The sequence below is a fragment of the Centropristis striata genome, chromosome 11 (genome assembly GCF_030273125.1).
Source record: "Centropristis striata isolate RG_2023a ecotype Rhode Island chromosome 11, C.striata_1.0, whole genome shotgun sequence".
NCBI lineage: Eukaryota > Metazoa > Chordata > Actinopteri > Perciformes > Serranidae > Centropristis > Centropristis striata.
In genome coordinates, this window is record NC_081527.1 from 34,492,637 (window position 1) to 34,636,815 (window position 144,179).

Here is a 144,179-nt window from a genome sequence, read left to right on the forward strand (position 1 = left end):
TCAACACAACAACGCTTAAGCAACAAACAGTGACTCAGTTACACACAAACAGTATTCATAGAGAAATGTAGTTTTAATGAGACTAGATTTGTAAAAAAAAAAGTTTTATTATTATTGTAATGTATTGTATACTATTATTGTCAATAAATGTTAATAAAAGCAGAACAATTGTTTTTTTTATACTAAGCAACTAAGATTATTTTCAACATCCCTTGTTCTGCTAATTTTCTCAATCAAATAATTTAATAAGTACATGGTAAGGCATATATACACATGTTTGTGTTTGTAAAAAATAGTATAGTATTGTGGAATGTATATATGTATATGTTGATTTTTTAATTATTTATTAATATATTAAACATTCGTAGAATTCAATTTGTAGGCTGGCAACTGCACTTCATGATACTTAATTCAGATTAGTATTTTGGCAAACATTTTGCTTTTTTATAAATATTGTGCCTCCCTTGATTTTGATATTGGACAAGTACTTATTTCAAATAAAAATCTATGTACTTGTGTCAAGATTATTATAAGAGAGCACAACTTTTGAGCAGAAAATACAAAGCAGTTATTAATCTTAATTTTTTTAAAGCATCAACTGTGATATTTTTGCAATTCTGCAAAAAAAAAAACCCACAAAAAACGAATGGAACTATGATTCATCAAATATTATTATTCCACTCCTTAATACATACTCCTTCTAGCATAGCATTTCTGTATCCTCGGCATCACACTGTACTATAACAAATAATAACCTGGTTCATTACATACTGTCTATGCACTTTGTGTTTTTTTATGCACACTGTTCATTGCACCTTCTTTGTTTCATAGCACCAACATTTTTATACTGTATATTCATATTTATTCTGCACTGGAATTCTATTCTACTCCTTCTTTAGACACTTTATTTTTATTGTATTTTATTGTATTTTTATATTTTATTGCTTGAAGTATGCCTAGGTTGTTCTTTCTATTTAATTGTTTGTTATTGTCTCTGTGTGTAATGCTGCTGCTACGCTGTAATTTCCCAGCTTGGGATAAATAAAGTATATCTATCCATCTATCTATCTATCTATATTACGTCATTTTCGATTTTGATAAAGCACGGGTCGATATTCTTGATTAAATTCCGATTAATTGTCCAGCCCTGGTTAATGTTTTGCTTTTTAAACGCGTTAGGAGCAGTTAGTTGTGTAATCCAATAAGCTCCAGTCCGTGTTTCCCCTGGAGCCCGTCCTGAGTCTGGCTCACTGGCAGGTTTGTTTACTGGCGGAGAGGCTGGGAGAAGGGAGAAGCGGATCCTCCAGGACCTGGATACTGTACAATCTACCTCTGTTTGTGGACGCAGAAAAGGACAAAAAACAACTCCAAAAACTTTGTCACACACTTTTCTCTCTTTCAGACAGACGCTTAGTTGTGTTGGCAGGAGCGCGAACACAATTTGGAGCATTATATATATTTTTTTATTTCTTTTTTTTCCTATTCCTAAACAAAAAAAAAAAAGAAGCGCTGCGGAGCCACGACGGAGTCCCAGAGAGTGGAGCCCTCACTGAAATCTCTGCACACACCGAACAGGAGTTGTCGCTTTTGGAGATAACCAGCTGCCCGACACAAAAAAACACATTATTTCACAAGCGAAATAAGTCATCCGAGGTGTTTTGTGCTCGCTGGAGGACTTGAAGCGGATTTTTACCAAAGACACGTTAACGTTACGCCACGCATGCCACAACCATCGAGTCAGCAGCAAACGGCTCCAAAAATCCTCTAAATTAAATTCACGGCCGCTTTTACTCAGATTTCCCTGCATGCAACTTGTGTTTTGAGATAAATAATATGCGCTGCAGCTGTGTGGTATGCAGGGGTGATTCTTAAACTTAAAATTAATTGAAGAGTTGCTGGAAAAAGCATCGCAAACTTCACTTGTGGCCTGGGCTCGAGTGGCGGAGCCAGGCAAGCTAAGGCAGCTAGCTAAGCTAAGCTAAGCTAGCCTAACGGGCGCTTGCTACTTTAGCTTTTTCTCGGGACAACAAAGTCTGTTTTTGCTTCATTTTTTGGAAACGGAGAAAGTCAACTAGGTCACCTTAACCAACCAATGCATTTAACGACCCACTAAGAGCACGCGTGTCCCGTGGTGGTGTGTGTTAAGTGCTTTTCCATGAGGTGGCTAACTTTAGCAGCAGCGCTAGCTTGTGTTTGACTGAACACGTTGGACTCGTGCCTCCGCCCATCTTCCGGGATGTCTTTTATTTATTTTTGTTTACCTGTTGGCCCACGCCGCAAAACAAAACCAATTTCCTGAAGGCATTTCTCCCCCAGTCTGAACTGTCCTCGCCAAAGGATTATTCTGCATTTGAGCCGGAATAGTGCTGGATGGGGCTTTATTCCGAGTCAGTGATGTGGCTCCGGACTGTGTGTTTTGTTTTGACCGCTGTCTGCATTGTGATGAGCTGTCATCGAGCGAGTGGAGAGGGTAAGTTACACTCATTATCACATTTTTAACATGCTTAATATTAGGCATTTTAATTATGTTAAATTGTCTGAGTACGTGGCTGGTTCACCTGCTTGTGTGTACATTTGAGAAAAAAATATATTATGCAATATAGATAGATAGATAGATAGACTTTATTTATCCCAAGCTGGGAAATTACAGTGTAGCAGCAGCATTACACACAGAGACAATAACAACACAATTAAATAAAAGAACAACCTAGGCATACTTCAAGCAATAAAATATAAAAATACAATAAAAATACAATAAAATATAAAGTGTCTAAAGAAGGAGTAGAATAGAATTCCAGTGCAGAATAAATATGAATATACAGTATAAAAATGTTGGTGCTATGAAACAAATAAGGTGCAATGAACAGTGTGCATAAAAACACATAAAGTGCATAGACAGTATGTAATGAACCAGGTTATTATTTGTTATTGTAGAGTGTGATGCCGAGGATACAGAAATGCTAAACTACAGACACTCGCATTTGTTTAAGAAATGTCACAATCTGTCACATATTACGCAATTTTCTATTAAACGCATGTTAGAAGTTTAACGCTGACATCTAAAATGCATTTCACAATCAACACTTGCAACATTTGTGCCTAGATATTGGGGGAAATGTAAATAAAAAAATATTTTTTTAAATTTTAAATAGAAAGCCATAGACCCATGTAGGCTGGAAGCCAAATATGTTGACATGTCTTATCAATAAGCTGCATACAAGTTATAAACTAAATTCACTAGATGCGATTACATGAAATACTCAGAATTACTTACTATAAACATACAAGTGACTTACAGGGTGGTAAGTCCCAAGATGCAATATTTTCATCCAGATTTTGTTGTTAGTGATGGTGATTTGGTAAAAGCATGTAGGCGGCAACAGTGATGTTGTAGACAGTCACTACATTGGAGGGACAAAGGTTAACATTTATCAGTCTGCAGGAACTGTAAACAAATGTTTTGTCCCAAGTAAGTCTGAGAATTTAGAATAATTAATTGGTTGTTATTGTAAAAGGGTAAGCTTTGGCTTGTTGCTGTGGGCAGTGCAGGAATGTAACAATAAGCCCTCTTTACAGCTCCTGACAATCCCTTTTATATTCACCAGCCAACAAGCACTGGGTGATAACAATGAATGGACAACATCTACAATCACCCTTAGACATTTTCACATTTCTCAAACACCACAATGACTGCCTGCATTCAGTGTTTTCACGCTGTTGTAATCTGTCCCTTTCTGCAAATATTGCTTAAACGTTTGAGGAAATGTGTAGTAAACCTGTGGGACCAGTTGCTGGTGTAAACTTTAGCCTAAATATGACAACTGCAGACACAAGTCTTGTAAACGTGACGCTCCACATATCTGTCACTGTCCCATATACTAGGGAATGTTGTTATTTTTATCAGGGCACATACTTTAGCGGAGTGACTAGTGATTTATAGAGGAGAAGAACAATTTAAGGCTGCCTTCTCTTAGTTGACAAGTAGTTTTGGTCTTAGTCGACTAAGAGTTCTTTGGTCTATTTGTTTAGTACATTTTTTTTAATGCTTTTGTCATGCTGAATGACTGGTTTCCAAGAAAGTTCTGAGCAAATCTCTGGTAAACAAGATTTCAAGTGATAATTGGATCATTTTTTTGTGGAGAAACTCAGTTTTACAGATCTTAAATCAACTGTAATTAGTAGCATTAAAGTATCCCACTAAAAATGTGTAGTCCATGACAACTCTCGACTTTAAACTTTTATTCGGTTCAGTGTGCTCTTCATGTGGTTTTTCTACAGTTCAGAAATAAATAAAGCTGTTCTTCTGGCCCTTCAGCTTTGCATAGTTGGACGAGACGCTGGCTTGTGTTTTGTCCACGTGTCATACTATTGTTTTGAGTTGTGAAATTAACCCACAAAATGTAGCTAAAATAGATGGCAGATGTTTAAACAAAATGTATTAAAATCTGAATGATGCGTAAAAGCTCCACTGCAGGTAATTAAAACGAATTTATCAATTAAAGATTGAATACTCTCAATCATTTCTTTCAAATATTAAAAAAGAAATTGCATGTCAAAAATACATTGCATTAGTTTTAGTGCACATTTGCAAAACATCTTAAGCAGGTGCTTTTATTAAGATTATAACTCAGTAAATACTACTAAATTGATGTGTTAACCCATTCATAGTTTTTTCTTTTCTGCTCTTTGTCAAAAAAAAATGCTTCAAGAATTGTGCTATCTTGCAACAATCTTGACACAAGCACATACACAGCCACACAAAATCCTCCTTTGTTTAGTGTAAGAAGTTTGTCCGCTGTATGTATACACAGTAAGCAGCCCCCAGGTAGCTTTAAACCTCTGCTGCTGCAGGACTGCATGCGGCTGCAGTTGGATTTAAGAGGCGCTCTGAAGGAAAGAAAAGCAAAGACTCTCTCACCTTTCATCAGATTTTAGTGAGGGGCGAAAGGAGCGATGTCATCAAACCAGTTTGAGCAAGAATTTTAAGACATAAATCAAAAGCAAGTTGTGTAATTGCGCTACAGCCCCTTCCCCCCTCTACCCCCTTGTGCTCCGCTCAGACTTGAGAGCGAACCACAGAAGGGAAGAGTGGAACCTGGGCCTCACACTGGCTGATTTCATAAGCCCGGCTGACCAGTGTCGAAGTCAGGAAACCCTCTGAGCTCCTTCTTGGTCACAGTCCAACTCAGCTTGATGGAAAAATTCACTTAATAATGAAGGCTTATAATTTAGTGGCAGTGTGAATTGATTCCATTTATTTATCATCAGCTGGCAGTTGAAGAGTTTACTGTCAGTTTGTTTGTGTAACTGCATATGTGGCTTACGTTTTGTCGCATATTGCATTAGTCGTACATTCAGCCAGCCCCAGTGTGGGCCTCTTCACAGCCACAGAGCTAAGCATCCGTTTTTCACAAAGATAAATATACATTGATCTTTGAAAAACCCATTAGTGAGTTTAACATTCCTCACTACTGTTCTGAAGGTATTTCCAAAAATCTCCGTTTTAACAATCTGTACGAATTAACACTGCTGTTTCCTAACAAAGACGTTAGATGGAAATGACGTTTGTCTTTGCTTAATTTGTGAAAAAAAATGTAAAAGGCCTTTATTCCCCTATATTTAGGTTTTAGAATTAGAAACAGGATACTTTGGGGTGTACTTAAAAAAAAAAAAATCAAGATGGCTAGAAAAGTCTTTGAGGTCTCTGGAAAACCCTTCAGAATGGCTGTAAGTGTTTAATGACCTTTTTGGTTTTTCAAACATCACCACTTAACTTATGTGTTTATTTTTCCAAAAAACAGATGCTTACCAGATGAACATAGTGGCAACAGATAAGAGGCACAGACAGCGGGTTACTTCCAGCTGGTTGTGTGAAGGTCTCAGGTGGTTTGGTTGTCAGACTGCAGCATATTGTTGGGCCATTTTAACAAAACACTTGGTCCAAAGTGTCAAACAGCAGGGGATCACAATGAAGCCACCTGTTGTTGAGAACCCCTCTGGTCAGAGCAGGTCTCATCAGCCTGCAGCAATCCAGCAACCTGGTGCTCTTAACCCATTGACGCCTAAAACTTCCTGTAAAACCTCTGGCTGATTTTAAAATAAGCCCCTAAAACCTGAAGTTTTTCTGGAAATTCAACAGAAGTGTCAACGCTTCTACTAAATAATAGATTTTTCAGCCTCTGTAGCAGATAGGAATGAAATTCAAAAAGTATTTGAGAGCTTATACAAATACTACAAAACGACGTATCCGCTTTCCAGGCTTCAATGGGTTAATTTACGCCTCTCGACAAGGAGAGCTATTGTAAGGTGATGGAGGTGAAGCTCTTCCAGGGTGACAAAATACAGGCATGTTGCCGGGTCGGATCAGCCCCACTCGTTTCGTTTTGTTGTTTTGCTTTGTAATAACTTGATCTAAGAGACTTTCATCGGCAACTAATCTGTTTGATGCACAGCCATTTTCGAAGAAACTTTCTTCACTACATTTCAGTACTTCTGTCCATCTACAAATGTTGAGCTTTTTCATTTCTTCGAGCATAAAAATTGTTTTTTGATTGCTCAAAAAATGCGTTCTCCCACTGCTGCTCACCATGTTATAAACCACAGAACTGCATCCACTCACGTTTAAAAACATCCGGTTTCGTTTACGTTGTACACGTGTAGATGTAAAAGAACGAAAGACACCCGATTAGCGGTATACATGCCCCGAAGAAAGCGCAATATTGGGCAAAGAGCTAGCTGTGTTAGCTGTCGGATTTCTCATAATCAAATAACGACTTTTATCTGGTAAAGAATATCTGTTCATGTTGTTTACACGAACACCTGAAATATCTAGTAACTCCAGAAATCAGATGATAATTGGTTTATTAGTGGCTCAATGAGCACATTAACATGCACACTAATATGTGTCTAATCCTGAAAATTATATTCCGCTTGAAAATAGAGTAAACTGGCACACCTGCACGCTTTCACTCCAACCACTCCGGTATCTAACAAGGAAGCCTGGCTGTGTCACATCTTTATCCTTGACACCGTGTCCCGTCAAAGAGGAAATGTGCTTGTTATTGTGCTCTCACACTTAAGAGGTAATAATTACCTCACTGCCAACATTTGCAGAGAGAATAATGTGCATATGAGAGCAGCTGGTGGGCAACTGAGTCACCAAATGATCTTTGGTCCGGAGCCATCCATACAGGATCCACTTCAAACCACCCCAAGAGGGAACTTTGTGGTTTTATAGGCTCTCTCTTTCACTTCATTTCACTCTATTTAAAGACCGAGGCCTGCATTACTCTGGTTTAAATTTATTCCCTGGACTGTTGTAATGTATTGTACTGTCAATGTGCTGCACTTGCCATGTCTCCTCTACCTAACAGCTGGAACATTTGATAACTCGCTCTGCCACCAGCCCAGCTCAGAAGACATTCATAAGAGATTATGTACTGTTGAGAAATTTCCCAAGAAGGTTATATATCTAAGGGGAAAAACCCCTTCTGAACTGCTGTAATATCTGATCCTGTGCCCAGTTTAGGGCTTCAAATTTTACATGTTAAATATGTTTAATGCTTTTATACATACAAGTCATACAAGTCTTTAAAGTTTGGAAAATGTTTAATTCTAACAATTATGTTCTCGAGGTTTGGAATGTGCTTGAATTCAGATATACTTCTTAAAAATTATTGTAGTTTTTTTTCAACATATCTGGTGTTTTGATCGGCACAATCACTTACATTATACAATCAAAGTTGATATGAACAATTGGTTAAATAAACAAATTGTCAAACATATTTTTTTGCAGTTGCATTTGTGGTAGAATTTTTTGGTTATGGTGGTCAAGGTCCTTGAAAGTGCTTGAATTTTACAATTAAAAAGCTGTATGAATTCTGTTTTCTGAAGTCGACGTATTCAAATTTGACACATATCACCTGGACTAATTCTGTGCAGTTGAAGAGATGACAAACCTCTCTTAATTAATTATAACTGCAGCCTTTAAAGATTATTGTTTGTATGTTATACTTATTGAAAATAGCCTCAAGCTGAAAGAGTTGTCAGAATGTAAGCCTGTCTTTTTTTATTTTTGTATAATATGTCATTATTTACCACAGAAGAGGTAATAAATGATTAGTTGTTTTCTGTGTTTACGGTGCACCTTTAAATCTGACGGGTGATTAGGTTTTACAACCCGTCTTTAAGTGGATTACATCACATGTCAGTTTGGGAACGTGTATCTCGGTGACCTATGCATTTTTAGCCCCTGTTAGAAAACAACAGAACAGCGAAACCTTGAAAAGGGAAGTGTTGCAATCACTGAGTGTTTGTGTTCCTGCATGCGTATGAGGCCTCAGAGGCTCAGCGATAATATACACCATCAGTCTAACAACCTGTAGCTCCCCCTTCTCTATCCACCTCCTTCACAAGATCACAAGCTTCGGTGCCTGTTGATGCTTGCAGCTGCAGTGAAAGGATTGTTGGTTTGTACATTGTGCCACTGAGCACACAGTGGACAGATCCATCAAGCTCAGATTCCCTTTAGTATAGATATGTACAGCATTTGTGTTCACACTCTAGAGTTATAGCACAGTACGTGTTGATTTAAATTTAGGGCCATCATGTGACTTAGACGTGATTTACATCAGGCGTTCACATTGTATGTGGATTTATTATGACATGCTCTCATTGGCATTGTTTTCATACTTGGCATTCATTTTCTGCTCATGTGTGCAACTTATCTTGTTGGCTTGGCTTGTTATGAAATAATAACAAAGACTGAACTTAATTGTTGCTCATGTTGTGGAGATGTTTTTCAGGAACTTGGTGTGCCAAACTTGCAGCAAACACATGTTGTCACAATACTCAAGTTTTTTTACACAGATGCAGTACCTTTTTTCTAACACTGAGGGCATAACATTTTAGATTTGTATTAAAATGTAAATATATCAAGGCCATAACACAAGAAGAACAGGATGATTAGTTTAGTAGATATGTACAGTTAACTTAATTAAAAGTAATGGCACCTTTTTGTAAGCTGTATGAACAAGAACTTGAAATATGAATTCCTAGTATATTTAGTTGTAAAGGGAATTTAGTTTATACTCCAATGGCAGAAACATCCTCAGTCTTTGTTGGGGTCGAATGTGGCTAATATCACTATTAATTAGACAGGTATTTGTCCTCATTTTAGTTTGGTTGGTTTGTTTGTCTTGTTTTGTTTTAATGGGGAGATTTATAGTGGGACGACTGGTACCTGGTGATTAAAATATATATTTAGCAGGCACTGTTGTCTGTTATTTTAATATGAACAGATGTAAAAATGAAAAAAAGACTTATTTTAAGTTGCAATGTGCAGCACAAAAATAAGTAAAGTATGCAAACTGATGTCTCTCATGCAGAGTCTTATGCTTCTAGCCATACAGCACCATTTAGGAAGGGCGGAAAACAGAACCTGCAAATTATTAGGCGTGGGTGAAGAGAGAGCAGAAAGAGCAGCAGGTATCTGTGTATAGATATAGCAGAAACTTTTTACCATTTACCCAATGGAAGGATTATTTGCCCCACATGGCGTTTTACTTGCTCCAGGCCGTTCTGATTGTTCAGCCCTGTTAGGTGTCAAAAGTATGTTAAATGATACAATATTTACATTTGACGGTATTGAATAGAAGAAGCTATAAAAAAAACAAATCTACAATCAGAATTTCAACTAAAGGCTGCACAGATCAAAACAACTGGAAAGAAAATAAACTTTATGTTCAGTGGCTTTTTCGGTACAAACGTGTGCAAGTTTGTGCAAATTTTTACAATATTATCCTATTTCGTGTTCTAGGGACGTTTTTGCCTTGGTAAGATGTATCAAGTATATATATTTTTGAATACTAGTATCGTATCAAAATAAAAGGGATCCCACCCTTAATCATTTTCCTAGCATTTTTCTTGCAGTATGTGTTGTAAATATCCAAAATGCCATTTTTAACGCTTTTTTGTGCCCAGGGAAAGGCACTTTGATTTTCTGTGTTTGGAAAGTGCTACAGATCAGCCATTTCTAAATTTAGGATAATTCATTGTTGATTGTGGTCTTTTCTTTGGATTAATGGTTAACCATTACACTGCTCCTTTTTTAATTACCCTTAAAAGTTCATCCATCCCAGAGATGCATCCTGTGAGACTCGGTCAATAAAAATCTGCCACTCTAATGACTCTGATTGTCAATTCGGAGCACAGCGTCTATGTTTTCAGTCTTGTCTGGCTCAGATTAGGTGATGTATGGAGAGCTGGGGCTAGCCTCATCACCACAGTAACCTTTGTGATAACAACACAGGGAGCATTCAAATTCTGGATGCATCTGGTTTGTTTTGCTTGAGATTCGTCTTGAGATTCCTCACAGACCGAATTTCAGTTCTCAGTGTTTTTGTGTGTCAAATACCTGCTTGCTTTTTTTTTATATACATACATATATATGTATATATATATATATATATGTGTATATATATATATGTATGTGTGTATATATATGTATGTGTGTATATATATGTATGTGTATATATGTATGTGTGTATATATATATATATGTGTATATATATATATGTGTATATGTATATATATATATATGTATATGTGTGTGTGTGTATATATGTATATGTGTGTGTATGTGTATATATATATGTGTAAATGTACATGTTTATATGTATATGTTTATATATATGTATATGTGTATTTATATGTTTATATATATGTATATGTTTATATATGTATATGTGTGTATATATATATATATATATATGTGTGTATATGTATATATGTATATATGTATAAATGTGTATATATGTGTATATTTGTGTGTATATATATATATATATGTGTGTGTGTGTAACTACCACATCACTATCTCTGCCCAGGACTGCGATCATGACTGGTTTAGTGTATTGCTTTTCTTTTTTTTAAGCGTCTTTTTCTGCCAAAGTTTTGTTTCTAAACTAAGTGTTCAGAGAAGTGAGCTCGTCCAGTTCTTTTTCTTCTGCCGCTCTAAAATTCCTCACTTACACACCAGGGCTGCCATGTTCCAGTTTCCAATGTGAGCCACTATCATTGCGGCCGGAGTGTATTAGATTCTCTATTGGGAATGTGGTGCTAAAAATACTGGCCTGGCTGAAAGTGTACACTGATAGGATCCTGGACTCGCCGCCCTGTGATGATTCGACTTCTCCACAGGGTCACTCAGTACTCTGCCACTCCAAAACACTGTCCCCTAATATTGTACGGTCTTTATCTATACATTCGTTTTGTTTCAGTGTGTGTGTGGTCCTTTTATGAGAAAGATGGAGTCTCTTTGTAGATGTAAATGTGCTCTTTGATGGATGCACAGCAGGCTACATTTGCTGAAGACTCCTCTGGCAGTTACCGTCAGTTTGATCGGAAATGTTTCATTTGGAGGTGGATGTGTTGAAATCACCGGTCTGCGGTGTGCCATTCATGCCTACAATCTGGCTGTACTTCCAAGACCGCAAAAGAGCTACAGATCTAAATGTAGTTTTAAAAAGAGAAATGTACTTTCTACCAAGCCAAGTTGCTTTTAATAGCTTGCAGTTTAAACCCCATGTTAGGACATTTTGGGTGTATTTTAAACAAGCCTCAAAGTTTTAGGCTGCACTTTATAGATAACGGCTGCAGAGTGAGCGGGCTAGGTAAGGTCATGGGGGGAAAAAAGCCTGTTGTTTGGACACTCAGTGATTGGACACGCTGTGTGTGTGTGCCGGTTGTCTTGTACTGTTATGCAACAGAAGGTGTAAAACGAGCCGCTGCCATAAAGAGGTGCATGCCTCGCTTTTTTACCTCTTCCCCACATGACTGACCAGTTGGCCTGGTGCACCCAGCTCATCGCCGGGCCGGTTGGTAAACAAATACAGTCCGCGCACCAGGCAGCACACTTCCAGCTGCAGCCATAACTTGTGAACTGTAAAATCGGAAAGCAAAGGAAAACCGCAAAGGAAAGCATCTTTATGACCATCATTACATGTGTTATGTCACACAAAGCAAGAGTTTGGCTGATTTCCAGAGCAGAGAGTTGAGGATATCCTCATTACTGTCAGCTCTCTTCATGCAGAACCCCCTGAGTGTAATAGTGCTTTAATGAATTTTGCAGGAGGTTAAGATCACTCCACTATGTTATCTGAAGTTGTAGTACTGTTGATATTCAATTAGAGCGGGAACAATCAGCTGATTAAGCAATACGTTGGTTGAAAGAAAACATCTTCAACTCTTTTGTTCATTGAGTAATGCAACCATTCACCCCAAACTCAAAATACAGCCTTTTTTCTTTTAACTGTAGTGCTTAGAGATTGTTTTGGTTTGAGTTGCTGAGTGTTGAGCAGCAGCAGTTGAGATGTCAAACTCAACAGAAATGTCTCTTTCCAGGAATCATGACTCTGGTTTCTACTTACAAGATAATCCACAACCACAACCTTTTTCTGAGCAGTTTTCATGTAGAAAGAATAAATAAAGAGACATTGTTCCATTAAATTCAAGAGAAAGCAGACATCTCTACAGCTGATATCTCCAACACTCTGCAACTCAAACCAAAATAATCTAGATTAATAAATAGCACGAGTCAGAGAAAAATTATGTATTTATGATTTTGGGGTGAATGGTCCCTTCAGTAAATTTTTTAATGAGAAGACAAAATTGTGCAAAGTTTAGTTCAAACCAGTCTGATACACAACAATAGATAAACTTAGGTCTGGAAAATATATTGATATGATAACAATTGTAAGAGACTAGAATCATTTTTATGTCTTCTTCGTCGTCTTTTCCTGGTTTGAATGGCTGCATTACAGTAAAGTGATGTAAGTTTCTGAACAAACCAGGCTGTTCTTGCTGCTCTATTATTTGTCTTTACCCACTGAGTCAATACATTTACATTACTGATTTTTTATTTCAAAAGAATATCATTGTGTAAAAGCACCTATAATCAACCCTTCAATATTGCTGCAATACCGATGATCAAAATAGTTGGTTTAACATAAGTACATTTTAATTTCACCATATTGCCAGCACTAATTTGTCAGAATAATAATAGTTTGTTGCAGCCCCATATTTTTTTCTTGTGATTGACTAGAATGTAAAATGAGACAGTTAAAATGTAACCTGCCTGCACGATAGCAAAGTTTAGGAGTTTCTCATCCAACAGGATCATGTATCTGGTTGAGGACTGACAAAACCACAAATCTACTTCTGGTGTAATATGTGCCCATTAGTGCTCAATCCCCATCCTAGACAAATATTTTTGGAGCATTAGCCAGTGTTTTTTATGGTCATCAGTTACAGAAGCAACTCCACAAATCAACTCTGCGTAACCAAGGATGAGCACAGCCTCCCTCTGGTGACAGCATGCCTCTGACAGTAGCTCGCAGCCAGATATGTGGTTGCTTAACAAAATGTCAGCAAAGATGGTCTGGTCTTCATCAAAGCCAGAGACACAACCACATTTTTTTCAGCAAAATATCCCCTCTAATTACCAAGAGATCTATTTTCTTCCTCCTTGAGACTGTGTCTGACTTCTTCAACCCTGTTTTTCCAATTTACAGTGCAGACATCTTGCTTAACATATCAGGCACGTTTTGCAGTTGGAATCTGCCATCAACAGCACAAGATAAATAGTCTTTGTTTAGTTAGACTTTACTGGACATCTTAGCCTTTCCACATTATGTTATTTGAGTTGTGTTTTTGCTTGTCTTGTGAGTAATACATGAAGATATCTAGTTTCTAAAGAACTTGTCTTTTCTTTTTTGTGTTTTCAGTATGTCCAAGCAAGGACATCCGCAACAATGTGACCAACCTACATTCGCTCGAGAACTGCACTGTGATCGAAGGCCACCTGAAGATCTTACTCATGTTCAGGACCAAGCCCGAGGATTTCCGAGGCCTCAGTTTCCCCAAACTCACAGTGGTCACCGACTACCTGTTGCTCTTTAGAGTGTACGGTCTGGAGACCCTCAGTGATCTCTTCCCCAACCTAACCGTCATCAGAGGCAACAACCTGTTCTTCAACTACGCCCTCGTGATGTTCGAGATGCTCCAGCTGCGAGAGATCGGCCTCCATAGCTTGATGAACATCACCCGAGGAGCCGTGAGAATCGAGAAGAACCCCGATCTCTGCTATCTCTCCACTCTGGACTGGTCCAAGATCCTGGACACCGTGGAAGACAACTACATCATGGCGAACAAGAACAACAGAGAGTGTGGAGATGTGTGCCCCGGGGCGGCCATCGGAAAGACCACCTGCCAGACCACCACCATCAACGACAACTTCAGTGAGCGATGCTGGACCCAGAACCACTGCCAAAGAAGTAAGCAGTCTTTAGTTATAATGCGCATGTAGTATATTGGTTCTCTGTGATTCTTTACAGTGAAAATGGAACAATACCACCTAACTCTGATCCAAGACCTAGTCCTTAGTCAGTGGAAGGGTGTAACAAGGATCCAAACCTGGGTGTAGATACAGATTGTTTTTCACTTTCGTTCACATTTCCTTGGCGGATGTCTGCCTAGCCCTTCTAGTTCAATCTTGCTTTTTGTTTCCTTGTCTGACATTATTTTTTATCGCCTTTTAAGATACTGGTCAGATTTCCCTCCATCGAGCTAAATATTACTAAGTCCTAAAACATTGAATCGCTAACAGTTTTGATAACTGATTAATTGTTTAAGCCAAAACTTTTTGCAGGTTTAGCTTTCAACATCATTGTCAAATGTAAGCACTTGCTTTTATGGTGTACATTTTTATAAAAATGTAAATTCACCATCTTTGAAATGCTTTTCGGACCGATCGAGCTATTTGGCAACTTCATCTTTGGTTCTGAGAATTTTCTAGAGATTTATTCAATATAGTAGTTCAACAAATTTGTCTGGTGGGAAATTTTTTTTTAAATTAATAAGGAAAATAATTGTTTGTTACAGTCATAACATTGCCAAGATTATGAGACTAATGAAACTCACCCCAATTAAATAAATCTTTTTTTGTGAAATAATAAGCTTATATAAATCTTAGGTCAAGGTCCTCTCACTAGTTGTTACCAAAGCTTCCAACATGTTGTGGTCTTATGGATGGAGCTTGCTCAATTTTGTCTCATAGTTTGGTGACTGTATTAAGTTGTAGTTGAGCTTGTAATGTTGTTGCATCTAAAGCATTTGCTCTACACTTGTTTTAAATAAGAAGTTCTTATCAAACACTTGTGATTCAGTTCACTTCATTATTGTCATATAAATGTTTTCCAGGGACCAGTATCAGCTCCTCGTGTTGTTCTTCTCAGCTACTTTCCGTCAACACAACATTATTTTCACTCCGCTTTGCTTTGGCCACATGTCCAACCGGTCTAACACTTACAGGATCCAACTCTCCATTTGGACCAAATAAAAGCACATGAGGGTCAGTGTTTGAAACAAAAATAGTTCTTTGTTCGTGTCAGAATTAATGACGACTCAAAGCCTAAAAGGTGTTTTGCCAAAAGTTATTTTTGTGTCCCATTTTTAGTGTTGAAATGTCAGAGCTGTGTCATGTGCTCAGGTTTAGTAAAGTAGGCCAAGTTCTGTGTCAATGCAGCCTGAACTGTACTCTAATGTGACGCAACACCTTGTCAGTTAGTCTTTGAATGTTTACTCTCAGTATAGACTGTAGTTTTCTCATTACTCCTGATGTGTGGAGGAGGTAAAGGAGATATTAAACATCATGGCACATTTCTTATTGTCCTCTGTAAGCACAGCTCTTATGACATCAGCCGTTCCCTCTGTGTTCTGCCTTTTACTGTAAAACGACAAGCCCACCCATTTCACACTGCCAAAGAGTTCAAGTTCAAGTGCTGAGAAGAATTTTACGCTTGGGTGCTGTCTGAACACCTTGGCTCGCACCATTATGAAACACTGTGCGCCTTAGTTTAACGGCTCTTTTGAACCAGTTTGCCTGCACATGTCTGCTTATTAAAGCTCTTAGTAATGTTTGGAAGGTGTGCACGCAGTTTTCATTACGATGCTCCTCAGTCGCTTTGACACTCAGGAGTGTTTTTTTAAATATAGTTTGTTCTCTAATTACTTTGTTCTTGAGGTTTTCATCACAAATCCTTGAAGACATTTGCAGAACAGTCCCAGAAGACCCATTGCTAAATTCTGGTGAATGTTGAGGCAGGAGTGTTGTATAAAAAGCCCCACAGCGGTGATGATTCTCTTATGATGAATCCAGCCCAATCGCTGACTGGCGAGCTCTGATCTCCAGTCATGGGCCTGCATTCGACACGGGCAGGGCCTGTGGTCTTGTGGTCTGGGACTTGCGGTTTTGTGCCTACTTTCACTAAAGCATGAAAGGATCTGTTAAGCCCCAGCTAGAACCACAGGGCAGAGAGCAAGGCATTCGATGTCCTCTTCAGATACTGCTTTTTATAGACCTTGTGTAGTTCCTAAAATAAGTTTTCGCCACAAACTTTTTAATTCTTTAATTCTTCTGGTCTCAGGTCGTTATGACTCGGATAAATTTTTTTTACACAACAATGTGCATGTGTTAACATGGATGCTGGGAATGAGCAATTTAGAAATCAAACTAGAGTAACTTTAACCCTTTTTAAGCACAATATATGTCACTCAAATAGATAATTGTGATTGCCACATGACTTGTGCCTCCCAATATGTGTCTTTCAACTCTCTTAACCCTCTGGAGTCCATGAAACCACCTGCACATTACTTTGTCATGACATGAAAACATAAAAATCACTTTGAGCAAAAGCACTTTGAGTTGCATTTATATGTAGGAAAAGCGCTATATAAATAAAGTTTGATTGATTGATTGATTGATTGATTGATAAAAATGAAGCAACGTCGAGCCTTGCCATCAGCTTCCCTCTAAAGTTCTGGCTTGAAACTCCATACTAGATTATTTTTGATGATATTCGGCCAAGTAAAACCGGCGATAATGTTAATACATAAGTTTAAAAATGTATAACTAGTGATTATCCTCATTTTACCTGTTATATGTTATATTTGCAACCTGTGTCCATATCTGTAACATGTACATTTCTGTGTGTGAAACATCATTTTCAAGATCAGATTTTATGTTTTTCTTCGTTTCTTTTGGGTTCGAAATTTTTATCAAGTACGTCAAAGTTAAAAATTAATTATCAGGACAAATAGGTGAGGTTGCGCTGAAAAAACTGATGCCAACATGGCATGGTGAAGATTTTCTAACAGATTGTTTAACCCATTGGAGCCTGACTAGCGGATATGTCGTTTTGTAGTATTTGTATAAGCTCTCAAATACTTACTGAATTTCATTTCTATCTGCTACAGAGACTGAAAAATGCATTATTTAGTAGAAGCGTTGACACTTCTGTTGAATTTCCAGAAAAACTTCAGGTTTTAGGGGCTGATTTTAAAATCGCCTAGAGGTTTTACAGGCGTTTCAGGCCTCAATGGGTTAACTGACATAATAGCCCAAGATTTCAGAGGGTTAATATAAAAGAGGAACTGAATTTTGTAATGCAAAGTGTAAGCAGTAGTTACGTGCTGGAAGTGCCAGACGTGACTGCGTGTCACACACACTCTCTGTACTCGTCCGTATGCCAACACAAAACAAAGCTGCAAAACCACGAGGCTTGGCTTAGCGCCCGTGTTTGGAGTCACAACTCATTTCCCTTCCCTGCATCTATAACTGGTAATTTGAGCTTCTCTCCTAATTTCCCCCTCCTTTTTACATCAAATTGGGTGCGTCCGTTAAGCAAAGTGGCAAAGCAAGGTTGCAGGAGAAGCTCATTACCAAAGCTGATTAGATTTGGCTACAGGAACATACACAAACACACGCCATGTCAGCAGCTGTAATCGTGGCAAATACAAGACATCATCCTGTGAAGCATCTCTCTCATGTTTGCAATTAACTAATTAATTTTTCTTCAAATTATGTTTGACATGTTGTGGAGTTTTAGATGACAAACACACTGACACATCAGACTGATGCAAAAAAAACCCTAAGCTTACAGAGCTTGAACACTTCCTTTTCACTATGCATTATATGGGTTGCTTCTGTTGTTTCGGGCATATTACAAATTACTTATTGGATAGTTTAAACTATTCAGATATGGTATGCATTTTGACTACTGAAACCACTCAACGCTGTGTGCATTCCTCAACTGGTTGGATGAGTTGTCCCTCTGGGTGTTTGCAGACATCCGTATACAGCCCAAAATGTATGTGGCCTGTACTGAATGCGTAGACCATACATGCCAGCTGCACATTTCCGCATATGCAAACACCAACTGTAGCATAAACAGAACCATGTGCACTTCATTGTCCATCCTATTGTCTGGAGCTTTATTCATTTTGAAGTGTATCTGGGCCTTTCAGTGTTAATCCAAAGCATTTTGAAAAACCCTGTTACTGGTAATAATCATTTATTGTGAAACCCCTAGTTTTGTGTTTCTAGTTTTTAATGTCTCAAAGCTGTAAGAAACAGGTTCATTAAATATGTTGGGAAAACAAAGCAGGCCTTTATTTCCTCTTAAGAATGGAGGTGAAATTATAAGTTGATGTGAAGGGAAATATTCGTGAGTCTATTTACTTCTGCCAACACATTTGAAGGTAATGGGCATTTGATTAGTTTTTTGGTAATGGTCGTTATGTGGCACAGCTTGTTTGGCAGACAGGATGTCAGCTTAGCCTGAGCCCTGAAAGGAGCTGGCAGCTGGAAATGTTGGCTGCGACTCAATAAGAAATCAGGGGCTTCCCATTGGGATATTATCTTTTTCCAGTGCTTAACTGCACTGACAGAATGTCCATCTGTCCATCAACATTTCTTTTTTATATTTAATTATTTTCTTATTTTGGGGGCATGTTATATCTTTATTTAAGTTGACAGTAGAGAGATGGTGGGAGATGAGACGAGAGAGAGAGAGATGGGGAATGACACGATGGTAGAACTTTGTTCATGGTCGCACTATGAAATCCCTTTAAGGGTTTCCCTAAAGATTTATAATAAACAGGCTTGTTATTAATTATTTATTAATTAATATTAATTAATTAATATCAATTTGGGGGAAATGCCTGTTTAAGTTGCTTCTTTCTCATTACAGTGCATATCATTAGGATTATTGTGAAATAGGGCCAGTTTAAAAAAAATCTAACTGGTTTGATATAATTATAATACATTTTATTTATAGAGCGCTTTTCAGGATACACAAAGACGCTTTACAGTTAAAACAGTTAAAATGCATTTAAAGATAAAACAAACGATTAAAATCAACAACAATGGTCACACATTAAAAGCAGTTCTGAACAGGTGAGTTTTGAGGAGTTTTTTGAAGGTGGATGGATCTGAGCAGTCTCTGATGATTTTGGGGAGAGAGTTCCAGAGGGAGGGGGCGACGATAGAAAAGGCTCTGTCGCCCCAGGTTCGCTGCTTGGTCCTGATGGGAGGGGCAATGAGATTGTCTGAGATTATCTCTTAGCTGGTTTGCCAACCAACAATTAATAGAAGAAGCAGTGAGTTGCTTCTTTGTCCATGATGTTTCCATATTGGCACAGTTTTTGGTTTTCTTTGAAACATGCCATGTCTTAGCTGGTCACCCCAAAAAAAAAACCATACAAACTTCCTAGTAAACAAGAACAATAATATAATAATATAATGTATCTTATCCTCTCCCACCTCTACTTATCTCCTTCATGTTAACGGCCTTGGCTTGACAGTAAATTGTGCAGAATCTGTCAGAGACTTTGTTAGTCAGTTTATAAGCAAACATAATATCGTGTTAATCATATATATTTTACTGTCTGTCTCTTGTAACGTTATGCCAGTCAACGTCTCTGCAGAGACACGTATGGCGGCATTCTCCAGAACAGATGGAAGAATAAAAGTAAGAAACGCTAATATGTGTCACCAGATACACTTTGGCCCACCTAGGTAAAGTCTGTGTGTGGGAAACACTGTAAATTTAATTTGTGACACTGTTGGAACAGATTGCTGACGTAGGCTGCTTTTAAAAAAATTGTCAGGACATGTCATAATGACAAATGCTGGTTCAGCTGATTTGCAGAAAACTGGTTTATTCTCGTACATCCAGCTTCACTGTGACATAGAATAAAATGTACATGTATAAGAAATTCTGAGTACACAACATTTTTCAACTTTGCAAGAAAAGTCTTCTCTAAAACGGACCTCTCGATATCCTTGTTTGTTTCTTTTGTAATCATATGCAGCTTGTGTTTGTTCTCTTTTCGAAGCAGCTTCTGTTGTAGGTCTTTCACCAAGCACTGAGAGATATAAATGAGCCTGTATTTCCCAAGTGGCCCGTATTTTACACACATGATTAAAAGAGATCTTAATTATCTACCCTCTGCCAGAGATGAGACACCCAGGGGGGGCTGTCATCCCCCTCCTCCTCAACCACTGCAGCAGCTTTGGCTAGTGTTTGGCTTTCCAAGATTTCATACATATTTAATAAGCTCCCATAAGGTGGAGAACAGCTCTTAACAGACGCCCCAACCTCTGATTGGTTTGGCATGTCCAACGATTGTAGCATGTGTGCAGCCTGTTGGCAGAGGGAGACCGCTGTTGGTTTCATACAGACTGCTCATATAATTGTGTTATTCTGATCAATCACATCCAGCCAGGTCAGGTCAGGTCTTGATGCCGGAACTTTCTTCTATGTAAGGATGTTCCAAATTTACTCTTGGCTCACATCATACGTCTGTCCACCAATCACAAGATGGATTTGGATATTTGCCTGTGTGTGTGTGTGTGTGTGTGTGATGGCAACACAAACACAGATTATAAATCACAGGGGTACATAACCTCTGTGTGTGTAGACAGAGTGGACGGCTATTGTTTAGTCTTGCTGCTAGGAAACAGGAGAGTAACACTGTGGTGTAATCATGGATATGAACACATCAGTCATTCACCCAGACTGTATCAGAAGGAAAAGCGAGGTCACCAGTCACTATGGGGGTTAGGAAGGTGAGGAGGGGTGAGTGGGTTTGGCCGATGGGCCCCGCGTCACAGTTGACCCTCAGCTCTCCTTTCTGCCGACCTTGTCGCAGATCCCACACGAAACGGTCAGCGCTGGCGCCACAATCCTTTTCCACCCTGAACAATGGTGGTCGTGGAAGTTCACGGAAAGTTCTTCCCAATTGTTTCCTGTCTTTGTTGGTCTGCTTCCTCTATGAGGTTATGAATGGACACAGGGGCCTAGGGTGTCACCTCGCTAGCGGCAGACACTTTTATGAGACCAAAATACTGATGGTGACCCGTGGGAGGTCAGCAAGGCAGGAAAAAGGGACAAATTTGGCTGCTAGTAAATCCGTCTGTGGGGGAAAAAGGAGGATATTGTTATGAGGCGTTGTTATTTTGAGATGGAAGTGACCCCCCCTGGTGTGACAGAGCACCGAGAAACTTTATTAAATTGTCTTGACTCTTGACTTTTCTGTCACTTTATATCTGCCAACGGAGTGAGTGCTCTTGTCTCTCTGACAGGATGAGGACTGGAGTGGCTTCTGTATTCACTGCCTGTGGCATTGCCTTAAAAACATGAACTATGTCTGAAAGCCAAGCCGGCCTGGTCCTGCTCCCATCACATGAATCATTCCTTCTGTTTCTATTTTTGTCATGGTTTGTCATTCATTCTTCTATATAATACTAAACCTTAAAGCCGAAATCTGTAGCTTTCTGCATGTTGTTTTTCTCGCTGCAGTGAGAAGTAAATTCAATTGTTTTAAAACTAAAACAAAGGTGATAGAAAATCAAGACCTGTGCTTGTGCTGTCACAGCTCCTCAATCAGGACGGCTGTGATTTTATTACAGGACTGCAACCTCCGTTCAGAGATTTCACATGTTGTTAGTTTAAATGTCATCTAAATGTAATATATACTGTAAACCACATATGGTGGGCGAGTTTGCCAGGAAAGGGCCTTAGATTTTCTTATTGACTAGTAGATTACCTGTCCAAAAGAAGCATTACAACTCTAACATCATGTTTGAACTCCTTTCCTTTCTGTGTTTATTTCCACTGTACAAAAGCTTCTCAACAAATATTCATCTCGTCTGTGAGCTATTTGTATTTTTTCTTTGGTTTCTTTGCATGCCTCAGATAATTGCTTATTCCTTTTTTATGTCTGATGCAGAAGGTTACTGGTAAAACTGAACAAAGGTGAGCAAAAAATGTAAATTTAAATAACAATTTTTTTAAATCACAGCAAGAAAGCACTGATAAAAAGGTCTTGAGATGAGATTTTCAAACATGTAGAGAACATACTGTGGCCTTTACACCTTAATGTGATAATATGACAGTCTCTTTATAGAGCTAGTTATTGGTTTGCTAATTCTAAAGTTGACAATCGATCCTTTGATACTTTTTTTTAATCCAGCGTGTTAAAAAAGATATTATTCACACTAAAGTTATTGAGAGAGCAGCAGAGAAGGCTGCACATGTAAAACAATGGGTTTCAAAATCAAGTGTCTTTTTGACCTTGGTCTGTTCTGGGATACTGTAGAAGCTCAGATATGAAGAACTTATTCTAAGATAACACAAACACAATCAAAGTATCTTTGCTTCAGGTGATTATATACCATTGAAACATAATTATGAATTTTATGTTCCATTTCTGCCAAAATAAAAAAAAACCTTTATCCGACACACTGCTTCTTTAAAACACTCAACAGATAAAGAAACTGAAGCTGCCGTGCTGAGTTACAAAGGTAGATTAAATTGAGAGAAAAACAACTGGATCTTCTGTATAGGGTCCAATGAGTAAAGTTTTTTGCGGCATACATTGTGGCCTGTTCGGTCCTAATTTCTATCGCAAAACTTCAGTTTGAAATCTACCATGAAAAGTAAAAAAAAAAAAGGAATCAGACAAGATCAGACAGATTCGTCTAAGTCCAGCCTTGGCAGTCTATTCTGTTCATGGTCCAGTGTGCAGAGTGCTATTCTACTAGCCTAAATCCAGAATGCTCTGCGACCCCCCTCCTACACACACACACACACACACACACACACACACACACACACACACACACACACACACACCATGAGTCCTTTTCCTTTGAGCTGACTTAACTGCTCTGGCACTCAGTCTTGTGGAGCTGCACCCTGCGAACCCTCGCCGTTCAGCTCCTGGAGCCATTCCCATGGAATCCCAGACATTTCAGGCATTTGGTAAAGCTGGGCCGACAGGCGTTTCTTCACCGCTGTACGCGCGCACACTCACCGCAGCCATTCGAATTTACACCAGCTCACTGCTGTTTTACTGCTCGTTTAATCAGACCCACAGGGAAACGTTTCTTTTTATCTACTCTCACAAGCTACGCGATCCTTTGATCCAGATGTTTTATTCGTTTATTTTGTAATTTATTCTATTAAATAAGGTTTGTATTATTTGTCATTTTTGTGTTGTCATGGCAGTCTGTTATACCTTCACCCAACTTCTCTATCTTGTGTATGCACTGTGGCAAAATATCACTCTTGTTTAATATCATAACAGTTCACTCCATAAAATGGCACTGATGCAGTATAGCAAACTCGTAATATTCATTTTGTTTGGGCTCAAGACTGCAAATGAATGAAGAAATGAAAAACATCACGTAATGGTGCTCTTGAAAATGAGTTGAGTGTGATTGATTTTGCCATCTTGGATTTTTAAAGGACGTGATTGAGTGTTTTTACCACAGTCCAAGGAGAGCGACATAGAAAAATCAATAGTGAAACGTTGAAGTAGAAAATTGCAATAGATTTGTACATCCAAAAACAAAATATTATAGCAGAAATGTAATGACTTCCACTGTTTGTTTCCTTCCATAGGGATATTTTGATATCACAAACATAAAATCAAGTTTATTTATACAGCACTTTTAAAGGCATTGATCAAAGTGCTGTACAAGTTAATGTTAATGGTACAAGTAAAATAACAACAATAAATGCCATTCAATATAATAACAATGTAATAACAATATACAACAAAAAAACAAAATGTGTGCACAATGTTACAACAGGTAATACCTGTAAGATCAAATTAAAAAAGCAAAAGTAAGAAAATATATAATACATGTATATAAATAATATTTTGTTCTCAAGGAGGCTTTCTCTCAGCCTGTTTACTTTCCAGATTTCCAACATACATTAAAAAGGCACTTTAATGCTTCATGAATAAAGACCATTTTTATCCAAAGAGAAGCAGTGCTGGCATTGTATTGACTTGGATTTAATGCTTGTATGCATCTTCAAACAAAGGCATCCTTTTAAATTAAAATATGAAAATACTGGTAATATTTCTAATTTATTTCTGCTGCTACGCGCCGAGTAAGAAGATTAATTCCTTGCGTCAAATTCGGATTTGAAAAAGACAAATTGTTGTGACGTTGCATTAATGTCTGTGTTTTGTGGTTTTGATGTCATAACAGGCAGTCAACGTCAACCACAGAGGTAGTCATTATTTCAGCCTGACACCGAGACCTGGAAGGAAATGAAGATTCAAGGCTGTGGCGTGCGTCATTTGCCTGTAAAGCAGGCATTGTAATTGCCCATCAATGAGTGCACAGTGTTTATCATTTCTAATCCAGTCACGGACAAACTGGATATCCTGTCTCCCGATGACAGCAGCGACAGGGCGACGTTAAAAACAAAAAGTGCTTTTTCATGTTGTTTGTGTGTTTTTGTTCTATTAACAGAGGCCGGGGCCAGTTAATGAAATTGTTTACGTTTCCTGTTGCTTCTCGAGTCGTCTCAACCGAGCCCAGCTGCTGCTGAGTCAGACCAGCTGACAAGTGGGTACCAAGAAAAAATGAGACAAATAAACCCAGGTCATCACCCATTGCTTTTAATAATGTTATGTTCAGGCAACAATTTTAATCTTTTTCTGTAAAGTACTGAATTTGGCTTTAATACGATTTAGATTGAACACAATTTGTTTCTGTGTCTTCAGAAATGGAGTCATTAATCAATTAAATTAGATTAAACTTATTTATGACATTGTTATGATCATAAATCGTAAAAACAATAATTAAGATAAGTGCTCAGACTAGAAGAACCTCAGCTCCTGCTAATCTGTTATCTTATTTTCAAATGCTGCAATTTTAAAATATTTTCATTATCAGTTAATCCGTCAAGCATGGTTTTCTATAGTAGATTACTTGTTTAGGTTCTAAAATGTTGGTAAACAAGTAATAAAAACTCATCATAACAGTCCAAAACCCAAAGATATACAATGTATTTTACATTTTTTCAAAACTGAATTCATCATTTTGTCAATAAAATGTCAGAAAGTACTAATACATTCTTGTTTTGTCAGACCAACAATCCAAAACAGGAAGATTGTTTAAAAAAAAGGAGCAAGTAGTCACATTTCAGCAGCTGGCATGTGCAAATATTTTGCATGAAAAGCTATTGAAGCAATTTATTAAAATAGCGGCAGATTTAATTTTCTTGATTAATCAACCAAACATTTCTAAACCAATCTCTACTGTGATCTATGACAAAGAGAGGGAGTAAATCTTAACATTTAGATACTGGAAACCGAGAATATTTTGTGGTTTTGGTTGATAAATGACTTAATTGATTTATCAGTCGAAATTATTAAATTTGCACTATTGAAGATCAGCTTCTAAGGCAGAGATCGAAACAGTCTACCAGTTTGTAATAATTTATCACCATTGTCTTTCCTCATTTGGCGATAAATAGCGTCTTAACAGACATTTATTTAAATGACAGTCCTCAAGATTATTAATTGAGGTGTCATCCAACTAATAGGCTACTCGTTTCAGCACCACTTCATGGTCAGCTGTTCATTTTAATTAATGTGTTTTCTTTTTTTCCAGTTGGAAACTGGAAACTTTCTTACATCATCAGCAAAGTTTAGTTATTTTCACTGATAAATATTTCATTATAAGTAATTACCCTAAACTTGAATAAAGCCTGAACTCATTAATCCGGATTGTCTTTAGTCAACAAAGCCTGTGGAAAGGAATTAATTAACTGTCTAATTAAATCAATGACTTGATTTTATGGAGAAATTAACATTGTAGCATTCGCCCACTGTCCCTTTCTATACAGGCCTCTTGTCAAAGTCAACATCTGGACTCAAATGTCATGCACTCGATGAATTGATTCATTGTTGATTTTCTGTCCCCCCATCCATCCATCTTCATTCGCCGCCATCTCATTCTTATTAAAGGTATAGACGGAGCGATGTTTGGAAAACGGCGTGGGGACTACATAACATCTGTTCCTCACTAGCCCAGAGGAAACCAGTCAGCTCTGTATTAATGACAGACATTATCAGGGCAGATACCAGGGATCACTCAGGGCACCGCGAGAGCTGTTGATTCTGTTAGAGAACTAGAAATGTTGAAGATGGTCTACACTGATGTTATTTATTATCTTGAAATTGGACAGAGGAAAAGAGCCTCAGATGTCTGGCTCATATTTGCATCCTTTAGGACATTTTGTGCTCTTGCAATCTGTTTTCTTCTGACATGTTACGGTTATAACTGCAAGATGGGCATGTTAGGTTATGGACACGGCGTTACTCAACAAACAACTCTGTCATATATAAATGGACGAAAATAACCTGTTATATACCAGCCGGGTGAAGGCGAGATACTGAAAGATGTTGGCCTTTTGATGGTCTTCTGTCATATAACATGCAATCAGAGACAACACTGCGCACCATTTCCTTACCATGGTTATCTACAAAGATTTACACGTAGAAATAACACCCATTAACACCTTTGCTCTCTCTTCATGGCGCACACATTATGTCCTGTTATAAAATAGGCTTACTTGGTACTATATCTTCCAGGTATTCTAGCAAGCAGATTAAAGTATAGATAGTTATATTCAGGTGTACATGTTGTGCACATGTTTTTTAAACGATTTCAAGGCTGTCTGTTCTTTGACACCATTACAGTTTCAAAGTTAAAGTTAATAAGTTAATTTCTTGTGTTAACTTGTCATTTATAACTGGATATCCTCTGAACAGCTGCTAAAATTAGTAAGGTGTCAATATTCAATGAATGCTGTGGAAATGAATGTACTGTGTCAACTTTATCTTTCGTAATTGCATTTATAGTAACAATCTAGATGCAATTATAAAGGTTTTAATAGTCTCACCAGTTCTGGTTTAGGTTGAATATGCTTGAAATGTGCTTAATTTTTACTCTTAAAGCACTACAAAAACCTGTATATTGTACATGTAATGATTTTGCTTTTATGACATTTTAAAGACTGAAATAATGATATATCCAAAATGAATAGACATTAATGACTACAAGCCTTTACTATACCAGCAGGTCAGCTAGCTTTTTGCCTTTTTCTTTTGCCTTTTCCATATTTAATGCATGACCTCATCATCCCTAAATATCTAAATGTCAGCTGTTGTGCTGTACAAGCAACGAGTGCCAAGCAATGCATGTCACATTTGAAACATGAATCAACCTTCAAAGTTCAATTTTGGCATTTAACCTAGTGCTCAAGTTGCTCCTCTTTTATTCTGCCAGTTTATTTTAAATTGTGGAAAGTGTGGAAACTTTGATAGTTTCAAAAAAGAACCTTATTTGTTCTTCTTTAGATTCTTCTCTTCTGGGCCTTCAGCAAAAACTCTCTTTCATAAGAAACTAAATACTACCCTTGTCATGGCCGTGGAATTTTAATTACCCAGCAGCGCACCACCGCTTTCCCGTTTGGCATTTTCTCGGGTCTAATATGATCTCAACGCAGAAAGCCTGATTATGCTGTTTCATCACTGCCAAAGACAGAAACCTGGAAAAACTCACCACAAAATGATTTGAGGGCGTATTGTGGTTAATGACAAGTACGTAGGCTCTTTATTCTAGGCAGAAATCTCTGAGTTTAGGGTAAAGTGAAGTGTGGTCCTCCTTGCCTGTATAAATCCATTAGTAATGGCTTTCTGGTTTGCATTTTGATGTTGGTAGAAACAAGAAACATAGAAATAGATAACTCAGTGTGTGTGCGTTGGCTGCAGACAGCAGACAAGGAACCGTTTATGAACTGTATGAGTCATTCCTTGCAAGCGATGTGAATTCTTTCTGCCTTTTCGACACCCCACGTTGATGAAACTCGCCGTCGGCTGGCACGCTGCGCAAATCTGTTTCTTCACCTCCCATTTCCAAGTTGGCAGCGCCCTGACAGGGTGCATTATTCTCTGTCACACAGGGGCTTGGAGTTGTGTTGGTTTTCTTGTTGATGTTTGTTTCGGGGGTTTTAGGGGATTGAGCATCTCATTGTGTGCCTCCGCTCCGCTCTCATGCAACTGCTGATGAGATAAAGAGCGAAGCATTTGTGCAGCATTATTCCCCGGCCTTCATGTGATCCCGCTGCACTTTGCACAAACCGCATGACAAGAGATCACACAGGCCCCTGACCAGTGGGCTAGAGGAACCAGAGTAATACGGATAAGGAGTTCAGACACACATTCAGCCTACATGTAGCCAAGTCGTAAACAGACCTAAGTCCAACTGCCAACCCAGCACTTGTCTACCAAAAATCCCATTGATTTATTGTTGTCAGGTGATTATACACTGTCCAAATGGAAGATAAGTCGTTGTGATGCTGACAAGAGCAAACTCAAGCTGAGCATAACTAATTGACACACTGAGAAAAGACCTCTGCTCTTTATGAATGCTGCTTACTGAAGGGGCTGTAATGATAATAAAGAAGCTGGGCCTGTATTTAGAGATTTGCATGTTTTAAGGAAAGAATGACATACTCCTCCAAACAGTCTCCTCAGCGTCCTTCTCGCTCCGGGAGATCAAAGATGGCGTGGGGTGGCCCCTATCTCAAAGGTCCTCAGGGTCTCGACCTTGAAAACCTTTCTGACAAGCACACAAGAAACAAGTCAATCTCCTCCAGTGTGGTCACTGTCATTGATATTATGAAAGCCTCTGTGATGTCTGATTGTGAATAAAACCACCGCTAATTTAGGACCAACGATCAGCATTGATTTTAACTCGGCAGACACAGCCAAGTCAGCTGCTGGCGAAGTGAACTGTACAAATCTTTTTGGACAATGAGTGGTTTGTTTTGGTGCTTCATTAAAGTGGCAGGCTGCTTTTCTCTCAGGTGGCTCAAAACATTGCTGAAGCTCGATATCAGCAACTGAAATTGAGTGACCCATATTAACCCTTGTTTGTCTTTTTTCTTTTTTGAAAGTCCGCATCAACTGGAGTCACTGTTAAAAAACAAATGTATAACATTTACCTTACAGCAACTGACAAGTATTTTTTATCTTCTTTTATTATCTAGTCAGACTGAAATGTCAAAAAAATTGCCCATTATAAGTTCGGTAAGATGGATGTGACTTTTCAATGGCAATTTTTTTTGTTCAACCAGCAGTTCAAAATCGAAACATTGAATTTAAATTGAAATACTGTTCTCATGGGAGAAGCTGGAGCCAGATACATTTTGGGGCATTCAAACTTGAAAAACAATTATTATGATTATGAAAAGAGTTTCCTAATGTCTGAGAGAATTCTGTCTTTTCACTAATCTATAAATAGACAAGTTGTTTAAACTTTAATTGTAACCTAAATGAGATGCAATGTAGGTCTAAAACTAGCAGTTGTTTTTAAAGATGCACGCCATTTCTGATTTTCAGTTTCTAAAGTCTGACCTGCTGATTCTGATTTTATGCCAATACTGATTTTTTTCTCTCTAACTGAAATAACTGACAGCATACATAAACATTTTGTAACTTTCCTTTGTGGAAAACTGTTTACATTGGTCTTTCAAAGTGAAACCTCTGTCCCACTGCAGCACGGTCAGTATCTATTGATCTGTTTTTCTTTTGTCGTTATTTTTGATGAATCGGTAAAATTGTCCACCAAATGTAAAAAAAAACAACCCTCAAAAGTTCTGAAGCATATATTTAAACTAGGTTTGCAATAAGCTGGAACCAGTCAATATTAGGGGATTTATGCTTGGTTTTACACCCGAAATGCTTAACTGGTTATCAATTGTTGCTGGTTAATTTGTATGTTGATTGACAAATAGTTTAATGGCTAATTGTTAAAGCTTTAATAAAGTTTTTCAAATCAAAACAGGCCTTTGTGGTTTCCCGTCACCAGAAGTTGGCCAAATTGTATTCACCATCATAATATAAGGCCTAAGGCACCTCATCATAAATGCATACAGTAATTCCCCTCCCTTTAGAACGACAACATTTTCACCCAACGTCATAAAAAATAAACATGACAATGGGGGAGAAGAAAGATAAACAAAGTCTCTGAAATACTTGTTTTTAATCTTTAACCGATCAGTCAGTTAGTAGAAGGCGGCATCAATTGTTCAAACAGATATTTGGATCTACGTGGGAATCTTTCAGTTGTTTCTAGGCCGTTGAAGTCTGTAAAAACTGCTAATGAGTTGTGGACATGATGAGACACGATTCATCACCCGAGGCACCGAGCTGTTCAGCACAATGCTAACAAAACATGATTGTCTCAGCACGAGTTTGAACCCATTTACTACTGATTGCACCATGTATCTTTCAACAAGGACTTCTGAATAAAAAGACTTTCCAGAGACGCTGTGTTCCTTACTTCTAAAGAGTTACGTCCATGCCAGGACTAATCAAAAGTATTACTTTTGTTACTACTTGTGCTCTAAATTAATAGTAGATTCACAGTACTGAGGGAACGGAAAGAGGGGAGTAGCTCCAGACTGTTACTACGTGCCTCTTGTGCCGTAGTTTTTTTTTTTTTTCTCTCTCTCTCTCTCTCTGCATACCTCCCATTGCTGCTGTTACTGCTGCTGTGTGACTGGCTAGGAGAGAAGAGAGAGGCACACAAAGGGTTAAACTGTGCGGCTGTCTTCCTTGGAGATGGGAGAGACCATTTGAATGGCTAGCTTCTACAGCTAGCCAACACATTGGCTAAGGCTGAGGGTGGATCTGCTGCTGGGCCTGTGCTCTGACATGGAGCCCGGCTGGAGGATCAGGAGTCAGTGTGAGCAGACAGCAAAGCGTGTGCGTGTGTGTGTGTGTGTGTGTGCGTACATGCATTGGAGGAAAAGTTGAAGGGCAGCTCTTGAAACACACTTAGGACACAGAAAGAAAACAGTATCAAGAGCACATTTTGGTTTTTCATCTTGGAAATCATCTCTTTGTAAATCCGAACGCGGGGTAGGCTATTTAGACTAGCAGGCTGGCGCAGATAAAAGGTGGTTATATCATTTGTTTTTCTAGCACCATGCCCCCTTTAGCCCCCTCACCCCCCCCCCCCCCCCCCCCCCCCCCCACCATTGCCATTCTCATGTTGCTGCGGCCCACCCCAAACACACGCTCTTCATGAGCTTCAAGAGCTTAACTCTGTGAATGTAAGGGGACACGGAGGTCCATGTTGTTTTGTTCATTTAAGGGCTGACCTCATGACACTAATGAAACCAAGCAGTTTTAAACAGATGCAACTATAGAAAGCAAGCGAAAGAAGAACAGAGATTAATTGTCTCCCGTGATGGGAAGTGCGGCTCCCAAATTCCCTTTTCTTGGTTTTGGTTTATGTGGCTGATTATTAGTTCAGACCCGTAAAAGACGCACATAATCACAACTTTACAGGCTGACCTGTAACCTGCCCCTCACCTTGGCGACTCATTATCTCCCCTGCTGTCAGACTCACTTAATGTGGCTCTCGTGGATGACAAACTAATCTCTGCAGACATGGCCAGTCGACTGTATTTACCTCTGAGAAGCCTGCATCCATCCTTGCACACTTGTTCTCACACCTACACTGAGACTCTGGTGCACCTACACACACACACACACACACACACACACACACACACACACACCTGCCAATCCTGAGAGTCTAATGTTATGCAACGGGCTGATTTACAGAACGGGCACACACATGCCGACGTATGCACAAACAGCCAACCTACAGACTTGTCTCTGTCCTTAGCTGATCGTGTTTACGCCCCCAGAAACATCGCTGAACTTCAGTGTGTGTGTGTTTGTTGACCGTCAGGACACTGTATCTCTCTGTCAGTTTAGTGTGTTTAGTTCTTCTGCCTGCTCACAAAGACCTTGTGTAGGTCATGTTGCTAGAAAGAGGTGCATTTGTTTTGTGCAGCAACTTTAGATTTGGGTTTGTTTTTATGACAGCAACTGCAGCTACAGGCTTGCAATGCCGAGATATTTATAATGTGTCATTGTAATCATCATGTGAGGTCATTTGGATATTGTTAATTGTGACTCAGTGTTGTACAGCTGCAGGGCTTCAACTAAGGATTATTAGTGGGTTTTTTTAGATTATTTTTTAATGATTTAATCTTTGAACGTCAGAAAAAATTGAAAAACATCCATCAAAATTTTCCAGAACACAAAGGGAGACCTTAAATGTCCATGTTTTGTCCAGCTTTGTCCAGGTAACTCACCTGGTAGCGTGTGCACCCCATGTACAAAGGCTGACTCCTTGCCCTGAGGCCATTTGCTGCATGTTGTTAAGTAACAGTTCCACACACACACCTCTGCGTTTATCACAGCAGTTCCCAATTTGATGCGAATGCCGTCCAGGATCCAAAAGTATTTCATTTTCAATTACATAAAACCGAAAACTGCAGAAAAACTGCACATTTCAGAAGCTGAAAAGGAGAAAACCTGTCATTTCCACAAAAGTCATTTTTGCCTGAAAATGATACGTCTTTTAGCACTTTAATTGTCTATCAAGTCTGTTGATTGGTTGAATAATTGTTCTGGAACTAATCAACCAGACACTATGATTTGTGTGGCCACCTTTAGGACAGTCCAAGGTTTCTGGAACATTTTTTTTATTTTTCTTTAAGAATAACCCCTCACTACAGAAAAAGTGACATTGACATTAACTACATTTTTAATTAGTTTAGTCACTCCTGAAATGTTTGTGAAAGGCTGTAATATTAAGAAAAAAAGCCAAGCTAAGACATCTTGCACATGTCTCCCTTACAAAATAGTGTATGCTTCGATCGGCAGGTTTCCCCCTCCGTCTCAATTTCACCAAGCCTACTGGATAAGTGTCTGTCTTTTGTCAACTAGTATTGGATCCTCACTGTTTGTATTCAACATGCTTGTTGGCCAGTGACAGATGGGCTCCTGTGCTGCTGGCTAATGCAGTGAGGAGGGATTTTCCTCCTGCTGACTGAGAGATCTGACCACATGAAATTTCTGTGGAGTAGGATATATACGGATATATCATCACTGGAGATTAAAACACCTGTGTCACTGAAACTGAAATATTATGGTGGTGTTTTTTTTTTAACTTTCTTTTTATTGATTTTTCAGTGAAAAACAAAACGCAAACACATAATTATACACACAGAACAGGTACATCAGACAGGGTCATCCATGGCAAAATACAATGGCAGGTTTTATTCTAAACAAAGGGCTGGCAGAACTCAAAACACAAAATACCTTCGTTTGTGCTGTCCACAAGGTCACCGGTACAAAAAATAAAATAAAAAAGAACCCCATAACAACCGGAAATGGAATATATTTTTACATATTTATACTGGGGGAGAAACGCTCCTGACCCAGGGGAAAAATACAATAATATAAAATAAAAAGATTTTCCCACACAGAATATGCGATCACCTCTCATACATGTAGTCCCTCCATTTCTTCCAGTATTGGTCACCTTTTTCAGTACTGTATCTCAGGGAAAATGTTAACCTTTCCCATGTTATAAATTTCTTTAACTTATGGTGGTGTTTGAATGCTGATAAGCATTTCTAGATCACGTTCAGTCCTTAATACCTTTTCTTGAACTTGTCTCACTGTCCCTTCACTAAGTTTGTTGTCCCTCTTTTACCTCCAGTGTGCCCAGCTCAGTGTAAACATCGCGCCTGCACCAGGGACGACCAGTGCTGCCACGACCAGTGCCTGGGCGGCTGCCTGAAGCCCCACTCAGCCAATCACTGCGTGGCATGTCGCGGCCTCCAGCACGAGGAAAACTGCGTGGATCGCTGCCCCGAAAACCACTTCACCTACAAGGGCTGGCGCTGCGTCTCCTTCGCCTTCTGCCAGGATCTCCACAACAGATGCACGAGGGAGAAGGAGCACAGCAAGAGGGCCGACTGCCACGAATACGTCATTCACAACGGTGCCTGCATCCAAGAGTGTCCCTCCGGCTACACCACCGTCAACTCCTCCTCGTAAGTGGACACTCACGCCGGTCTGATGGTCTGATGGAATGATGTGTGATCAGTGGAGAAGGCTTGATATTCTGCACGCATACACACACATACACGTCAATATTTAATCATCTGCCTTTACATAGAAAAACTGCTGATTCAGTTTGGAAGCCTCATTTATTTAGTGAGATTTTAACTTTTTTTTTTTCTTCTCTTTTTCCCTGTCTATTTATTTTGTTTAACCTGGTATTTATGCACAGTTGCAGATAAAGATTGGACTAATATTCTTAGTATTAGGATTTCAACATTTCCAATAGTGCCATAGCGTCAAAATGTATTGAAAAAGAATAGATGGAATAATATATAAAATGCACAACATGTTTTTATCTGATGAGATATTCTGATCCAATCTATATTTGTTGTTGTTTAACCTTTCAAAAGCAACCTTTTCACTGTGGTCAAAAACAGTTTCATCTCTCGCTCGTCGCACCCAAAAGGAGGCGCACACCGATATTAACAGAGAGGTCTTGCAGCAATTTAACAGCGTCATAAATTACATTTAGAAACTGTAATAACAAAAATACAAAAATTGGCTCTATTATTATAGGTATAATGATTTTTCTCACATTTGCTTTCTTCAAATTGGCTTTAATTCACCGGCTCACCATCTGTGTAACCCATTGCTCTGACTCCATGATGTCCATAATTTTTGAAATACCAATTTAGGCTTAGAAAGTGGTGTATGTACACATCTGTTTAAAAAAAGGTCCCTGATCTGTGAAAAATGTTGAAATCTTGCAGCATTTCCTGCCATAGTTTGGCTCTAGTCACTGTGATAGTAGCACATGGTGACAATGCAGAAATGGAGCTCAGACAGCACCCTGCACACACACACATTCTTTTTTTTTTTTTTCTGTGTGAGACCGCAGACAGCTAGGTCAAAGTGGTGCAGCATAGTAGGAAGCCTGGAAAATCTAGGTTTCTGATTTTGACTATATCCATCTGCTACATTTTCTTTTTTAGCTCATGTACTGCACAAAATTGATGGTTGTTTACCAGCCGTCGGTGTCTGCATTGCAGTGTGTGAGCTGTACACACAGACAGACGACGTGTAGTGTTTTTTCTATTTTCTCTACATCTGTAATTTACAACCTGCTGTGCGTGTATCTTTGTAAGCTGCATCCGAGCAGACTTCCCTCTCTAAAGAAGGGCGTTGTACTTGTGCTGACCTGCCCGTGACCTTTATCACCTCTTTCTTTGACACCTTCATTGACCGTGACAGGACCGCTGATTAGTGTGGGCGTGCCTGCGAGACACTCTAGACAGCTGTAGGCATTCTGCTCGGGCAGAGGTTGAAAACGCAGCTGGATCCTTCAAGACTTGTTGTCTTCTGTTACAACACGAGTGGGTAGCAGTTAAAACACCAGGGGAGTCAGAGAGGCATTCAGGGCAGTCTGTCAGTGCCCCGGGGTGTAGGGCCTCGAATCCTTGGCTGGCTGCTAACAGATAGTCTGTCTGGCAAGTGACTGCAGCAGTGTAGTCCTGGCAGTCTGTCACTGACACAGCGATGACAAGGAAAAGTCATGTGAGTTTAACCTTTATTTATCCACAGGGGGGTCGCCAAGCACCTAATGTCTGCAGCCCCACATTCAGGGAGTTACACACTGTACTTTCACATCTTAGAGGTTTCTAGTGGGACTCTCTGATCCAGATCCACTGGAGCAGATGAGGGTGAAGTGCACTGAGCCATTGCTGTTCAAAGAAAAGAGTGCCACCGATTCTTTTCCACAAAGGAAGGTGTTTTTATGAAAAATAACAATCTGACACAAAACAATTTTGCCTTTTGTCATCCTGTCTCCAGTAAATCGATATTAAACTGGAAGTATCTGCTACGGATAGTGTATTTTACACGAGCACAAGTAAAATATCTCAATATCCGTACCTGGCTGAAGGGGAATCCTCATTCAGTAGCTTTGTTCTGTAAATAGTTCTCCTATTCTTGTGATCACAAAAATTAATCTGAACATTTATTCTGAGTCTGTTCTGTCATCATTTTTCTAATAAATAATAAATCTAGCAACTTCCGATCAACCATTATCAATTTTAGGCTTATATTCAACTTCCGATTAGGTCTATGACCAAAATCTTCTATTATGGTAACTGCATATATATATATATAACTTTTTTTTTTTAAACTTAAATTTTTATTGAACATTTTCAGCTCCATATGCAAACATCAAAGTATACATATAGATCCATGTATTACATCCTATGGGTGAAGCGGAAGAAAAAATCAGATACAACTGAGAAGAGAACAACAAAAAGAAAGAAAGTACAACAGTCATGGCTACACGCGTCCATTATTAAATTACACTGTATACAGATATAAGAGGAAAGAATTTGAATAAAATACATTTCAAGTATTCCCAACTGTTTCCCATCCCGTCCACTTCTCCCATTTAGTCAAAAAGACATTTTCCTTCATTCTAAGTCTATATGTCATATTCTCCATGTTATGGATTTTTCTAATAATTTCTAACCATTCATTCACAGCTGGTGGCTCGACCTTATACCATCTTCTTGTTATTGTTTTTTTACATGTGACCAGTAGTATTTTTATTAAATATCTGTCTTTGACCAGGACATAATGATTCAAATTCCCAAGGTACATATATATATATATATATGTATATATAAACTTAATGATGAAATGTTTTAAAATATCCACACTGTTCCAATTTTTTATTAATTTCTAAATTGGAGCTTATAGGCTACAAACAGCTGCCTCACCTGAGACAACACTTATGTTAAAGACTAAAGATTCCAAACAATAAAATAAAATACAATTCTTACAAAATGGAAACTTCAAGGCTCCTGAGAACAATTATTTCAAGCATTTAGAGCTAACAGGATGCCTCCTCCTGCTCTACATTTAAAACTGTCACAACTGTAACATAAAGTTACTTAAAGGGAATTGGATTTGTGACAACGAGACAACCGGAAAATATCTACTAAGGTAGAAACAGTATTGTGTGTCGTGGTTAACACACCTGTCTCACGGCAAGAGTGTCACAGGTTTGAATCCGGCTTGTGGCTCTTCTGTGTGGAGTATTCCTGTTCTCCCCGTGTCAGCGTGGGTTCTCTCCAGGTTCTCCGGCTTCTTCCCACAGTTCGAAAACATGCAGCTTAGGTTTAAATGGTCACTCTAAGTTGCCCGTAGGAGTGAATGAGAGCATGAACTGACAACCTGTCCAGGTGGACCCCACTGCTCGCCCAAAATCATCTGGGATCGACTCCCCGTGACCCGGGTTTGGATAAGGGTCTAAGGATAATGAATGAATGAATGAATTACACAGCATTTTTATATTTCATCAGAATTTGCTGCCAGTTCCCGTTCTAAACTGAATGCTTGAGGTATGATAATACATTTTTTATGATGGTATAATTTCCTTTTGACTACATTGCAGAGCAGTAGCTTAAGTGGAAGCAGCTCACATCTTTGGAATATTGCCTGAACAAATTTCATTAAAAGCAGGCTCTCGGTGTGCAGATTCGATCGCTTCTTGCCAGGTGTTGGGATCAACAAGCTCATCGAAACCTTTAGGCTGCTGTCGACCTGTGGTGAACCCTGCCTCGCTCATATCTCAGCCTTTTGTTTTTCTGTTAAACTTCCACTCTCTCTCTGTTCCCCTTATGGCCTATCTCTTCTCCTTGGCATCACATCTTCCGTCGCTGGCTTCAAACTAAGCTGTGGAAATGAAAGTGCTTTGTGGATAAGCGGTGCACTCTGAGGCGTTATGAGTGTCTAGCCTGAAAGTGCAGATGTGGCACTAGAGAGGGAAAAAGGTCACGGTAGATCAGGAGAGTTATGAGACAGATAAAGAGATGATGCCCACAATCTCCTTTTATTTGTAAGATACAGGCACACTATTAGCTGTTTTATCTCATGTGTCATATGGATGGTTTGTTTTGTTGATGAAAGCTGTCATTAATCTAATTTACAAGTGCTTGACCTCAAGTCAATATCACGATTAATTGAACATTTTATCTCGATTACGGTTAAGGAACGAATATTTTGTTTTTTGCTCTTGCTTTTTGAAATTGAGGAAACACACACACATGAACTATTTTGTGTTTATTTATTGAATATTTTGAACTGAAATAAAAACATCTCTTGAAATGAAAACGTCACATTTTAGTTTTAAAGTAGAAATCAATTTCTCTAAAATAGTAGACAATAAATAACTTGCGTTTCTTACAGTTTTACTGCAGTGTTTCATTTGACTTCTTTTTGATCGGTATCGTCTTCCCTAAAGCCAAAATGTGTTCAAATGACAGAAATGCCATTTTTCTTGTATACAAGCTGATGAAGTTGCTCAGCTGGCTCTGTCTTTCTTCTCCATGTTGCTTCCCTGTCACATATTTAAGGGAAGTAATCAAAATAATCGCCATCGACAGGTTTTGAATGTCGATTAATTCTCAATTAATTGCCCAGCCCTACTTCTGTCACCTGTGTTTTGTAGATTAGATGAGAGGTGCCATCAAATACCAGTCGTGAAATGTAACTAAGTACATTTAATCAAGTACTATACTTAAGAACAATTTTGAGGCACTTATAATTTACTCTATATAGCTCATATTATATTTCCATTTTATGTAACTTTATACTTCTACTCCATAATATATTTGATATACATAAAACAATCAGAGTGGGTTCATTCTCCATGAGTTCTTTTACTTTTGATACTTTAAGAACATTTTGATGCTGATCCTTTTGTACTTTTTCTTAAGTTTTGAATGCAGGACTTTTACTTGCAGTGGAGTCATTTCACAGTGTGGTATTAGTACTTTTACTTAAGTAATGGATCTGAATTCTTCTTCCACCGCTGTCAAATACATTAGCAGCCATTATCTCACATTCACAAAAGTAGTACCACATTCTTCTGTAATTGTCCTACTGAACAAAGGCGTCCTCACCTCATAAACCAGCCAGCAGCAAAAAATACTTTAAACACAATCAGGAAAATGGCCCGGAGCAAACAGCCCATCATGTTCTAATCCTACTTTAACTCCTCAATATGAAACCTTGCTCCTGTCTCTGCTAACAGATCTGAACTGTCCGCTCCGCTGCGGGAGGCTGCAGAGGCCGATGTGTACTTTGGAGTTTTACAGCATCAAAGTTTGCACTCGCCGCGTTATGAGAGTGGGGATTGTACAGATGGCACTTCAGGAAATAGGTTAATAAGGTTGCCACACAAAAGGCCACGGTCATATATCTGTTATGAGAAGGAACTTGTTATGAAAACATTATGTAAGCCAAGTTGCTTAACTCGGTTGCTAAGGTGAAGGGTTAGGATCAGTTCATTTTCACTTAATTCAAAACAAAAGTCGAGCTTTATTCTTTTTGTTGGTGTTTTTTTCACCTGACTAGTTCCTCAGCGTTACGGAGCTTTTTGTAGCATCTTATTGTTTTGCTGTCTGGCCTGCAACAAGAATGGCTTTCAAACACATGTACAAGCAGTAATTTGTAACACAAACATGCATTGTAATCACACACTTTCTTGAAATATTTTACAAATTATTGTTTTGTTTTTTTGCTTTTGTTCTATAGGCTCAACTGCACTCCCTGCGCAGGGCTCTGTCCCAAGGTATGTAAGGGTCTGAAGACTGTGGACTCTGTCACGGCTGCCCAGGATCTGAGAGGCTGCACCGTCCTCAACGGGAGTCTGGTCATCAACCTGCGCGGAGGAAGTGAGTGAAAACGGAACAACAGAGAAAGAGGCTTCATTACACAAAACTAGGAAATTGCATCAGAAGAATGCACAATCAAGAAACCACAACATGAACTTAAAATAAAATAAATATTCTCTGGTCTGGTTCCCCCAGACAATTAGTTAATCTCAAGTAGTTTATTGTGTTTTAGAATAAAGTTAGCGGTTTAAACAACCAAACATCAATATACATCATGTGTGTTGAGAGGATAATAGAGGTTTTTTTATCTTTGTGTGTTAGAAATTTTGGTAAAGAAATTCTCAGTCGACTAACATTCCTACTAGGATTTTGCAGATTAAGACATTAGTTAATTTAATCAACAGATCTTTAAAACTGAGTTTCTCCACAAAGAATAATACAAAAGCACCACTTTGAATCATGTTTTTAACAGATATTTGATCATGTATTTCTTAGAAATTAGACATTCAGCTTGAAAAAAGCTTGAAAAAATGACAAATCTACTAAATATATCTTAGTAGAATAACACCAAATCAACGGAATAATCGACTGAAGGGAGGACAGCCCTAAATAAACTTGCCATTTTTATATGAACAGACAGCCGACTGGGTGTAGATTTACAGAATTTAAAATTGTAGATTGTTAAAAAAAAAGATTTTTAACACATTTAGCACATCTTCCTGGGTGAAGAAAAACAAAATAGCATTGCATATTTAAATTCAGCCACAATTTAAAAATTGGTGGACTGCAAACTATTATTTCTGAATAGGGGAAATGTAATATTTATATATTGCAAATAAAAGAAGATTGTGATTTTAAAAGGAGAAAAAAAAGATGAAACCAAAATTAAAAACACAGCAGAGAATAGTTTGTTGACAAAAACTACCAGCTGCCTCTGAGCTTTTGTACTGTAGAATGAGGAGTGACTTCTGTGTCTTCTGGTTTTCTGTAGACAACATAGCAGCTGAACTGGAGGCCAGCCTGGGCCAGCTGGAAGAGATCACTGGCTACCTGACAGTGCGACGTTCCTACGCCCTCGTATCCCTCTCTTTTTTCCGCAAACTCCGTGTTATTCGTGGAGAGGAACAGGAAATCGGGTGAGACTCCGTCTTCTGAGCCATGTCAGAGCCTCCTCCTGTAATTATGAGTTAAAAGCGGAAGGACTGACCTTTTCAAAATGTCTTCCTGTGGTAACTGTTTCTGGTCAGACGTTCCTAAATCATACATGAGGCTTCATTCAGACGAGGTAGAAGACGCTTGTAGCACAATTGGCTACACTTACAACAGGAATGGCAAAGGATAGGCATACGAAGCAAATTGTAGGCTGAAAATCTCTTCTATTGATGTTAGTCTTTAATAATATCCTCGGCTAAATGTCATACGTATCATGAAAAATATGTTTCATGCAATCTCGTGTGCACTTTTCCAGGAATTACTCATTCTACGCCCTGGATAACCAGAACCTGCGGCAGCTCTGGGATTGGTCCAAACACAAGCTGAACATCCAGCAGGGACGCATGTTTTTCCACTACAACTCCAAACTCTGCATGGCTGAGATACGCAAGATGGAGGAGGTGACGGGGACCAAAGACCGGCAACTCAAGAACGACATCGCCTCCAAGACCAACGGAGACCAGGCCTCATGTAAGAACCCTCCACCCTGAAGGCATGGTGGTTGTTGCAGGAGTTACTATGGCTGCAGAAAACAGCAGAGTCGGCCCTGGTACAGATGCAAACATAGTCATAATTATTGCTATGGCGGTCATTTCCTGTCCCTCTATGTTTGCAAATGTTTTCTGGCAGATCTTTTACTGACAGAGATTAACTTGGAACAACCAACAGTGCAAAGCACCAATAACTGTTAACATGGTAACACATTGTTGATAAGGAGTAGTCAGGGTCAGTTTGTCTTGAAGGTTTGGAAAATGCTGCATTTTAGACGTCTATATTTTAAAGGTTGGGAATTATCATGGCTTCAAAAATATTCTCCTTGAAAAATGCTTTTATTTTCAAAATGATCTAGTGTTTCATGTACACAATCACACAAAAACATTCAATGCAAATTAATAAGCATTGAATAATTTATTAAAAATATAATCTAAACAGCTGGTAATATAAAAAAATGACAGTATACATCAATTGTTGTGGGTATAAATTAATTCTGTTTACTTGTTTTCACCAGTTGTATTTATAGTAACAGTTCAGATGTGAGGATAAAGGCTTTGAGAGGCAGGACATTTTGTCATTTAAGTACTTTGAAAGTGTTTGAATTGTACTGTATTGTAATATTTCTTTTTTTTGTTTGATTTGTTTCATCATAAACTTTGTGTTCGATCCACATAACCCTCTGAATCCCAGTTTCAGGGCTTTTTTGCTCCTTTTTCCTTCCCTTTTCCTCACTGTGGCCTAGTTTTTCACTACAATATGAAAGTTCTGCTCCTCTATGTAAACAGCACAATCATAGCTAGAAGTAGGGAGAACTGTGAACGTCTTCTGTGCAGTATAACACAGTTATAATGCCATTAATTGGAAAAAAGAACGAAAAGGAACTTGTATTTCTTTGATAATTTATTTGACAAAAATATGAATAAAATGAAATCTATAATTTCAACAGTTTTCCAAATTCCCACAAGTGTTTTGTAAAAAAGATTCTGGATATGATAAATGGTGTAATATTGGTTGTTATTGTTATTGTTTGTTTTTTTAAAACATGCCTTTCAAGCTGGCTGGTGGGTTGTGGGCTCCAGAGGGTGAAGATTAGGGGATAATTTATTTTTTTCCCCTTTTATTAGTTTGACAAAGACAGAGGCAGTCAAGAGAAGAGGACAGATGGGAGGTTCAGGTGCTTCAGAGTTTGGGATTCGTCAGTTTCTAGTAACCCAGATTGGGAGAACAAGATTTGGTGGAGTTGTCTCAATTTTGTCTTGAGGGAGGCCCCACAGTGTCAGACTTTAAGAACCTAGTCTTGTCTCTTCTTAATCGCCTTAAAATGCTTGAGTAGGCGGAGGTGGGCGGCTGCACGATATTTCATACTAAATCAACAAAAGCAGATGTTACTTCACTGTCGTCTCTCTCTGACCGAGATTAAAAATTTACATCATTCCTCACTTTACTTTGAACTTTTTCTGCCCTTTTGTTGCTTTTAACTGAGTGATGTTCTCTCTCAGGTGAGAACCATGTGTTGAAGTTTACCATGATCCGAACCATGAGCGATAAAATAATGGTGAAGTGGGCACCCTTCTGGCCTCCAGACTTCAGAGACCTGCTTGGCTTCATGGTGCTCTACAAAGAAGCGTGAGTAAATCTTCGGCCATCACTAACAATCAGACTTGAATCTCTGCCAGACAAATATTGTTTCAGCTGCTTAAGTACTTTATAGAAAGGACAAAGATGAATAGAGACATATATATCAGTTAGATCTTTTGGATAGTGGTAATGTAATTTGCTTGCAGATAAATTATATAATGTATCATACATATATAACTTGTCATGATCTCCAAAAATGTGGATTTAACACCATTTATGGAAAATTCGGACATTAAGATCAGGCAGTTTGCTGCCTTTTAAAAATAGCAGTAAAGTTGCCATGATGGCAAATATAAAGCCACCGGTTGGCTTCAAAGAGGCTCCTTGAATAAATCAAACATCCTGCAATATGTTTCACAAATTAGGTTATGTGCTTTTACATATATTTGAAGACCTTTCTTATTAAGTTTTATTTGTTTAAGGCTGACTTTTTAAAATGTGACCGCCCTACAAAGTACTGAAATCAGGAAAGTGTCCTCCCTTTGAACCAGCATCATTTTAGTCTCTCCATCCTCACTGATGTGGTGTTTTTTTTTTTTAGACAGATGCCGATATTGATTTTAGATGGGGGTAAATTCATCAGCGATATGGTGGCAGATAGAGTAATTTTTTGAGCTGCTTTATGAAAATGTTTGTAGATGCATTAAAATGTTTAGGGATTAAATAAAAAGCTAAATAAACATTGATGTACATTTTTAGTCAATTGCTATTAAATAAAAATAAAGAGCTAACACCATTTTTAAATCATGACAGACACCTTTTTCTGCTTTATATCCTTTTATTTCCTTTACTCACTAGTCAGATAAATTTAGTGATGAATTGCTATGAAACATCAAACTGAAACTCAATGTCCTCACTCGACTGGAATACAATTTAGGCCAACATATAGCACATTTTTCTTTCATATGTTGTTATTGTTTTTCCCCCCACAATAGACCTTTCCGGAACGTAACCGAGTTTGACGGGCAGGACGCCTGCGGCTCCAACAGCTGGGTGATTGCTGACGTGGACCCTCCCCGTCGAGCCACAGAAGGGGAAAAGGACCAGGTTGAGCCGGGTCATCTCATCCTGCCACTGAAGCCCTGGACGCAATACGCCATAATGGTGAAAACCCAGCTGTCAGCCTCAGACGAGCATCAAGTCCACGGAGCCAAGAGCGAGATCATCTACGTCCGCACCAACGCCACCAGTAAGACTGATTCAGATTTATGTTGTTTACTTGTTCTTAAGTTAAAAGAAGCAAAAATGTATTTATTTTAAATCTCAATAAATGAAAAGATATAAAAACTTCTCTGAAAGAAAGAGGATAAGTATCAAAATGTTGATCTATCACATAAAGATACATTTTCAACAGATAATAAATGTAACCATCATAATAACTATATAACATAAAACATGAATTTAACACTACAACTTTTTGCGAATTTATTCAGGACCCACTCAGTTTCCACCTGTGGCCTACGCTGTAAAACCCTCAGACGCAAATTTGGGACTTGGGAGGGGCGGCCCACATGCTATATATTCATTCATTATCCTTAACCGATTATCGATTATATTGATTATCGATTATTGTGGGAGAACGTGCAAACTCCACCCAGAAGAGCCGCAGGCCGGAGTCAAACCGCTGACCCTCTCTCTGTGAGGCAAGAGTGCTAACCACTGCACCACCGTGCAGCCCCATGCTATACATATTGAACTATTTTTACATTTTTACAGCCTCTACTTACGGCCTCACCTGTCCTGTCCCCTCCTCTCTGCTCTGTGTAAAAAGCCTGCAGTTCTGTCCAATTTTCAGTGAATGTTTGTCACAAGATTGTTGTTTTTTTTTCAACAGTTTGTTTTTGGTTATTTCTAAAGAGACATGTAGAATTACATGATTTTTTAAAATGAAATATCACTATTTAAGATTCTTTTTAGCTACTTTTCTAACTGAAACATTCGTAATGCCTGTTTTCACATTTTCTTTCTATGATAAAGAAAATATACTTTTCAAATCCACCGGCGGGTTTGGAGTTCAAAGGGCTAATTACCAACAAAAGTATTTTGAGATCAATTATTTGACAGACATGAAGACAGTGTAAAGACCTCAGAAGAGGAGTGATCCACTGTCTTGTTCTTACTGAGGACTTGAGCTGCAGCGTCCTAAATCAGATGCAGCTGTCCGGCATGAATAAAACTGAATTGAATTGAATATTAGACTTACTACATTGAAAACCTGTCAACATCATTGTACAGGTGATATTCTTTTTTTCTTTCTTTTTTTTTTTTTTTTTATTATATTTTTTATCACACACAGTCAACAGGTTACAGAGGATATGCACAAAACTCCAACCCCCACAGCTCATATTTCCTCACATAGGGTAAATCAAAATAGCTCTAATAATATGAACAGAAACACAAGCTTGCCAAAGTCAAAAACTTATTACAGAAAGTGAGACACCTTCCAATCTTAAGCGGGGGGCTGGTCCCTTTCACACCACTCAGAAAACCAAAATAATATCCAAACCTATACCCTCAACACACAACAGTACAGGTGATATTCTGATATTTTACAGTAATGTTAGGTTTGTGTAGGTATGCATCGTGTATATCTTTGTACAATTATCAAAGAAACAGCCACCTGGTGAAGATGATGTGTCCTTGTCTTTTCGTTGACAAATATCAATAACGTAACAGTAGAAACACTCAAATCTTACAGGTTGTTAAAAGTTCAGCTTATGTTAAGTTGCAGGTTATTCATTCATTCATTCATTCATTATCCTGAACAGCTCATCTGAACCGAGGTCAGTAAACCCCATGTCTGGTGAAAGGCGTTTTCCGTCTCCACTGCTAACTATTTTTAGGGTTGTCTTGAATCCACATTTCTCATGGTGTTACTATCATTGACTGGTGGACTCAGTGTTGTGTGTTTCATTCTGGCAGCTGCCAAAGTGTCCTTGGCACAAGAACAGGGAAGAGGAAGACAGATGGCACGATCCGCCCGGGGTGCCACCAACCAACAGGGTTCCACCTCGTGCAAGGTGTCTGCATCGGGCGGTCACGCAGCGATCATAAATCTCATCCCCACTACTTAATTATACTCTGCCACCCACAGCGAGCGTCGTGTGCAGTTTGAGTTCGCCGTAGTCATGATTGCCTGTCTAACTGGCTTCCTTTTACACAATGCGCTCTTCCTTCCTGATAAACCGCATCAAACACAACAACCCACGCTCACGCGGCTTCCAGCGAAGACGCGTCAGTCTGGCAGCCGCTCCAGGTTCCCGGTCTGTGTCATGTCTACCCAGCATACCTCGTCGCAGGGCAGAGCTGTCATTACAAATAAGCTGTTTGCTGCTGAAACTTAGTCTGACAATGCGGTCGGACCAGTGTGTTGCATTATCATGAAATGGGGACAACACGATGACACTAATGAGACGTTCGGCTCTTTGTGTCTGCTTCGGGTTCATTCTTTCTTTTTTTTATGAGTTACAAATGTCAACACTTTGTTTATTAACATATTTATTGTCTCAGAACTCTTCTTGCACTTCAGGCCAGGCCACTTTCTTTATGATTGTTTTTCCTCCCACTGGAAAATCTGATTCATACGTCTACTCAAGAGATGGCTCAGATGTACAGCGATGCCAGTCAGTGTTGCTGCCAGTGTTACATGTACCCGCTGACCTCTTTTTGTACTGGCAGTACAGAAGACACACCTTATCAGCTGCCCACATTTAATGCAAATCAAGTGTAACAAACCACACTTAGATGTTTGAAAGGATAAAACGAACAATGTGTTCTGTAACAATGATTATGTAGCTGCCAGAGACAGTTCAGCCGCATTTAATTCTCGGCAACAACAACAAGCCCTCGGTGCCAGACGCCCCAATCTTGCTTCTGCAAATCACACACTGACTCATGTTTATTATGCCTCCTGCATTAGTGCTGCTAATCTCTGTTCACTAAGTCGGATCGAATTAAGAATAGAAAAATAAACGTCACACGTCTTGCAAGAAATGACGCTGAAATTTCACCCGTGCTCCAAATTCTATGCGGGATGCATATCATGTTAAATGTGATAATTTAAAGTTATTACAGTAAACAGAACTGAAACAGAAACTACATGTTGCATAAACATAACTGGCAAGTTACATCTGTTGTAAAAACAAAAAGATGATTTTTTTAAAGGCATAAATATCAACTAAAATTAAAAGTAATAAAGTTAAAATTAAAAGTAAATTGAAGCAATTCCAAATCAGTCATCCAAAAAGTCTAAAAAAATAAAGGTAAGCAAATAAGGCATAACTATTTTCTTTGAGAATGTAAAATTGAGAATTATAAAAGAATGAAGACATGTTTTAAAAAATGAGCTTTATTTCAAATGAGTTTTCTCAAAAGCAACATTTTATTCAAAACACCACAGCTGCCAAAACTACTGCAAACTAGAACTGAAACTAAACATGTAAACCACAGCTTCACACTTAGCAGAAAAAGTAAAATGAAACTATTAAAGTCACACTGGACACCACAGACAAAAATAGTGTTAAAGTATCTTCCAACAATGTACAAAGTATTACAAACAAAATAAGGTTCCTGTGCTGCCTTGAGTGCAGAACTACTACTGAAACTGAATATTGTTTGTTTATTTGCTATTGATTAACTTGGACATCCAGCATTCATTTAAATCACTCGGGTGTAAAAGAGCAAACTATCCAAATGGTGTAATAAAGAAGAACTGCAGAGACACGGAGCAGGCAGCTGGTGGTCACTGAGCCAACACCCTGCCAGTAAGTGTGTTTCATCATGAAATGTAAATTAGATCAAAATAGCACTTCCCCTTCCCTCCTATCTTTATAATTCACAAGTATTCATTTTTAGAAATCAACCACTTGTGACACCAATTTATCAGGATTTTTTTAAGATCTTGCTTTTTTAGTTAATTAAAACATTTTTTTACTGAAAATAAAACTTATTATGAGAATCCCTTTTCGGTATAACAGAAAACATACCTTTTAAATAAAAAAAACAGACAGTACTTAATGGCACTATCATGATCAGTCATATTAAATATGATATTCTCAATGTACTCTACTTTGCATGGTTTGAGATACTGGCAGTATTTTCAACAAAATGGCCAAGAAACATTTTAAACATTTTGTTACTGAAAATCAACATTTTCAGGCTGTAGTTTGGACCCTTAACCGCTCAGTGTTGTTGTAGGTCATTTTAGTGAATCAGCTAAAATTATGATGAGCGGATTTATGTGACATTATCCCAAAATTCTAATATTTTAGATTTTTATTAGGGACAGGACTCGATTAAAAAAAAAAAAATCAGATTAATTAGAGGCTTTGTAATTAATTAATCGAAATTAATCGCATTTTAATCTAATATAAATATTTGACCTGAGAACAGTGAAAAGTAATTTTATTCACATGGATTTTTAGTATACCATTGAATAATGACTGAATACATAAGCTTAAGCAACAAAAATATTGTTTATTTTTGTTCAAGTCCAACAGACCAGTGCAATTTTTGCCATTAAGTGTAGCAATAGCATATTTAGAAATATAGTACATTTCATAAATCCAGGTAGCCTATAGGTAGGTAGGCCTTCTGTAAACTAGAATACTTTGGTTTTTTAAGTAAAAACACAATCCACGCTAGCTACCACACTAGCCGCTAGCTGCAATATGTTTAGCATTGAGGTGATACTTGAGGCTGGATGTGCTGCTATGGTGATATGTGAATTCCTTGTTGCATAGCAACACAACCATGTACTTATCGACGCTTCCATCCGTTGTTTTTTTTGTAACTAAATGTCCCATCATCCACGGGGCCAACCAAAGGTCTCATCAGCTTCTTCCTTCATGTTCACTGTGGTTTGTTGTTGTCTGAACTCATCAACGCTAGTTGGTGCTCCAGTATAATCGGTCCGCCTGAAACTCATCCAGTGAGAAACGTTCCGCGGGGCAAAAATAAGTGCAATTAAAATGCGTCATTTTTTTAACACGTTCATTTTTGTGTAATTAATTCATCTTAATTAATGCGTTAAAGTCCCGGCCCTAAAAAAAACGCTACCAATGTACTCTGCCAATTGCCGATAGTCGATATATTCGCCCAGTTGCCCAACCCTAACATGCTAAGTGTTTTATGTTTTTATTGTCACTGTTAATCAACCAGCTGCCCTTTATAGAACCAGTCCTACTTATTAAACAACATTGTCTGTATGTCTGTGATGTCTCCACAGAACCCTCAGTACCGCTGGACCCAATTTCTTCGTCCAACTCTTCCTCCCAGATCATCCTCAAGTGGAAACCTCCCAATGACCCCAACGGCAACATCACTCACTACCTGGTGTTCTGCCAGCGCCAGCCTGAAGCCAGCGAGCTCTACAAGTTTGACTACTGTCAGAAGGGTGAGCCACATTGTTTGTGGTTGTCTTCATGTTGTTGTTGTGACTGTTTCTGTGTTTGTGGTTTTCTGTGTCTGACTGTCTGAGAGCGAAAGAAGGAAAGAAAGGGAATGTCATTTCACATCTTCACATCAGTAGAAGAGCTGCTGACTACTTCAAGTTGCTCCAGTTCACTGGCAGGACACTCTGTGATGACTTTCTGATTCTCCTCATTGGGTGATTTATATTAAGTTCAATAAAGTTTAATAGAGGGTTGGGCCATGTCCTCTGAATTGGCATGTGACACCTAAATCACCACCTATCATGATGTCACTGAGACATCATGATAGGTGTTGATGTAGTCTGAATGGGATCATCCAAACTGATCAAATCTATGTAGCTATATTCACCATTATAAATAAAAGGATGTCTGTCATCCTATTAATTGTGACTTTGCTTTGTCAGAAATTAGTTCCATAAACTGTAAAAGTGCCTTAGAATTAGTTCAAACAAATACTTTTTTATTTTCCTTCAAATGTGATTTTAGTAAAAAAGTGACGGCCCCCAGATTTTGTTATTTACCCATGACATGGATACTCCCCTCATTGTTGTTGTTGTTTTTACTTTAAGTTATAGTCTTGATCTTAATATTGACCAAAATAATTATTTATGAGCTTTGCTGTAATTGGGCTGTCCTAACAAAGAGTGACATGCATATTTGTATTACATATTTGACAAGCAAAAATCTGTTAAAACATTCAAATCACCAAATATTAGAAAAGAAAGTGTACAAAATGAAAACAGCAACACAGTCATGGGAAAAAAATGATCAGAGCATTGTTTTCTTCAATTTCTTGTTCATTTTAATGCCTGGTACAACTAAAGGTACATTTGTTTGGACAAATATAATGATAACAACAAAAAATAGCTCATAAGAATTTAATTCAAGAGCTGATATCTAGACATTTTTTGTACCAGGCATTAAATGAACAAGAAATCAAGGAGAAAGCAAGAATGGTGTTATTTTTTTCCATGACTGTGTGTCCAGGACAATGTGTGTGTTGCTGGAGCCTCAGCAGGTTGGACCGCATAGTGCAACAGAAATGTGTTAAATCTTTGAGTGCATTTCAAACACAGTGACCCCTTTGTGAATTGAACTCTTGTTCTTTTTACCCACTGAGCAAGAAAATCCAGTGCAGTTAAGGTGAACTTTTTGTTTTTTGTTTGGGTAGTATTATGTAGCTTAAACTACATGAAACCTGGCACGGTTCCTCTCGGTCCGGCTCGGGTTCAGGAAAAGTTCACACATTTATCCTTGTTGAGTTATTCCTGTCGCAGCCTGACCTCCGTGGGTGCTCTGCCATCAGTGTCCTTCCGTGTTAGCACACAACCAAGCCCAAACTTTTCTCCTTTGAACTCCCATAACTCCCACACATCCGGAGAGATGGTAGTCTGCGGGGAGGTCGTGTCACTTGTAATTTATCTCCACTGGAGAGGTTGAGGACCTCCGGATGTGAATGACAGACATGCCCCTCAGGCGTGTGTTTGTGTGTGTGGGAGGAGTGTGTTCATGAAGATTTGTGCATAAAACTGAGTTATGCGTCTGTGTTTATAGCACCAATCATCCCATTCTGTCTGACTCTCTGGTTGCCGTGTCTGGCTTTATTTCACCAGGGATGAAGTTGCCGTCTCGAGTGCCGACTCAGGTGGACAATGACGAGGAGCAGAAGTGGAACCAGACAGAGGAGCAGGGCCCAGGGACTCGGTGCTGCGCCTGCCCCAAAACTGACAAGGAGCTCAAAAAGGAGAAAGAGGACTCAGAGTACCGCAAAACCTTTGAGAATTACCTCCACAATGAAGTCTTTGAGATCAAGTAAGGCAACTGACAACAGGATTGTCTTTTTAAGAATTAAATGTAAGAGAACTGAAGTGTTTCTTAACTTATTCATGAACGTTGTCCTCGAGAGAACCGTTTTTAAAAGTTTGAGTCAAGTTGGATTAAATTAGAAAGGCTTTCCTTTGTCTTTTTGTTGTCAAACTCAATCTAGATAAACGTCGCTTTAAGTTTAGCTCCACATCACCTCCCACACAAAAACCTTTTCCATTGTAGTTTGATTAAAGTGTCACTGTAGCATCAAGGATTCAGGTAAATTTTCCTTCCGACCCATTCACTTATCAGTTGCATGGACAAACAGTTGGTGGGATAAAAGCGTGGCCGTCATAGAGAAGGGAAAATGTGATATAATTTAGATATGAAGCTAACAGAGCATCAGGGACGCTCTCTGCTGCAGGACATTCATAGTGTTGCACTTAGTTATGAACTCTAGAAGTGACCAAAATAAACAGTCATGCCGCAAATGAAAAGAGAGAACTAGAAAAGAAGAAGTTCAACCTCTGGTTTTCTCACCATAATACAGCCGGCCAATCATATTGTGAAGTGGGTATGTAAGTTACAGGGAAGTAACAGACACATATCTCCCCTAAATCCAACATCAGAAAGGTGTTAGAGAAGGTTTTCCAAAGCTATTCAACCATCTCAAAGAAAATACGGCCCGTTTAACCCTTTTATATACCAACTCCTGCTCCCTGCAGTCTCTCTTATCTAATTCTGTTTTCATCTTTTTCATTTCTTTTCTTTTTTTGCTTCTCGCCTCTAAATGTGTCTTCCTGGTTTTGAAATTAAATATCTTAGGTTCATCGTGTAAATCACTTTAACTTTGCCTTGTTCAGACGCTCGAGGCAGCGACGTGCTGTGGTGGGCATCGCCAACCGAACGCACCCCTTCCTCACCACCGCCCCCAGCCCGCCCCACGGCACGGAGATCCCTGAGGACGAGGAAACCTTTGAAAGCACGAAGACGGTGGTCACCGTCCCCGCCAAGGAGTCCACCGTCATCTCCAACCTGCGCCACTTCACCAGCTACCAGATCGAGGTCCACGCCTGCAACCACCCCACCGACGCGGCCCGCTGCAGCATGGCGGCGTATGTCAGCGCCCGCACAATGCCTGAAGGTTAGGAAGCACTGAGAGCTCTCTTTAGTTACGTCAAGGAGCTCTAAGCTGTAAATTACTGTAGCTTTATGAGCAGCAGGGTCTGTTGATTTTCAGGATCGAACAGGTTATTTTGGCAGCACCTTCAGTTTTAAAGCGCTGATTACTGAGATGTTTTTTTGCACTGTGGGTTGCAATTCCTCAAAGCATTTGTTGAAAAACTAGTGAAATGGGCTTTTGAACTTTGAACTGTAAAACAGTTACATTTTGGAAAACTGCATCTTCAGAGGCAGTTTCATGCTGCGGCATAACCAAAAAGTCCAGTGTATTGAAAATGTTTACTTCTCATCCCATCAAATCAAACATTCTTTCTTCCATATAAATAACCGATAGTCCACCGGTTTACACTAGCGATCAAAAGTTTCGGGTCAACTAGAAAATGTCTGTTTTTTAACATGGAAAACAAACTGTTTTACTCATGAACTATTGTTACAAAATGAATCAAAAAACCTAGTAAAGACATTAACAATGGTAAAATTAATCTTTTTATCCTGTAAAAATCTCCAACTTTACCTCTTGATACTCAGCTAGCTTCTCAAATCGGCACAAAACAGTTTTCAGCATAATGCACTGGTGTTTTAATGATCAATGAACCTTTTAACACTATAAAAGTGGATTAACATAATAGTATTAATAGGTATTTCATAAGAAAATCAGCTGTTTCCAGCTTTAATAGTCATTTACCACATTAACAATGTCTACACTATGTCTGTTATTTTACTTTTAAAAAATCGTGCTAATAATGACAGTACACACTAATTATTTTACACACGTATAAAAAAAGTCAGGAGTCTCGATGAACAGTTTGAAAAATCATTGCAGCAGAAATGGCAGAATTTTTTTACTTTAATTTAAAACAAATGTTAAAGAAAGAACATAGACTTAAATAAATTACATTCCTTTTATGTCGACAAGAAACAAAGACATACTACACTTATATATAAACGTCCATATTAATGAGTTACATAGTACGTGAACATTAGCAGCATATACCTCCCCTCTCCTGCCAACACTTCTAAAAAAGAAAAAATACATTTTTTTTTTAGTATTGACCAAATGATACCCACAAAAAAGACATATATATAGTGGGACTTAAAACACGAGTGAAAGTAAATAGTATGGAATTAATTAAAGTACAAAAATTTGAAAAAAATAAATAAAAAGAGTTGACAAAGACATGTTTTACCCTTATGCTCCATTGTACCATGCTGGGGGGCTATGGCTTTAACCACAAAACTGGTTCTTTGTTGTTGTTGTTGTTAGAAAGCAAAATGCTCAGTAAGAAGCTTAAATCTTTATCTGATTTATCTCAAGTTAATACCCAACATTTGTTTAATCTCCTTTTTTCGAACCTGAGTTTTTACAGACATCTGATTCATGAGAACATATGTGACTTTGTTCTGTGCAGACAAAGCTGATGACATCGCGGGTCCAATCACTTACGAGGTGTCAGAGAACGTGGTGCACATTGCATGGCAGGAACCGAACTCACCTAATGGGATGATCATCCTGTACGAGGTCGGCTACAAGAGACTGGGAGACACCGAGGTGAAGAAACACATCTGCACACACATCTGTCATGCCTTTGTTGCTTTAGAGTTTGTAGGGATGTGATCGCTGTGTACATGAGTTCACTGTGAGTTCACCTCAACACACACACACACACACACTCAGAAAGCTCTTTATATATTTCCCTTTCTCATTAAACTCATTAAACAGCTCGAGCTCCTAATGAAAGACAATTTAACTGAGAATCAAATCAAATCTTAAAACGGCCCATGCAGCACAGACAAATAACAGAACCAATACTTATGACTTGTCTTTTTTTTTTTTCTTTAAATTGTGGTCTCTCTCATGTAATTTGGTTGATAAATTTAATGGAGAAGTAATTTTAGCGTTGCACCATGTTTTAGTTGCGATGGAAACAGGACAACAAAACATCTGGCTGATGTTGCAGACTATCATTTGCAGTGGAAAACAATAATAACAACTCAGCTGTTCCCACAGTGGAATCATAAAAAAATAACATCAAACATTGTGTGCTATGAGTCAAAATGTTATTTTAAACTTGGAAATTATGAAGCAGCTTTTTGTCACGTGATGCTGGTTCTTGTTTGCCTTAACGTCGGCGTTGCTCTCCTGCAGGAGCTGCTTTACTGCGTGTCCAGGAACATGTACAAAGTGACCCGCGGCTGCAAGCTGAAAGTGATGCACCCTGGGAACTACACGGTGAGGATCCGTGCCACCTCGCTGGCCGGGAACGGATCCTGGACCGAGCCCACGTACTTCTACGTCCAGGACGCAAGTAAGTCTTCATCTGTACGCCAGGCCAAGACTACACACTAGTAATCATACTGTTCCTGCAGGTGCTACACAAAAATATTAACCCGACGCTGCGGTTTGATCACAAGATCAAAACATGCTGCCACCTCTACTTGTTATTAAACTTTTTATTTGAAGAAAAACAAAACAGAACATACATGTTGCTCTACATCTTGTAAACATGTCAAGTCTTTTCATCAAAGCATAAAAAGAAAGAAATGGTTTTAAAAAATTTAAATTAAAAAAATAATATAAATAAAATCAAAATCACATCCTTGCAAAAGCATTTAAACTCTATCACAATTCTCTTACAAAGACATATTTATACCTAAATTGACTAAATTGGCAACTTGAAAATCAGAAAAAAATAAAATAATGATAATGATAATTCGAAAATCATAATAACAGCCTTAATAATAGTGAGTTTATCCTCCCCATGTACACCTTCCTTCATCCATGTTTTCTTCTGCAAACAAAACCTTATCATGGGGTGATAACATCGATGACAAGAGCAACATCAACTCAAATGATAATACTAGTAAATTAAATAAAGATAGTTTGCTACATACATGTATAGCCCTGACTAATACTAGTATAGTTATTGAAACAGAAACAAACAAAAAAAACAAAAAACAGAACCAGATGAGTGGAGTCCAGAACTCGAGAGGGGGTTTATCACTTTAACCAGTATCTTGCATCTAAGTTGTTAGATAGTTTGTCCAACTTTTGCCACCTCTACTTGAAGCAGATTATCTTCACAGAGCTGCATATTGATCCGCGCTGCAGTTTAATGTTGTTTTTGTTCTTCACCTGAAATGTGACTCACTGTCTGTCTGGTTTTTAACAGGCGATCCTCTCTACGTGGTGAAGATCGTCATCGGGCCGGTCATCTGCTTCGTCCTGCTGCTGTTTGTGGCCGTGGCGGGATTCGTCATGTTCAAAAAGAGGTACGCAGTTATCACATCCCGTTCAACACTGTCACTATTTTATATTTAATTTGTGTTACTACAACTAGACTTTTCTCTCTTTCGTCTAGTCAAACTCAAGGGCCGAGTGGTCCCATCTACGCCTCTTCAAACCCAGAGTATCTCAGCGCTAATGACGGTAAGCAAAGACTTCACAATTTTTTTCAATTTAACAGGGATTTATAGTTTTGATTTAAGGGATTATGGTGTTTTACTTAAAAATAAAACTACATTACAGTGGATAAGGGGATATTACATGGGGACCACAAAGACCTGTATTTTGTCAGCTTAGGCCGCTTGTGTTTTCTCTAAAGGGAAAACTCTCTTTCTTCTCTCTGATGGTGAAAACAGTATTAACCTTTATGGACGCTCTGTGATGGCCATCGCCAGTTTTTTTTAAGTAACATGGACCGAGCTAAGACCTCTCACAGTAAACCTTCTGTCCGCCACAGTCCCCGATTTCTTTCACAGAGAATTAAAGATCATAAACAAAGCAGTTGTCTCCAATACAGTAACAAGATGAGGGAAACTATATTCTGTATAACTTTATTATTTAAAATACTATTTATTTAAAAAATATATATGCAATAATGACACTTTGTGCTACTGTCATGCTCACTACGTACAAATGAGTCAAAATGTAGACATTTCTAAATTGTCTTGAATCATTTTGTTACATTTTAACATTGGTAATTGTGATAATATATTCACTCTGAACTGTGCTTTTTATGTCTTTACATGCATTAAGGGAGTCTGATTTCACCATTTAACTTTTTAGACTGCATGAAAAATGCAGTTTCCTGGAAGAAATCCTGTTTAGACAATTTTACTTATTTTTTCGTTCCTAAACGTAACAACATCGTTTCGGTGCCTAAACTGAATGTCAAATCTAATGAAACTACGTCTGGCCATTGAATGGACTATTATTGACCTTCTTCCCCTACTAGTAAGTCTAATCTGTATTTATAACGCTGATAACAACTGATAACGGCCATTTCATCGACTGACAAGATTCAAAATAGGTAGAACAGGACAGGAAATCGCTGCATTGAGAAAATAGTCGATAATATTTCCTCTGCTCTTTTTGTCAACAAAAATAAAGAAATTTTGTAAAAATGCAACTTTTTTCATCAAAAATATTGCATGTTGTTAGGTCACAGTTAGTGTTTAATGATGTTTCTGACAAACCTATATTTAGTCATAGTTTTTGTTTACAAAATAAACACTTGTGCATGTGATACAGCCTGATGAAATTTCCGAAAAACTTTATTCTTCCTAGAATCTCTTCAAGCTGCAGGATTGTGCAAAAACTACCCAGATTTCTTTATTTTGTTTAACATTTAATTTATCTAAAACAACACCAGTATTTGAATGATGCAAGTGAAATAAATCTGACGACTGAAATCATTTGATTTCTCGCCTTATCTAACCTGCTTTCTTATGCACACATAAACACCATCATTATAAGCTGCATGTGTGACATGTTGCTGTGAAATGTGCCTGCAGTGTACGAGGAGGACGAGTGGGAGGTTGCCAGAGACAAAATCAACATTTTGAGGGAACTGGGTCAGGGCTCCTTCGGCATGGTCTACGAGGGCATCGCCAAGGACATCATCAAGGGCGAGGGGGACTCACACGTAGCGGTGAAGACGGTGAACGAGTCGGCGAGCCTGAGGGAGAGAATTGAGTTCCTGAACGAGGCTTCGGTCATGAAGGCCTTCAGCTGCCACCATGTGGTAAGAAGAGACGATGACTTCTGAAACTTGTACATAAACACGAAGCATTGTGGTGTTGGTGTTACTGACAATGTTTAAAAGTGTGATGTAGGGTGTGAATCAGTGAACTTCACTGCAATGTCAATAATTAGACACAGTACTGATCTAGTAAGTAGCAAATGTCCCCTCATGCAAATACCAAACCTGCATTTAGCTGCATGAAGGGCAGCAGTATCACCTTGCTGTTACCAAGGTTATTATAGTTAACGAAAACTAACGAAATAACGAAAACTAGAATTGAAAAAACATTTTCGTTAACTGAAATAAAAATAAAAACTAGAGTTTTTAAAAAAACAAACTGTATTGCGTGGTTACAAAACTAACTAAACCTAACTAAAATTAAAGTGAAAATGTCCTTAGTTTTCGTTTTTGTCAACTTTTTTCATTCATAATTCAGTGTTTCTATTTGAACATGCAACACATGGTGAATATGTTTACTGAGACTGGGATGTCGACACTAGAACCAAAATTCAAAACACCCAGAAAGAGTTAATAACCTTATTGGGGCTGAGATGAATAAACCAAAGGAAATAAAGGCAAAATTTATTATGATCTATTTGAATCTCACACCCAACATATAGCCCATTACAATAAAACTAAAACTAATAAAAAACTAAACTAAAACTAAGCATTTTCAAAAAATAAAAACTAAACCAAAACTAGAAAACTCACTCTAAAAACGAATTAAAACTAACTGAATTTGAAAACAAAAATTCACAACTACAACTAAAACTAATGAAAAATCCAAAACTATTATAACCTTGGCTGTTACCGGACAGATAATCAAACCTCCTCCGTGTCTCCCAGGTGCGTCTGCTGGGTGTTGTGTCTAAAGGCCAGCCAACCCTGGTGGTGATGGAGCTGATGACCCACGGAGACCTGAAGAGCTTCCTGCGCTCCCTGCGTCCTGATGCTGAGGTAACCAGGTTACAACACTCACACACCCTGTCAGAAGTGTTTGAATTGTGATCTTATTTGTTTTGGGTTTGGTGCAACACTACACATGCAGAAATACTCTTATCTTCTGTCATCCAGTTCCTTTTTTTTTTTTCTTTTAACTTCTGCTTTTTATGTAGATAAATAAGGCATTCGTCCTTTGATGCATTATCCATTTTATTTCTGCTTGGGGAATCTTGACAAGAAAAAAAACAAGGCTACTGAACTCTCAGTGGTTTACACACCTTTTGAAAGGTGCTATATTTATACACCGAACTTACGTTACATGTAAAAGTACGGTTGTTCCCCAACTTCTCTCTGGGCTGAGGTCTCACCACAAAGGTACAAAAGAACACAGAAGGGTTTCAATATTCAAATGAACCGTTTAACTTTTCAACTTCCCTTCCTCGTGTTTCAAAGTGGTAATTGTTGGAGCCGCTGTCACAAACACAGCCGGGTTACTTTCCAATCTCAGTGCTATGATAAAGGCAGTGAAATTCCCAAATGAATGTCTGTTTTGAACTTGTACCGTCTCAATCAAGTCCCTCGTCGCCTTCTTCGCCTCCTCCATCAACAGGGCTCGTTTCCCCGAGCGTTTCCGCCATTACTCCAGTCGTTTCACCGTCCAATTCCACTACCTGAGGATAGGCAATGTTTTTTTTTTTTTTAGAATATTTTATTTTTCAGTTTTCAATTCAACAAGATATACATGAAAACACAAACACACAACTCCAAACCCCTTCCCCAACCCACCCACAAACTGAAAAGCGAGAGAGAAAAAATAAATAGATAAATAAAATTAAATAATGAAAATATTAATGATAGAAAATTAATTTAAAAATAAATAAAATAAAATAAATAATAATTATAAAATAAAATAAAAAACGGTTGAGAGGCAAGGAAGACAAGAGTAAGCACTGACAACAAAGAGAATGCAAAAACTACAACCCGTCCACCATAGAAGCTGGCAAAATGTCCATAGATGCTAAATAGGGCTGCCACATCTCTGTAAAAGTATTATAATCATTCCTGAGTGTATATGTAATTTTTTTCAAGTGGAACACAGCTATTCATTTCTGAAACCCATCTTCCTATAAAAAGTTGGGAATCAGATTTCAGGATAGGCAGTGTTAACTTCTTTGTTGAGTTGCCTCTTAGTAAAAAGATCTCCGTTAAGCAGTGATGCAGTGTTGGAGTGAAGCTGTAATGTGCTGCTGCAATAAAAAGTTTGCTGTCTTGGTTCAGACTACAGAGTCTCAGTGTTGTTATTTTATTACCTTCAACTTGTGACCCTCGGCTCTACTCCCGCCAGCTACGGCTGCTGAAGTCGTGCTTTCATTTTCCCGACATTGGACGCTGTAGCAGACAGAATTGCAAAAGCAAAGCTTATATGGAAGCAATCTAAACGCAGATGGTGTTCTTCTATAGCTGTTACATTGTGCAATCAACATTTACTTCATAATAATGGCTTCAAGCTAAAACTTGTCTATTGCCACTCCATCTGCTGTTTTCCTCCGAGACTGTTGTGGACTAAATCACATCTACCAAATGTAGTTTGTGAAGTTGAGGGACTGTACAGCTTAAAATTGATCTATTAGTGTGACATTATCATAATAACTGAAACTGCTACACCTTTAACTTATGTTGCACGATAATAAATTCCACGTTAGATATATTTTAGATGTGTTTACAGATGATTTGTCTGTACAAGGCGGTGTTCTATTTAAATGTCATCTTCTGAAGTGTGTAAATATACAGACGGCACTTGGATTGGAATAGCTGGAGGAGTTCTCGGATGTTGTCAGAGGAGTTAAGCAGTCAGCACTAAAGTTAGCCCGAAACATCAATCAAGCTTGTTTGGAGATGAACAGCAGGGCTGCAAAAACTAACTGAAAAAGTCTGAATGCTTCTCAGCTGTTCAGCTCAAGTTTAATGATGAACTTTTGGTGATAAAAAAGCAAATTATTTTTCTTTATTCTGTGGAATGTTAGAAGAAATACCTTTTTTGAAGTATTAAAATTTGAGTTGGGTTGTTGATATGACAGCAGTGTTTGCATTTCCATGTTAGCAGATCAGAAATTTGACAATCATGTCTTGTGTCCCTCAGAACAACCCCGGGCGTCCTCCACCCACTCTGAAGGAGATGATCCAGATGGCGGCTGAGATTGCAGACGGCATGGCTTACCTTAACGCCAAGAAGTTTGTCCACAGAGACCTGGCGGCCAGAAACTGCATGGTAGCTCACGATCTTACCGTCAAAATAGGAGGTAAGTGTCAGCACAACTGGCATGAAATCATTTTTGACAACAGTGCAAGGTGCTGCTTACAACTAACTGCCCAATTGCACAGCCTTAAGAGCTGCATATCATGAATGCTGTGTCTTGTTGGTTTTCTGAGAATCTACTGCACCTACTGGTACCTTGTTTGCCGTGTAGCAATAAAAAATATACTAAAAACCTGGATTAACCTGGTTAGTCACATTGGACTGCTATTATATTGAACACTACTGTATATGGCTTACCCTTAACAGCATTCAAGTCAAGTTAAATGCATTATTCAACATCCTAAGCGTAAAACTCCTCGTTGTGCAGTGGTTCACAAGGTTAAAAAAATAATCCAGCAGATTAAAACCTGAATTTAAAAAAAAAAAGATCTCAAAAGTAGATAGAACACAGTAGTGACACTGAAAAGCAGTAGGGACTAAGTGGTAATAGATGTATAAGCCCCCATTTTTTTCACACACCTGCCTCAAACTTTTGCACAGTACTGTATATATATATATATACAGTCCAAAAGTTTGGACACACCTTCTCATTCAATGCGTTTCCTTTATTTTCATGACGATTGACATTGTAAATTCATCAAAACTATTAATGAACACATGTGGAATTATGTACTTAACAAAAAAGTGTGAAATAACTGAAAACATGTCTTATATTCTAGTAAGCAAAGGGTGGTTACTTTGAGGAATCTAAAATACAAGACATGCTTTCAGTTATTTCACACTTTTTTTGTTAAGTACATAATTCCATATGTGTTTATTCATAGTTTTGATGCCTTCAGTGAGAATCTACAATGTAAATAGTCATGAAAATAAAGAAAAACGCATTGAATGAGAAGGTGTGTCCAAACCTGTACTGTATATATAACATATAAAAATGAAACAATGATATCCGTGTATGTTTGACTGCATTAATGAAAACCATGTTTTCTTCTCAGACTTTGGAATGACCAGAGACATCTATGAGACGGACTACTACAGGAAGGGAGGGAAAGGCCTGCTGCCCGTCAGGTGGATGGCACCCGAGTCTCTGAAGGACGGAGTCTTCACAGCACATTCAGACTGCTGGTCAGTGACTCCTCTGATTCTGAGTGTGTGTGTGTTGGTGTAGATGCTGGCGTAACATAGTGATGAGTAACAACTGATGGAGAAAATGAGTAAGGAGCAGCTCTAAAATGACAAAATCAGAGAAATAAGAAATCTGTGTTTGTGGAGGACAATCATAAAAGAATGTTAAAATAGCAAAAAAGCAGACAAAAAAATCAGTTCATCAGTAGCAGCTTATTGAAGATAAAATACAATTGTTATTCAAGTACATTATTTTATTTGCACACATATAGTAGGCTGCATAAAAATCCAGATAATGAAGAATAATAAATGTGTTAGGAGAGATCAGGAAGCCACGGGAGAAAATCTTCCAACATGAACCACACACAATTTGCAGAAACACAAACCAAACAGACATCCATCCAATAGAAATAAAGAAATGCATGAATATAATTGATGTTTCATAAAAACAATGTTTAATTTATTAATTTTTCTGTTCGCGTGTTCGACAAATCGTTCTTTCAAAATAATTTCTTGTTGAGTCCATTTTAAAGCTTCTCCACAAACCAGAATAAGAAACAGGAAACACTTTCCAACTACTAAAACGTGAGATCAGAACATGATTGTGTCGCTAACCTGTTTTGATCCGGCGTTGTTTACCAGCCGCCGCTTCTGCCCTCAGTCTACCTGTCCACTGCATCAAGTGTTTACAGACACATTTCCTCTGTCAGGTGTCTAATTGGCATGTCCTCATTCTCCCCGTGTTGCTGTTGTTGTCTCCCGTCCTCTTGTTTGCCAGGTCGTTCGGGGTCGTGCTGTGGGAGATCAGCACGCTGGCCGAGCAGCCGTACCAGGGCCTGTCCAACGAGCAGGTCCTCAAGTTCGTCATGGACGGAGGCTACCTGGACCGGCCCGACAACTGTGCCGACAGACTGTGAGTATATGGACCGGGAAAAAACGGTTGTATCGTAATAATTCACTTATTTCAGATTACTTGAATCAAGTCAGTTTATTAACATTGCTCAAAATCACTCACCATCTCCAACAGAGCTGATTCATCAGTGAGTCCATCAACAGAACATTAGGAACTATTTTTTTTATTATTTACTTTTTATTCGTTTTTTCTTAGTAACATACACATAAGTGCCAGTGGGCACAAGAACATACAACATAACATAAACATAACATAACAAGGGGAGGATTGTGCATTAAGTAAAACAGCAGAGTCAACATAAGCACATCATACATAAAAATATAAGGATGCTGCTTGAAAATAGCAAAGTAATTAAAAAAAATATATATATAATATATATATATATATATATAATAATAATAATCTTAATAGAGGGTTTGATGTTATCTTTGCGATCTATATGAAATCAGGTCTTACAGTTAACACATAGCTGAGCCATTTTGACCAGTTCTCTTCAAAAACATCAGTTTGGTTTCTTAGTTTAAATGTAATTCTTTCCATAACATATATATTGTAAATTACATCAATCCAATCATTTGTTGTCGGTTTGTCTTTCTTGAGCCATTTCCTGGTCAGAGCCTTTTTTCCCCCACTAACAACACTCTCAAAAGGTATTTGTCCCGCTTATCATATTCAAGTCCGAAATTAGGAACTATTTTGATAATAAATCACTTGTTTTATTTTAGGTGCAAATGCCAAAAAAAATCTCTCAATCCAGCTTCTCAAATGTGAGGATGTGCTGCTTCTCTCTATTTATATTTTATTATATCATGGTAAACTTAAAATATTTGGGTTTTGGATGGTTAGTTAAATAAAGTGAGACACATGAAGACCACATCTATGACTCTGGAAAACAAATCTCTGTTTCCTGCCATCTTCCAATAACTTCATGTATTTCTCTCTCTTCAGTACATATATTGCAACTCAAAGTACTTTACAGTTAAGCATTAAAAACCAAGCACAGTAGATATATTTTTTTTAATTACTTGATTAAAATTGAATAAAATGTCCAATAAAAGGCAGAGAAATAAAAGTAGTAAAAACGGTATTAGCATAAGATAAAAACAGCAACAGCCCTTTTTACTGATTATATTTATTTCATTCATCATTTAGTTGCTTCAGTTAATTTATAATCTGTTATTATTGTTGTTTTGATTATCAATATTGTCATGATTTAATTTATTATCATTTTTATATTTATCTATTTCCTTTTTTACATTGAATGTGTGGCTTATGTTTGTATGTTAATGTATATGTTCTGATAAAGAAATTGAAATTTCAATACAATTATTGCCAGAGTCCAGGCCAAACAATTACTGAGATTATTGAGAAAAGTATCATCAGATTATTCGTTTATGATAAATAGTTGGTTCCAGCTATAATCTGTACAATAAACAGGAACCATAGAGTAGACTGTGGTAGCTGTAGTAAAGTTACAATATGTAGAAATACGTTGATGATAATATCAGGTTGATTTACAAAGATTACAATGAAGTAAATATCCAATGTACGAAACGATGAGACTGTTAATACTGCATTTTTATCAACTATAATCCCATGAAAGGACCAAAACGAACAAAGCATTTGTCTGTTTTAAAGCTGTTTGTAGCACTCAGCACTAAGCTGACTAACAGATGTACAGTTTAGTTTAAAAAAAAGGCAAAGTCGTTTCCTAAAACAGCTTGGCACCGGAGTTTGTAGCAAGTGCTTTTTTTGGGGGGGGGGTATTTTTAGCTGTGGATTAATACACATTTGGTGCTCTAGTGGGTATTTACAGCAGCAGGACGGTGTGCATGTGGGACTGACTAAAAATAAACTACAGTGCCCAGGTTCATCATAATGAAGGAACAGAAAAATAAGCTGTATCAGGCTTTGGACACACAGGAAATACTTGGGATAAATTTGTTGCTGGTTTTGGTTTCTTCATGACTTGACAAAGCCTAGAATAAGGCCAGACATGTCCGTTTAGTTATAGTTAAATTGTATTAAATTAGGTATTCTTAACCACACCGGACAGACAACTATTGCTTAATTCCCACTGCATGATTCGCCTTAACTTGACTCCCTTTTGGTCCTTTTCTCCATTTAATTTTTCACTACAGATAATACCTGATCAGTGTTTGTTGTTATTATTTTTTTCCTTAAAAAAAAAAACCTTTTAAGGATAACAGTAGTTTACAGTCAGACAAATTAGATCCATAGTAACATAAAAAAAAGAAGCAAATTAACATTATATGCTAGACCAACAGAGACTGCATTTATGTAATAAAATCACATACAAAACTTTTAAACAGGGGGATCAGCTGATTGATGCCATATGAAACAGCTATGACATCATATTCAAGACAACACTTTCTTTTCATCTTTTAATCTGCAACCAAATGGAGGAACTTTTGCACTTCATCAACTGTGCTGCAAATTTTGGTAGAGTGAAATAAAAACGATTGATGGTAGCTTGGCTACTACAAAAATTGTTTGTGCAGGATGACGTGTCGCACTTTTCTCTCATGATTCACAATTCTCTCCAGCAATGGGCTGTAGTGTTTTAACTCCACCTTAAAAAGAAGTACCAATTTTTATCTAAAGCCTTTGCTAATAGAAAAACCCAAAAGGGCAAGTAAGGTTTAGTAGAGACGAGTTGCACAGTGCAGTGGGATTGTCAACAAGGAAAAAATACATTATGAAACAATAACAAAAACATGTTCACCATGCAATATTATAACCATTTATGGTGACCTGTCTAGCATATAATGTTATTTGCTGTACATATTTTATTTATGTATCTTCATTTTTTTTACTCTGTCATGTTGATCTTTCTTTTTTTAAATACTTTATTGCAAGGCTTCTTACTTTCACAAACATAATCAGTCATTTCGTTTTCTTTAAATTATTGTAGCTTGCATTTTTTTTTTCTTTTTTTTCAAGGTATATATTCACAAAGTAAATAACAAAACATAGGGTAAACAGACAAACATATATACAAGGCAAACTGGTATTCCCCAAATGAGGATCTCCAAGAAAGGGAATAAACAACAAACTAACAACACAAAAAAAATAGAAAAAAATAAATAAATAAATAAAATTAAATGTTGATATTTCTTGATGTTATTATTGATCTACGTTTTCTGACTGTAAACTGATGTAACCCTTGAAAATGTCATTTTTAAAAAAAAAAGGGAAATAATGAGCAAAAATATGACGATCAGCTGAAAATCCTGCAAATCCTGTGATGAAACTGAAATAACCGGTGATCTCCCTCTCTGTTTCCTCCCCCAGACACAACCTGATGCAGATGTGTTGGCAGTACAACCCCAAGATGCGTCCCACCTTCCAGGAGATCATCGAGATGCTCCGGGAGGACCTGCACCCTTCCTTCCAGGAGCTGTCCTTCTTCTACAGCGAGGAGAACAAGCCGCCGGAAACGGAAGACTTTGACCTGGACATGGAGAACATGGAGAGCATCCCGCTGGACCCGTCGTCCTACTCCCAGAGGGAACAGTGTTTGGACAGGGACGAGGCCTCCTCCATGGGCCTGAGGGGCAGTTACGAGGAGCACCACATCCCCTTCACACACATGAACGGGGGAAAGACCAACGGACGAATACTGGCCCTACCGCGGTCCAGCCCCTCCTAACATACTGTACACATCCCGCGCAAACACGTCATTGCTATAGATTTAAATATATTTTTGTTTTTCGTTGTCATTTTATATAGATCACACTTTTATCACTCTCTACAGGAGCCCCTCAGCTCATATCTCAGGACTTTATTTTTCTCTTCAGATGCCACAAACATACACTACAGCGAGTTCACACACGGACGCCAGACAACACTTTTTGTATTTAAGGACGAACCTCCCGCGTCTATCTCTCTTGTTCATGATTGTAGTTTATATACTGTATATATATATTGCTAAGTTTGTGCTAGACTGGGTGGATAATGGATTCAACTGTGAAACAAACTCTTGACAAACAAGAAGGCTGCTAAACCCTCTGTCCCTTCCCCGAGTCCAGACTGTGTCCCTCTCCCCGAATTAAACAAGAGGCTTCATCCCCGGGTTGCTACGTTTTGATAAAAGTGCCCTTCTATTTTGTCTGTGGCCTACATCAGTTGTCATGGAACTGTGTCCGAGTCTTTGTACGCAAGCGGATGACGAACTGAAAATGAAATAAAAAAGACTTTGGGAACTCAGTTGGATGGTCAAAGACGGTCGAACAAACTCTAATCCACTGGAGAAGCTGGTTGAAGTGGCTTACCTCCTCACATTCTGCAGTATTCCAAAACGGCACACATGATAAACACAGGACTTTTGTCAGGTTATATTTTTTAAAATTTATTTACGTCTTTTTCTTTTCCCTTTTTTGAGTTTTCACATTTACAGCTGAAGGATATTTAAACTGTTTTCAGAAACATGTTGGTGAACGAGTTCCTCAGATTGACCAATAGCTGCTTCTTTGGTATATTTTAGAGGGTATAGAAGATAAAAAAATATATATAAATATATATATATAAATATATTGTTGATGTTTTTGTACATAGCTGATATGTTGTCATTCTTGAGGTATTTCCGGTCATAGAAAATGTTTTTACATGTTAGTCTCTTATGTTTATTTTTTCTAATCCAGAAAATCATACTAATTAGCTTTTTTTTTGACTCATGATCAACGAACAGCACTTGGTCTTTTTTGCTACGCGATGCCCGGGGAGAAAGAGTGTTTGGCCTCTTCAAGCTTAAGATGTCTGCCCATCATATCAAGATCAAATAAAAATAGTGCTGTAAATAATGCAGCAAGGTGCATTCATGAAGAGGCTCCAGCAGTGCTTCTGTTATTTTCCATTCTCTCAGTTTGTGTTCTTCCACACAGGGCTGTGTTCCTTCTTCGTGTGTGTGTGTGTGTGTGTGTGTGTGTGTGTGTGTGTGTGTGTGTGTGTGTGTGTGTGTGTGTGTGTGTGTGTGTGTGTGTGTGTGTGTGTGTGTGTGTGTGTGTGTGTGTGTGTGTGTGTGTGTGTGTGTGTGTGTGTGTGTGTGTGTGTGTGTGTGTGTGTGTGTGTGTGTGTGTGTGTTGTGTTTGTTGTGTGTGTGTGAAGGTAAGATGCGCTTTTATCTCAGTGAGTAGAGTTTGGAGAGGAAAGAGCTTGTTTCCAAGACAGAAAAAAAATAGTGTACACACCAGGGTTATTAACATAAACTTTAACTTCAGTTGCAAGCCTGATATAATATATAGTAATATAGTAATAAGAGTATACAATATAAATAAAAATATAAAAGTAAAAGTACTAAAACACTGTAAAATTACTACACTACAAGTCAAAGTCTGCATTTTAATTTTCTCAAGGTTGGCCTCATTTTAACGACCTAATACACTGTTGTATAATGTTTAATTTTTATTTAAAAACACGTCCAATCACTTTAATTACATCATGTTTTTTATGTTAAATGTTGACCTGTAAAAGTAACTAAAGCTGTCAGCTAAATGTAGTAAAGTAAACAGTACAATATTCACCTCAAAAGTAAAATGCAAGTACCTTAAAATTGCACTTAAGTACAGTACTTGAGTAAATGTACTTAGTTACATTCCACCTCTGTCTGTCAGGTAAAGCAATTACTAAGTTTTGCAAAGATGGTATGTGGTAATGAGGGTATCACCTATAACTGAATATAATGCTGTAACACTGTTCAGGGTCTAATGCATTATGTTTAGCGCAACACTGCCACCTGATGGACAATGATGAAATGGGACTCATCGGTATGATGGGGATGACATTTACAGTAGTGTTCAATATAATAGCAGTCCAATGTGACTAACCAGGTTAATCCAGGTTTTTAGTATATTTTTATTGCCACATGGCAAACAAGGTACCAGTAGGTGCAGTAGATTCTCAGAAAACCAACAAGACCCAGCATTCATGATATGCAGCTCTTAAGGCTGTGCAATTGGGCAATTAGTTGAAAGGGGGGTGTTAAAAAAAAATAGCAGTGTGGCATTCAATCAGTGATGTCATCAATTTTGTGAAAAAACAGGTGTGAATCAGGTGGCCTCTATTTAAGGATGAAGCAGCACTTGTTGAACATGCATTTCTCTTTGAAAGCCTGAAGAAAATGGGTCGTTCAAAACATTGTTCAGAAGAACAGCGTACTTTGATTAAAAAATTGATTGGAGAGGGGAAAATGTTTAAAGAGGGTAAGTGAGAGAGTAAAATTGTTCTTTTTGGGTCCGAGGGCTGCAGACAGTTTGGGAGACGAGCCCCAAACTGTGAATTCAAGCCACAGAACACAGTGAAGACAGTGAAGCATCATGATATAAGCATGTTTCTTCTTCTATGGTGTTGGGCCTATTTATCTCATACCAGGGATCATGGATCAGTTTGATATGTCAGAATACTTGAAGAGGTCATGTTGCCTTATGCTGAAGAGGACATGCCCTTGAAATGGGTGTTTCAACAAGACAATGAGGCCAAACACACTAGTAAACCAGCAAAACCTTGGTTCCAAACCAACAACATTGATGTTATGGAGTGGACCTTAATCCAGTTGAGAACTTGTGGGATGACATCAAAAATGCTGTTTCTGAAGCAAAACCAAGAAATGTAAATGAATTGATGAATGTTGTTAGAGAATCTTGGAGTGGAATAACAGCTGAAAGGAGCCACAAGTTGGTTGACTCCATCCACACAGATGTGAAGCAGTTATATAAAAAACTGGTCATATAACTAAATATTCGTTTAGTGACTCACAGGATTGCTAAATCCTAGAAACAAAAAAAGTTTGTACAAAATAGTTCTTTTGAGTTTGTAAAGTCAACGGCAGAGACTGCTATATTTTTGAACACACCCCTTTCAACTAATTGCCCAATAGCACAGCCTTAAGAGCTGCATATCATAAATGCTGGGTCTTGTTGGTTTTCTGAGAATCTACTGCACCTACTGGTACCTTGTTTGCCATGTAGCAATAAAAAATATACTAAAAACCTGGAATTAATCTGGTTAGTCACATTGTACTGCTATTATATTGGACACTACTGTATAAGGTCATGTTTTGCCCTTCTGACAGATCTTTTTCTACATGAGTATTGACACATTTCAATGACAAAACCTGATGTGGAAATACAAATGAGCATCCAAAGTGATTTGTGTTGAAACTTATCGTGTAAAGGGAGTGAAGATGAAGTCCTGCAGGTATAATTAGCACTAAAACTATGTGGAATAACTGTGCTGCCTTTTTAGTGTCCCATCAAGACATAGTGGCTTGTATATGTTATTACAGAATGGGTTAATGTTTTAATGCAATACTCAAAATGCCAAAGAGTAAAATGAAAGATGTATTGGTTGCTATAATAATTAATTATGCTCTTACTTGTGATGGGGGGCAAAAACCCCCAGTCATGTTCTGTTTGTTCATCCTCAGTTAATATGAGGCTTCATCTGGCTGAAGGTGATCATAAAAAAAAAAAATCTCAAAATTGACCACTTGATGGAAAATCATGCCAATAGTATTAAGCCTTAGGGGGACATTTGAAGTCAGTGTTTTCTGTTACCAGCAGTCAAGCAAATAAGCCCAAAATAAATAAAAAAAAGTTTTTTCTTTTGAGACTTTAAAAGATGTTTTTTGCAAGTGAGGACTGCATTGTGTCCCATCATCTCTTTCATTAGAAAACCAATAACTCTTATGTACATAGAGGCATGTGAGAGTTATACTAGAATATACTTGGGGGAAAAAAGAAACCTTTCCATTAACTAAACTGGACAAACTGAAAACTGAACATTAAATCCTCAGATTCAAATATAAAGTACATTTTAGAGATAATTTTGAATCACTAAATGCAACCTGATTTGCAACTGATTGACTATAGCTGTAGCTGTTCAGGAGTTTTTCAACTGTAGCTCACAATCTCCTCCAGCAGGTGGAGTCACGTTTATTATGAAAATACAGTATTAATGTCGACTTTTCTGAGAATTTTAAGGAGTTCTTGTCCATGTTGAATAAAAAATTAACGGCAGTGACCAAATGTTCTCACCACAAGGTCCATTTGGTATCTTGACCTTCTTTCATTCTGAGTATTGACCGTCTTTGATGTCCATATTTATACCTCTTAAGAGATGCTTTTCATCCTCTCTCTCAATCTGTTTGGATCAAAAAATACAGATAGAGAGATAGAAGTTGTACAGTCACCATTTATGTAATAAACTGCCTGCTAGTCAGAGTATTTCAAAATACCTGGACTCCTCCTTGCATTCCCTGGAGTTGCCTACACAAAGAAAAGCTGTTTATTATTGCCAAAATAAAAGCATCTCAATTTTCACATCAACTGGTCTTCACCCATGCATGGAAAGTAGTTTTAACCCTTTGTAGTTTGGGACTATTTTGTTGGTTTTTCATTCTGCCTGTATATGCAACTTAAATATTGATTACCATGCCATGCTGGTGTCATCTTTTTCAGCACAACCTCACCTGATTATTATTTTGCCATTTTGACTTAGGCCTATTGGATCAACATTTTAAAACGTAACACAAAAAGTACACAAAAAAAATGCAAAAAACACGTAAAAAAAACAAAAACGCTAACAAAATTACAAAAAACACAAATAAAAAACATAAAAAAACAACACAAAACACACCAAACAATTACAAAAAAACCCCATAACAACACACAGAACACACATAAAAACACAAAAAACACAAAAATGACAAATAACAAAAAAAAACACAAAAAAAATAGCCCAAAATCACACAAAAAACAGTAAACACAAAAGATTGCATTAAAATGTTGAGACACCCTGCAAAATTTGAACAATCTCTGCAAAAAAAGTAAAATCATGTTACACTTGGTCGTGGTGATTTTAACCATTGCTGAAAAAGAGTTGACGCACTAAATTCGACTTTGAAACTTGTGGAAAAGCCAAAACTTTAGAGAAAAGCTGACAGCAGGGCTCCATGCTGCCTCGTTTTTACGTCATGAGGAAGTCATGCTCCGGTGCTTTCGTGGACTTTAACCAGAGGGTTAAAAATGAGTGACAATTTATATAAATGTCAAATAGCATTAGAGCAGATCATGCAGGGCCATAACTGGTAGAAACATGCCTCATGTCCCTATTAATTTAGAGCCGCAGTGAGTCTGAGGAGCTGTCAGTCCTGCTGGATGAACCTGCGGAATGTGTTGCACTCAACCAAACCATTCCCACAATGCTTAGAGCAGGAAGGAGGCTCCTCCACACACACACACACACACACACACACACACACACACACACACCCTACATCATTGCTTATTGGAATAATTTTATTGATAACCTTAATTGGGAGAAGATTTGGAATTTGCCAGCAAAATATATAGTCAACAATAAGATCAAAGAAATTTCTTTTAAAATAATTCACAGAATCTACCCCACTAAAATTTTTCTTCAACGTTTTAAAAAAGATTTAGATTTGAATTGCTTTTTTTGTGAAGGACACCCTGAAAGTATTTTTCATTTATTTTGGTTTTGCCCTTTTTCGTCTAAGTTCTGGAAAGATATTTGTAACTTCCTTTTTTTTCAATTGAACCTAATTTGTCACTTTGTTTTGAAAATATACTGTTTGGTTTCACTGACTTCCCATACACAAAAAAATCAATATTACATTATAAATCTAATTATACTATTGGCAAAATATCACATACATAAATCTCGATACACAAAAAAAAAATCCCCTCTTTTCTATATTTATAAGTGAAACCAAGCAGTATATTAATTCTATTAAAGACTCTACTAATTTGAAAGCTGCTAAAACTCTGAATATTTGTAATTTTTATAATATTTTTGTATGACAACCTCTTTATGATTTATTGAAACCCCCTGGCGACGTTCTGATGTATTTTTTTGTATTACACCCCACCCAACTGCCTTAATAAAGTTTATTTAAAAAAAAAAAAAAAACACACACACACACACACACACACACTTACTGTGGGGGCCAAGGAGGGGCCAGTGTTTAATCAGAGGGGCACATTAGCACATGAAAAAATGGCAAAGATGATATTTAAGCATTCAAAATCTTTGAATGTCTTGAAAAAGACACAAAATGACCAAAAAAAACACAAAATGAGAAGACAGAATAACCAAAAAAAAACCCACAGAAGACATAAAAATGACAAAAAAAGACACAAAATATCTAAAACAGACACAAAAAAGACACATAAATGACACCAATGACAAAAAAGACACAAAATTACCACAAAAAAAAAGACACAAAATAACTAAAAAAGACAACAACAGACACAAAATTAACAAAATGACTTACAAAGACATGAAAGGGATTCAAAAATGGACAAAATAGCCCTATAAGACTCCATAGAGTTAAACTATTATACAATGTACACATTCTGGGTACAATGAGATACTGTTTGAACAAAAAAAAAGGTTAGAATTGTTCCATTGTTCATTGTTATAAAATGATCATTTTATTATTAATTTGACACAGGGGCCACAGCAGGGGCCAAAGGCTTCTTCACAGGGGCAGTGGCCCCTGGAGGCCCCTGTGTAGAACCGCCACTGATTCCCACAATGCTTAGAGCAGGAAGGAGGGCTCCTCCACACACACACACACACACACACACACACACAAAACGAACACAAACATTATAAATCTAATTATACTATTGGCAAAATATCACATACATAAATCTCGATACACAAAAAAAAATCCCCTCTTTTCTATATTTATAAGTGAAACCAAGCAGTATATTAATTCTATTAAAGACTCTACTAATTTGAAAGCTGCTAAAACTCTGAATATTTGTAATTTTTATAATATTTTTGTATGACAACCTCTTTATGATTTATTGAAACCCCCTGGCGACGTTCTGATGTATTTTTTTGTATTACACCCCACCCAACTGCCTTAATAAAGTTTATTTAAAAAAAAAAACACACACACACACACACACACACACACCCTCCTCCAGCCGCCTTCATTATCTCTCATGTGTGCACTTGTTCCTCCTCCTGAGTTCCTCCTGAGCCATCTGGGAACAAGGTGCTGACACATATTTATCTCTCTCTGCCTGGAAATAAACACAAAGTTGTCTCTTTCTGTCGGGGAGCGCTGCTGCTGCTGCTAAAATCTTCGACACCGGGTAAGAGGAAACTTCTCTTGGGTGGTCTAATTGTTGGTGAAGTAGTTAGAAGTTAAATGAACAGGTTGGACGCGACAAACAAGTTAATAAGCGGCCATTGAGTGACGTCAGCATAGTCACAACGCGTTGTTATTGTGTTAACATTAGCGAGCTAAACTGGCTTCATGACTTTCGTTTCGTATCTGTTTATTTCGGTCAATACATGTCATCAAAACAAACCAGAAAAAACAAAAACAAAACATTGATCAAAGTAAACAACATGTAAACAGAGAGAGAAAATTGATAATAGACATTTGGACCGAAAAGGCTGAAGCAGCTTATTACGCCTACCCTGTTACAACTCGAGTAAATTTAAAATTTAGAAATGTACAATCTGTTATTTACCAACAAAAGAAATAAGCAGTCACAAAAGAGAGAAAAGAAAGAAGCTTATTACTCATTACTCTAACTTATATAACTTATTTGTTTACAATGTTGTGACCTCTTACTTTAAAAAAAAAATCGACCTGACCTTGTAGATTACCACGTTTTACTTTTGGTTTTAAATAGTTAAGACAATAGATTCCTTCAGTTATTGTCCTATAATGTGGTGTTGATGTCGTTAGCTAAAATAGCTAATAATAGCATATCTAAATGTGTCAACCACCAGCAAAAGTTGTGATCCTTGTATAGGAGCTAACAGGTAAGCAGTCACCTGCAGCCACTCCTGTCTCACTCCTGACTGTACACCTGGATGATCAATCCCCCCAAACTACAATAAACACCTGTCCATGTTAATCCGACACTGTTTCCACTGGCACATTTTATGAATCCAGGTCAGTGACTTTTTACCTAGCCAGCACCTTGGCATTCCTCACATTCCCCTTCTGCTGGGTAACACAAAAACCCTCATGTTAAAGTCGTTTAAACTACTTTTTTTGTTTTTTTTGTTTTTGTTTTTAACTAACAGCTTGAAAAACTTCCCTCTATAAGATATTATTTTGTTTTTTAGATGTGTTTTGAGTGAACCATTAACCCTCTGAAATCTTTGGCTATTATGTCTGTTAAAAAATCTGTTAAAAACTCTTACCATGCTATGTTGGTATCAGTATTCAGCTCAACTTCACCTGTATGTCCTGTTAATTCATTTTTAACTTTGACTTGATCAACATTTTGAACCCAATATACACGAAGGAAAACATAAAATCTGATCTTGAAAATGATGTTTCAAAACACAGAATTTTAAACATTGCAAATATGAACACAGGTTGCATATATAACATATAACAGGTAAACTGAGGATAATCTCTAGTTCAATGTTTTATACTATATATATATTTGACAATAGCTCTGGTTTTACTTGGCTAAATGTAAACAAAAAAAATCTGGTATGGAGTTTCAAGCCAGAACTTTAAAGGGAAGCTGATGGCAAGACTTCACGTCATGAAGAAGTAATGTGCAGGTGGTTTCATGGACTCCAGAGGGTTAAATCTCAAGATCTCAATCTCTAAAATTAGAATTCCACAAAAAAAGTGCGTTGTGATATAAGCGCGAAAGGATAATTGTTACGTTTAAAATTGCCGTTTGAAGAAAAGAAAACAAATTTATTTAATATTTTCATCGTTAAAATATTTTTATACAAGTCAGTTGAAGTGGCAATGGAAATGCAGATACCATAAGAAGTTGAAATGGCAGTTAAATTGCTGAAATGCAGTTTTTCAGTTGAGTGGAAGTTGTCAAAACATTAGTGATAAATTGAGCTGAAAATGTCAGTTGAACTGGAAGTCAAAAGAAATAATATCCAGTTTAAAATGTATAATCTGAAAAAAGATGCCTTTTGAAGTGTCAGCTGAAGTGTAATATCTGAAAGTAAATTGTGCATGAACAGTGGAAGTTGCTGGGTTTAAAAGAGCTGAACAACGCAAAGATCTGAGACTTGAAAGGGTTGAAGTGTCAGCTGAAGCACTGAAAGGATTTGAGATGTCAGTTGGAGTGTAAAAAGCAAAAAAAAAAAAACTGGTGAAGCCTGAGCATCAGCATCAACACTAGTAGAAGTAATGTTAAGATTAGTACAAAAAAACAAATCAAACACTGGGGTTGTGTTGTGTAAGAAACAAAGTCCTACAGGTTTCAGAAACAATATTAGGAGTCTGTATTTTGCATTTGACAGCTAAAGTAAAAATATATTATTTTAGTATTTATTCAGTGAGCACTTGCTTGTAATGAATATTTGCATCACTTGGAAGTGATTACAAAACCGAGTTATAAAACATTTTCTTGCCTTTCATCCTATTTTTGGATCTGAACTTGAGGATATTGTTTTGTATTCTGTTTTTAAAGGGAAAATGTTGAAGTATTTCAAACTTTACAAGTCTCTCTGGTAAGCATAGAGCTCTATCTTGGTTGAGGACCACATAAGTATGAGAACCTGCTTAAAATGGAATATAATATATCATATGTATATTAAGTTACTTGTCAGCAACCAGAGGATATAATGTTACACCAATACCATACCAATGATTTCCCTATTATTACCCATTTACCCCCAGTCAAACTTTAGTGCAGTTTACCATTCTGCAAACCATGCTGTCTTTTGAGTATTTTTAATGTTTGATGCAGCCATTGATTTCCATTATTTTCCAACAATGTGACAGCAAACTGCAGGATAAACAAAAACAGACAAGATATTCAGTGTGAAGCACATTTAAAGAGTTTAGAAAATTATATTAACACTGTTTAGAAATACCGACCAATGGCTGCGTGAAACAGGAAGAGAAATCCAAGAAAAATCTAAAATTGTAAAAATGCTAATCAAAAATTGATTACTAACATGAATTATAATCAAGGAGGAGGGGTGGATATTAACAGTTGACATTTTAAGGAATTGCTGACGATTTCTTTGCCTTTTGTTGCCATCAGGGGGAACCACTAGGAATAGCAAACCAAAAAAGGTGCACCACAAAATAAATACATTTTAGATATTTGTTGCATTGGTTTTATTTGAATATTGTTGTTACAGCTAGAACTGGAACCAAACAAAGCAGCATGTGCGTTGGTGCATTTAGTCGCATTCACACAACCATCTGTTTTAGAGACAATGGCGAAGCTAATTAATTAGTTTTACTGTGGGATAAAAAGCTACGCGTGACTTACGCGTCAACATCATAAACAAATGTGCAAATTCAACTGACAACTAACCAGAACGAAAAACAAAAAGGCCATTTGTGAAGGCTTGGGAGGTGAAGTATCAGCTTGAGCTGAATGGTAAATTATTCTTTAAAACTTCACAACAAACGCCTCGATAAGTGACACATCAAGTTCACTAGCCGAAAGTAGCACACTGTAAAATACATGTCACATTTATACTGTTAAGCTAATTTATAACTGCATAGATTCTTAATAACTTAACCCATTGAAGCCTGGAAAGCGGATACGTCGTTTTGTAGTATTTGTATAAGCTCTCAAATACTTTTGGAATTTCATTTGTACCTGCTAAAGAGGCTGAAAAATCTATTATTTAGTAGAAGCGTTGACACTTCTGTTGAATTTCCAGAAAAACTTCAGGTTTTAGGGGCTTATTTTAAAATCGCCCAGAGGTTTTACAGGTGTTTTAGGCGTCAATGGGTTAAAAACAACAAGGTAACTAAAACTAGCGACCACATTCTTAGTTTCAGCAACCAAAAACTGATGCCTGGCAAACATTTTTATAATTTAGTATTGAGCCCTGAGGAGCTGATATTTGTTAGTGACCAGGCTCCTCAATCAAAGGTAAGAGTCCTGATGCTGACCAGTCAGATATGTTTACAGTGTGGAACTGCTGTGGATTACCTAAGGCATCCTAATGCATTCCTAATACCTTATCACACTGCATTGCAGACATGCATGCGTCACTTTTGGTAAGGGTAGGATTCACCTGTTCATACTGACAGAAACACATTGGCATGCATTACGGAAAACACCACTCAAGATAACACAGACAGTATCGAGAAGTTAATGAGTAAACTTTGTGTCAAGGCTGGTGGGTGGAAAGGCAATGTGGAAAGTGTAAGCCAGACCTGTTGCTCTGAGGCAGGATTTCACTGTCATGGTTTCTGTTTTTGACAAATTATACTTCTGTGATGATGTGAAACAAATACAGCCTCCAGGGTTTATTAGCAACAGGAGCAACACGGATCACTGGTTTCTTTGTATCCGTCATCTTTAATGGCCTCCCCCGGGTACTGTCTATAGTTTCACGGCTGTAAACCATCAATGGCCTGGTTTCACTTGTCTTGTGACAGAACAGCAGCTTTTACTTGTGTTAATAGTCTTGTTGTTGTGGTGTTGAAGTGATTAGGGCCCATGTCTGTCTAAGTGAAACTACTTTCCACAAACAGAGCATTCAGCAGTATTTCCCCCCTGTCTCTCTGTCCTCTGCAGAATACTTGGCAGACTTGCTCATCTTGTTTTGTCGCTTGCAGGGAATGACCTGTATTTCATGCTGCTCTGTTACCTTTCCACCCACTGTGGGTGAATCATTTGAGGTGTGGCTGTCACTCACAACAAGGGGCTGGACCATACAACCACAATATGGCTAATAACATACCATACGGCTTAGAAACTAGTCTTTAAAGAAAGTAATGTGATACAAGTGCCTGGGAAAAGTGCTTAAGAGAGTGGTGTTGTAAAGGTTTTTTGAGTTTGTTTTCTAAGGATCTTAAATGTAGCCTATGGTATATATACATAAACAATCACGCATATGGAAAATGCTTGAATTTGATTAGAGTCGAAAGTATAGTTTGTGATATTTCTATCCCAAAAAAAGTTATTAGTAGTACTAATTGTATTGTAATACACACAGGGGCAATGGGATTCTCCTCCATGATTTTTTTTTCAGGACACAACAATAAATGGTTAAGCAGCAGGTAGAACATGGGAATATGAGCCGTTTAGACTTAGAGAATAGAGATTAGACTATGGCTGCAAATGTTGAGAATGTTTAACCTTTCTAAAATACATGGTATAGCATGTGGATTGCAATATCTCTCAGTTATCAATGACTCAGTCATACAAAGCTACAAAAAAGTGTTGAGCATCAAATTAAGTAACTTACTCAGATCAACAGACAATCAGGTAAAAAGTGAGAAAATTCCTCTTTCGAGATGATTGCCCCAATATGCAAAGGACCTTTAGCAGCACTTTTGGAGCTAGGGCAAGCTACTTTCATTGGAAAAAAAAGTTGGCATCACTGGTAAAGCTGGTAAATGAGCTCCCAGCTTCACCCTCTTATCCACGGTCACGTCACGTCTTGCTCAAACAAAAACTGAGGTGATGGTTATCAGAATTGGCAGAGGTGTCACTATGGCCACATCAAGTTATTTTATATAGTCTATGTTGCAGACTTGCAGACAGCTATTAGATGGACTGCCGTCTGTGTTTGTATTGTCATCCATGGCTAAGCCTTGAAGCAGTGTGCTGCAAACACTGATATTGTGGTGTCTGCTCTTGTTCTGCAGGACATTGCCAGTGTGTCCGTGTGTGTCAGCAGGTGAGCCAGAGGCTAGCAGGAGAGCTCCTGCGTGAGTTTGTGTCACAACTCCTTTAGACAAACAGTAGTGTGTATGTTCTAGGTGTGTCAGACTTTGAACAACTATTGCTGCGATACAATTAAAATGCAGTTTGTACTGTCGGCAGAAAAAAAGGGAACTTTTTTAGCAGTTGTGGCCGCATTTTACGCATTGTTCAAGTTTATTTGTTTAATGTTCCCATACACATTATCAAGCTGTGTTTCTGCCAGGAGCTTTGCTGCTGCTGAATCATGTGGAGGCCCTTTGTACACAACAGTGGATCAGTCTCATTAACCCTCAAGGGCCCATTAGCATGAACACACATACAAACACCATTATAAACACAGCTAGCAGGGTTACTGAGGCCCACTGCACTAAAACCAGGACACATGGCTGTCAGTCGGTGTTAGCACCAAATACAATCAGACTGTGACCAAAGAGAGTTCAATGTCGGCCCTTATTTTTTTGCATTTACCTCTCTCTTCTTTATCCACTGGTTTAACAGGATTTTCTTCCCTTTATGTGTTTTTCCAGTGTCACAAGGAAGCTGTGGAAGGCACAGCGTGGAAACAATAAGTAGAAGTGTATATATATATGAACAAGATGAGTCATTTTGGTCTCAGACATAGAGATGAATGACATTTAAAGTCCTTCAAGAGCAGAAGCTTTAATTTCAAAGCTGGATTTGAAAGGACGTGTCAGTCATACAGTAGGATCATTTGGCGTCTGTCAACATTTTCACACCCAGTTCTGCAGAGATGTGCATCACAGAGGCAAGAGGGAAAGGATGAGTAGATAAGTGCTGAATAACCCATGTCACTGTGATTACTGGTGTCATTTGTAGTTCAGCTCTGTGTTCTCCGGCATTATTTTTTCCTTATGTCTTTTGAGACATCAGAGCTGGTCTGACTCGAGCTTTGCTGTCGCAGTTTGCCAAACCAGTTCCCTCTTCACAGTGCTAGAATGGTTTTGCAGTAACCTGTTGTTTGGATTCAGCAGCTTGAAATGCACTCTCCACTCACAGTCCTCTTTCTTTTGTAGGTAACCTGTCTGTTTGAGGACTCGTGAGTCAGCTGAGTGCTTTCAGAAACAAACAAGAAAGGTACGGTATGTTTACTTGCGTTTCTTGTTAAGTAAAAAAGTCTTCCTTCAAATCTCCATTGCTTTTAATGTCGATAATCCATGCATTGATCTCAGTATTATTCTATTGTGATGATGTGATCATATTGTGTTTGTCTTGTGTAAAAACTGTTGACAAAATGATGATTTGAAGAAAAGTGAAATCAAACATGAACAAAACTTGTTATTTTAGGTTATGTTTTACACATTTAAATATTGGTCTGATGTGTTGCAACTCTAGGATGCATTATTTTAGAAATTTGAAGTGTGATTTTACATGCATCTATCATTTTGTGATGTTTATTGATTTTAGAAAATATTAATATTGTGATTTTTCAGTGTAAAAAAGTTGCATGCTCTGAAAAGGAAGACTATTTTATTTTTCTGACTTGATTATGTTTATTATTGACACACTTGTAAAAGAGGGCTTCTGGTTCCCAAGTGTCTGGACAGCTTTAGACAAATGCTTAATCTGTATTCATTCATCTGGAGTGAAAACACTTTACTTACCTCACAGTTGATCTAGATTCATTCATCTGCACTAATTCCTCTGTTAGTCAGTCTGGTTTTATTGGCATGAAAGTTTAGATAACAATATTGCCAAAGCATCAAATACAGTACAGTATTTAAGTATCAATAAAACGGTACACAATAACAATTATGTAATAATGTTTTATTACAAATTTCTCTCTCTCTCTCTCTCTCTCTCTCTCTCTCTCTCTCTCTAATTCTCTCTCTCTCTCTCAGCTCTGGGGGAATGTCTCTCCCCCGGCCTCCCATGGCCTCCCTGCCTGTTTCCTCAGTCCAGGCATGACCATCACCCCTAAAAAACACAGCGCTCAGCCTGGTTCCACCTCGTACAACGACACAAGTCCCCGGTTAGTGACGATGCATTTAAAAAACTAATTTCCATCATGTATATTTGAGTCTTCAGCCACGGTGAAAGAACAAACCGTGTCCTCATTTAGCTCAAGACATGGGATGAATTTCAGCTGACTGTTGACTGGAAACAAACACAGTTGCATGTTTTTCCGGGTTCATTGATGAGCTGATGAACCTGATTCTGAGTCATGTGATGTCTAGTGTTGTTCTTACTGGCATTTCTCCTTTTGACATCAAAGTACACTTGGCATCAGATGGATAAGATCAACCATCCAAGTATGATGATAGCTGATACCACTGAATTTAGCAACAGCACTGAACACAAGCCTTAGTGTGCATGGGGCGGGTTTCTTTCTGCTTGTCTGTGAACGTGTTTGTGCTCTGACATCACTTTTTCCTGATAAGCTTTATATCACATCACATACAACTAGATCCAGTTCAGTACAGATGGATGAGGCCGATGGCCTGCGATTGAAGCTCACCTCTGAGGACTCGGTGTCGCTGGCTTCCTCGTTGGCAGAGCCCATCAACCTAGAAGGTCAGTGAGTCAGCCTGAGACAGAGGTACACTTCCTCACCAAATGTAAAAAATATGAACTAATTAGAGAAACATATTTCCAAAAATTTGAATCCGTCAAAAAAGGTTTTTTAAAATGGTCAGATGAGGAAAAACTGCCGCTCCTCCTCGGGGAAGAGTCACAGAGCTGTAGATTAGATTAGCAGCAGTCTATGTTTCTGCCTGTCACACACTGAGAGACACAGCTGTTGGTTGTTTTGTTTTTATTTATTTTTTTATTTTATTTTTTCTTCTTTTTTTGCTGGGACAGTTAGATTGTATAAATTATATGTTGATTGTAATTCAATGATTGTAAATATTGCTTTCTTTTATTGTTATTAGTTTTTCTTTTCTTTTAAAATGAATAACAGAATTATAATAATTTATTGTAAATATTGCTTTCCTTATCTTGTTATCTTTTTTTCTGATGCTTGCTTTGGCAATATATACATTGTTACGTCATGCCAATAAAGCCAATTGATTTGAATTGAATTGAATTGAATTGAGTCCCTGTCAGCACGATGAGAAGCCATAAAGCTCCCTGTGCCTTTGTCACAACAAAACACAAACAGAGCTTTTGTAATTGGGACAAAAAAAAATCAATTCAGTATCCCAAAGAAACATAAACGGATCAATAAAGTTCTATAACACAAAAATGTAAATAATAAAGGAGTTTACTTCCTCATATTTTTGTCAATAATTGACAGAGAATGATCAGTGTGTAATGTGTCATGCTGCTGTGGCATTATTGTATAATATGTCCACAAAATGATATGACTAAAGCCTGGTGTCATGTAAAGAACATTTTTGCCACAAAAGTAAAACATTTAAAAATAACCTTCACACAACCAGTAATGAATCACTGACATACATACTCACATGACCACAAAGCACAAGCCTTGTTTGAGCGATACAAGTCCCAGTCTGACTTTTTCTGTGTGTCATCCAGATTCCCACTATGCTCTGCTGCGGGCCGAGCTCGAGTCCGACCACCAGAACCTGGAGGCGGAGTCATGGAGCGTCGCTGTGGAGCAGAACTACCTGAAGGCCCTGAGCAAAGAGGCTGTAAAAAGACAGGATGTCATCTATGGTAGGATTAACAAGCAAAGTCTGTAAATAAATAATGCCAAAAATATGCCCTGTCATCATATCTTAGATCTAATAAGTGAGCAGTTTCTCATGTCAATCACCCGTTGAAGATTAATCTTATCCTAATCTATCACTGATGGGAGAGTACAAAGTAATTGCACTGTTTAAACACAGTGACAGTACCTATAATCATAATTATTGTGACGGATGACATTGTTTACACTTCTACTATGATAATGATATAATAACACTAGCAGTTGTGTTCACCTCTCCTTTCCAGCTTTCACCTGGTGAACTACTTGTACATGACTTTGTTCCCCACACAAATTGTACGTTTCAGGGTCTCAACCCACATGTATTAATTAAGAGATCCCTCTTTCTTAAATTCCCTAGAGTTGATCCAGACGGAGATGCACCATGTACGCACCTTAAAAATCCTTCTCCGTGTCTACATGCACGAGCTGCGGCAGTCTTCGCTGATAGAGCAGGCCAGGTTGGAGCGGCTCTTCCGTGGGGTGGAAGACCTGCTCACTCTTCACCAGCACTTCCTCTACTGCCTCAAAGTGCGTCAAAACCAAAGTCAAGAAGAAGGGAACCCAAACAACTACCAGATCATGCAGCTGGGGGATATTCTCATCAATCAGGTAGGGTAGAGTCATTTTAAAGCAAGCTTTCATGTAAGCGATTGTAGTAAATCAATGGAATTTATCTTTTTAAATCGATGTGTTGCAACAAAAATGGACTCTCTAATCAGAAGGGATAGTTTGTTTTGTAAACATGCAAAGTTGTAGAGTTGACATGCAAAGAAGAAGTTCTCCATCTTAAAAAAAAAAGAAAAGCATTATTTGCTTACCTTCAGGTCAAAATGCCTGTTAAGTTTGTATGTCAACAAAACACACAGTACCACTAATTTTTTCTCAAAAACAACTGAAGGAAGTTGAAAGCTTTTCTTTGAAAAGTATCATGAATTTACTATAAACATATGCTAAACATTATCAAAATGTTCTTAAGCCACATGAAGGTGTTATTCACAAACACACTGCAATTTTATTTGTAACACATTTTGTTTAAAACTGTTGCTTGCATACACATTTAGTCTTACCTACACATACACCTGCACTGTTTATTTAATGTATATTTACAGTTCTTAAAAGCTTTATTTACATTTCTACACAGACGTCTAGAATAAGCAGTCTGCCTTGGAGCATTGCTAGATAGATCGATTTTAACCGTCAAAATTGAGATTAAGTGACAACATTTTCATATTTCTGTGACCTTTTTTTCCATTTTGAAAAAGGGATGCACATACATTGCAACCATTGCTCGCAGGTGCTTTCTACCTGTTGTTGTTGTTACAGCTAATATGCACATTAATATTGTGACACACAAAAACAAGAACAAGTTTGAGGTTTTCTTCACCAATTTGTTTCTTCATCAATCTGTTAGTTTTCAGGTTCACTGGGAGAAGGAATGTTGGATTGTTACAGTATTTTCTGTGGTCATCAAAAGGAATCCATCAGCTTCTACAAAGAGCAGCTGCAGAACAGCAAGAAACTGCAGATCCTTACTAGGGTGAGCAACCTTCACACATTGGTCGGTTTATATATATGTGATTCTATAAGACATACAGTATGTTTACATAAATTGAAAAAACAGAATTATTGCCTTAATACGACTGTAACTGGACAACTAAAGTGCATGTAAACGTGTTAGTCCGGCTAATGTCGGAGTTCTCCAACTCCGATTAAGACACCCTGATAATGCGAATCGAACAGGATTTTCGTCTGCATGTATGACAAGACAACGCATGTGCGCATGCTCCGCCCCCCACCCCCCGTGCTGGCGTATGAAACTGGAACAAAAACATCCAAGAAAGCCAGTTGCAGAAGGTCCAGGTCAGTAGCGACGGCACAAAGTGTGGAACCGAAGACAGGCTAATGTTGACGCCCTCTCACAGCATCCGGCGTTCTTGTCTTGCCGCATTTACCCGTTGAAACAAAGCATATCGCCACCTAGTGTTGAGGAGGAGGACGCATTCCCTTCAGTTATTCGATTTTCTCAGTTGCATGTAAACTGAGACAGAAGTCCGATTAGATGCCAAAATCGAATTTTAAGCGTAGCTCGATTAAACTGTGCATGTAAACACACTGAATGTGAGGCCTGTGGTTGTGTGTTGTTACACTATAAATGCACTGGAATTTGCAAAAGAAGAAATTGAAGTAAGCTATTTTCATGCTTGGAGAACCGGTAGCAGTGATGATCTTCTTAAAAAACAAATATGCAACAGACAAAAAGAAACCATCCTGTGATGCTTAGCCTGGGACACTTTGTGTTGAGAGGTGAAGGGCAAGTATGTCTTAGAAAAACAAAACCTTTCTTTATTGTTTTTTATTTAACAGAAAATAGGTCAGCTGCCTCTGGTGCGAAGGTTAGGAGTCCCTGAGTGTTTTCTGTTGGTGACTCAACGCATCACAAAATATCCCGTCCTGGTGGAAAGAATCATACAGAACACTGAAGGTAAGATATCACCAGTCATCACTCCCCTGCATCTTAACAAGTCTTTATAGTTCTTATTCATTTCTATAAATAAAGAGTGAATGATTACTGCGTTTCATGCTCCTTTCAGCTGATACAGACGAGTACAAGTCTCTAGTTCAGGGTTTGGCTCTGATCAAAGACACCATCTCCCAGGTGAACACTCAGGTCAGCGAATATGAGAACGCAGCTCGTCTGAAAGAAATCAGCCTGCGTCTGGATCCAAAATCTCAGGGCCGGCTGAAGGACGGCCAGCTGCTCCGCAGGGACGATCTGCTCCAAGGAGACAGAGCGCTGCTGCACGAAGGCACCTTCACCTGGAAGACCACCGGGAGACAAAAAGGTTTGTGGCTGTTTGTCTGTAGTGTAGTCAGTGGCTATTGCTCACAGGTATGTGTGGAAAAAATGTTCTGCTAGATTGTAAGCCACTGTCGTTAATGAAAGCTGTAGATGTATTAAGACTGGTTGTCTGAAGATCAGTGTGGTTTTCCTGCGCTGTGAGGGGGGAAAAAACTCAAGTGAAAATTCAACTTGTGCCAATTGGTGATTGTATTGTGTATCGACGATCAACGGGATTATCAATGATTGTTTTTTCCTACACTGATATTAACACAATTTTATGAGATTTTTATATGTTTAAATGTCTTAAATAGAACATACAGACTCTTGAAATGTTTATTCACTTAACATATTGCGTATGTTTTTCCTTGAAATTAAGACAAAATTAATTAAGGCAGATCTATTGCCAGAAATGGAATATAATATTCAGAACTTTGTTTTTAAATTAGTGTATAATCACCTGAGACTAAGAGTTGTTGTGTTTTCATGAGTTTAGGAGGAGCCCTTCATATTTAAAATTCCCTGAAGTCCATCATGCTGCACCGCCACATTTCTGCAGTAACCCAGAAAGGACAAAGCAAACACTGGCTCTAGAGAGGGCATTTCCCTTTTTAACATTACCTGAAGGCCACCATAGTTCTCCAGAACGCATGGAAATGGAGCGGTGAGTGGAGGGGTGTTAATTTATTTGGAATCGGCAACCTCACCGCTACATGCCACTAAATCCCTCACACTGGACCTTTTTAAATGACTCGTTTATTACAGTGGTATTTATAAACAATGTAAGAGGGCGGAACATGACATAAAGTAATAGCTCTTTGCATATTAACCTCCATTAGGAAAAGACACCACTAATGTCTCTTCATCACTGAGCTGTTTCATGAGCTGAAATCATCTGCAGATTTTTTCTACTTATTCAGGTTCTTCCTAAGATTTGTCATCCTTTTTTTACATGGCACAAAACCTTTAAACAGCTCCAGCTATTCACATTACCCTAATGGGGTCACCAAATGGGTCAAATTGTAAATCAAAGCATATGTTAGTGTGTGCGTGTGTGTGTGTGCACAAACTGGTTTGATTTTGATGAAACTTTGAAGGACTGGCGGCTCAATGAATTACTGCAGTATTATAGTGATGACATTTTGATACTTGTTTACTTTGTGTTTTAATATGAAGTTCAACTTCGGGGCAAATTGCTTTTGTGAAAGCCGAAAGGTTTAGAGAACCAGTAAAGCTGCATTGTTTCACCTCATTACTGTAGTGTCAGAGATTAACAGGCACACAACATGCAAGGCAGACATGTCTGAAGTCCGTCTTCCATGACAGCTCGTGTCAAAACATCAAGCACTTGTCATGTTTGATGTTTCCCTGCAGACGTCCATGCTGTGCTGCTGTCAGACGTGCTCCTCCTCTTACAAGAGAAAGATCAGAAGCTTGTGTTCGCTACAGTGGTGAGTTTGGATCAAACATTTTATACCCTATTTATGTCCAGTTTTTCCACATGGCCATAAAAATATTAAATCCAATCATTACATCAACATACATTATGTCTTTAATGACGTGTTATAATTATTTGAATAATGATAACACCTGCTGTATTATCGTGGCTGACGCAGGAAAACAAACCATCAGTGATCTCCCTTCAAAGGCTGATTGTCAGGGAAGTGGCTCATGAGGACAAAGCCATGTACCTCATCTGTGCATGCACCACCAGCATGCCGGAGATGTACGAGATCCACACACGCTCCAGAGAGGAATGCATGACATGGGCCACCATGATACGGGAAGCTGTGAACAGGTGAGCTCAGGACTTCTAGTAAGAGAGCAGAATGGATTTTATTGGGATGAATTAGCTTAACTCTAACCCTTTTTACATTTTTATTAAAATATCCAGATAAAGACAAAATATAACATAATTGGACCATTGGATATCATTATCATAGCCACCCTGTTAGGAAAACTATATTTAGGGCCTCGGGGCAATCGCACCGAGCACTGGTCCCTTACAGCAATAGCTGCCGGGACCAGTGCTCACGCACACACACACACACACGCACATGCACACGCACACACACACATGCACACACACACACATTTTGAGGTTAAAGGGCATAGTTTGAAATCTCTGAAGAATCTCATCATAGTGTACACACACCGGCAGTTGCCCCCGTGGCCCTTTCAGAATTTCCCCAGAGGAAATTTTCTAGTTATTCTTTCATCTTTCTTTTTTCCCCCACTTTTTAAATTTTCTTTTCATTTGTTTTTTTGTTGCCCCTTCGTGTTAATCCAAAGCATGAATAAGTGGTCTAATGTGTTTCAGATATCCAGAAGAGGAGCAGTACCGTGAACTGACTGCTCGACTGCAACAATTTCAAGGTAAGACAGCCAGTGGTACTCTTTCTTACACAAGATGTTATAATGTGATTATGTGAGGAAATTTGTTGAACTTGAGGCCCATTTAGTCAATTATCTTTTCCACAATATAAATATAAAGGTGGGGCATAATTTTCTACCCATACATGCTTAACCAACGGAAAGTGTGCAATTGTGTGTACCAGTGATTTTCATCAAAGGAAAGAAGAGCTGGTCCGTGAGATTTCAAAAGAAAAATGTCCCCAAACAGGGAACCTGCAGGTTAAAATGAAGCATCATTAAATTTTGGAGGGGATATTGCAAATTTCATTGCGCATTATTTTTGTGTACTTTTAGCCTTGTCCTTTTGTTTTCATTTAAAAAGAAGTCATAATAATAAAAAAATGTTATGGGAAGAGACCATGGTCATATTTTGATATTACAAATGTGAAAACAAATATATTGCCAATCATTATGTACACTATATAAAGTGAAAATCACTGAAAAGCAGCAGCCATGCTCATTCAACTTGCCTTTATTTGAAATTGATTTTAATATCTTGAGTACATATTTTCAGACCCTGGCAGTGCTGGAGCCATAATGTACATATTTATCCTTTCATGGCACAGAATATCTCATCCTGGTCATTTTCCAACTGCATTTCAACTGCATTTACTCAATAAATGAGTTGTTAATTTAATGATGTTGCTCTGTAGATGTTCTAAAGGTGAGAGATGAGCAGATAAGGCAATGTCTGACGGAGAAGCAGCAGATCTTTGCTGCTCTCTACGAGACCATGACGGAGCAGGAAACCCCCCACAAAGGGCTGCTGCTCCGAGGAGACACCACCGACCTCCAGCAGGGGGCGACACTGCTCAAAGGGGCCATTGACGAGGGTAAGAGCAGAGATGACAACATCCATTGTCTTGTTTGTCATGGTTGGAATAATGAGGCATTATTTAGTCATCAGTTGTTTCTCCATTGTCACAACAGAGTTCATATTTAAATTCTGGAGAATTGCTATTAAGTCAAAGTGAAATGTGCTCTGCTCTGTTTTCTCATACAGCATTACATTATGACTCAGAGCACTGATGATGTCTTTTAAGGAGGAGATTAAGGAGTTGTTTTTTTCTTTTGTCTGCAGTGGAAACCCTGCAGAACCTGCTCTTTTCAAGAATAAAAGACCCAAACCTTCTAATGGATGAGAGTCAGACGCAGGGGGGGCTGCTCAGAAGGGCCGAGACCATCGGAGGGGCTGATGGTAACGCTGCTGCAAGCGACATTAAAAGTAAGCTGACGTACAACTAACGTGGTCTTACGAGGGGTACTTGGGGAATATTGAATATGTGAAGTTATTGACTTTGGATGTGCATGATTTCATTTTCTCAGATGGAGATGGAGATGAGAGGCTGTGTGGCAGTGAGGGCAGTCTGGTGTACACCAGTCACACCTTTAATGACTCTCAGCTCCAAGAGAGTTACAGCGCCGACAGCCTGGAACAGTTTGTGAGTGAGAAAGATATACATCTCTAAATCTGACTTTCATTTGGTGGTAAAACGTCAAATATTTACATTGTGTTGTTTTTGTTCTAAGGCTGATGAGACAGACCTGCCAAACTTCAATTTAACCTCCACTCATTTACGTGAGGCAGAGGTAACCCTGCTAATCTTATTTTGTTACTATTTTCCTCTTTTTCAAGTTGTACTGTAAATATTTATATCTGTCACTGCAAGTCTTTTAGTGTGCATTATTATTATTTTCTCTGTAGGTGTGTGACAGGGTGATACTGCTCGCACAGAGGCTCTACAGCTTGGAAGTAAGACATTTGAAATTGCTCTTAAGTATTGTGTTTACCATGCAACTCATTTCTACAAGTTTCAATTTAGTTTACACTTTTCAATTGTGTGTTTTACTATCATAGATTTCATATGCTTCAATGTCATGCTTATGTTTTTCACCGTGCAGGCAATCATCACCCAACAGGACAGCCAGATCGAGCTGCAGCATGCTTTTCAGACCAAACGCAAGCAGCCAGCTCGTCATTACAGCAGTGTGCTGCTGGAGCAGGAGAAGCAGCGCAACTTGGAGAAGCAGAAGGAGGGACTGGCCAACCTGCACAAGCTGCAGGCCAAGCATCGAGAGGAGCAGCAGCGCTGGGAGAAGGAGAGGGAGCGGCAGAGGATGCAGATCGAGGCCCTGGAGGCTCAGCTGCAGCAGAGGGAGGAGGACTGCCGAGAGTGGGAGGAAAAGCTCAACGAAGAGAGGGATGAGCTGTCCAGGATGAAGGAAAACTATCAGCAGGACTTGGAGAGGCTGAGGGAGTCCACAAAATCAGTAGACAAGGACAAGGAGCGTCTCAATCTGGAGAAGGAGCGTCTAATGAGTCTGCAGGAGAAAATAAAGAAGTACATCCCAGGAAACTCAAACTATGATGATCCTTCACATGTGAGGAATAAAATGAGAAGTTTTGTGTGTTCATCTGTCCATCGTAAAGTATATTCCAGTCAGATAACATTAGGGGCCCTATCTTACACACACAACTGCAGCTGAAACTGTCATTGACCAAAGCAGTTGTCATTTTCATTCCCTGCACACACATTGTGTAAACCAAATGTACTTGCACCCATCTGGGCATCTGGGTTGGTCTTACAATGAGGTGTGGTCAGGCCCATTGTTGTTGTATTGCTTTCTTGTGGCAGCAGGAAGCAATTGCACGGTTGACCAACAAAAACCTGGTCTGAAGTCAGTGGTGATGTATTTTCCTGCTATTTAAATGACACATAATCCAAATAAACAAAAAAAAGACATCTGTAATCTCCTGTCAGATGATTTGGAGACTAATGCCTGATGTGCAGAGGAACTGGACACATCCTAAATGCACTTGTGCCATGCACTTTAGACTATCCGCTATAGATCCTTTAAATAGGGCCCATTGTCAGTAAGTCTCAGAAATAAAAATAGTGGTTTAAAATCTTCTTAAATAAGATAATCAGAACATTATTAAACATTGACACCTTTTGATGAGAAAATCAAGAAAAGGCATTGATTTACAGTGCATTAAAAAAGTAAATATTATTAAAACATTTAAAGTAAAGTCAGTAGTTAATCTTCACAGGTAGAAGTCAAACGAAGATTAGTTTATTTAGCTCCATGGATATAACACAGTTTGAGTGATGCATTTTCCTCTTCCTTTACAGTATTCCAGTCGCTCCAGTTATCAGTCGTTCAGGGGAAGCCTCCTTAACGGAGTAAGTTCCTTAACTGCAAAGTCCAGCATCTTGCACCACAAGCCCACCTCTTCGGAAATTCCTCCGAAGGTTCCCCCGCGCAGAGAGAGCATCAGCCCCCTGCCGGCCAAACCCGAGCTACCAGTCCACCTGATCAGCACCACCAACCAGGTGAATAAACCTGCAGCCGTGCAGCAGCAGATCCCCACCAAGCTGGCAGCGGCATCCAAGGGGAAGGAGAAAGGCCACAAGAAGAAGGGGCACCACCAGAGAACACACAGTGCAGGTCAGGATACAGGACTGTTAATATTCTACAAGGGTCAAAAACATTGTTCATCAGCTCTTAGCACCACAGCTAGCAAATGGCCTTTAGCCTTTAGATATAAATGCTTGCAAGTTTCGGGTAGTGTGTTGACTTGTGGTTACAACACTAATTCCTGTCTTTCTACATCCAGCCTCTATAGACGTGAACCAGGTGCTGCCCATCCGAGTTACCGGGAAGGAAGGAGGCAGTCTGAGATCCCAAAGGAAGGCCAGTCCTCAAAGAATCTACCAGCCAGGTAGGGACACGCAAACAGAAACGGCTTCTCACTTAGTCAGTTAGAAATATGTCACAATTACACAAATACCTTACTGATCAAGATAATACATGGGTCACTAACTCATTAAAGCTTTTGACTGATTTAAATTAAAAAAATTAAAAAAGACATTCGGAATCTTGAAATAGTTTGCTTATGAACCACAATTTACACAAAGTCAACACCACCATAGATTCAAGGAATGGACCTCCTTAGGGCTTACAACATACTATTCGCTAATAAGTAAAGGTACGGTTAGAAGTTTCCAAGATCTCAAGGATAAGTTTGGTCTACAGAGCCAGGACCTCTTCAGATATCTACAAATAAGAGACTATATCAGGAAAAAGATTATAAAAAATGATGAACCTGAAAACAATATTCTACAGGTATTTGTAAAAGCTTATAAAGATGAACCTTTAAAGAAGATAATTTCAAAATTATACACAAGTCTTCAGTGTCTTAACAAAGAAAATGAATCTAATGTAAAATCAAGATACTCAGATCTATATTTAGTGTTGAATAACTGAACTATAAAATTGTTTGTTGTTGATTGGTAGAATAATTAACTCAATAACTCAATAACTCAAACACGCAATAATGTATTCTTATGTTTATGTCTCCTAAAATGTTTGACATCGACTATACTGTATCCCTGCAAAATTTGCCACGAGAGAGGTGTTTTCACATCTGTGCACTTTCCTAAAATCTGAGAATAAAACGTACGCTGAGCAAGCTAGATTTGGTATGTCACAACTTTAGGAAGCCACTCAAAAACCGTAAAAAGAAACCTGAAACCTCCTGTGCAGAGCAGACTTGTCAGTATGAATAGCAAAAACACACTGTAACATCACATTTTTACCAACAACTTGTACGAGGTCCAATGTCTGAAAAAGATCAATTTATTGAAACTAGATGCTAAGAGGTGATATGTGTGGAATGTAAAATCTTAGAAAAATGTAATAAAACGGCAGCTGCGCAAAGGATTAAAATTGCAGCTGCTACTACTCTCAATTCCTGCAGGTGGTGACATCAACATGTTTACATCTGCAGGTGTATTTGTTTTCTTCACTGTATTGTATGTGGTGCAGGTTAGCATTTATAGAACTGGTTGTGGTTTGTAATCTAACTGAGCAGCTCCCTCTCATGGAGAATCTGCAACCTGCAACCTTTTGTAGAGACCTACTTGGCATGATTTTCTTCTTTTTCCCTTCAAAGATGTGACATTATCCTGGGGTTCTCTGTTATAAACACTTCAACACTGACGTTTTGATGTACACCCTTTTCTCCCATGACTTGTACTTGGGTGAGAGATGGGATGGGGCAAGGTTATTATAGTTAACGAAAACTAACGAAATAACGAAAACTAGAATTTAAAAAACATTTTCGTTTACTGAAATAAAAATATAATAGTATATAATATAAGAGTTTTTAAATATAAGAGTTTTTATAAAAACGATAACTAACTGAAACTGTATTGTGTGGTTACAAAACTAACTAAAACTAACTAAAATTATAGTGAAAATGTCCTTAGTTTTTGTTTTTGTCAACTTTTTTCATTCATAATTCAGTGTTTCTATTTGAACATGCAACACATGGTAAATATGTTTACTGAGACTGGGATGTCTACACTCAAACCAAAATTCAAAACACCTGGAACTGTAAGAGTTAATAACCTTATTGGGGCTGAGATGGATAAACCAAAGGAAACAAAGGAAACATTTATTATGAACTCTTTGAATCTGGCACCAACGTATAGCCCATTACAAAAAAACTAAAACTAACACTAAAACTAAACTAAAACTAAGCATTTTCAAAAAATAAAAACTAAACTAAAACTAGAAAACTCACTCTAAAAACTAACTAAAACTAACTGAATTTGAAAACAAAAATTCACAACGAAATTAAAACTAAAACTAATGAAAAATCCAAAACTATTATAACCTTGGGATGGGGGTGAATTCTCTTATTATGTCAGGTGTTGCTGTTTTAGTGGTACTGACATGATTTATTTTTGATTGTCCCTTCAGGTGTCTTCACCCCACCAGGATCAGCCCAGAGTGTAAAAACATCTCAGTCCTTCAGCACGCACAAGAGGAGCAGCGATGAGGATCCACCACCGATACCTCCTCCTTTTCCTAAAGATGTTCTCGAGGCGGGCAAAGAGAAGGTAATATTCCTTTAATCCTAAACTACAGACTGGAGTTTGGATGACGCCTTGACCATCATAAAGACTGGAACACATGGAAAGACTGATGGAGCTTTTAAAGACATTGGACATGACTTCATGATGACCATGTGTGTCCAGCATGAAGAGGACGATCACCATTTTATCACTGGAAACCAGCTGTTTGCTTTCAGATTCGCTGAACATGAAAAAAGTTTTAAAAAATACTGATTGAACTGCTTTATAAAGATATGTATATTTGTTTTAGAGGTCTAAAATATAAAAAGCTCGGTCCATTTGCACAAAAGAAAAGATATTTTAAATGAAGATGTTGCGAAACCTTTTCTTGCCAACGTTTTTTTTTTTTTTTTAAAACATTTTATTTTAAATGAAATTAGGCTGTTTGTAACCATTCACTTCAACCAACCTTCATTCTTAAGCTTTATTTTTCATGTTATGATATATACGGTGTGAGGAACCTTTAAATCTGTTTAGATATGAGGTGCAAAGCACTAACATTTTATTCCAGAATGAAACAGATAATCATGAGATTTGTGGTCCAGCATGTTTTGTAATCAAATAAGTAGTTAGTTTTTTTGTAAATACTATCAGCTGTTTTGTGCACTTTTTGACTGCAGACGGTGACACGACAGCAGGGTTACATGCAGACAGCTGCTGGAAGCATTTATGAGAATATAAGACAATTATTTCTCGACAATCCCTGTTAAATAATGTTCAGGTATGATTTAACATTTAATATTATGTTGGTTACATTGAAATATTCTTCCAAATCCCAACTGATGGGCCGTGGAATAAAATAATGATTGACTTGACAGCCTTGAGATTTTTGTGGACTGATTTTATGTGGCTGGAAAAAAATAAAATATTTTTTAGGGATGCTGAACTGGAGGTGACCTAATGGACTGGGTATATATATATATATATATATATATATATATATATATTATAGCTAGAAGAGCCAGAACTTTTGATCCATAACTTAATTTAATTTAAAATGTTTTAAACGTAATTTTTACCTTCAGCAACAGGATGCTGACTGCAGTCCATTAACCCTACGCTGTTAATAATAAGGATTTTCTGAAAGTTACATATAACACCTTTAAATTAATGTTTTAGTCCATTTGAAATGTTATTAGCATGTGTGATTTATCTCTTGTACTGCAGTCAGAAAATATCAGCAATACTCACACAGAGGCTAGAAACACTTTCGAGGTCCAGTTAAATCCAGCAGGCTGTAACTGAAGGTTTGATTTGCACCAGGGCCTGCATGCTACTGTACCCATCCACAAAAAAGCGTGTTTGTGGATCAGATAGTGTTCGGGGCCTCCACTCTCCAGCAGTCTGACAGAGCCCCTTTGTTTCTTCAGCTCACTGAAGAGTCTGAACAGCAGTGGAGCTTTTTCACAGCTGGAGGGCCAAAAGACACATTCACACTCCTTAAACTACTGTAATTATGTTTGATCCAAAGATATCCTAAAACCAACACCGACAGCATCCTGACTGAATCTGTACAAGTCTTTCACACAAATCGCATACCTCTCAAAATTAGAGTTTTAATCTGATGTAATATTGTGCAACAAACACAAAACACACACACATCAAATACAATGTTTCTTTATTATATGTATTCCTCAACAGAGGCTTTGAAAACCACTTGGTGACAACAAAGTATACTGGTGAATGAATAACCTCGTCCTGGAGAACACTGCTGTTAAATCAGCATGACACACATCCAGACGACTAAGCTGCTCTCATTTCACCTCTGACCAAATAATTTTTACCTTTGACTTCAACTTGTACACAGGAATGTTGAACTCGGTTAATAGGAATCATCAATTAACGAGAATGAGAAATATACTTATACTGTCGCAGAAATGACTGCCTGGTGTTTTCAGATGTAAACCGACTTTTAAAACAAAAGCAGGACGAATATCGTATATATTGATACCTTGGTTTCCATTTCTTTAAACCCATTTGAGTATACATAAACATATACAGCCATGAACCAACATCTGTCAGCCCATGAATTTAAAAATATTGTGCAAATGTTTCGTACAAACTAATGTAGTAACGCTGTTAACACAACCAGTCACTTGCTCAACTCGTACATTAAACTGCAGCACAGCATCATTTAGAGTTTTAAGCAACTTTTACACTTCACACATTCTACTTTACCTCCCAGTGTGAACACAATAAGGCCAAAACCAACCTCTTAAGACAACATGAATAACTACTGGGGGTCAAAACTGTGGTGGCCAACATTTAAACTGTCCCACCGCCAATAATGTATACAAAGTATGCACTATAGATTATACACTGGTTTTATATAAAAGGGTAAAGTCAAAATCATAGCATGCAAAACAAAATATACCAAAAGTAACAGGAGAAAACTTTAAAAAAAGAAAAGTGTCAGGTATAAAAACAAATATCTTATAACTTTGGCTCAGTCAACAACCATTACACCACATTTCAAAGAAACTCTGATTCCAAAAAGGTTGGGACAATGTCTAACATGTAAATAAAACAGAGTGTGACCATTCGCTAATTGAAAATGTTGAATACTAGAGAATAATACCTTTTTAAATGAAGCCTCATACATGTGTTTTGGCCTGACAGTTCTTGTGTTATAAGCGCTTGCTTAAACTTGTTTTTGGATCTCATTTTAAGAGGTTAATGTCCACACTGATACACTTTTGTTTTGTAAATATACACTCTGAATTAAATGCATTATTTTTTGTTTGTTTTACACAACATCCCAACTTTTTTGGAACTGGGGTTGTACTTTATATTGGGGTGTGTTTATAATGTAATGGAGGGATAAAGACATCTGTAATGGCTTCATAGTATGTAGTGTGTATTTGTGCGCCTTTAGAGAAAATGCTTTTTACGTGTATTAAGAACTTTTAAAGGCCCTGTCACACCAAAAAGTGGCACCGTGAAATCGGCTTGGTGACGACTTTTGGGGCTGACTGCTCACACATAAACCAGTCACGGACATGCTAGTGTTAGTTTGTTGCAATTGATCACTAAGCTTGTTTCTATTTTATCTATATTTGGTAGTTAAAGTTACAATCTTTAAGATCTCTGTTTCATTCTTTTTAGGCACCCAGTATGATACACTCAATCTCACTTTCACTTGTTTTTAAGTTTCATCTTCTGTGTTAATCGCTCTTTTCTTCGTTTGTTTGGCCATAGTAACATTTACTGTTAACGCTACCAGAAAAGACTGTACACTGCTTCACACACGAGAGGGTGAAGAGCCTGAGAGTCTGTTGCGTTAGATCCTCTCTGGACCTGGGTTTTGTTCTTAAACGCTGGTGTGACTGGGCCTTTAAAGTTCTTAAGAGCGTCCGCTCAGTGTCGTAGGTGTATTTAGTGTTCAACAGCTTGTGCAGATTCCAGATTTGGCTTTACGTTTCCTTCAGCAGTCGTGCTGATTGTAGAAGGTGTGGGACTGCTGTGCAGGTTTTATACTTGGTGCGTTTGTCGGTTTTAATGCCTGAACCTCGTGAGTCCAATCCTGGCGCCCAGCTGAGCCAGCCATTCAGAAAGCAAAGATCCTCTTCTCTTCCTTTCGCACCAAGTGCAAATAAACGTCCGTACCTAAAATGTCCATTGACTGAGACACAATGTAGAGAAAAAAAAACCTAAACAACAAATAAAACATGAGTTGAAATGTAAAATGCCGTACTAAACGTCCTGTCAGTTTGATTTGTTTTCCTCTTCGTCTTTCTCAGCTGGTGGCGTTTCCTGAGGCGCGTCTTCTTCTGTGGTTTGTGGCTCCAGTTTATTCAAGTGATCCTCTTTCTGCGGCGCTGCAGTTTGTGTACAGTTGATCGGTGCGAGCACTATGGGAGGCTGCAGGGGACAAAAACAGTGTCTATATAAGATGGCTGAATTGTGTGCAGCAGAAAACTAAATGTAGTGATAACAGAAGACAGATTAGCCGTAGATAGGACAAACAAAACCAAAGAATATACAGTCATCCCTCTGTCCATGAGGAGATTTGAGGAATAGACTTTGTTTCCCCCATCACATCCCCACTAACCCCAAATAAAGAAGCCTTAAAGCTGGGGTAGGCAGGTTTTTTTCCATCATTGGGCAAAAATCCCATAATAACTTTTTAGCATTGTAACTGAAGTGGTCTAAGAGAAAACTAGACTTCAGCACCTCCATTTCGCCCTTTTTTTCAGGCTTTAGAAAATTTAACCTGTGAAGGGAGACCTAGTCATCATTTCGATGCGCTCATGTCCCTTCACATGGTAATACAGGGTTCGTATAAGTAACATTCAAAAACTTTTTAAGCACCTTCAAGGGATCTAAAACAAAAATGTTCAGACTCACGAAGCCTTTATCATCACCATCTTATATTTACACTGGAAAAGTTTATCATGGGAACTCATCCAGTTCTTTTACTTTCTCATTTATGGTTGGTGGGAGCAGGAGGAGGGCTGTATTTTCAAATTCTGGAATTTTTTTGTATTTATTTTTTTTCCACCTTTTTGAGAAAACTGCCTACCCTAGCTTTAATGTCAGAGGTATTCCTGTACGTGGGGATACAAAGTTCCAGATATGCATACAGAAAGTGAAGCATATCAAAGAAAACCCCACAAGGGTGAGTTCCACTAAATCAAACACATGCTGATTATTTAAGGAATAACACAGGCTAATCTAAGTCAATATGAGCACCACCAATAATAGCTCCAGTAGTTGTTTACCACAAGTCTATCACAGATAGTGTGTATGCAGAAAAAGGAAAATCTACTCTAAAGGGAAAAACCACAAAAAAAGGAACCTTAAATAACATTTAGTTGTTTTAATGGTAGAGTGTAAAGTAGCAAGCCCAGATGGGATACCTGCAGTGACATTCACAGACAGCTGAGCCCTCAGCAGCAGACTAGAGCACACCCACAGTAAAAATAAAGGGCAAGGAGCAGCGATGGGAGGAAGGGGAGGGGAGGGTGGACAGTAAAACAGAAAGAGGCAGTTGGAACGGATGGAATTATTTAAAGGGGTTACTCAACTTAAAATTCTACTTTACTCTGCATGTTATTAACACTAGATTGTTTTTGTGCGTTTTCTTTTGTTGATTTTTTTTTTTTTGTTCTTCGGCAGTAGACGGTCATATCAAACTGGTATTCACCACAAATCCACTTCCAGTCCAGAACTGGGGCAGCTCATTGCGCCACAGCGCTACAGTGAGGCTGGTGAGCAGAGTGCAAGGCACCAGGTAGAGCAAGGCCGGCTGACCCATCTGCATCAAGGCCAGCGCCACGAAGGTGATCAGCAGGCCGATGCCATAAGCTGACGAGAGAGAGACAGCAAGCACAAGGTCAACATTTTAGAAGTCAAGTCATGTCAGGCAACACAGTAAGATAAAGCAGGTCTTTACTCTAAAGACACATTCAGGCTGGATTTATGTCTCTACGGGTGCCCTTGTTTTAATCCCCTTCAGAACATAATTAATTGATAATTACAGCCGCAGTTAGCTACTGTTTCCTTAGTAATTAAAATCTTGGGGATGCACTCACTGGATCAGATTTATAATTCGAGACGAACCAATAGCCTAAACTATTGTGTTGTTTATTGTTTATTGTTAAAAAGATCCCCATTAGCTGTCACCAAAAGTGGGACGAGCTAGTCTTCCTGGGGTCCACAAGACAAAACAAAAATCACTTAACAATTAAACATTGTAGACATTATTATATACATCATCAGAAATTATTCCGAATAAGTTATTACATTCATATCTATTACATTAATTCTCACTTTCATACAGTAAATATGTTAATTCACTACTCACAAATTTAAATTTTCTGTGTAAATGATTCACTGAACTTTGATTGACATGTCCTAAATAAGATGCAGCAGTATTGCAATGAGTCAAGCAAAAGTTTTTTTAATATAAATGTATTATGAACAGATTAGATAAAAGGGAGGGAGAGTGAGAAAAAGATGCTATCGGATTAGTATCTGTATCTGCAAATACTCAATTTCTGTATCACTTTCAGAAAAAGGTATCGAGCATCTCTGCTTATCCTATTTTCTTTGCTTTTAATTAGCTCAGTGTGAAATTTCACTTTAGAAAAATGTTACCACCAACGTATAGGCCTATTTGGGAAACAATATTACAACAGAAAAATTCAGAGCACATTACATGGACTGTTGTAAGACAGCATACTTACCAATCGTACAGGCCACAAAGTAGATCCTGGAGGATTGTGTTAAAATGTCAAACCTGTGACAGTATGCAACCAGCAGACCTGACAGAAAAACAAAGAGGCATTCAGATCGATTGACAGGAGAAGCTGCTGTAGTCAGCCATGTTTCATCATACTTAGGTGTTGGAGAAAATCTTATTTTGTATTTCCCTGCTGTTCAAGTACAAGATCTGGTCTTAACACTGGATATTCCTTAATACAACCGATTAGCTACATTAAATAAAGTGTTTCACAAAGAAGTGGCAGCAAAGATATTAATGCACACTTAATCCTTTGTGAGAGCTAATCCTTGTAATTATAGAGCATTTACTGTGTGGGTGCTGAGTAGTTCTGTGTTTACATAGCTGACAACCACACCAATGTTTTCTGCTCCAAGGAGTCTAAATAGCATAACTGTGGTTGTTAATCTTTAAAAAAAATGTTCTGCTTGAGACCATGAAAACCACACGAGCTTTAACCAATTAAAGTCCTTTGTGGTAGGATGAAATAGTCAATTACCTGGTACTAAGACGTCACCGAAGCCCAGGAGGGAGAAGGGCCGGTCACAGAGAGCCAGGGGAGAAGAGTTTAACCTCGGCACTTTGAGCACCATGGGGAGCTGGAGGAAAATCAGATATTAGTCTTTTCCTCTGAGCTGTGAGCCGCTAACCCCACTCACCCAAAGGGAGTTGTGGAATTTGAAAACAAGCTCACCTTTTCATGTGTGGACGAGTCAGAGGGACCAGCCGCGACCTCCACCATTATACTTTCCCCACTCTGTGGAGAAAAGGCCATGAGTAATTGTAAAGTGTGGCACTAGGTAAAAAAAACATAGAGCATAGACATTTAAATAGCTGAGAGTAAAAAACAGTCATGACATACCGTTGTAAAGAAGGGTGTAATAAATACGAAGAAAACATCGTAGACAAAAAGGACTGACAGTAATAAGGTGCAAGCCTGCAGAGACACACATACATCAGGTGAGTTTACAACTAACATAAGCCAAACGTTGATTATTCAAAACAAACTTTTAAAACAAAAACTTTCCACAATGTGAGTGCTGGCTCACCTTAAATGTGGGGAGTCTGACTGTTTTGAGCATGTAGAGACAGAAGGCGATCCCCAGGGTGTCCTGTAACACCCACGCCCACCTGGAGGATACATAACGAGACTGTGAGTCACCCAACACCATCATCATACAATGTACCTTCGACATGTTATCACACTCACACAGACTACCGTTATGTCATCCGACACACAACAAGCACGCAACACCATTAATGGAGTACGTGCGCTAGTCAGCTTGAAAAATGCTTCTTTTTCTCTAGTTGACAAATATTGACCTTTTAGTTTTGTAGTTGATACGATACACTTCAAAAAGTTATTCTCCTGTTTCTTAGTTTCTTTTGTTCAGACAAGGGTAAGTAGGAGATGTAAAAACATCTCATACTTACCCTTGTCTGAACAAAAGAAACTAAGAAATAATATTCAGAAGTAGACAAAATGAAATTGCTGGAAATATTCTCCTGCTGTCTACACATTATTGGTAAAATAAAGATATGGCCTATATTTACATCTAGCTGTACACAATTTTGGTGTGAGGAAGTGAAGTGCTGCCTCAAGTGGCCTGATATTACACATCTTTAACATCAACATGGATCAGATCAATATTTTGTTCCTTTGTAATGTAAGTGAGGTGCTATTGCTCAGACAAAACAGGTGGCACGTTACGTCTTTGCACTTACTGGTCTTCGTTGCGAAACACCATCCAGGTGATGCTGACGCCGATGCAGAAGGCCGACAGCAGCAACATGCGGATCTGCGGCCGCTTGTGCAAGTATGGCAAGTTGTTTTCTGGGACCCTGTGGTCATAAGACGTTCCACAAATCAATATAATTAATCCAATCCAATCCCCTTTATTTATATAGCACAATTTTAGCAAACACAAGGTTTCCAAAGTGCTGCACAAACAATAAATACATAACACAATACAAAGAGAACAGTAAGATGCAATAAGATAAAATAAATTAAAAATGGGATTAAAATAAAATGTAAAATGTACTGCCCGCACAAAATAAAATATGCATGAATACAATAAAAACAAAAAATCATAAAATCAACATAAAATCAACACTCTACATGGTGTTAAAAGCCAACGAGAAGAGGTGGGTTTTAAGAAGATATTTAAAATGAGACAGTGAGGAGGCCTGTCTGATGTGCAGCGGCAATTCATTCCAAAGTTTTGGAGCTGCAATGGCAAAAATTAAAGCATCTATCAACAGTGAACAAGGTTTTTTTCCCAGGGTGACCAAATTATACCTTGAGGCCCTTTGTCTATCTTTAACTACATAATTTGAGGGGGTATATAAAATAAGTAGTGTACAACTTAAATACGTAGAACTGTATGTTGATTCAGGAAAAAAAACTATGACATGATTATAGGCTTTTGGGCAGCTGATTTTATGAATATTGGTATGAAGAGACTCACCTGCACTTGCAGAAAGGGAGTCTCCTGACAAAAGGCCATAGGCAGCTGTGAAGGCCGACAGAGGAAGCCACACAGAAGATGGCTATCACCCAAATAGCTAAACAGTGGAGGCAAGCAGGAGGTTATTATCAAATGATATCTACTCATTTTCCACAAAGGAAATACATTTTATTTTGGGTGTTCTGCTCTTTAGCAGAGTCGTCCTTAAATATCTGATTGGTGGTATCAGATCTACTGCTGTGTGTCCAGTATTTAATGTGTGAGTGATCAAAGATGTTAAGCAGCTGCCAGCTTTTTTTAAATCTATTTATCAGTGAAATGTTATCCGAGCCATTAAGCTCTTTTAGAGCACTGCCAGTCCTTAAACTCAAGAGGTTAACACATTCAGATCTCTAAACTGCATCTAGTTTGAGCTAAATGGAGAAATTATAAACTAACGTTGTTATTTAAGACTTGCTCAAAGCAGAAATCTTCCAACTGTATCCTGCTTCTTAGCTACTGAAAACAACTTTATGTACATCTAAGTCAACTATGATTGTAATAAGGCATTATAGCTGAAGGATAAAGTATGTCTGTTAAAAACTAAATTCAGTTTAAAATTAGAAGTAAAGACAAATGTTACAGAGACAGAAGCTGCAGTGATGTCTCAATCAAGGAAGCCTGTGGTGAGATGTGGTTAAAAGCTCAGAAAAAAGCTAGCAAGCAGACAAGTAAATAAATAAACAAGTAAAATACTATCGACCATCATCTTCACAGCCTTTATACTGAGAAAATGAGTACTGCCAGACCAGAATGAGAAAAATACAGGCTAGTTTTGAGCACAGGCTTAAATACTGGGCAGACAGGACTGAAACCACTAATAATCTTTTTTTAAACAAAATGTGAACAAGTATCTATGTTCAGCATGTTGAGAGTAATATTATACTATGTTGAGATCATTGATTTGTGAGTGCATTCGTGCATCTGTGTCGTACCCAGGCTGTCATAGAAATAGTAGAGTAGCACCAACATGCTGCAGCACATCACCACGAACACACAGATCATGATGGGGGTGACGTCCACCGTTTCCTCGTCCTGCTTCTCTGCACCGTCATCTCGCTTGTGCTTCATGTAGCGTCTGCAGGAGGAGGAACAAACTTTAGAGAGGCATGCAGACCTCAGGAGGCTTGTTTGGGACTTTCATAACTTAGTTCAGTTTATAAGGATCCCTCTTAAAGACTGCACTGCAGCAGCTATTCTTCCTGGGGTCCACAAAACAGACCATAACATTACAGAATAAGTAGGGCAAGACAAAAAAAAAAAACAGGTAGGGCAAGCTCCTGACAATTCACAGGGTTTGTACAGCTTTTAAAGAGTAAAATAACTTAAATGTTTTAACTAATAAGACTAATGGATAATATTCTGAATCTCTATTATGTAAAAAAAAAAAAAAATAATAATACAAAAATACAAATTTCTCCCTTGGCAACAATCTCATGTGTTTTTGTTTTTTTAAAGACATGCGGCAAAGGGAGCACAGGCCGGATTCGAACCCGGCTCCGCCGCAGCAAGGACTCAGCCTTAATGTTACGCGCTCTACCAGTGTGAGCCACCGGGACGCCCCAATCTCATGTGTTTTGTCCATAATATTTTAATATCTAGATAATTCCCAGGAGCTCTGTCTTTAAATTTCTGATTGGTGTACAATACAATGCGTTTTGTCTTCAAACAATAACTCCGGAGACTAATTAACAGCACACTCATCTGCTTGTGCCAGCTTATTTAACAAAATATGTTGGGCGGGGTCAGTGCAGTAATCTAGCCTCTTGAGTTTAGTCTCTCACTTATTCCCTGATTGTTGGTGACTTGCCAAAGCAGCCAGGATGATCATCCAGCCATCCACAGTCAATATTTACAATGATTTGGATGCTTGGCTGAGACTCGCTTCCTTCCCGAGTTCACAACACACACTCTTATTCCTAAATGGGGCTTTTTTGCCCGCAGTTCTGTGCGTCAGAGACCCCATCTGGCTGTGACCTCAGTCACCTTGGAAACTCTGTCAGGAAGGACTGACTCGGATTGGCTCAAGCCGATGAGTCACTCGTACGGCTTCAAATAAACAACGCTGCCCTTTGGTGGGGCTGAAGCAGTACAAAGCAGACTGCCTCGTTTCAGACAAACACACGCCCCTCTTAGAAAAAAGATTGAAGAATCATGCACTTGTAGTTCTTTGCTAAGAAATCTGTGACTAATTTTCCCTAGAGATGACTGTCCGGATAAATGATCTTTGATTTAAATTTAGCAGCTGTGGTAAAAGCATGGTAGGAACAAGCAGAATTGAACTTTGTGTTCTGTAATAATTTAGTGTTGTGGAAAGTACAGAGTCTGCTAAATTGTACACTACGAGCATAATCATTGACAATGATTTCCATTTTGTCCCTAAAAAGAGATGGAAGAACATTTTCTGCCTTTTATGTGGATTTCTTATCAGTGTTGTTGGTAAATTGGTTCTTTCTGCATCCAGTGGGCAGAAGCTGGCGTGCAATGCATTCTGGTACTTGTAGACTGTGAATTTCCTTCAAACTATTAAAGCTACTCTAATTAATTTCCTGTTTGAATTTAAACCAGTCATTTTAATTCAGAACAAGGGTTTTTTTATTAAGTTTTCTTTCAGTACATCACCGGCCCTATTGCACAGAAACATGGCAGAAGTAATTACTGGAATACTGGTACTAAATGTTTTATTGATTAATGTATTGCTGATACATGTTTTGCTCATGTAATTTTAATAAGGTAGGGGGTTGGGGTTGTGGGTTGTTATCCACATAGTTAGATTAGTTTTAAAAAGTTATTTATTAGCATTAACCCAAGTCAGGTAAAGCAATATTTGAGTGGTTTTAGGGGGGAAAAGCATCTCTGAGCAATAAAATACATCCATATTGTTTCCACATTACAACTTTAAGTTCATTAACACACTGAGGTCAGAAAAAACGGCGTCCCAACACAGGAAAAGGCCTCCATCCAAGGTGAATGTGGATGCGTCATTACTTCTGTTTATATTGTAGCACTCAAACCCAAAACAATGTGTTGTTGACCCATATCAAATGTCAGTGTCCTCCATCGTGCCCACTTACTTCTTGCTGTCTCTGCTGCCAGCCCAGTAACCTCCAATGGCAACTGTTCCAACTGCCATCAAAAAGATGATCACCATGTTGTAGTCCAGCACCGGTTCGTTGGGTGCGTACATGGCAACCTGTCTTCCTTTACCAAAAGTCTGCAGGAGTTGGAAACAACATTCAGTTCAGGCTGAAGATTTTGTTAAAGCGGTACATGACATACTTCTTCTAGGTGGATTCAGAAATGCTTTACTTTACATTTGTCAAAGATCTATTTTGTATTTCTGCCTGTGTACTTCACCGTAACCCAAAGCAAAATATATGCACATCAGCCTCTGCTTTTAGATTGTAAAATGTTTTGAATGATTAACATCGCTGAGCTATCAGGGAGTGAAAATCTGTGACAAAAGAAGCTCAGGTAGCCAGAGTTTGAGTTTGACTGGATGGTATCTCACCTTGCTTATGTCCAGCATATCAGAGTAGCTGAGCAGTGCCACAGGAATATCAATCTCCTCATACTGGGTCTTGTTTCCTGCTGGTGGTGTCTGTTATTTCAAACAAACAAATACACATTTGTTTTCTGAAGTGTAGGAAATCAATTGAATCTTGATGCACACAGGCTACAGCCTTAAAATAAAGTTATAAGTAGGGTTACCAGTCTGTCCTTGCTGACGATGAGCAGGCCCTTGGCACCGTTAATCTGGGCCAGTCGGACCTTTTCATAGAAAGTGCAGTTGCCTCTCATCACCATGGGGATGCGATTTGGGAAGCCTCCCTCCGGGACATCAGAGGGCGAACACAGGACTGATGTTGTCAAGTCATAGATCTGAAGGCGTGACTTCAGGACAAAAGATTTGCAATGTTAGGTAAATGGTTAAAATACTCTAATATATTCAAATAACCTGAGGCGTCCTGTGGTTTATGTTTTATGTATAGCTGTTCCTGTTTTAATCTATTTAATGTGTCTTTTGTGGGTGTCATTACACTTGCACAGGGACTACAATTGAAAATGAGCCAAGCTGGCTAAACTGGCACCTTGACAGAAATGTGTACTAATGTGCACCGTTCCTGTAACTATAAACTGCATAAATACACATTTAAATCTAAACTAAATGAATAAAAAGCATCACACGCTGGAGGACATTCTGTTATGTTGAGCACTTAATATAAATAAAAAGTGGCACAGCACTTATTTGATCTTTATTTATAAATAGGGTGGATATAACTGATCTTTCCCCAGAAGAGTGCTACTTAAATCAGTGAAAATGAGCTGAATCTTACAAATCACTACAAAGAGACTCGAGTCAAAAGAGTCCGGTCCTTTAAAAATGGATGAATTTAACTATCTCTGCATTTAAAAAGATGTTTTCAGTAATGCTTTTGTGTTTTTCTTGTGATACAGTTATATCCTTCATACATTATTTCCTCAACAGTAGATTACTGTAACTCCTATATTCCGATATCAGTCATAAAGATCTCCAACATTTGCAGTCGGTTCATAAAGCCAGAGTCCTAATGGCCACTAACAGTGCAGATCAGATTTCAACATCCTTTACGAGGCTTCCCGAAAGATTTTATCGATCACCTTCTTATAAGTACATACTGCAGTTTATTCTGTGCATCTTGTTGCTCATTTTGGGACTTACTGCCTTATTGAGGTCCTGAGGTAGCCGTGCCCACTGTGAATTGAAGAATATGCAGTAATCCTTTCCTTTGCTCTTGCCCTTGTCACTGAAATGGGCCATGCCGTACTCTCCCACCACCTGTCAACATGACAACAATGTTTGTATCACTCACTTGTAACTTTGATTTTAAGATAATTATTTACAGCCACACGTGAGCTGTTGTTGCTGGACTGCAAAGAAAAAGTCAAAAATATTTCTGAAAGATGTCAGTATGCATGGGAATATATGAAAATGTATCCCGATAATCATCAAAATATGCTTGAAACACTTAAAATGGCACCAAAACATACTGCAATTACTTTACATTTTGTGAATGTTTTATTCTATCACAGATACGACACATCTTATTTTAGTGAACATATTAAAACTTATATAAGTTAATTAAATAAGTGATTATCCCGATAATGGAAATTCTAACCCTAACCACAAACAACTGATTTCAACATATTATATCGCGATAAAATCGTATATATCGTCAGATGTCTCTTTCGAGACACTGCTCACTACTGTTATATATTTAAACAACAATGCGCATGTCCACAGCCTCAGGCGATAAAAGCAGATGGCACAAATTTGATACCAGGTGATGCTGATCGCCTGTTGCCCAGCTGTATTTGATTGGGTGCTGCCAATTATGGTTATTGGCTCGTAGTTAATACATGCACGTTAAATGCGGTTACCCTGAACAATGTAGATTACAGAAAAAAAATTGAAAGTTCGTCTCTAGAAGAAAAACTTGAGATTAAACATATCAGTGCTCACCAGGCGCTGTTCCAAACCAAACCGCTGGTAAAAAGGAATCAAATTTAACGTGGAGTAATTCTCCAGGACAAATGGCTAACTGCTAACTTTTTTTTGCACTCCATATGTTATTTTTCGGAGGGAATGGTACCTGGTCAGGAACAGGCTTTCGGGGTCTCAGTTATCTTTCTGAGAGGATTACCAAACATGAAAGCAGCAGGACAATGCGGTAAAATTGGGCAAACACAGCTGCTCATACTGAAAGTGCATACAATCGATGCAACTTGAGGAGAACAGGCAAGTCCCTAGTTTGATTATCACCTGTGCTAAGCTGTATGGGAAATATAAAATAGATGTCAGATGGTGCAATTTCCTGTGGAATGTGGCTGTTGCTCCATCTTTGGACCCTTCCTCGACTTAAAACACCATTGTATACACATATCGGTAGAAACCCTGTGGTGTGAGGTGCTGTTAAATTGAAGTCTTCCCTGACTGACATAACTGGGGTGGGGTACACCTCACAGCCTCCAAAGCTGCAATAAAGTTGAATCAACACTTGGGCAATTTAAGACAAACGGGTCATTTAAACGAGGGAACTGTTGCAGTGTTGTTGTCTTAGACTGCATTGTGTTGTTTTTGCCAGGTGTAGCTAATAGGATGACAAGATAATGGCTGACAGTATAGTACTAGTCAAACCTTGACTACAGTATTTAAGATGTTTTAAAAAGAACCTTTTTTTTCTTATTTGTAATAACAAAGAGTCGGTCTCATGTTATGTTGGCCTTTTTTCGACTTGGGTCACAGTTGGTTCCATATTTTCGACAATGACATTATAATCAGCCGAGACATATCGTCACACTGTTAAAATAATCGCCTAAGTCTTTTTTGTCAAAATTGTCAAGTGTGTGACTTAAGCGGATTTATTATGCCTAAGTCAAAATAAAATGTGACTTAGGCAATTTTTTGAACATGCCTTTGTGACTTAAGCAAGATATGGTAACACTTTATTTTGAAGGTGTCTACATAAAAGTGACATGAGCGTGTCATAAACATGACATTGGATGTGTCATGAACATTAATGACACTTTGAAGTAACATTAATGCTCATGATACTTGTCATGTTTCTGACAGGCTTGTGTGACTCTTATGTAGACACCTTCAAAATAAAGTGTTAATTTTTTTAACACGCCTAAGTCATTTATTTCTCTTAAGTTACATAATTTACAGTGTTATTACTATGCCAGTAGCCATCCTTTGTTACATCATTTTTGAGTGAAAGTATCAATAAATGTCACATGTTACACTTTTGGTGAAGTTTTTTGTGTTTCCTGCAAAACTTGAAAAAAATTAGTTAGGCTTTTATTTTAACAGGGTGATGATATTTTACCCTCATAAACGTTACCACAGATTTCTGACTGTAGCGTGATGTAAGTTATTAGCCATCATTTCCCCAACCAGTATCTGCTAATCGCTACTAAAATGCTACCTGCCATAAACCATTTTAGTGGTTAATATTATGTGGTGAATCCTTAATAGCGCTGCTTCGTTAATGTTCATGTAAATGTGAGTGATGTGCGGGTTTTCCAGGCCCGCTGAGATCTCCGCAAGCTAACAGTTATGTAGCATCCGAGCTAATCCTCCCGGAACACGGCCGGGGAGGAGAAAAAACAATCCGTTATTGTCAGCCACGTGCCGCAATGCAAAGTAAACGCACAGAGGAACAGTTTTTGAAGAAATACACTCGGTCTCTCTCACCTTCTGGATGAGAAAAGCGGCCCAAATGAGTGTTTCAGAGACCCTCATGATGCCTAGCTTGTTGTTGTTTCCCCATCAACCAACCAACCGCTCGGCTCGAGCCCCTCACACGAGCCCCCACCAGCTGTTCCAACAAGTTACGCCCACTTTGTCATTCACAGTTTCTGATTGGCTGTCCCAGTCACAAGTGATCGGTGTCACAATCAGTCGTCTCTGATTGGGTCAAAGCCAAGTCACTCAAAAAGAAGTAGAAGTTGATATTAACAGTTTTACAGTTTTAGATCGAGTGAAATACATAATTTCAGCAGTGTTGGAAGAAATACTCAGTAGTACTGGACACTCAAAAGTCTTGCATTTTACATGATACTTAGGGATAAGGACACAATTATTGCTATCAAAATATACTTAAAGTACCAAAAATAAAAGTACTCTTCATGTGGAATAGGTCATTTCACAATAATAAATAGGCCTATTATAATATTATTTTGTAATTATTGGTGCATTAATGTGTAAACACCACTTTAATATTCTAGTAAATGTGGGACAAAAAAACCTGTGTGTATTGTGTGTGTGTGTGTGTATATATATATATATATATATATATATATATATATATATATATATATACACACACACACAATTGTATGTGTTGGTCTATATTCTGCTTTGTAGCTTGTCAGTTTTCCCCCAGGGGATGAAGTTGAAATAATAAGAATGTATTTGTCGATTATGTTTTGTATTCTGTAAAGTATATTAAGTTACAAAATGAATGTAGTGCAAGAAGACATAAAACCTTTCTCTCTGAATTGTGGTAGAGAAGATGTCTTAAAAGAAAATTTAAATACCTAAGTAAAGTACAGATACTTAAATACAACACTTGAAGGAATGTACGTCATTACTTTTCACCACTGGAAATAAATATATTAAAATACAAAAATATTGGCATCAAAATATACCAAAAGTAAAAGTACTCATGCAGAATGGCCCATTTTAAGAATGAAATGTATTCAATTACTGGATTAGTGTGTGTTCATCGCTTTAATGTTACAGCTGGTAAAGGTGGAGCTCAATTCATGACCTCGTATTATGATGAGTGTTTTAATCTGTAAATCATAATTTGTAAATGGATTTATATTTTGTATTAATCTGACCCTACAAAGTAACTGTCAAATACATGTAGTGAAGTAAAACGTACAATATTGCTATGTTAAATATAAAATGGCATAATATGGAAATATTCAAGTAAAGGTATCAGTCCCCCCAAAATGCTACTTAATTACAATACTTGAATACATATACTTAGTTACATTCCATCACTGCAAATCCGGATGACAGATTTCATGTCAAGTTTGGTATTTAATAAGTTTAATATCTAATTTTTATACCCAATTGTTCTATCAAAGAACCAGCCAACTTTATCATATGATTTAAATTGTTTGAAATGATGAATGCAACACAACCATTTAATTCATTATTATAATACAGTTGTAGTATTCATTTAAAAAATCTTTCTGCAACTGTGAGTTGTTTTTTTGGTATGTTTACAAATGTTTCTTTTTCAGCTTTTCTTTTTAGATTTCTTTGTCCTATTTTTTTAATGCAGGAAGAGATTCTAGTACATGTTACATTGCAGCCCCAGAATTATGTTGCACATTAGAGAAAAAGAAATCCTCATTAAATTAAAAACCTTCAGCCACCACATGACTTGGACTCTTGAAGTCAGACTTGAGCCAACAAGGCCAACCAGGCTGGCACGGCCACAGTCATGGTTTCCATCCCTAACCCTGTATTTTTACTAATTATAGATTACTGGGCCGTCTCCAGTTTAACTGCTCATCTGCTGCAGCTTCAAACAGCAACTTTTGTGGGCAGTGCATGAATTATTCTATACACTGTAAGTCATCAACCAACCTCAACCTACCTGCCGATCTGAATTTCATAGCTAAATATTCTTTTTACTCCACTAAATTTATTTGATACCTAGTTACTAACTACTTTCAAAATTAAAGATGAAAAAAAAACAAGGTATAACAAATGTATTAATATATATTATTCTGACTTTATTATGTGCCACATATAGTTAAACAATAAGTCCCACCTTTACCAGCTACAACAATAAAGTAATGTACATATTAGTGCATCAATAATAATTGTATAATAAACATCATTCTGTTATGGGGAATTACCCAAGTAAAGTTCATGTACATCAAATTGTACTTAAGTACAGTACTTGAGTAAATGTACTCAGTTACATTCCATCACTGATCATAATACACGTGAGTTGTTAATATGATCAATTAGAATAACTTTTCCACAAAGATTATAGGTATTATAACAAAGATATTATAATCTTTATAATAGTTTAGGCTGGATCCTGAATGTTCTTGTCGTTTTATAATTGAACTAGGAACTTTTTGTTTGTTCATACAAAATAATTTCCAAAAAATGGCCTACAGCCTACTAAAATAAAAACAAATTGTCATTTTAATTATATAGTTGTAACCATGGTAGCCAGTGTTGTTTACTTTGTTGTGGTCTGAGTGTCTTGAGTCTAATCTTTGCTGTTGCGTGTTCGATCTTGTTGTTCATTGACGTACTGCAGCAGCTTGATTCACTCTGCATGATGTCATTCCATATGTCTTCCCGTCTGCCAGGTAGTTATGGTTACCTCCATCAAGTTACGTACCAACACCGGAACTTAAGCGAGTTTACCTTCAGAATAAAATGGTAATTTTGGCGTGGCGTACTCTGCAGTCTGCTCTCATTCTTAAAATCAGTGAACATCGGTTTCATTACTAGAAGGCAACAATAATTTTGAAGTTGTGAGTTATAATTTCCCAATGCAGTACAGCCCCAACTCCATAAGAGTAGAAAAAAAACCCTAATCTAAAAATATGTTCTATGAAATTTATCATCCAACATAAAGGTTCAAATGCAGTTTTAAGGACCTATCCACAATGCAGGCAAAGAAATTAGTCCTTTCTTTCCCCTAAGGAGATTCACACTAACAAAAAACAAACAGGAGTATATGCTTTATAAAACAGTTTGCACTACAAGATATATGGTCTAATGCATTCTAGACCATCTCAGCAATTGGACCCCGTTTACATTTGTATTTAGCGCTAACCACTTGTGAGCCGATCGCCCAAGACTCATTTGAAAAGTCTGAATGTACTGAATGGCAGCTGTTTTAGTATGCAGTTTACCACAAATATGTCAGCATTTGAAGCATTCTTTAAGTATTCAACACTGCAGGAGTAAAATGTAGCAGTGCTTTACAAAAGGATGCATGTGTAGGTACCATAAATAAAACTGAACTTTAATGGCCTGTTGGTGTACTCAAAGAATTTGAATATGTTATAGAACATCTTATTCTATTTCTATGAATACACTGTAATCATGTAGTTGGTATTTTATTTTGAAGCAGAAGACCGGAAGTTCTGTGTGACCTTTGCTAACTTCAGTGGTTCAGCCTGTGAATTCACACAACTCGTTACTCTGAAGAGGAATGCAGCACTCGTAGCTAACCACACTGTAAGTAGCGATCCTTTCACATTTTACTTGATTAAGCGTTTACTTTCGTGCCAGTATTTCAGTGTTATTATCGTATGTTTTATTTGCTAAAGTCTCCAACTACTAAAGAGCGAAAGCCGGTGTTTAGCTAGCTAACGTTAACGTACTGTTGCTTTACTAGCTAAGCTAGCTGTCTTCCGTCGCCAGATTTACATTTATTTCTCCCTTATAAACAGTTTGTATTGCTTTAGTTAACATTTTGTACCTATGGCACGAGTTTCCATTTGCGTGTGTAAGAATAAGGTCGACGTTTATGCTGTTTACTCGATAAACGTATGTAACAAGCAGGCAGCAGAGTCGCTATTCAGCATCTTTCATTGCGATCATTTGTGTGATATTAGCTACAGAAAATCGTTGTTTATCGTTGTTATTTAATAATATGAATTGCTTATATGAGTAAGAAAAAAACACGCCAAATACTCGGTAGTGTTTCTAAATGCCAGTCCCTTTAATAGAGTGAAGCTGGCTGGTCCAGGCAGGAGATGACGTCAGTAGGACTGGTATGCAGGTCTGACATCAGCCAGAAAGTCTAAAAACTAAAGCTGTGTTGACTCAGGCCAAATAAGGAGGAAAGAAACCCAATTACTCGGAGGTGAACTACTGTGTAGGTGGAAAAATAATATTTCTGGCTTATAACTAAGACTTTAGATTTACTAACGTTGTTTTGGTCATTGTGCTGGCTCTCATACACAACAACCACAGCCAGTATTAATTTAGTGTCTTTATTTTCCCTTGCAGTGAAACAAGGCATCATCATTCCAGTCAGCACACCATGGCTGGCTTCAGACAAGAGGATGTTGAGTTGTATTATGAGATGGAAGAGGAGCTAGGCAGGTATGTTCTGCACATTTTTATTGTCTTGTTTTTCCTCCATACATTACATAGTGTGAGAAAACATCTGTCCATTCCATTACTGTATGTGGTTCTATTATGTGTCCTTGTGGCTGGATGACATCTTCATAATCAAGTTTAAATTACCCAAAACACTTATGATTCTATTAATTTATGCCAGGTTTGAAGGACACCAGAGAGTCATGTCCTGTGAATATAAATTCCAACCTATAGTGGCATTGAAAAATCGTAGTTGGTAGTATATGCATAGCATGACTGTTTATTTTTTAATAATAAATATCCTTAATATCCCTCTACACTGTGTTTGAACTATTACAATCTGACAACTCAGTCCCAAACTATCAGACTGAACTTCCTACTCAAGCTACTTTTTCTGCAGTAATGCAGCAAAACTATGACATCACTGCCTTTCAATGTGCCTTTCCACCTCTGCTGTGGTGTAGAGTCTCTATAGGAGGTGTGTGTGTGTGTGTGTGTGCGCACTGAGATGGAAAGGTATGCAGACATTACATGGGAGAACATTAAATTCTTTGCCCAGTCTTGCTTTATGAAATCTTTTCTCCTTACCTGCACGTTAGTCTTCTTGTCTGTAATGTTATTTATTCATTTTCTTTTAAACCAGTTTCTTTAAAACAAAACTATAAATTAGTTTTGACTGTATGCACTGTGTCAGCCTCACATAGCTGTTTTTAAACTTCTTTCTTTAAACGTCTTTATACTGAACCCAGTGTTTCCCAACCTAGGGGTCAGGGTTCCCCAATAGGTCTTACAAGATTACTACAAAATCTACTCTTTATTTAGTCTTTTATTTCTTGAAACCTTGAGTCCTTAAACTTTCCTAAAAACAAGTTGAAAAGGTATGTCAGTGCAATTAGAATACTTTTTTTTTCTCCTATGTAGATCAACTTGGTGCATGTATTTTTTATTTTTGTGTCATTACTTCAGTCACTCTTGTGCAGCAATGAGGGCTTATAAGTAGGAGTTGATTCATTTTAAGGATGCTCAAAACAAAGTTAGGATGCACGACTTAATCTGTCACAAGTTGTCAAAGCCCAGAGTGCTCAGTGCCAGCCAGTCAGCCATCATAATGAAATGCAGTTGGGGAAAAAAAAAACATGAAAGAAAAGGCAAGCAGGCCTATTTCCCTTATTACATTTGTAATATCCCTGTCCTCTCTTGTCCTGGCAGTGGACAGTTCGCCATCGTCCGTAAGTGTAAGGAGAAGAGCACAGGCATCGAATACGCCGCCAAGTTCATCAAGAAGCGGCGGTTGTCATCCAGCCGGCGGGGGGTGAGCCGCGAGGAGATCGAGCGTGAGGTCAACATCCTGCGGGAGATCCAACACAGCAACATCATCACCCTGCACGACATCTTTGAGAACAAGACGGACGTGATCCTGATCCTGGAGCTGGTGTCTGGAGGAGAGCTCTTTGACTTCCTGGCCGAGAAGGAATCTCTGACGGAGGAGGAGGCCACACAGTTCCTCAAGCAGATCCTGGACGGAGTTCAGTATCTCCACTCCAAACGCATCGCTCACTTTGACCTCAAGGTCAGTAGTCTGTTTGGTTAAGAGGTTGTGTTTGTGAGGCGCTGGGCCGGCAGTCGTAGTTTACACATTGGTGAGGATTCCTGTTGACGTGCAAGAAGAAGTTTATGTTGTACTTTAGGATCTTCCACTTGCAGAGAGATTTGAGAGATTTTTCCATGTGGGAGACTGGACATCGCTATAGCCATCCAGGTTATCCAGTTGCATGAGAAACTGATAAGAAATCTTCATATCAATATGAAGCAATTTGGGGGCTTGAAGATTTTTTTTTAAAATGTAGTAATTGGTCAAATAACTCTTGAAAATAATAAATTGCAATACACATTTTAAGAACAATGGGGGGGGAGAAACATTTAAGATCTATCAAATAAAACTTATAGGCTTTGTTATGTGGGGAGTAAAAAAAAGAAATCCCCAAAACCATGTTCACCAGACAAGCAAGTTGTTTGTGTGCTCTTTTGCAGCAATAGACAAATGAGAAACGAAAAAGAAAATTGGTAAAAGAATCTTGAAACATTTCTCATAGCGTGTGTGATTTGGGGCCTTTTTCAGGGAACTCCAAAAACTGTCAGCATGGGGAAGATCTAAAGTCATGTAGTATGATTAGGCTTCAGTTGCTGTATTTTCTGAGCTTTCTGTTTTACATGTGTACTATATAATTCTCACTAATGTTATGCTTAATTGTTTTTATTTTCAGCCTGAGAATATCATGCTGCTGGACAAGAACGTCCCCAACCCCAGGATCAAGTTGATTGATTTTGGGATAGCTCATCAGATTAAAGCAGGAAACGAGTTCAAGAACATTTTTGGAACACCAGAGTTTGTTGGTAAGATCACGTTTTTTCTTCCAGCAAATCCATTTCACAAATAAAGTAAAAATGTTCCACTTTAAAAAAGAACTTCTTGTGCTGGCGTGTGCCCACGCTAGCAACAAAGTTAAACCTTGTAAGTGGATGATGGTGCGTTTCAGATCTCCACATCTGGTTTGAATTAAATCATTCATTCCTCTGTGCTTTACAGCTCCAGAAATAGTCAACTATGAGCCACTTGGACTGGAGGCAGACATGTGGTAAGATGTCAAGATGTTTGTTTTTGGAGCCGTTTACTAAGCCGTGTGACAGTTTCCACTCACGTTTGGTTCTTTTCTTCTCTGCAGGAGCATCGGAGTGATCACATACATCCTGTGAGTAATGTGCACATCACAACTTGTTGTTGACATTTGTACAAACATGTCATTTCTACGGTGGCCTGGAAGTGCAAAACACTTTTACAAAATGTGAAACACTTTTACAAAGTTTGAGACAAATTTAGATTTGAGAAAAACAGTTTTACACATCATAAAAAAAATACATTAACACAACATTTTTACAAACACTGAAAACAAATTTACAAATGACAAAACACTTTTACAAATGACAAAACACTTTTACAAATGACAAAACACTTTTACAAATGGCAAAACAAATTTACATTTCGTGTGGTCGCTCGTGTGCGCCAAAAGATTCTAAAGGGCGACCACACGAAAAGCAAAATCGATTCATTTGGCTCATATGTTGGCCACAAAACGGGCAGAACATCCCTCGAGCGCCGTCCATCCTCCATCAATATATCTCCATGCCACAGAACCTTGAGTTGTCGCTCCCGGTGATTGGCCCATCCAGGTTCAGCCCTGGAGCCGGTAAATTCCTTTTCCGGTTGAAAATTGATTTGTAAAAGTGTTTCGGGACTTGTGAATTTGTTTTTTGAAATGTAAATTTGTTTTGCCATTTGTAAAAGTGTTTCACCACTTGCAAAAATGTTTTGTCATTTGTAAAAGTGTTTTGTCACTTGTAAATTTGTTTTCAGTGTTTGTAAAAGTGTTGTTAATGTGTTTTTTTTTTTATGATATGTAAAACTGTTTTCTCAAATGTAAATTTGTCTCAAGCTTTGTAAAAGTGTTTCACATTTTGTAAAAGTGTTTTGCACTTCCAGGCCACCGTACATTTCAAATCTCATCTGTATTTTCTAAATGATCTGTGTTCCTGCAGGCTGAGTGGAGCTTCACCGTTTCTGGGTGAGACCAAGCAGGAGACTCTGACAAACATCTCAGCTGTCAACTACGACTTTGATGAGGAGTATTTCAGCAACACCAGTGAGCTCGCAAAAGACTTCATACGACGTCTGCTGGTCAAAGATCCCAAGTATGAACTTCTCAGATTTTATGCCAGAATCTATTTTTAAAAAAAGATCTCTGTTCTGTCTACAATGAAAGCCTCTGCTGTGTCATGTTCTTATCGGGTTATTTTCTTTTGCAGGAAGAGAATGACTATTGATGACAGTCTTCAGCACCCCTGGATTAAGGTGGGTGTTTTATTCATCATTCATGTGGTGATGCAGTGTGACATTCACAATCATGTTAACATTCAGAGGAGGTGCTGAGCTGTCAATTAATATTGTTAGGTCAGGCATATTTAATTTTCTAGAAGTGCTGAGAAAAGAACCCATGCTTTTGAGTTTCCATGTCAAGAACATTGTAGTTCATAATCCCCAAAAGCACCTTCATACCTAAGTATCAAGAATTTAAAAAGACATGGTTGTTTTCTTCTAAAAAGGCCCAATTCACTGCATACTGATTTGGATGAGCTGATAGCTTTTGTGCATTAAGAACTACAATGTAATGTAAAGATGCATTTACAACTCCTTTGTTATACCTACAATGGCCCACATACAGTCGAAGTACCTTGGTCAAACTTCTTCTTTATTACAGAAAATGTAAGAATTCCTTCTCAAAAATAGTTGGGACTGCTGTTCTCAAATATCAGTATTTGTATCGGCCCAAAAAAAATCCAATATGAGTGCGATTTTGTTATCAAATCACCATCCTCATTTCAGAGATCTACATTTGTCTTTCTTTTTTTTTGATCAAGGTGTTTTTATTATGTTTTACAGATTATAGTTTACAATTTAACATAGGTCCAACAGAACACACAGGGAAAAACGAAAAAAAAAAACCCTCAGTAACCCCCCCCTCCCTCCCCAAGTACCAGACTTAAGAGTTCACAGTGTGAAATACATAGTTCAAAATACAGAATTCACATAGCCAGATTAGCAAAAATCAGAAACAAAAAAAACAAAACAAAGAAACAAACATAACAACAAATACATAAATATAATTATAATGATGACTGAGGCCAACAGCAGAGGTTTACAGTATTATATTGTCTGCCTCCATATCTTCAACAAATTACATTTGTCTTCCTGCAGGTGATTAAGAGGCGAAATGTCCGCCAGGAGGAGAGAGATCACAAGACTGAGCGCCGACGCCTGAAGACGACTCGTCTGAAGGAGTACACCATCAAGTCCCACTCCAGCATGCCTCCCAACAACACTTACGTCAACTTCGAGCGCTTCTCCCAGGTCCTGGAAGAGATCGCGGCAGCAGAGGAAGGCCTGAGGGACCTGGAGCGCAACCAGCGCTCGTGCCGGGAGGACGTGGCGGCGCTGCTGTCCATCTACGAAGAGAAGGAGGGATGGTACAAAGAGGAGAACCAGAGCATCTCCAGCGACCTGAGCCACATCCGCCAAGAGCTGCAGCGCACTCAGACGCAGCGCAAGAAGTGCCAGGACGAGGCCCGGCTCACCATGCAGTCCGCCAACATACTCAAGCGCAAATTTGGGCGTCTGGAAAACCGCTACGAGGTCCTGGCCGAGCAGGTGGCCTCTGAGGTCCGCTGGGTGGAGGAGCTGGTCAAGTCGGTGTCTGCGGAGAAGACCGGCCTCGGCAACATGCCCTAAGCCGGGCTGACAAAGACACTTTGATTCTCAAGTATTGTCCTGCCCGTCTTCTCTGCACGTGTCCAGCACGGCGCAGGGTGAGCGGGTCAGCTGTCGTCATAAGCTGCTGCTTCTCCTGCCCATCGGGAAAAATGTTCCACCCTTTTAATGTCACGCTTGAGAAACCAGCAAGAAGCAGAGAAGCAATAAGTTGAACCCATTCCCCTATGAAAAGGCTCATTCCTGTGTTTTTGTAAGTTAATTTATGATTTTAGAGATTTCACATGCTGTTACTTGATAATTTGTTTGCGATTTGAAACCATATTGGCTTTTTTCCTCCCCCAACTTTTCTTCGTTATCTTTCTAGAAATGTAATTACATCTGAATGTCCTAGTGCTGTGAAAGCCGTAGATGTCTGCTCATTTGCTCTTGCCTCAGGTAGTTGGCCAGTTCAAAGAGAAACCTTCACATCATGCAGCTTATAGTGTCAGGTGCTATTTATTTGGTTACATTTCCAACTCGTTTGCAGCTCACATTCAAATTCTCTCATATGTCGGGAAAATGGTGTCTACTATGAAAGATGCAATAAATGTAAACACTCAGCATAGACAATAAGATTTAGGGTAATGCTTTATTTTACAGTTCTGTGATTTCCTAATTATGTCTAAATCATTTCTTGAAAGTTTCCTGGAAATAAGCACATAGTTTGGTTCTAATTATAAGTAAAATTCTGAAGCCGTTTTTCAGTTTCAGTTAGTTTTTGATTTTCTTGAGGATTTTCCATGATCAGCTTACCTGATATTGTCTAATTAAAAGCCTTAAAGGGGATGTTTCGTTTGTTATTTTTAAAGTAGGGTTGTATGAGGTACATGTCCATAGTCAGTGTGTTACTACAGTAGATGGTGGTCAGCACGCCCCCAGTCTGGAAAAACGGGCAGGAGTACTGGCACAGAAGTTCAGCAATGTACTGCTGTGGATGGGGGCAGCAGGAAAATGTTTTTTGGTCTCCTAATATAAGTTTAAGTGTATGTTATATTTAGAATATTTTTTATTGTTTTACGTTGTCGTCAGGCCGCATTGTTTAGGTGTGCAAAGGGGGAACTGAAGCTTTTATCGATGCTCTGTTCAAACCAGACTTCATTGACAAAATAGTAATTTTACTTCTCAGAACACAGAAGTTGCTGGTCTGCTGCTGTCTCGATTGGTTAGTTTGTTTGTGTTATTGTGTAACTTCGATGTTTTAAAGGGTTAGTTCAAATTCATCAAAGTCACACAAAACATACAAACTAACCGATCGAGGCAGCAGTGGGCCAGCAACTCATGCATTCTGAGAAATAAGATCATTATTTTCTCAATGGAGTCTGTTTGCTTTGAACAGAGCATCAATAAAAGCTTCAGTTCCCCCCTTGTACACTTAAACAAAGCTGTCTGACAGCAAGGTAAAGCAATGGAAATATTCTAAGTATAACATACATTTAAACTGATTTAATTTAAAAAAATATTTTTTTTATAGGTGGCTAAAATCCATTTACCTGCTGCCCACATACATGTCAGTACATTGCTTAACTTTTGTGTTAGTACTCCTGCCTCTTTCTCCAAACTGGGGGCATGCTGACCACCATCTACTGCAGGAAATACACTAAGTACCTCATACAACCACACTTCAAAAAATATGAACTATCCCTTTAAGGTTGTGTGCTCTGCATTTAGAATGACTTAAGTTTACTAACTGCTCACACGCTTTTACTTATAATTAATACCAAATTACATTTTCAGGAAACGTCCTAGGAAATTATTTGGATATTAAATTGATTCACAGGCCTGTAGAAATGAAGCGTTACCAGATTTCGAATGTATAAACTCATCTTTGCAGTGCCTGTAAACTGATCGACCGTATTGCCTCTGCGAGCACTCATCAGTCAACAAGTTAATGACATTTCTATCACATTGATATTGCTCAATGTCTTAAATGCAACAACTTTTGCACAGTAGCCTTGTAAACCAAATAGTGTGCATGGAAACCTTCTCTATATACTGTAACTCTTAATACTGTTTCTGTGTTTTCATTTTGACCATCTCTGCACACTCGAAACATTCCACTGATACGTTCCTCATCCAGGCAGCACATTCCCCATGTATAGCATAGAAAGTGTATGATTTATATATATATATTCTGTAGTATTTTTCAGTAGAGAAATGTACTCTTTGCACTTAAATGATTATAGAAGTGTTCCAAAATCTATTTTAATCTGTCTTTAAGGTGTACAAGAGCTGAACTGTCTGGACTTGTTCCAAATAAACCAAGTTATCACTGTTACTGAGGTGTATTCATATTTTATTTGAATATGAACTAGTCTTTATTCTATCTTTTCTCTATTTTATAACATTATTCAGGTTGACATAATGCGGTATATCCTTATAGTACTGTCTAGGTACACATACAGTAGTGTTCAATATAATAGCAGTCCAATGTGACTAACCAGATTAATCCAGGTTTTTAGTATATTTTTTATTGCTACATGGCAAACAAGGTACTAGTAGGTGCAGTAGATTCTCAGAAAACCAACAAGACCCAGCATTCATGATATGCAGCTCTTAAGGCTGTGCAATTGGGCAAATAGTTGACAGGGGGGTGTTAAAAAAAAAAATAGCAGTGTCTGCCGTTGACTTTACAAACACAAAACTATTTTGTACAAACTTTTTTGTTGTTTTGATTTAGCAATCATGTAAATCACTAATAACTAATGACTAATATTTAGTTGTATGACCACAGTTTTTTATAACTGCTTCACATCTGTGTGGATGGAGTCAACCAACTTGTGGCTCCTTTCAGCTGTTATTCCACTCCAAGATTCTCTAACAACATTCCACAATTCATTTACATTTCTTGGTTTTGCTTCAGAAACAGCATTTTTGATGTCACCCCACAAGTTCTCAACTGGATTAAGGTCCACTCCATGACATCAATGTTGTTGGTCTGGAACTAAAAAATGCTGTTTCTGAAGCAAAACCAAGAAATGTAAATGAATTGTGGAATGTTGTTAGAGAATCTTGGAGTGGAATAACAGCTGAAAGGAGCCACAAGTTGGTTGACTCCATCCACACAGATGTGAAGCAGTTATAAAAAAAAACTGTGGTCATACAACTAAATATTAGTTTAGTGATTCACAGGATTGCTAAATCCTAGAAACAAAAAAAAAAGTCGGTCTTGTTGGTTTTCTGAGAATCTACTGCACCTACTGGTACCTTGTTTGCCATGTAGCAATAAAAAATATACTAAAAACCTGGATTAATCTGGTTAGTCACATTGGACTGCTATTATATTGAACACTACTGTTTGTATGATTGTTGATTCTATTTTGTAACAGTACAGTTTAATTAATTTATTCTGTAATTAATATAAAAGTATAACTTTACATATGTGGAAATACTCAAGTACAAGTACCTCAAAATTGTACTTAAGTATAGTTTCATTCCACCACTGCTAAATAAATTTACTGAGTAGCCAGAGGAATACAGTTTTTTTGTTTGTTTTTTTAACAATAGAAAAATAAATGATTCATTTTAATTATTTTATTGAAATTAAAACTGCTTAACTCTGCACCATGGACTGACAGAATGAACTAAGTTACTATTCTAGTGGCAAATAGTATATCATAAATAAATATATGTTATATAGGACAGGATACAGATGTTAGTAAGTGTGTGAAAGATGCCCTCTGGTGGTGATTCACCAAAATGCAGAACATGTTTTAAAATGTTTTAGTGTCAGTCTGTCTCAATGAATTAACATTCCAGAGCGATTTAAAAAAAAATAAAAATAACTATGCATGGTAAAATAAATACGTAAGGATATCCTTGTTGACTTGTCACCAAATTCTCAATAAATTGAAGGTTTCCTTAATAGAATTGTGGAATTTGAAAGGATTTAAAACTGATCCTGACTTGTCCCTCTTTCTCTTAGACAGGCAGGTAATATATCTGTTCTATTTATTAAAAACATCGTGAGACGTTTGAAATCAATATATGAATTCACACTGGTGGTTAAAGCAAAGTTTACTTTGTTTCACCATCGTCATATTACAGTTATTAATCTCATAAAGCTACAAATAGATACATCACCTCATTGCTCTGCGTTCTGCAAACAGCTGTGTTGAAAAGAAAGGCAAGAAACAAATGCACACGGAGCCAGATCGAGATCCTCACGACATGAGGCAGTGGAGCTCATGAAAACATTACCAAGTTTCTTGCTTTAAGATGTTTATCTGCTGCAGTGACCTACTTACTCATATGTGCAGTGGTGGAAAAAGTATTCAGATCCCTTAAGTGAAAGTACTGATACAACACTGTGAAATTACTCCACTACAAGTAAAAGTCCTGCATTCAAAACTCACTGAAGTAAAAGTACAAAAGTATCAGCATCAAAATGTACTTAAAGTATCAAAAGTAAAAGTACTTTTTATGCAGAATGGACCCACTTGGATTGTTTTATATATTCTAAAAATATATTGGTGGGTTATTATTTTTGATGCATTTATGTACGGACCACTTTAATTTTCTCAAGGTAGGGCTAATTTTTACTACTTAATATACTCTTATGATGCTCAATTTAAAATATGTTAACATGTTAGCAAACATTTCATATTAATTATGTTTTTATGTTAAATCTTGAACTGAAAAGTAACTAAAACTGGCAGCTAAATATAGTGGAGTAAAAAGTACAATATTTGCCTCAAAATGTAGTGAAGTAGAAGTATAAAGTAACATAAAATGGAAATACTCAAGTAAAGTACAAATATCTCAAAAATGTACTTAAGTACAGTACTTGAGTAAATGTACTTAGTTACATTCCACCACTGCATATGTGATATGTTCAGTGGCCCCTTTATATTCATGTGTGATAAACGTGTGCTTACTGAATCAGTTACAAGTCAAGATGACCAACAGGAAACTCAGCTGTTTTACAAAGTTCTTCAAATTTATTGTTGTCCAATACGGAAAAAAAACAAAAACTTTTGGCACCTTTTGTCAAAAGTGTTAAGAAAAAAACACACACACAAAACAGTAGACAATACTTTCATGGTTTTATTTGTATATTAATTATGGCAATAATAAATAAATAATAAATAACAAGTTTGGGTCCATAAGTCATTCAGTTTACTGATGATAAATGTATCAAATTTAATCTGTAAGATAATAAATCTGTAAACTTTGACATTGTACAGCATCCTTTGACATTAATACTTAAACTTTAATCATGTAAAGTTGTTTTTTCTTTGTTTACAAATGATACAAAGAAGTTTTAATTCACCATTTTGAAACAAATGGATAAGCGGAGCCAAAAACTGCTACAATCACTATGACAAAATGAGGAGAGGAGACAGAAAGAACTGCTCGTCTTTGTGTTAAATTAAAATCTGCTGTTACAGTGTGAGGACTTCACTCAGGAGTGAAATCATTGGCAGTGGTCTCAGACTGAGTCTTTGTGTAAAATCCAAGAACGAGTCAACTTAAAGATGCTCTCTTGTTTCCTGTTTTTCTTCATTTTAGTCCAGAACAACACAAATCCTTCTTCATTCTTGGAGAGCAGGAATGTTAATGTGTTTATGCGTCTTTCAGAGAGTTGATGTGTGCACACAGTTTGAGAGCAGGTCCCAGTTTAAGGTTCATGGTGCTGACCAGGTGCTCCTCTGTCAGCAGCAGCAGCGCCTGTCCATCGATTTCCTGCGAGCGAAACTCCTCGGCTACATCCTGCCCACCTGCAGGAAACACACGGTACAGCGTGTGTTCATTCTGATGCATTTTGTCAGCTGGTATCTGCAGAATTCCTTACTTATATACAAAACATACACTACTGGTCAAAAGTTTTAGAACACCCCAATTTTTCCAGTTTTTTATTGAAATTCAAGCAGTTCAAGTCAAATGAACAGCTTGAAAGGGTCCAAAGGTAAGTGGTGAACTGCCAGAGGTAAATAAAAAAGGTAAGCGTAACCAAAACTGAAAAATAATGTACATTTCAGAATTATACAAGTAGGCCTTTTTCAGGGAACAAAAAATGGGTTAACAACTTAACTCTATGGAGTCTTGGGCTATTTTGTCCATTTTTGAATTCTTTTCATGTCTTTGTAAGTCATTTTGTGTCTTTTTTTGGTCATTTTGTGTCTTTTTTTTGTCATTTTGTGTCTTTTGGTGTCTTTTTTTGGTCATTTTGTGTCTTTTTTTAGTCCTTTAGTCCAACATAAAATGTGATTTTGAATCTTTTTTTTACTTTCAAAACTATCATGCTCAATAAAGAATTTTAAATGTTGCAAATGTGCATTCATTTCAGAGTACACTGAGACATTTAACTGCATAATTTTCAATTAAATTCTGGAAAAGTTGGTGTGTTCTAAAACTTTTGACCAGTAGTTTATATATTCTCACTTTGTCAAAACAGGAGCTGCTCCAGCGTTAATGAGGCAATTTCATTAGAGCTACATCTGGCTGCTTTAATTTGATGCACAGGAGGTGAATCCAGTTTTATTTATATAGCACCTTTCATACAATCATGCAGCCTAAAAAGGCCTCACAGAGCCGAATTAAAACAGCCAGACAAGAGAGCAAAATAAATACAAAAGGACAAAAAAGATATTGCAAGACTAAGAAGTTTCAACAAAAATAGTAAAATGTTAAAAAAAAGTCACTGTAATCATTAAACACAAAGGATGAAAATAGTATGAAAACCAGTGAAATGGCGATGCATCTTAAGTTAATTATGAAGGAAAAGCTGCTTATTTTCTGATTCCTATTAACAGAAAACAGCAAGAAGAAAAGTGTGCTTACTGCCTACATTAAAAAAAGCGAGTCATGTTTTTTAAAATCTTGTTTACTTTTTTTGCTTTTATTTATAATAAGATGTGAAAAGCTAAAAAGGCTGAGGTTTAGGGGGAAAATGTGGCAATTTGTGTGTTTGGCAGCTTAAAAAGCATCTGGAACTTTTATTTGGTTTCCACTGCATTAATTAATAATGTATTATTAATAAAAAATAATATCCACGAACCATGAAATGTTTTTTCATGATGATCAAAATAGTTGCCATTTAATTTTCATAATTGTTTCAACTTCTATTAACTTTTATTATTTTATTGTTTTATTTAAAATTATTTGTTTTATTTAATTTCAAAAAGTTTGTTTTATTGGGAGAGAGTTTTTTGAATGTATAAATGCTATCTCTATTGAAAATGAGCAAAATTTCAATAAATATTCAGTACCTTTGAGAAAAATAGTTTATAGCTGTATCTATCCTGTTTATACTGTTTGGTAGTTTAATTTATTACAAAAAAATCTCATTTTATACCCTGTAAAATAACTAAAGCTGTCAAGTAATTGTAGTATTTGTAGTAATACATTTCTATTTGTCATTAATTTTTTTGTTTTAAAAGAAGATAAAATGTTTGGATCTGTACCTCATTAAAAAGAGAATACAAATAAATAATTGGGTAACACTTTCTATGAAGACTACATCTATAGTGCATTATGAGCGCATTCATAGTGAATTATAATGCTCATTATAATCAATCATAATGCATTATGACTGCACTCATAAACACATAAAGCTTCATGATGCACTATATCAACAGTTATAAATATAGCTTATAATGACTTATAAATCCAAGTGTCTTATGAGTGCTCTTGACTGGTTATAAACTACAGGCTGACTGATGAGGCTTATAATACATTACAACTACTCATACCCCTCTATACACACACCTCAACAATCAATTGTTATAAGGACTCATAGGATGCCATAAGTATAAATAAATGATCAATGTATGCTTTAAGTAAAGTGAGGTTCATATAGACACATCTATAATGCAGTATAGCTAATCATGCCAACAATGAAACATCATGATTAGCTATACTGCATTATAGATGTGTCTATATGAACCTCACTTTACTTAAAGCATACATTGATCATTTATTTATACTTATGGCATCCTATGAGTCCTTATAACAATTGATTGTTGAGGTGTGTGTATAGAGGGGTATGAGTAGTTGTAATGTATTATAAGCCTCATCAGTCAGCCTGTAGTTTATAACCAGTCAAGAGCACTCATAAGACACTTGGATTTATAAGTCATTATAAGCTATATTTATAACTGTTGATATAGTGCATCATGAAGCTTTATATGTGTTTATGAGTGCAGTCATAATGCATTATGATGGATTATAATGAGCATTATAATTCACTATGAATGCGCTCATAATGCACTATAGATGTAGTCTTCATAGAAAGTGTTACCAATAATTGTAGTGCAGTAGAGAGTAGGCTACATTAGTACTTTCAATGTGTACTTTAGTCTATGCTTTGTGTATCAGTGGTGGAGTGGATCATCATTTACTGCAGTAATACAGTGTGAGTGTTACCTGGAAGTGAGTTGATAAAAGAAAACACTTGTTGTACGTTCCACTGAGACGGAGGAGCCACGCTGTCGTCTTCTCCGTCAGAAACACTGATGGTTTCTGTCGTCCTCTGCTCCTGCTCTCTGTCCCGCTCTCGCTCTCTCTCCGCCTGTTTCCGGAGCCTGGTGGTCATGGGCACGGGAGGCTCATCATCCTCTTCGTCCTCTTCCTCCTGCTCCTCCTCCTCCTCTCTCCGTGAGCTCTGCTGGTCCTCCTCCGACCCAAATGACCCGCGAGCCTGCGCAGCACAGAAACACAAATCTGCTGACTGCTTACAGGAGAGCTCAGCCAGGTTTTACCCTGAGTCATCTCAGATTAGATTGAGGTTCCTACGAACGAAAGCTGCAGGTTTTTTTCTCCAATATTTAACGCAGTGACCTTTCAAAATAAAGGTTCAATGTAAAGAAGTGGATGCATTACAAGGTTTTCTCTCATGTCACATAAGTCAATGAGCTTTAAGCAGCTTTAGACCCTAAAATAATTTTATAAGACTGGATTTTAGGAAATTTGAGGATTTTCGACACTATATTTATATTATTTATATATACAGTATACTATATATATATATATATATATATATATATATACACACACACATTTTTTTACTTGTAAAACTGGAGTCAAATTCCTTGCATTTTGCACACATACTTAATAAACCATAAAAAAATTTCAACTATAAGCAATTATTATTGAAACAGTTCTACAAAATATAAGACATTGTCATATTTGGTCAACATTTCATTTAAACTTAAATATCATTAATTTCATTTATATACTTAAATGAAGTTATCGATTCCATCCAAGTTACGAAAATGTTGTGTAGATACAAACTGTGTTTGACTGTTTATCTTACAGTCATTGTTATTAACGTCTAACAGACCAGATGTTTCCATCCTCAAGGTCAGGACCCCCATAAGGTACTGAAAGATAAATCTGCTGATTACCAGGATAGGGAGAATAAAAAAACCTTTCTGCCACACAAATTCATGATTAATTTCTCAGACTTTCTTTCCTGTTTGTTTTCTTGCCTAATGGGTTTGTGGCAAGGCTGTCAATTGATTAAAAAAAACCCCAGAGAAATCACAAAATTTCCTGTTTATAATCACAATCACTTTTTTTGTTCATCCTAAGACCGAAGCTTCTAATAATGGCTGTCTGTTAAAGGAGAAGACATGTTGGTACCCCTCTGACCCATTTCATTCATACATCCACTTTCATCCGTTTTTTTTTCCTTTCCAAAATTTTCCACAACGACATGATTGGTACCAATGGTTTTCAAGATTTCTTACATGCAGGGGTCAATTTATTGTTACATTTAAGGGCACCAAATTATTGAATACCTTTTCCCTTCTGGCAAAGAACTCAATCTCTATAAAAATGTTTCAAAAGATGTCAAAAAGCCTATTTAACTGCTGCTTTAAAATTCGAATTCACACTCAAATACACTTTTATATCATGTTGATATTTTTGTTTTTATATTGTTTTTGTTATTGTCATTTTAACTTGTTAATGTTATACATGTTTTTTCTATTATCAGTTTATTATTTTCTTATAACTATGACATTTTAGATGGAGGCTTTAAATAAGCCCATCTGGGTTTTCTGCCTTTCCCTGCAATTTACACTATTTGTTATCTCTGTCATTTTATGTAATTCTAACTGTGCAAATAAATAAATAAATAAATAGAATAAATAGATCTTCTCATTTCAGATGACACCATTATCTACACTGTAAAAAACCTTTGTAGAAATTACAGTAAAACACTGTCAAATTGCATCAGAAATAGGTTGTCAAATTAAACATTGTACATCACCGTAGTGAATACTTTTAATTACTGTAAATCAAAGAATATCATAAAACTTTAAATTCAACTGCCATAAACTGCAGAAAACACACAGTTTTAGTGGAAAAAAATATAAAATTTTGATGTAAAATTAATGGAGAAATACCATGATGACACAATTATCCTAAAAGTAATGGGATTATTCAGTATAAATTACAGTTTTTGCTGATATTTACATTTACATACGCTCACTGTATTTTTTACAGTGAAGTTCTGGCAACCAAAGCTGCCGGTATTTTACCGTAAATTAAACAGATTTTTTTTTTACAGTGTACCTGCTACAGCCTGGAACTTTTATTTTGTGTTAATTATTTTTAATGTGCTAAATATTTACATTTTCTTAAATATTTTCAGATCTGTGCTGGGAAATTCTGTTATAAACATTAAGAATTGCCTATAAATCTGTCTCTTTGAAACACTGTGTTATTATGCCCTATTTTGAAAACGTGCTCACAGACCAGGAGTCTCCTTCAGTGCTCTGCTCCCGTCAGAGGCAGCTGTTCCCCAGAGAGCAGCTCGTCTCACAGGACCAGTGATCCCTGCAGCACTGGTGCGTTTGGCTACATGCATCAGGTCAGTGATACCAACTGACCTGTCTCAGAAAATGTTCTCTGGAGGCTCCGTTGACTCTGCTGCTGGGGGGTCGTCCTCTCCTGCCCATCGGCCTGTGACCCCAGCGACCTGCTCGCAGCACAGTGATGCGCTTGGTGCAGCTCACACTGAACCTAAACATGGAGAATATTAAATTAGATTCATGCAGTTTGCTGCAGATGATCACATCTGTATGGTGTGCAGCCAGACTGGCTTCTGTGGTTGTGCACTGAGTCTGCAGCTGGACTCTTTGAAGCCTGGATGGAGATTTCTTTTATAACTCAAATGTAACTCGATGGGTTCCAGATGTTACATGATGAGTCTCACCACCACTGAGACATTTTCCGATTACATGTGTTGTGTGGTAGAGGCTGCTTTTAAAAAAAAAAAAAAAGGTATGATAAGCAACATTGAAAAATGCCTTAAAAGGACTTCATCTATGACATATAGCCTATGTTGTTGTGTTGTGTAATTATATTACCCCAAAGGTTTTCTAACAATTTGTATACAAATCTGTAGAAATCTGTAATTTCAGTGTCATGTGTATACAGCTGATATTGACACTATAGACATCTGAATTTTACAGTATAACATTCGTCGGGTAAATATGAATGTAGAATTTTTTGTCGGGTAAATATGAATGTAGAATTTTTGTATTTATTTTTTTTACAGTATTGCATGTATGTATTAATTGTGTTATTTTTCTTGTATGTACTGTTTTTGTTTGTTGTTTGTATGTCATGTTCTATGTCTTTTAGGGACCCCAGGAAGACTAGCAGTCGCCAAGGCGTCAGCTAATGGGGATCCATTCAATAAACGATAAACAATAAACAATTTGGTTGCCTGTCGATGGCATCTCATACACTTGTGGTTTCCTGCAAGAAGCTGTCAAAAATTGACATTTTATCCGATTTTAAACCACATTTTATTTCTTGGTCATTATAGAGAAACATTGTGGTAACACTGATTTTAAACCATAGTTTAAATAGTGGACATAGTCACAGTGATGTCACTCATTGTTTTGTGGACTGGCTGATGATCGATGTCACTGCGCTCATTAATTGAAGTCTTGTTGGTGCGTGTCGATGTCTGAGTGATTTATTTACCGTCTGACACACGTCATGGAGCAGAATCGTTTGGAGCGCAGGAACGTGTGAGCGTAACCTCGACTCCCACAGAACTCACACTGCAGCAGCACGCTCTCCCCGAGCTCTGCAACTGCACAGGACCAGCTGTTAGTCACACATACACACACAAGTATATACAGTATATATATATATATATATATATATATATATATACACACACACATATATATATATACACAGATCAGCTCACCATCTGCTGCAGGGCCGTCGTCTTCCATCTCTGAGTCTGTTGAGTCTGACTGGTCAGCGTCCAGCGGGCTGTCCTCGGCCGCTGCGTCCCCGTTGGTTTGTATCTCGTGGGATTCAGGAAGTGAAGCCTGTTGGTCTAACAGCGAGGACGAGACCACCTGCATCAACAGGTGCGAATAGAAAAGTTAGATCTCACATACGAACATGAGGTTGCCTTTAAATGTATTAATTTGTTGCCTTAGTTTCTCGATCTCTCGATTTAAGTCTCGATCACTGGTTTTCATGTTATTTGTATCCTTTGTGCTTATCTCAATTGGACTAAAATTAAAGAAATGAATGTGTTTTGCAACCTGAACTTGAAAAATGGGCATTATACGAGATGATGCTGCTGTTAGAAGCAGAATTGGTACATTGGGCCTCACGCAGGAAGAGAAAACAAAGGAATTTTGTCTGTCTTTTGTTCCATAATTCACTTTTAATTTGTTACAACCCACTGATTCTTATTTTTGCTCTTCTCTTAGGTAAAAGAAAATGTTAGGAATGGTCGGGAGCACTTTTAGAAAGAAAAGAATAAAAAATCTTCACAGTCTACAAATTATTTGTTCAATACAAGAAAACACAGGCATCTATAGAGGATTTATGCTTAGTAGTAATGGTTTCCTAACAAACCCTTGTTTTTTAATTCTGATGCCAGAATTAGACATTTACTTTTGTTTTTAATAGCTGGATATGTCTTAAACTACAGGAAAAATAAGAATACACTACCGGTCAAAAGTTTTAGAACACCCCAATTTTTCCAGTTTTTTATTGAAAATCAAGCAATTCAAGTCAAATCAACAGCTTGAAAGGGTACAAAGGTAAGTGGTGAACTGCCAGAGGTAAATAAAAAAAGCTAAAATATAACGTACATTTCAGAATTATACAAGTAGGCCTTTTTTCAGGGAACAAGAAGTGGATTAACAACTTAACTCTATGGAGTCTTGGGCTATTTTGTCCATTTTTGAATTCTTTTCATGTCTTTGTAAGTCATTTCGTGCCTTTTTTTGGTCATTTTGTGTCTTTTTTTAGTCATTTTGTGTCTTTTGGTGTCTTTTTTTTGGTCATTTTGTGTCTTTTTTTAGTCCTTTAGTCCAACATAAAATGTGATTTTGAATCTTTTTTTAACTTTCAAAACACTATCATGCTCAATAAAGAATTTTAAATGTTGCAAATGTGCATTCATCTCAGAGTACACTGAGACATTAAACTGCATCATTTTCAATTAAATTCTGGAAAAGTTGGTGTGTTCTAAAACTTTTGACCAGTAGTGTATGTCAATTTAAATCTTTCAATAGCTAAAACATCAACTCTGACAGACTTTCATTACAGCTCAAGTGTTCATACCGGGAACGGCTCCAGACCCTCTCGGATGACGAAGCCCTCTATGAGGTGTGTGAGGACATGGGTTGTAAGTATCCTGTCGGGGCTCGCTGGGACGCTGGCCGGGGAGGAAGGGGGCTGGCTAGGGCCTCGTACTGCTGCTGACAGGGGGGGAGGAGGTAGAGGAGGGGATGGAGGAGGAGGGTTGCTGCTGCTGGTGGTGCTGGTGGTGGTGCTGGCAGTAAGCTGGGAGGGTTCTTCCAACACTGGTGACCTGATCACTGAGTGACTGGATATGATAGAGGATGAACCCATCGCTGCTGAACAATAAGAGGCGTAAAAGATAACAGAACTAAAGGTTAAAACAGGCTTATTCCAGTTATTCCAGTTTATTTTCAGGAAACTCAAGTAAAGGTAAAGGCGGGTTCACTAGTTCTGACGTAAGACTTCTTTCCTCAGAGCAGCCTGATCTCAGTCAGGTTAGTTTCCAGTAGCAGAAAGAATATTATATGTTTTTTAACAGTATTTCAACCATATTGAGTCACTTGTCCACAGTTTACTTAGGTACAATTTTGAGCTACTTGCATTTCCTTGATTATTTCCATTTTATCTAACTTTATACTTCCACTCCACTACATTTAGAGGCAAATATTGTACTTTTTACTCCACTACATTCAGCTGACAGCTTTAGTTACTTTCAGGTCGAGATTTAACCTAAAAAAAAAAAGAGTTTATATTTAAACCATTTAGATCAATTTAAAGTGATTAGACATTTGTTTTTCTTTTGATACTTTAAGTACATTTTGATGCTGATATGTACTTTTATTTAACATTTTGAATGCAGGACTTTTACTCCCTACCTAGTGGAGTAATTTCAGTGTGGTATTAGCACTTACACTTAAGTAAGATATCTGAGTACTTCTTTCACCACTGCTTGGACAAAACAAGTAACCAACTAGTAGAGAACTTAGGTTTAAAAGAAAAAAAAAATCTTATTGTGCTAATATAAAATAATTTTCTTGGTCCTATTTTATACATCCAATTCGGCACAATCTTTAGTGATCACATTAGCCCTAAACCAGCTTTATAAAACAGATCCAGGTTGAATTTTGTAGGTTAAGTTTTTCACAGTAAGCTCTGCTTTTCTGAGCCACCTTTATGAAACATCCCTCTGGCTATGAGGAGAGTTTGTAGGGTTAGTAAGGGTTTTTATCGTATTCTTTTCAATCTTGCACCATCTTTTACCTGCACCATTGTGTTTAGTCGGCCCGATGAGAGGTGTCTGGGTCCTGTCTGGCTGTGGACTGGGGGAACATTCATCTTTCCTCTCCTGTGAGCTCAGTCCATTCACTTTGCATGTTTGCCCCGACTGAAATTCAAACCACAGAAAACCCTTTATCAAAATAACATACAGTACAGGCCAAAAGTTTGGACACACACGTTCTCATTCAATGCGTTTTTCTTTATTTTCATGACTATTTACATTGTATATTCTCACTGAAGGCATCAAAACTATGAATGAACATATATGGAATTATATACTTAACAAAAAAAGTGTGAAATAACTGAAAACATGTCTTTTATTTTAGATTCCTCAAAGTAACCACCCTTTGCTTACTAGAATATAAGACATGTTTTCAGTTATTTCACACTTTTTTGTTAAGTACATAATTCCACATGTGTTCATTAACAGTTTTGATGAATTTACAATGTCAATAGTCATGAAAATAAAGGAAACACATTGAATGAGAAGGTGTGTCCAAACTTTTGGCCTGTACTGTATATTGTAAATAATGCTTTGAAAACATATCTGCAGCACTCGGCGACTCACGGATGGAGTTTCATTGTGTCTGACTCGATGCACTTTCAGGTTAACGGCCACCGTCTGAGGAGGCGGGAGGTTCTGGTAGGGCATCTGGACCAGAGCCTCGGCTACAGGCAGCTCCTGCTCCGTCAGCAGCACCTGTCCTGACTGGACGGCCAAAGCCTGGACTGAGTGCAGGGACAGCCTCTGGAGGGAGGTGGGGGGGTTCTGGGGCAGTCTGGGGAGAACCAGAGGCGGAGGAGGAGGTGGAGGCTGGTTCTGCGGGAATGAGGTGCGACGCTGCGGAGCGGCAACCAGAGGAGGAGGCTGAGGCTGGACGGCGGCTGCTGGGATTGAGGACTGAGGTGAGGATGCAAACAGGCTGGTGACAGACGAACAGGAAGAAGACGGGGCTCGGGGGTCGTTGTTGGTTTGGGACTGGGTGGTCAGTCTCTTAACTGAGAGAGGAAGAGGGTTGGGTTCTTGAGATGCTACTCTGAGGGCGATGGGCTGGAGCTGCCTGTGGTTTGTTGCTCCTCCTGCAGCCTGCTGGAGGATGAGCTGGTGGTGCGCCATCCGCTGACCTGGCGGACAGGACAGCTGCTGCTTCACCAGAGCGTGGGTTTGCATTGGAGAGTAGGCTGCAAGGAGAGAGATGCATCGACAAAAAATGAAGAGCAAAAACTAGAAAAGGCACTCAGAGAGCACTGACCTCTGCTAAGGCCGCTGGTGCATTCAGGTGCTTCAGCAGGAGTTGAGAGGCATAATTTTATTTTGTCAAACTTGTATTTTATAACTCAAAGCTTCTAAACAACTCTGATAGCTGTTTGCAAAATGATTAGAAACTCTTTTCTGATCATTCTGACAGCACATTAATGCAAGAACTGATCGTATGAATAGATTTATTCATAGGTGGCCTGTGCAAGGACGGAGGAGAACTTTATACATTCACCAAATATTTTTGCCTTTTGAATTTTCTCTTTGGCACAAAGACAATTTATGAGTGGTACAGACCTGTTGTAGGAGTCATGCACTATTGGATTGTATGTATAATTATTTTGAAAGGATTGAAAACCCACATAAAGTATGTGACAAAGTAAGAGAAATTTAAGAAGTTATGAAAATGTTCTTGCATAAAGCCCATTGATAGCTTTTGCAGTATTTGTGTGAAAATGAAGAGTAAAGAAAACATGAAGGAGAACCATTTTTCTCATTATTGTGACAGCACATCAATGCAACACAAATGTCCTATTTTGCAATGTTAACAAAAGTGAAAATTAATTTGTGGAGCTGCCCTCTGATTCAGATCTACTCCACAGTGTTACTTTTTGGCCTGTGCTACATCCTGCCACCAAATAGGGCAAGTAGATAAAGACAAATGCAAGCAAATAAAGAAATTGGGTAACACTTTACAATAACCCTTATTTATAAATGGTAAACAGATAGTTTATTAATGTTTAATCAGCATTTATAAACTGTATATAGACCATTTAGAATGGTAAATACATAATTTATTAATGTTTAACTAACTACATCATTCATGAATGACAAATAGATAGTATACTAATGTAAGTTTATAGTTACTTTACCATTAAGAAACCAATAAATTATAATTAATAGTTTATCAATAGTTTTAGTTACACTCATTTTAACATTTTTAACACCATATTAAGTATGTTAATGATTTGAAATGATTCATATACCTTTAAGAAATTGGTGGAAAACATTTAAAGATTAAATATGTATAGCACTTTGTAAATGGTTAATAATTGGTTTATAAACCATCTATAAACATTATTTAGTTGGTTATTGTAAAGTGTTACCAGAAATTGCCCTGAAAACTAACCTCTTTGGCAGAAATAACAAGTCTGTGTTATTTGATTCATCACGTAAGCCTGAAACAGACTTTTAGTAATCTTTCCTTTAAGCGTCAGTATCTGCACAAGCTGTCTCACCTGGGGTTATAATCTGGGGTCCTGAGGCCAGCCGGGTGACATCAGCCGGTCCCGTTTCTGTCGAGGTGTCAGTCAGCGGGTTGGTTTTCAGCCCGCAGACTGACGCCTTAGATAAAGAGCTGGCTGGAGTCAGGGTTTGTGACTGTGCTGATGGCTTTAAGATCACGCTGTGGGCTGTGGCCAGAGCTCCAGGCAGGTGGGTGCGCAGAGCGAGATTCTGCACCTGAATACACACAAAGACTTTTAACAGTTCATTTTGCAATGCAGCTCATGTTCAAGATATATGCATACATCCTGAAAGTATATAACAATGTTGGGCTTGCATGGTTTATTCTAAATTTGTGCCTGGCAAAGTTTGTACCTGAGAGGAGGGAGGTAAAGAGGAGCAGGAGGTGACAGCAGGGAGGTCTGACTGAACTGCAGCCACCGTGGCTGCAGGGGTTAGAATGAGCTAACGGAAGGAAAGCAAACAGCGAGCAGAGACAGGTGGTGAAGTGGTTAGAAATAAACACTTTGCATGTTGTGAGAAAACATAAAACACATTCAGTAAAATTAGAAATAGGGCAAATGAGTCATGCAGTTTTAAAGGGATAGTTGGATTTATCTAAGGTATTTATCTAAAGTCCAATGTATTACATACAGTAGATGGTGGTCGACACGCCCAGTTTCACTTCACATCATAAAGAGCTGTGTGATGGTGAGGTAAAGCCATGAAAATATTCTAAATAGAGCGTCAATATATATATATATATATATATATAGACAGATAAAGCATGGAAACAATCAAATACACCAAAATTAAGAGCATGGGTATTAACAGCAGAACAAAGTTTAGAGATGGAAAAACTAACTTTTAGAAATAGGGAACAAATACATATTTGGAACAAGTTATACTGTAAAGAAAGGCTGGTAAAAACAGTGGAAATATTTAATCAAATTAAGGAGATGAACTAAATGGTCCCCTCCCCAACATGAACACTCACATGCATACACACACACACACACAGATTCATGAACACGCATACATGCACCACCGCTTATTTTTTCATTATATTATTACTTTTTTTTTTTTTTTTTTTTTTTGTGTCATTAGTTTGTTGTTTATTTCTTTTCTTAGAGATCCTCATTTGGGGAATACCAGTTTGCCTTGTATATATGTTTGTCTGTTTACCCTATGTTTTTGTTATTTACTTTGTGAATATATACCTTGAAGAAAAGGGGGGGGGGGGGGGGGAATGCAAGGTACAATATTGTAAAGAAAACGAAATGACTCATTATGTTTGTGAAAGTAAGAAGCCTTGCAATAAAGTATTAAAAAAAAAAATATATATATATATATATATGGTACATTTTATATATTATATTTTCACAGCTTTAATTTGCCGTCACACAGCTCTTTATGATGGGAAGTGAAGCCACTGTGCTTGCCTCAAAGCCACCAGACTCTTCTGACAAATACAAAAATTTTACTTTGCAGAATGCAAATGTTGCTGGTCTACCACTACCTCGATCTGGTAGTTTGTTTAATGGGGGTGCACTGATTGTGAAACTCTGGGACTATACCGATGTTTAAAATAACAATTTGGCTGACAGCGATCTTTGTTTTTTGTTGTCATTACCCCTATTGTGACAGAGAAACAAAGACATTTTCATCATAAAAAATTAAGAAAGCACAAAACTGAACTGAGTAAATATCAGATACCAATGTTTGGCTGAAATATCGGTGCGCTGTAGTTTGAGAAGGTTGTTTCGGAATCACACCAGTCACACAATAACACAGACTGATCAAGGCAACAGTAGACCAGCAACTCCTGTATTCTACAAGGTAAAATTACTGTTTCTCTCATTGGAGTCTGGTGGCTTTGAAAAGGCTTCAGTTCCCCCTTCGTACACTTGAATAGGGCTGTCTGACGGCAAGGTAAAACAATAAAAATATAGAGTAAATATAGTGTAAACTTCAGCTGATATTTACTGCCATCTACTGTCTTTAACCCATTGAGGCCTAAAACGCCTGTAAAACCTCTGGGCGATTTTAAAATAAGCCCCTAAAACCTGAAGTTTTTCTGGAAATTCAACAGAAGTGTCAACGCTTCTACTAAATAATAGATTTTTCAGCCTCTGTAGCAGAGAGAAATGAAATTCAAAAAGTATTTGAGAGCTTATACAAATACTACAAAACGACGTATCCACTTTCCAGGCTTCAATGGGTTAATACACTGACTATTGATAAGTAATTCATGCAACCCCATTTCAAAAAATCCAAACTCTCCCTTCAAAGTGCCAGCGCAAACTGTGAGTGTGATGAATTTGAACATTTTTGTACCATTTGAGTGCGGAGGTACATCTGAGCTTGGTTACAGTTGGCCGGTCTGTTTCCAAGCAGCATGGCCTGCTGGGATATGGTGGTCGCAGCGCCAGTGGATGTTTGGGTTCGGCCGATCAGCTGTGCCGTCACCGGAGATGCCGGTAAAGTAATCTGGTTGAAAGAAAGATGCTGAGGTTAAAATTTGTTCTCAGAGGACGTCAGATTCATGTAACACAGATTCTTACTGAGTTTTGGGAAACTCCAGCAGGCTGATGAACCAAACTGCTGCTGGATGAAGAAGGTGACGGCCGCTGACAGACTGAAGCCTGAAACACATCAGAGAGATATTACACACCCTACAGCTTGTGTTAAAATGACTCTCTCTGCTTTCACTGACACATAACAGACTCCAGCTGACCTGCTGTATGGTGGCCAGACTCTGCAGGTGCGGGCTGTGCTGGTGCTGCTGCAGGGCGGCTGTCTGCAGCATCAGGTGCTGCTGCTGGGCTGCGTACATCTGGTGCAGGTACTGGGCCGCCATGCTCTGAGGTCTGTGGATGGCGTGCTGGATCACCTGTTGGATGATGGACACATCAAGTACTTTAGGATTCAGTTATTCTTTTGAATTTTATTCCATCTGCTCTTATTGCCCTGTGCACTTTGAAGCGTTTACAGCAGCGATAGGCAACTGGAGGCCCGGGGGCCGCATACAGCCCGCATCCTCACTTGAAGTGGCCCTCAGTACAACTACATGCATTTGAGCAAGAAATCTTAAAAGTGCAGTGTAAAAATGCACAAAATTACTTCTTGCGATTAATGTTGGTCTGCTATTCTTGGACTGAAAAAAAAAAGGAATCACAGTAAGTGGTTATTTTTTATTTGCTTCAAACCTTTTGTATTCCTATTTATACTGTTATACATGCATTTGAGTATGAAATATGTTAAGTTAATGCACTGTTAACATTTAAAATTGGAGTTTCATCATATGTGGTTAAGTGCACGGTCCTATATGTGGCCCTGTGGTAGTGTCCATGAAAAATCGTGGCCCCCTCCAGCATGTAAGTTGCCCATCCCTGGTTTACAGCATTTAGTTTACATTTTTTTTTTCTGGTGTTAGAAGTGAAATAATGAAGAGTTACTTTTTATTTTTGATGGCCAAGGACTTTAGATATTTATAATTTGGTTTCCCTTTGGTGCTATCAGCTATTTAATATGGAAGTCACTTTTTTAAGATGTCATATAACTACGGGTGGAAGTAACAAAATATGTTATAGGCTTATGAGTCGGTCCTTTGTTAAATAACGGACCAATCTATTGAAGACAGACATTCAACACAAGACTGTCTAGTTTCTGGACTGCTTATCTCTCATTTCCTGGCCTCTCAAGTCAAACAATACACGCAGAGGTCCCAGGTACTGTCCAAGGTGCATCTCAATAAATTAGAATAGATGTTGTTCAGGTCAAATAGCCCCAAGTATTGAGTGAATATAGATGGACTTTTCAGAGGCCAACATTTCCATATTATACATACTTTTTAAAATTGGTCTTTTGTAATGTAACAATTTTTTTGAGACAATGAATTTTAGGTCTTCATCATCATCATTATAATTTGAAGAAATTAAATTAATTAAGACATGAAATGTTTCATTCTGTGTGTAATGGATCTGTATAATGTGTTATTTCCACTTTTCCATTTCCATTTGAATTGAATTACTGACATAAATAAACAATTCTATATAAAATATTCTAATTTATTGAGATGCACCTGTATTACCTGCATATGCAAAGACACAAAGTATCATCTGTGACCTGGACTTACTGCCAGTCAAGTTGAACAATATTTGCATAGGTTTCAGGTTTTTTTTACAACTCATTTAGCCGATTACCGATACAGATTTTTTTGTCCCGCACAACTAATACCCACAATCAGGGCAAATTTGGCCAATTTCCCAATTGACATAATAAGTAAACATAACCTGTGTTCACTGGGAACATGTGAAAAGTGCAACTGTACAACAATTAAACCCAAATTGAATATACTACATGTACCTTACAGACTGCTGCTTAAATTCAAATTTAACTTAAAACAGGGGCCCAATATGTGATGACTCAATCTGCACTGTGCAAACAAAATCACAAAAAGTAAAAAAATATAAGCAGCTTCAGTCCCTAATCAGAATATAAATAAATAGGTGGGCTCAGACTACACTGCACAATTCTATGAGTTACAAACAAGGTGCAACAGAGAGGTAATGTGCACCCCATTATTTAATCACTTTATTATATCGGCATGTTGGCCGATGTCCGATAGTTCATTTTCAAACCAATATCGGCCGATACCGATAACGTGCCGATAATATCGTGCCTCCCTAGTTTCAGGTACTGTCTATAACCTGGACTCCTCTCAACTGAAACAATGCATGCAGAGGCCACAGTATTTGGCAATTATCTGGACTCCTCTTTAATGAAAGAATACATATAGAGGTACTGTCTATTAGCTGGACTGCCTGCTTGCCAAAATAAACACTGAATGCAGAGGTCCAAGGTAATGTCTATCAGTTGGACATTGGACCTGGACCACCTGCTTATCAAAGTAAACAATGCATGGAGATATCCCTGGTACAGTCTGGACTCCTCTCTAATAAAACAAATGTATGTAGAGGTCCCAGGCACTGTCTATTACCTGGACAATTTGAACTATCTTCTTGCCAAAGTAAATGGTTTATGCAGAGGTTGCCGAGTCTACTATCTGGACTCATCCCTAATGAAATAATGCAAGCAGAGGTCCCTGGTACTGTCTATTAGCTGGGCTGCCTGCTTGTTAAAATAAGCAATGTTTGCTGAGGTCTCAGGGACTGTATATTACCTGGACACCGGAAAACCTGGACTGTCAAAGTAAATAATGCATAGAGATATCACGGGTACAGTCTATTACTTGGACTCCTCTCTAATTAAATAATTAGGTCTATTACCTGGACTGCCTGTCTGTCAGGTGAGATGATGCTGAGGGAAGTAGAGGGCGCCTGGGTGCACGTGGAGCTGCCGGAGCTGACTGTTGCCATGGTGACGGCAGCTGATGTTGTGGGGGTGCTGGTAGTCCTGCTAGTGTCCGCCTGCCTCTCTGCTGCGCCCTGCCTGTCCATCTTCCAGGTCACACAGAGTTAGTGATGATCAAACTGTGGAGGTAAAACAGACACAAATGAACAGCAGGGAATGAAATAAAACAGGATCTGAGCTGCTTGGTTCTTTGGTTGTTTGGCACTTTTCTCTGTCACACTGCAGCAAAAGCTTTTAGTTTAGAAAAAAAACAGTTGGAGCTTTAAATGCTGAAGAGTTGTTAGTCTAATAAAAGACACACAAAATCAGTGTTTATGCTGCAAAAGGTCAAACTGTGATACTTTATTAGTATTTAATTTAATTTAAAATGAATTATTTGTTTATCTATTTTTATTCCCGGATATCTACGTCACACTTTTCTGGGCACTTTATTCAAAATAAACATAAATAATAATAATAATAATAATAATATAATAATAATAATAATAATAATAATAATAATAATAAATATTTTTTAATTATGACAAAACTGTAAATGTACCTTTCCTATTTTGGTTATATTTTGGAAATATGAATTGCCTAGATAGAGTTTCCTGCAGTGAAAAATTACATGCAGATCTTGTTAAATTAGATTAAATTATCATCTAGGCATACTTGTGTTATTACAAAGCTACGGCAAAGAAATATTGTGGTTATTGAAACAGAACAATGAATTAATTTGTTCAGGATATATGGATCGATGGATGCAGCACTTTTTCTATTATTAGCCTATATTCTAGGAAATGTGCTTGAATTTTTATTTTATTTTAAATAGTGCACATCGGGATCAGATAATTTTAAATATTTGTTTTACTTTGGTCATTTCATTAAAGAAGGTATAAATCAATCATCAAATAACTCTCAACACCGACTACAAGAAAACCAAAACATCAGAAACAGAGATGAATAGCAGGTAACCTGTGACAACATTATTATGAATATATAATATAGCCTATGACAATGTTGTCACAGGTTACCTGCTATTCATCTCTGTTTCTGATGTTTTGGTTTTCTTGTTATCTGTGTTTAGAATTATTTGATGATTGATTTATACCTTCTTTAATGAAATGACCAAAGTAAAACAAATATTTAAAATGACCTGATCCCAATCCCTATATATATATATATATATATATATATATATATATATATAAAATTTGCCACATTTCATAAACACTGGTGGTCTCTATAGCAGCTGGAATATTGATTGATTTTTGCTGCAGAGTCGGTTCCTTTCAGTTAAACGGCGGCAGGATAAACTCGACAAACCCTGAATGAACCACAAATGATCTTAAATGTCCAGAATCTAGAAACGTGAGGGTGATACACACACACACACACCACATGAAGATGTTATTCCCTGGCTGCCTGTCTGTCGCTCTGTCC

At 37.9% G+C, this 144,179-nt stretch overlaps 5 protein-coding genes across 7 annotated transcripts in view; 3 read left to right on the forward strand and 2 right to left on the reverse strand.

The window, feature by feature from the left end:
- The first annotated feature begins 1,097 nt into the window (after window positions 1-1,097).
- insra (insulin receptor a) lies at window positions 1,098-67,682 on the forward strand. Its single transcript, XM_059344089.1, has 21 exons — window positions 1,098-2,470; window positions 13,785-14,333; window positions 33,806-34,142; window positions 39,733-39,872; window positions 40,804-40,948; window positions 41,281-41,495; window positions 43,019-43,145; window positions 44,093-44,346; window positions 49,384-49,551; window positions 51,202-51,400; window positions 52,258-52,538; window positions 53,986-54,125; window positions 54,723-54,882; window positions 55,747-55,846; window positions 55,936-56,003; window positions 57,371-57,600; window positions 58,447-58,557; window positions 60,683-60,842; window positions 61,795-61,924; window positions 62,703-62,837; window positions 66,153-67,682. The coding sequence occupies exons 1-21, from the start codon at window positions 2,371-2,373 to the stop codon at window positions 66,508-66,510; spliced, it is 4,107 nt and encodes a 1,368-aa protein (XP_059200072.1). The 5' UTR covers window positions 1,098-2,370; the 3' UTR covers window positions 66,511-67,682.
- A 6,190-nt stretch (window positions 67,683-73,872) lies between these two features.
- arhgef18a (rho/rac guanine nucleotide exchange factor (GEF) 18a) lies at window positions 73,873-94,719 on the forward strand. Its single transcript, XM_059343917.1, has 21 exons — window positions 73,873-73,987; window positions 80,554-80,614; window positions 81,379-81,509; window positions 81,945-82,051; window positions 83,018-83,158; window positions 83,551-83,801; window positions 84,604-84,729; window positions 85,557-85,674; window positions 85,784-86,035; window positions 87,406-87,482; window positions 87,648-87,829; window positions 88,352-88,407; window positions 89,100-89,279; window positions 89,528-89,671; window positions 89,773-89,888; window positions 89,977-90,036; window positions 90,152-90,199; window positions 90,349-90,828; window positions 91,581-91,896; window positions 92,066-92,170; window positions 94,216-94,719. The coding sequence occupies exons 3-21, from the start codon at window positions 81,442-81,444 to the stop codon at window positions 94,368-94,370; spliced, it is 2,982 nt and encodes a 993-aa protein (XP_059199900.1). The 5' UTR covers window positions 73,873-73,987; window positions 80,554-80,614; window positions 81,379-81,441; the 3' UTR covers window positions 94,371-94,719.
- Window positions 94,720-95,971: 1,252 nt separating this feature from the next.
- Window positions 95,972-110,419, reverse strand: sppl2 (signal peptide peptidase-like 2). 2 transcript variants are annotated; one of them, XM_059343918.1, is made up of 15 exons: window positions 110,338-110,419; window positions 107,803-107,919; window positions 106,812-106,994; window positions 106,612-106,701; window positions 106,175-106,314; window positions 104,036-104,178; window positions 103,062-103,158; window positions 102,319-102,435; window positions 101,643-101,724; window positions 101,456-101,530; window positions 101,288-101,350; window positions 101,093-101,192; window positions 100,559-100,636; window positions 99,517-99,677; window positions 95,972-98,231 (listed from the first exon to the last, which is right to left on the reverse strand). In XM_059343918.1, exons 1-15 carry the CDS (start codon window positions 110,383-110,385, stop codon window positions 98,076-98,078), a joined length of 1,650 nt encoding a protein of 549 aa, XP_059199901.1. In that variant the 5' UTR covers window positions 110,386-110,419; the 3' UTR covers window positions 95,972-98,075. The 2 variants fall into 2 exon arrangements, with proteins under 2 accessions (XP_059199901.1, XP_059199902.1); XM_059343919.1 differs by lacking the exon at window positions 110,338-110,419 and adding an exon at window positions 108,146-108,245.
- Window positions 110,420-113,679: 3,260 nt separating this feature from the next.
- dapk3 (death-associated protein kinase 3) lies at window positions 113,680-121,543 on the forward strand. Of its 2 annotated transcripts, XM_059343921.1 has the most exons (10): window positions 113,680-113,871; window positions 114,366-114,514; window positions 114,649-114,744; window positions 115,951-116,311; window positions 117,006-117,135; window positions 117,329-117,377; window positions 117,465-117,491; window positions 118,336-118,488; window positions 118,603-118,648; window positions 119,552-121,543. In XM_059343921.1, the coding sequence occupies exons 3-10, from the start codon at window positions 114,683-114,685 to the stop codon at window positions 120,080-120,082; spliced, it is 1,359 nt and encodes a 452-aa protein (XP_059199904.1). In that variant the 5' UTR covers window positions 113,680-113,871; window positions 114,366-114,514; window positions 114,649-114,682; the 3' UTR covers window positions 120,083-121,543. The 2 variants fall into 2 exon arrangements, with proteins under 2 accessions (XP_059199904.1, XP_059199903.1); XM_059343920.1 differs by lacking the exon at window positions 114,366-114,514.
- A 3,656-nt stretch (window positions 121,544-125,199) lies between these two features.
- The window catches only part of phc3 (polyhomeotic homolog 3 (Drosophila)), a 19,211-nt gene continuing 231 nt past the window's right edge, over window positions 125,200-144,179 (reverse strand). The window contains exons 2-15 of the mRNA XM_059344139.1: window positions 142,670-142,873; window positions 140,116-140,271; window positions 139,943-140,023; window positions 139,716-139,868; window positions 137,754-137,843; window positions 137,393-137,615; window positions 135,465-136,078; window positions 134,879-135,002; window positions 133,658-133,953; window positions 132,276-132,432; window positions 132,044-132,155; window positions 130,939-131,071; window positions 128,468-128,741; window positions 125,200-125,820 (exon numbers count right to left, since the gene is read on the reverse strand). Of these exons, the coding sequence (XP_059200122.1) occupies window positions 125,666-125,820; window positions 128,468-128,741; window positions 130,939-131,071; window positions 132,044-132,155; window positions 132,276-132,432; window positions 133,658-133,953; window positions 134,879-135,002; window positions 135,465-136,078; window positions 137,393-137,615; window positions 137,754-137,843; window positions 139,716-139,868; window positions 139,943-140,023; window positions 140,116-140,271; window positions 142,670-142,840 (2,739 nt within the window). The 5' untranslated portion in view covers window positions 142,841-142,873 and the 3' untranslated portion in view covers window positions 125,200-125,665. The remainder of the gene's footprint in view (window positions 125,821-128,467; window positions 128,742-130,938; window positions 131,072-132,043; window positions 132,156-132,275; window positions 132,433-133,657; window positions 133,954-134,878; window positions 135,003-135,464; window positions 136,079-137,392; window positions 137,616-137,753; window positions 137,844-139,715; window positions 139,869-139,942; window positions 140,024-140,115; window positions 140,272-142,669; window positions 142,874-144,179) is intronic.

Coding starts and splice junctions, on each gene's coding strand:
- dapk3 (XM_059343921.1), top strand. CDS start 114,683: ATGGCTGGCTTCAGACAAGAGGATGTTGAGTTGTATTATGAGATGGAA. Junction 117,136..117,328: donor TGGAACACCAGAGTTTGTTG/GTAAGATCACGT, acceptor TGTGCTTTACAG/CTCCAGAAATAGTCAACTAT. Junction 118,649..119,551: donor TTCAGCACCCCTGGATTAAG/GTGGGTGTTTTA, acceptor GTCTTCCTGCAG/GTGATTAAGAGGCGAAATGT.
- arhgef18a (XM_059343917.1), top strand. CDS start 81,442: ATGACCATCACCCCTAAAAAACACAGCGCTCAGCCTGGTTCCACCTCG. Junction 84,730..85,556: donor AACTGCAGATCCTTACTAGG/GTGAGCAACCTT, acceptor TTTATTTAACAG/AAAATAGGTCAGCTGCCTCT. Junction 91,897..92,065: donor CCAGAGAACACACAGTGCAG/GTCAGGATACAG, acceptor TTCTACATCCAG/CCTCTATAGACGTGAACCAG.
- sppl2 (XM_059343918.1), bottom strand. CDS start 110,385: ATGAGGGTCTCTGAAACACTCATTTGGGCCGCTTTTCTCATCCAGAAG. Junction 106,995..107,802: donor CTCAGGACCTCAATAAGGCA/GTAAGTCCCAAA, acceptor TTTGTCCTGAAG/TCACGCCTTCAGATCTATGA. Junction 99,678..100,558: donor CTTTGTGGCCTGTACGATTG/GTAAGTATGCTG, acceptor CTCTCTCGTCAG/CTTATGGCATCGGCCTGCTG.
- insra (XM_059344089.1), top strand. CDS start 2,371: ATGGGGCTTTATTCCGAGTCAGTGATGTGGCTCCGGACTGTGTGTTTT. Junction 52,539..53,985: donor CGCCCGCACAATGCCTGAAG/GTTAGGAAGCAC, acceptor TGTTCTGTGCAG/ACAAAGCTGATGACATCGCG. Junction 61,925..62,702: donor ACAGCACATTCAGACTGCTG/GTCAGTGACTCC, acceptor CTTGTTTGCCAG/GTCGTTCGGGGTCGTGCTGT.